The following is a 144,179-nucleotide window of genomic DNA, read 5'->3' on the forward strand; positions in this document are numbered from 1 at the left end:
GATATCCTGTTGTTATTTGTAACAATGAGTGTGTCCCTGACTCATTCCCTCCCACAAACAGGCAGGAAAGTGGCACAGGTCCAACCTGGGGTTTATTTATCTCACGTCAGCTGATCTAATGAGCCATGATCTAATTGAATGGCGGAACAGGCTCGCGAGGCGAAATGACCTCCTCCTGCTCCTGTGCTCCTTCCTATGGTCCAATGAAAAAAAAAGCTGGAGGGAGAAATAAATATTGAAGTGGTTTGCCTACCGACTCAGCGGTAATTAAAGTATTTTGGAGAGGATGTGGGCTAAACTTGACCCTTCGAAGAGAACTTTCAACTCGCCAAAGAGTGTTTTGTCCATTCACTAAGTCTTATTTTATTCTCTCCTCTCTCAAACATGCCAATCCATCCCAGGTTTTAGCTCCCTGGGCAGCAATTACCCCTCCAATACCCCACTGATTTCAGTGACGTACTGAGGGAGTGCTGCACTATCGGAGGTGCCGTCTTGCGGATGAGATGCTTAACACGTCTGCCCTCTCAGGTGGATGTAAACGATCCCATAGCACTAACTCGAAGAAGAGTAGAGGAGTTCTCCCCGGTGTCCTGGCCAACGTTTATTCCTCAATCAACATCACCAAACCATTTTAAATGGTCATTTATCACATTGCTGTATTGTGGGATCTTGCTGTGCACAGCTTGGCTGCCGTCTTTGCCTACATTACAACAGTGACTACACTTCAAAAAGCACTTCATTGGCTTTGAAGCGCTTTGGGACATCCTGAAGACATGGAAGGTGTTATATAAATGCAAGTTTGTGCTTTTTGTTTTTGTGTATGAGCCAAGACACTGAGCGCTGGCAGGCAGGTCGACCACAGGTGGCATCACAGACTAGCAACACCCTGCCCTCACCCAACGTCTACACATACACGTCTGAGCATCTGAAGCACTGGGCGTTGGCCCCGACATTTTCTCAAGGAAGCTCTCAGTTTGCTCAGACATGATTTCGATTGGAGTACAACGGTTATGCAGAGGTGTCATCAGTCATCATTTCATTGTGTGGCTCGTTAGGAGTCGTCGTTCCATTCTTTTTTCTCGCTCAAAGAGCCTTGATTGCTTCTGAATCGAAGCACGAGTACAAAAAGCACAATAAAGGCATTGTATTTGAGAAAGGCCGATTTTCAAGCTTTGGGCTAAGGAAATTCAACCGGACAAAAATGTCAGAGGGGCAAAGTGTGGAATAGAAGTGGACACACTGTAAACGGAGTCAATCCTTCATTCCTGGGGGCTAAACCCGTTGTCCGGAGATGTGTCAGAGCCTGTCCCCATCCGATCTTTCATCCCCACCTGCTCTGGTTCCACTCGGAAATCAGTGAGGGCGAGGGGAGAAAACTGACCAAATTCCTCAGGAGAGATGGGAGAAAATTGAAAAGAAATTTTAAAAATGGGGCCGCAGAGGAAGATGTGGCTTTTCAGGTGTATATTTAATAGTGAAATTAAATTAATAATCCAGTACATTGCAACAGTGACTGCACTTCCAAAGGTACTTCATTGGCTGTAAAGAGCTTTGGGACGTCCTGAGGTTGTGAAAGGCGCTATTTAAATACAAGTCTTTCTTTTTAGGGGTTGCAGATCTTGCGGTTCACATCCTTTACTTTATACTTCTGCACTCGTTCTAGTTTAAATTTTCCTTTACAATTACTGTCACCAGAGTCCAGGGCAACTTTACCAAACAATTTACCAAACAATTTACAAGTGACAGTAAACAGAAATAACATTCGTAACCCAAGCAAAGATTCATGGGAAAGGTAGCCATGGGTAATACCAGAGATATTCTGGTATATATCCTTAGGATATGTTCATTGCTGGCGAGGCCGGCATTTATTGCCCATCCCTAATTTCCCTTGAGAAGGTGGTGGTGAGCTGCCTTCTTGAACCGCTGCAGTCCGTGTGGTGAAGGTTCTCCCACAGTGCTGTTAGGAAGGGAGTTCCAGGATTTTGACCCAGTGACGATGAAGGAACGGCGATATATTTCCAAGTCGGGATGGTGTGTGACTTGGAGGGGAACGTGCAGGTGGTGTTGTTCCCATGCACCTGCTGCCCTTGTCCTTCTAGGTGGTGGAGGTCGTGGGTTTGGGAGGTGCTGTCGAAGAAGCCTTGGCGAGTTGCCGCAGTGCATCCTGTGGATGGTACACACTGCAGCCACAGTGCGCCGGTGGTGGAGGGAGTGAATGTTTAGGGTGGTGGATGGGGTGCTGATCAAGCGGGCTGCTTTGTCCTGGATGGTGTCGAGCTTTGTGCAATATTATTCTGCAAATGATTAACAGGTTTGTATCAAACTTCTTTGTCTGTTATTTTAGTGAGACAGGGTTCATGCCCCTGTTAAAATAGCAGACAAAGGAATGTCATAAGGAAACATGAATCACTTGACCACTGATATCATGCACAGTAATTCCTCGGCTCCCATTCTCCCTTCGTACCCTGTCATCGTGGGTGTTTGCTCAGAAATTGCTGCATTTGGGGCGAACGACGTGAATTGGATTTTTCCCTCACCCTTCAGATCGCATTATTTATTGCGCTATAACTTGCTGGAAGTGCCAGCCAGCTAATATCATTAAACGTGCTTCAGCAGATTGTCTGGGGGGCTTCTTAAAGTTTTACTTCTTAAAGTGAAACTTTAATTTGACCTTTGTTACGATCGCAACCAGAGAGCCGCTGGTGTGAAGCAGAAGTGGTGTGAGAAGTACCTTCGCTGGGTGATCTCGCACCTGAAACCAATCCCCAAATTCATGGCCATTGAGAGTCCAACCGCACCTCTGGCTCAGTTAGTCGAACGCTTGCCTATTGAAGTTACGAAGGTAGTGGGTTCAAGCCCCACCATAGCCCATAATGGGGTGAGAGCAGGAATATGGTATTGCAATAGAGGATCAGTCGTGATCATATCGAATGGTGGAGCAGGCTTGAAGGGCCTGCTCCTATTGTCTATGTTTCCATAACCTAGGCTGACACTTCAGTACAATACTGAGGGGGACATTAAACCAAAGCCCTGTCCACCTGTTCAGGTAGATGTAAAAGATCCCATGGTGCTATTGGAAGATGAGCAGAGGGATTTCTTCCAGTATCCTGGCCAACATTAATCCCTCCACCGAAACAGATTAGCTCGTTATTTATCTCATTGCTGTTTGTGGGATCTTGCTGTGTGCAAGATGGCTGCTGCATTTGCCTACATAACAGTGATTGGCCTCCAAATGTAATTCATTGGTTGTAAAGCGCTTTGAAGAAAGAAAGAACTTGCATTTCTATAGCGCCTGTCACAACCTCAGGACGACCCAAAGCACTTTACAGCCAATGAAGTACTTTTGAAATGTGGTCACTGTTGTAATGTAGGAAACATCCTGAGGACGTGAAGGGTGCAACATAAATCCAAGCTTTCTCTTTTTTTCCTTGCACAGTCTATCGATATTATTAACAAACTGATTTTCGGGCAACTATTTAGCATTTTAAATGAGATAACCCAGGATAAATTGCAGACGGATTTGCCCGAATGTACGAGTGCCTTTAGTTGCCATTGACGCGAGGGGAGATTTTGGCTTCTAAAACTACTTCTCAAGACCTCTTTATGCTTCCCTTATGACATCACTTGGCTTGAGTCTGCTCATCTCTATTAAGGATGTTGGACAGTGCTGAGCATTCCTCCAGTGACAGATTGATTCACAACACAGCATCCCACTAGTTGCTTCAGACTTTTTAATCTGCACAAATAGTGATTTCAGGATTTCCAGCTAAGAAATGTGAAAGTCCAGGAGTTGAGTCTTTGGCAGCGTGCAGCTCAACACAGTCACGTCCATTAACGCAGTCATTAATCCTGTAAAGGAAAATTAAACCATTAAATCCTTCAAGATGGGATCTCATCACCATGGCCTCCTTTTTAATTCCATTTTATCCCCTTCCTCTCCCCAGTGCTGGGGTTTGGTCCCCCTCAAGTTTAGAAGATTGAGGAGCAATCTGATCGAGGTGATAAAAGGATCCGATAGGGTAGATTTGGAGAAACCATTTCCTCTGGTGGGGAAATCAAGAACGAAGGGACATAATCCTATAATTAGAGCCAGACCGTATAGGAGGGAAATCAGGAAGCACTTTTTCACATAAAGGATAGTGGAAATCTGGAATTCTCTCCCCCCAAAAGGCTGTGGATGCTGAGAGACAATTGGAGCTTTCAAGACTATGGTCAATAGATTTTTGTTGGGTAAGGGTATCGAGGGATCTGGAGCAGAGGCGGGTAAATGGGGTTGAGATACAGATCAGCCAAAATCTAACTGAATAGTGGAACAACCTCAAGGGGCTGAATGGCCTGCTTCTGTTCTTGTGTTCCACAGTCATCGACTGCCCTTCAGTACCTTGCCCAAATGCCCATTTTCTCTGCGTGGCCCTGCCCAGGAGAGTGTTGACTGACCATTTTCCTGTCAGTTCCTCCTCCTTGCTCTCCTCAAGGTGTTGACTGCTCCCTGGGATGAGGTTCCATAGTCACCAGGGCCCTCCGGTCTGTGTCAGCCCATGCAGTGAGTGTTGGTGACAGGCTATTTGACTGCAGGGACCATCACATCCGAGCATAATCCTAGACTTACCCAAAGTTACACATATCTCTCTCATAGCAGTCTCTTGATAGCAATAAGGATTAGTAATCTAGAAATGGGGGCATAATCACAAGATACGGGGTCAGCCACTCAAGACTGAGATGAGGAGGAATTTCTTCACTCAGAAGGTTGTGAATCTTTGCAATTCTCTACCCCAGAGAGCTGTGGATACTGAGTCATTGAATATATTCAAGGCTGAGATGGATAGATTTTTGGACTCCAGGGATATGGGGATCAGGCAGGAAAGTAGAGTTGAGGTCAAAGATCAGCCATGATCTGATTGAATGGCGGAGCAGGATCGAGGGGCCGCATGGCCTACTCCTGCTCCTATTTATTATGTTCTTATTGGTGCTCCCATTTATACGTTTTATTGTGCAATGCTTCCCCGAGCAGCACTGGACAAATAGTTCACCAACGTTCACTGCCCAAGAGCACACAATAAGAATGGCCAATTGGGTGCGGGGCCTGACGACTGCTGGCTGCTGGGGAAGTGGGCCCCAGCCTGAGTCAGAGCCTTCAGAAGAGAATAAAATGAGGGGAAGGCGAGGGAATTAATTCTGCGTTCTGCTCCTCGTGTAGCAGCCTTCATAAAATGAACTCTCCGGTATCTTCAAAGGGCTGCCTGCTTCCTCCCTTACTTGATGTGATTGTATATGCAGCTTTAGTCAAAGTTTGTGTTTGATTCTAAAGGAGGCTTGTGCCTGAGCCCCCAGACTACATTCCAACAGTGACTACACTTCACAAGTACTTCATTGGTCTAAAGCGCTTTGGGATGTCCTGAGGTCGTGAAAGGCACTATCTAAATGCAATTTCTTTCTTTCTTTCTTTATTTCTTTTTCTCTTTCTTTCTGTCTGTCTGTCTAGTGGAAGCTTATGTCTCAGTCCACAAACAGGCAAGTGGAGACGTGTCTGAGTTCCCCAGACAGTCTATTTAGAATCATAGAAAGGTTACAGCACAGAGGGAGACCATTCAGTCCATTGAGTCCATGCTGACTCTATGCAAGAGCAATCCAGCTAGTCCCACTCCCCCGCCCTATCCTCGTAGCCCTGCAAATCTTTTCCTTTCAAGTTCTTATCCAGTTCCCTTTTGAAGGCCGTGATTGAATCTGCCTCCACCACCCCCTCGGGCAGTGCATTCCAGATCATAACCACTCGCTGCGTAAAAAAGTTTTTCCTCATGTCACCTTTGGTTCTTTTGCCAATCATCTTAAATCTATGTCCTCTGGTTCTTGGCCCTTCCGCCAATGGGAACAGTTTCTCTCTATCTACTCTGTCTAGACCGTTCATGATTTTAAACACCTCTCTCAAATCTCCTCGCACCCGTCTCTGTTCCAAGGAGAACAACCCCAGCTTCTCCAGTCTATCCACGTAACTGAAGTCCCTCGTCCCTTGTGTCTGCCCATGTGTCTGAGTTCCCCAGACAGTCTAATGGAGACTTGTGTCTGAGTTCCCCAGGAATGAACACTTTTCCCCCAACTTTCTCCACCCTCATCCCCATTTGCTAAATTCAAAAAACGCAAGAGTCAGACGTGAAGACTCCGAAATGAAGGTAAATTCCAAACGAACCCACAGACAGCAGCCGGCCGTAGAGCGAGCACTGGGGTATCTGACAAACCAAGGAAAACAGCGTCATGTCTTAATGGAGCCGAATACAACACGCTGTGAATGGCATTTCTTCAGAAGGAACAGAAAGGAACAGTGTTGCCAAGTTCAGTGATGCAGAAACTGTGTCCTGAGAGCATTAAATTCAACTATTTTGTTTGACCCTCTTGGGACTATATTTACATTCCATGTCACGTCCAGATATATAAGCAGTTATAAAGCACTCTGGATGTTTTGAGAGCACTATAATTGCATAGATTTTCAGTGGCACTGACTGCCTCACATCTGAATCGTATTTTCCTTTATTTTACCAAGTGTATTTTTAGAAAACAGAATCTCATTGTTGGGGATGGTGTGAGGCACTTGCTTAACTATGAACTGCTAAGGGGGAGTTTAATGGCGAGTGACTCTCTTGTTAGTCAACAGGAAGATTCCCCATTAAGGGATAGATGCTCACACTGATTCTTTTTTTCAAAAGGGCGCAGTCTTCATTAAAACTCAGCTGGCAAACCTTTCTCCATTGTCTTATCCTACCCCCACACCCAACCTGAATCCTAACCCTGATCTTAACCTTAATTAACCCCAAAGTCTAATTGGAATTGTAACCCGAATTCCAATCATAACTTGGAACCCTAGCTGAAAGCGTAACTCAAACTGCACCTTTAATCCTAAATCCTGACCCTAATCATAATCCATAACCCTAACCCCAGCCATAAATGCTAACCAAAACCCATAAACCCTAACTCTAAGAGCAACCCTGACCATAAATAGTAAACCATAACTCTAACCTTAAATCATAACGCCAATTCTAACCCTTAACCTGAAAGCTAACCTGAGCACTACAACCTAACCTTTACCCTAATGGTTAACACTAACCTTTACCCTAATGGTTAACACTAACCGTTACCCTAATCCTAACCCTTAGCCCTATCGTAACCTCACCACACCTTAACCCTAAAAATGACACACTGCTCTTCTAATTCTTGTCCTTTCATCCATTCCCATAACCCCGGACAATGCCCCTTTAAGACAGCTTTGCAAGTTTTTGTCCAAATATCATTTAATATTTCAATAATTTTTCCAACGGAGAGGTTTTTTTCTCTGCAAACCTTTTCTTCTCTCTGGTGGATTCAACTTATTCGTGCCAAATGGAGCGCTTCCCTTTCCCCGATCTCTCGCCCCTCCTCTCCGCACACAACCTTGAAATCTCCAGCAGAAACTCCTTCACTCAAGGAATCGGTGGGCCCATTTATTGGGTTAATTCCCCATTTCCCCAATTCCCTCCCCTGTTCTCCTGAAGACCTTGACCCGCGCTGCGGTGAAGTTCCACAGTTTACGACGGTTCCCTGGTATCTTGCCCAAGAGGCCATTCTATATACCTGTGAGCATCAACAGTGGAGTGGGGGGGGGCTGCTGTGGATGACCATGGAACGCATCACGGCTGAGCTCGACCCCCACACCCGGCAGCCATGCACCTTGAACCTTCCAGCAGGGAGTCACTGCATAGCGATCGGGGTGAGAATCCTGACTGATTCATCGCCTCCCTTTGCCTCTGGGACTCAGCCCAGTTGATGTTCCCTCAACGCTGCCTTGAGTTGAGATCAAATAACTCAGCGGGGAACCAGGGCCAGAACCTGAGGCTTTCCTGCTCAGTTCCACATCGGACATTAAATTTAACGGCTGCACTTTCAGGGGAGCTCAACCCTGGGCATTCGACTTCAGATAGAACAATTGTATTAATGAAAAGCTAAAAAGAATATTTTAAATAATAATTCATTATGATAAGACCACTGAATCACTGAAGCCCTCGGCTTTTCATAGCTCAATAGTTTTGTCACATTAAGAGTCAAAACTATTATCTTAAAATCTAATTTAAATATACCCCGGGTATGAAAAATTTAATTAACATTCTAATTTCGAGCTAGTTGTTTACACACGATATTTGTTAATGTATTTAAAGTATTGCATACGATGGGATCTATTCAATCAAAATAAGCTAATTGACAGATTCATGCCTTTTAATTAGCAACAAATGTTAATCATGCAGCAATCACCACATCCCCATAAGCTGGAGGGTCTGTGCGGTACTGACATTCGTTCAAGAGGAAAAACTTTTATTAAAAAAAGAGAAGTACTTTCCTGCCAGTGTTTTCCAGTCCCCCCTTCCCCCCCCCCCTACCCCACTCCAGATCGCAACAATTTACAAATTTTAAACTTTTACAAAACACTGGTTAGGCCTCAGCTGGATTATTGTGTCCAATTCTGGGCACCACTTTTCGGAAGGATGTCAAGGCCTTAGAGAAGGCGCAGAGGAGATTTACTAGAATGGTCCCAGGGATGAGGGACTTCAGTTATGTGGAGAGACTGGAGAATCTGGGGTTGTTCTCCTCAGAGCAGAGAAGGTTAAGGGGAGATTTAATAAATGTGTTCAAAATTATGAAGGGGTTTTGATCGAGTAAATAGGGAGAAACTGTTTCCAGTGGCAGGAGGGTCAGTAACCAGAGGACACGGATTTAAGATAATTGGTACAAGAACCAGATGCGGAGATGAGGAGAATTTGTTTAACGCAGCGAGTTGTTATGATCTGGAATGCACTGCCTGAAGGGCGGTGGAAGCAGATTCAATAGTAACTTTCAAAGGGGAATTGGATAAATACTTGAAAAGGAAAAATTTGCAGGGCTATGGGGAAAGAGCAGGGGAGTGGGACTAATTAGATGGCTCTTCCAAAGAGCCAGCACAGGCACGATGGGCCAAATGGCCTCCTCCTGTGCTGTAAGATTCTATGATTCTATGAGATGAGGAAGACCATTTGGCCCATCTTAGTTCACCCATCCAGAATTGATTCTAAAGCCTCTCCATTGTTATATCCAATGGGCTCTTACATACTTCCAGGGTTTCTGTCCCCAGTTCTTTATCTGGGAGTCCATTCCATGTGTTGGTTATTCTCTGTTTGAAGAACTTCCTGATCATCAGAAGCTCATGATCTGCCTAAAGCAGTTTCTGGCTCAATTCTCTGTTCTCCAAACCATTTCTTGATATCAGTCCTAAATTTACTTTCTACTACTTTGAACCCATGGCCTCCCTTGTCCTACTCTCACTATTTAATTTAAAGTACTTTTCTTGATTTATCTTTACCATACTATTCACTAGCATATATATCAATAAGCTTACCTCTCAGTTGCCTCCTTTCTAGGCTAAAAGGACCAGATTTCCCTTGTCTTTCCTCTGTAGAAATCAAAGGACACCATTTTGACAGTATACAGGTCGCTGGTCAGACCGTATCTGGAGTACTGGGCCCAATTTCAATCCCCCCACATGGTGGGTGATATCATGGCCCTTGGAAAAGGTCCAGAGGAGAGGCACAAGAATGATTCCTCGCTTAAAGAACCTCAGCTACTCCGATAGGCTCAAGGACCTTGGTCTATTTACTGTAGAGCAGTGTAGACTTAGAGGTGACCTGATAGAGGTCTATAAAATCATTAAAGGGCTGGACAGTGTCCCTATTGATAGATTATTCCAGTTTAACAGATTGGGGAGGACCAGGGGACACGAGTTTAGACTATGGAAGAGGAGGAATAGACTGGGAGTTGGGCGGTTCCTCTTTTCCCAGAGAGCAGTGAGCCTCTGGAATGTGTTGCCCGGCTGGTGTGGTGGGTGCCGACTCTCTGCCTTCGAGAGGGAGCTGGATCGGTTCCTGACTGGGGCAGAGATCGCATCATATAGAAGGTCAGTGTCTTTATAGATAACACTCGGTCCGCGTGATCTCCTGGACTGGTTTCGATCGCCTGAGAGGGACGGAGAGGAATTTTTTCTCTTTTTGGCCCTGGGTTTTTTCTGGTTTTTTTGCCTCTCTTTGGAGATTACATGGCTGAGGGGGGTGGGAGTGAGGGGGGGGTGGGGGTGACGGGGGAGGGTGGGGGTGGGTGGGGGAGGGATTAAGTGTTTAGTCATGATGGTCCGGCCATCGTGGTGTGTGGGACAGGCTTGATGGACCAGCTGGCCTTTACCTGCCCGTCAATTTCGAAAGTTCTAGGGGTCAGCCTTGTGGCTCTTCTCTGCACTGTCTCTGGTCTTTGAACACCTCCCTTGTGTCTCAGTGACCAGGACTGGATATATTTCCCAAGGCACAGTCTGGTCAGAGCACTGTACGGTTTGACCATGACTACCTCTGACTGTTTTGGCTGTAGCCAACAGTCTACTGGCTTCGGTGACTGCTCCTTTGCATTAATTGGACATGTTGAGATAGAAATTCGTCTTGGATATAAGCTCTAAACGGACGGTATCGCATCGGACGCCTGCTTTACGTCCCTCTCGGTGATCAGTTCGATTGGACAATGGAACTGAGAAGGTGGTGGATTTGATACTGCCCATTTTGCACTGCCCCATCATTAATTTCTAACCCGTTGAGTCTACCAAGACTCTTGGGTCTTTTTGAACTTCATCCTTAGCCACCTCAGCACCATTCATGGACCACATATGTTGCTCACTTTTCCTACCCAAGCACAGCACTTCACACTTGTCACCGAGACCGCCTACTTCCACCTCCGTAACATCGCCAGTCTCTGCCCCTGCCTCAGCTCATCTGAGGCTGAAACCCTCATCCATGCCTTTGTATCCTCTAGACTCCATTATTCCAGTGCTCTTCTGGCCGGTCTTCCACCTTCCACCCTCTGTAAACTGCAGCTCATCCAAAATTCTGCTACTCCTAACTCGCACCAAGCCCCATTCACCCACCACCCCTGTGCTCGCTGACCTATATCGGCTCCCAGTCCGTCAACACCTCAATTTTAGAATTCTCATCCTTGTTTTCAAATCCCTCCATGGCCTCGCCCCCTCCCTATCTCTGTAACCTCTTCCAGCCTTACAATTCTCCGAGATCCCTGCGCTCCTCCAATTCTGGCTTATTGCCCATCCACCATTGGCGGCCGTGCCTTCAGCTGCCTAAGCCCTAAGCTCTGGAATTCCCTCCCTAAACCTCTCCGCCTCTCTACCTTGCTCTCCTTTAAGACGCTCCTTAAAGCCTATCTATTTGACCAAGCTTTTGGTTACCTGTCCTAGTATCTCCTTATTTGGCTCGGTGTCGATTTTTGTTTCATAATCGCTCCTGCGAAGCGCTTTGGGAAGTTTTACTCTGTTAAAGGCGCTATATAAATGCGAGTTGTTGTTTGTTGTTGTTTGTTTGTTGTTGTTGTTGTTTGGGACTTCCATCTCATTTATTAATCACCATTAATTATCCTGGGTTATCTCAGGTTGGTTTAGGAAGTGTATATTGCTCATGACCTTCCTTACGATTATTTGCAGGAACCAATCATTCAGAATATTTGCTATTTTATGACCATCTTCTGTTTCAAGCCCATTTACAGTTCTCAGTTATTCCCCGACTGTCCTCTTACAGTGGAAGGACTGAAAGAACTTCTTGGGGTTATGTTCTGCGGACGTGGCTGTACGATTTCCAAGGTCTCTCCATGCTCATCTGATCACCCTGTTAACACATTATTACTTCCATTCCAGTTAACCTTAACCCCTTTTTCCCTGCAGGATCCGTAGAAGTTATATTGCCTCTTTTTTCACCTTTCGTTTGGTTATTAATCCATTTAGGATAACACATATTTATCCTGAGTTTGTTGGTTCGAGGCATGTGTTTATCCAGAATGCTCAGCATTATGCCTTTACAGGTATTCCAGTTATCCTCTGCTGAAGTATTATTGAACAACATCCCCCAGTCAATTTTTATAAGTGGCTCCCTCATTCATTGAAATTAACCCTTTGAAAAATATAGACTTGGCTTCTGATCTTTGGGAGTTATGAATCTCAGGATATGTTGAATTTAATCATTCTGGGGTAACCGTCCCCCAAGTGTGCATGACTTCCATTTTCTGTACATTTTCTACGTCGTTTACAAATACCAGGTCAAGATGGGCGCTAGCTCTCCTGAAAGTGCTGGCTCTTGCTGGGGCATTGTTCTGCAGGTGCTCACAGCCCTCTGGTATCAGGCCAAAGGGGACCTTCTTCCATCTATTAGGCTGAACCGTGAGCGTCAGCAGGATGGTTGGCTGTGGAGGGCCTCACAGATGAACTCAGTCTTTGACGTCCAGCAGCTCCCACTGGATCGCCATGAGGAGCAAGAATCCTGGGTTTGACTCTCCTCCCTAGCCCCAGAACACTGAGATCAACAGCAGTGTAGGGATTTGATGGTGGAGGAGAGCTCAATGCTGATTGTAGTTCCTGGCTGAACGTGGCTCAGTCAATGTGGACTGGGACTTGTACCTGGGATCCTCTGGTTTTATGACTCACTGTGATTACACATCAGGCCAGTGGGAGAGCAATTTCTCCCCCTCCTTTTCCTGTCCGTTGTCTCCCCTCCTCTCCCTGCTGGTTCGTAGTCCCTTGGGAACCAGACAATCTCCCACACATGGCTCAAGTAACAATTCTTCTTGCCTGAGCCTACAAAGTGAGGCCTGGATTTCTCCAACTGGCTTCAAGCTTATGCTGGAAGTGATGAAATCATAAAATTACAAAGCGATATTGATAGATTAGGTGAATGGGCAAAACTGTGGCAAATGGAATTCAATGTAGACAAATGTGATCAAAAAAGGATAGAACAGAGTACTTTCTAAATGGTAAAATGTTAAAACCAGTGGATGTCCAAAGGGACTTAGGGGTTCAGGTAGATAGATCATTGAAGTGTCATGAACAGGTGCAGAAAATAATCAAGAAGGCTAATGGAATGCTGGCCTTTATATCTAGAGGACGAGAGTACAAGGGGGCAGAAGTTATACTGCAGCTATACAAAATCCTAGTTAGACCGCACCTGGAGTACTGTGAGCAGTTCTGGGCACCGCACCTTCGGAAGGACATATTGGCCTTGGAGGGAGTGCAGCGTAGGTTTACTAGAATGATACCCGGACTTCAAGGGTTAAGTTACAAGGAGAGATTACATAAATCAGGGTTGTATTCTCTAGAGTTTTGAAGGTTAAGGAGTGATCTGATCAAAGTTTATAAGATATTAAGGGGAACAGATAGGGTGGATAGAGAGAAACTATTTCCGCTGGTTGGGGATTTTAGGAGTAGGGGGCACAGTCTAAAAATTAGAGCCAGACCTTTCAGGAGTGAGATTAGAAAACAGTTCTACACACAAAGGGTGGTAGAAGTTTGGAACTCTCTTCCTCAAACGGCAATTGATACTAGCTCAATTGCTAAATTTAAATCTGAGATAGATAGCTTTTTGGCAACCAAAGATATTAAGGGATATGGGCCAAAGGCAGGTATATGGAGTTAGATCACAGATCAGCCATGGTCTTATCAAATGGCGGAGCAGGCACAAGGGGCTGAATGGCCTACTCCTGTTCCTATGTTCCGATGTTCCTATCTGTTTAAAATTAATGGGTTAACAATGGCGTTAAAATAACATAGATCGCAAAATTCAGACTTGGGTGTCGGTGAACTATTTGCACATGGGGAAGATGCTGTTTCTGAGTCTGATCCTATCCTTGCCCAACACCCACGCAGTTCCCAGTAAGCGTCACTGGGTAGTGAACGGGAGCGGAACCCATCCGAACACTTCAAGTAACTCACTCCCGGGTATCTGTTATTCTATATATAAACCCCCCGAACCCCTCGATTAGATTCCAGCCTGTAACTCACTCCCGGGTATCTGTTATTCTATATATAAACCCCCCCGAACCCCTCGGTTAGATTCCAGCCTGTAACTCACTCCTGGGTATCTGTTATTCTATATATAAACCACCCGAACCCCTCGATTAGATTCCAGCCTGTAACTCTCTCCTGGGTATCTGTTATTCTATATATAAACCCCCCCGAACCCCTCGGTTAGATTCCAGCCTGTAACTCACTCCCGGGTATCTGTTATTCTATATATTAAACCCTCTGATGCCCTCGATTAGATTCCAGCCTGTAACTCACTCCCGGGTATCTGTTATTCTATATATTAAACCCTCTGATGCCCTCGATTAGATTCCAGCCTGTAACTCACTCCCGGGTATCTGTTATTCTATATATTAAACCCTCTGATGCCCTCGATTAGATTCCAGACTGTAACTCACTCCCGGATATCTGTTATTCTATATATTAAACCCTCTGATGCCCTCAATTAGATTCCAACCTGTAACTCACTCCCGGGTATCTGTTATTCTATATATTAAACCCTCTGATGCCCTCGATTAGATTCCAGACTGTAACTCACTCCCGGGTATCTGTTATTCTATATATAAACAACCCGAACCCCTCGATTAGATTCCAACCTGTAACTCACTCCCGGGTATCTGTTATTCTTTGTATAAACCACCCAAACCCCTCGATTAGATTCCACCCTGTAACTCACTCCTGGGTATCTGTTATTCTGTATATAAACCACCCAAACCCCTCGATTAGATTCCAACCTGTAACTCACTCCCGGGTATCTGTTATTCTATATATAAAACCCTCTGATACCCTCGATTAGATTCCAGCCTGTAACTCACTCCCAGGTATCTGTTATTCTCTATATAAACCACCCGAACCCCTCGATTAGATTCCAACCTGTAACTCACTCCTGGGTATCTGTTATTCTATATATAAACCCCCCAAACTCCTCAATTAGATTCCAGCCTGTAACTCACTCCCGGGTATCTGTTATTCTATATATAAACCACCCAAACTCCTCAATTAGATTCCAGCCTGTAACTCACTCCCGGGTATCTGTTATTCTATATATAAATCCCCCGAACCCCTCGATTAGATTCCAGCCTGTAACTCACTCCCAGGTATCTGTTATTCTCTGTATAAATCCCCCGAACCCCTCGATTAGATTCCAGCCTGTAACTCACTCCCGGGTATCTGTTATTCTATATATAAAGCACCCAAACCCCTCGATTAGATTCCAGCCTGTCACTCACCATCGGGTATCTGTTATTCTATATATAAACCACCCAAACCCTTCGATTAGATTCCAGCCTGTAACTCACTCCCGGGTATCTGTTATTCTATATATAAACCACCCAAACCCTTCGATTAGATTCCAGCCTGTAACTCACTCCCGGGTATCTGTTATTCTATATATAAACCACCCAAACCCCTCGATTAGATTCCAGCCTGTAACTCGCTCCCGGGTATCTGTTATTCTATACATAAACCCCCCCGAATCCCTCGATTAGATTCCAGACTGTAACTCGCTCCTGGGTATCTGTTATTCTATATATTAAACCCCCCAAATCCCTCGATTAGATTCCAGCCTGTAACTCACTCCCGGGTATCTGTTATTCTGTATATAAATCAACCGAACCCCTCGATTAGATTCCAGCCTGTAACTCACTCCCAGGTATCTGTTATTCTATATATTAAACCCCCCGAACCCTTCGATTAGATTCCAGCCTGTAACTCACTCCCGGGTATCTGTTATTCTGTATATAAATCAACCGAACCCCTCGATTAGATTCCAGCCTGTAACTCACTCCCAGGTATCTGTTATTCTATATATTAAACCCCCCGAACCCTTCGATTAGATTCCAGCCTGTAACTCACTCCCGGGTATCTGTTATTCTATACATAAATCCCCCGAACCCCTCGATTAGATTCCAGCCTGTAACTCACTCCCGGGTATCTGTTATTCTATATATAAACCCCCGAAACCCTCGATTAGATTCCAGCCTGTAACTCGCTCCCGGGTATCTGTTATTCTCTATATAAACCCCCGAAACCCTCGATTAGATTCCAGCCTGTAACTCGCTCCCAGGTATCTGTTATTCTATATATAAAGCACCCAAACCCCTCGATTAGATTCCAGCCTGTCACTCACCATCGGGTATCTATTATTCTATATATAAACCACCCGAACCCTTCGATTAGATTCCAACCTGTAACTCACTCCTGGGTATCTGTTATTCTATTATATATAAACCACCCAAACCCCTTGATTAGATTCCAGTCTGTAACTCACTCCCGGGTATCTGTTATTCTATATATAAACCACCCGAACCCCTCGATTAGATTCCAGCCTGTAACTCAATCCCAGGTATCTGTTCTTCTATATTATTTTTATTTGTTCATGGAATGTGGGCATCGCTGGCGAGGCCGGCATTTATTGCCCATCCCTAATTGCCCTTGAGAAGGTGGTGGTGAGCCGCCTTCTTGAACCGCTGCAGTCCGTGTGGTGAAGGTTCTCCCACAGTGCTGTTAGGAAGGGAGTTCCAGGATTTTGACCCAGCAACGATGAACGAACGGCGATATATTTCCAAGTCGGGATGGTGTGTGACTTGGAGGGGAACGTGCAGGTGGTGTTGTTCCCATGTGCCTGCTGCTCTTGTCCTTCTAGGTGGTAGAGGTCGCGGATTTGGGAGGTGCTGTCGAAGAATCCTTGGCGAGTTGCTGCAGTGCATCCTGTGGATGGTACACACTGCAGCCACAGTGCGCCGGTGGTGAAGGGAGTGAATGTTTAGGGTGTTGGATGGGGTGCCATCTACATATTGTACATATAAACTCCCCGAACCCCTCGATTAGATTCCAGCCTGTAACTCACTCCTGGGTATCTGTTATTCTATATATAAATCACCCGAACCCCTCAATTAGATTCCAGCCTGTAACTCACTCCTGTGTATCTGTTATTCTATATATAAACACCCCGAACCCCTCGATTAGATTCCAGTCTGTAACTTACTCCCGGGTATCTGTTATTCTCTATATAAACCACCCGAACCCCTCGATTAGATTCCAGTCTGTAACTTACTCCCGGGTATCTGTTATTCTGCATATAAACCACCCGAACCCCTCAATTAGATTCCAGTCTGTAACTCATTGCTGGGTATTATGATTCTCTGTATATTAATTAGTTGACGGCCTTTATAACATTCCAGTCTGTAACTCACTCCTGGGTAAAAGGCTACAACGATCCTCAAAGGGTTAATTATTTTTCCACTGGCATTTTTATTTCTTTGATCTGTTGAGCCATTCGTTTAATAAATGTGACTGGTCTCCCACTGAACGACTGAATGATTATGTGAGAGCACTGTGACCGGACTGAGAATCTCACCACTCCTCGGTCTGTTGTCCTTCCGCTGGGATTTCTGTTGCAAAAATGCTTTCAAAAGTTATTCATTATTTGCCAAATCGAAGCTGGTTTCGGTGCATCTGAAATAATCTTTCAATCATCGCCAAAGAAAGAAATGTTAGTCGAATGTAAGGCAGAGGAGTTTGATCTTAAAGGTTAATCAAACGTACATGTGAAGATGAGGAGGTGGTCAGTCGGGTTAGAGAACAGCTGCAACAGGGCTTAACGGGAATGAAGAGAGAAAAGAAAGACTTGCATTTATATAGCGCCTTTCACGACCTCAGGACGTCCCAAAGCGCTTTACAGCCAACGATGCGCTTTTGAAGTGTAGTCACTGTTGTAATGTAGGAAATGCGGCAGCCAATTTGTGCACAGCAAGATCCCACAAACAGCAATATGATAATGACCAGATAACCTGTTTTTAGTGATATTGGTTGAGGGATAAATATTGGCCAGGACACTGGGGAGAACTCCCCTGCTCTTCTTCGAAATAGTGCCATGGGATGTTTTACATCCACCTGAGAGGACTAAAGAATCTGGGATTATTCTCCTCAAGGCAGAGAAGGATAAGGGGAGATTTAACAACTATGTTCAAAATTATGAGGGGTTTTGAAAGAGTAAATAAGGGGAAACTGTTTCCGCTGACAGGAGGGTCAGTAACCAGAGGACACAGGTTTAAGGTAATTGGCAAAAGAACTAGAGGGGAGATGAAAAGAATTTTTTTTACGCAGTGAGTTGTTATGATCTGGAATGCGCTGCCTGAAAGGGCGGTGGAAGCAGATTCAATAATAACTTTCAAAAGGTAATTGGATAAATACTTGAAAAGGAAAAATTTGCAGGGCTATGGGGAAAGAGTAGGGTGTGTGGGACTAATTGGATAGCTCTTTCAAAGAGCCGACACAGGCACGATGGGCCGAATGGCCTCCTTCTGTGCTGTAAGATTCTATGATTGATGATGGCAAGGGTGAGGGAGTGGGTAAGTCTTCGTACCAGGCAGGGCAATGAACGGCCGGAAATTTCCTTGAGGGTTCTCCCGATTGGCTGCCTTAACTTCAACAGAAAGTCGTCGTAGACCCCGTCTAGATGCGTAAGAGGCGGAGGCGGGGGGGGGGGGGGTGGGGGCGGGCGGTGGAGTGGGTGTCCATCAATCTTCCACCAAAGTTACAGCAGCCGAGAGGGTGAATAACAGGGGTATGTACGAAGGAGGCCAGCTAGGAGGGCAAGTTGAGCTCGGAGATGATAGAATGTGGTTGAGGGTTTGAGGTGTCAACCAGATAGTGCACCTGGCTGTTTTGACCTCCAGGGGTGGCGACTACCTCAGAGATGGTACAAAGCTCAGAGGGTGGGGCATAGCTCAGGGGGTGGGGCATAGCTCAGGGGGTGGCGCCAAGGTAACTAAAAGAAAAGAAAAGTCCAGTCTCCATTTCTTCCCACTGTCTGCTTACGGCATTTCTCTACGAGTTGAAGTGTGAAAACCAGGAGAGGTACGACCAGAGTGTCAGCTGTGGCCCAGTGAGCAGCACTCTTTCCTCTGTGTTAGAAGGGTGTGGGTTCATAATCCCACTACATGACACTTAGAGCACATAATCCAAGCTAACACTCCCAGTGCAGTACTGAGGGAATGCTGCACTGTCAGAGGTGATGAGATATTGTTCAGTTCCATTCGCAACCCCTCAGATAATGAAGCAGTCCGAGCCTGCATGCAGCAAGACCTGGACAACATCCAGGCTTGGGCTCATAAGTGGGAAGTAACATTCGCGCCAGGCAATGACCATCTCCAACAAGAGAGAGTCTAACCACCTCCCCTTGATATTCAACGGCATTACCATCGCCGAATCCCCCACCATCAACATCCTGGGGGTCATCATTGATCAGAAACTTAACAGGACCCGCCACATAAATACTGTGGCTACGAGAGCAGGTCAGAGGCTGGGTATTCTGCAGCGAGTGACTCGCCTCCTGACTCCCCAAAGCCTTTCCACCATCTACAAGGCACAAGTCAGGAGTGTGATGGAATACTCTCCACTTGCCTGGATGAGTGCAGCTCCAACAACACTCAAGAAGCTCAACACCATCCAGGACAAAGCAGCCCGCTTGATTGGCAGCCCATCCATCACCCTAAACATTCACTCCCTTCACCACCGGCGCACTGTGGCTGCAGTGTGTACCATCCACAGGATGCACTGCAGCAACTCACCAAGGCTTCTTCGACAGCACCTCCCAAACCCACGACCTCTACCACCTAGAAGGACAAGGGCAGCAGGTACATGGGAAGAACACCACCTGCACGTTCCCCTCCGGGTCACACACTATCCCGACTTGGAAATATATCGCCGTTCCTTTATCGTCGCTGGGTCAAAATCCTGGAACTCCCTTCCTAACAGCACTGTGGGAGAACCTTCACCACACGGACTACAGCGGTTCAAGAAGGCGGCTCACCACCACCTTCTCAAGGGCAATTAGGGATAGGCGATAAATGCCGGCCTCGCCAGTGACACTCACATCCCACGAATGAATACATAAAAGAAAAATTAAACTGAGGCCCTATCTGCCCTGGACCTAAAAGATCCCACAGTCATTATTTCAAAGAAGAGCAATGGAGCCCTGGCCAATATTTATCCCTCAACCTACATCGCTAAAACAGATTATTTGGACATTATCTCAGTGCCGTTTGTGGGATCTTGCTGTGTTTCCTACATTACAACAGTGGCTGTAAAGGCTCTATAGAAATGTAGTTTCATCTTTTTTCTATTTTTCAGTTCCCCTCACCGCAGACAACGAACTGCCTCACAAAATGTGAAACAAACATACTTTCCTCCGCCAAGCCAGCATAATCGAAATTTTGCCCAAAAATCATTCACCTCAGAAAAAACACTCAAGTCGAACAGTTTCACAACAAGTTTGACCACATAATGAGTCAGTGTCTTTCGCTAGTGACTGGGCTGTTGCAGTTTTTATGGAGATTCTGATTGCATTGCACATTCAGAAGGACCTCGCAACACTTTGATGTGACTTCTGTGACAGGAAAATGATGATAAAGTATACAGTACACAACAGATAAAAGCCAGCAATTCACTGGCGGCTGGCACTGTATGGCATTGTATGTGACCCCTGCGCCTGGCTGCTGTAAATAGGAGTATCTACGCACCTTGCAGAGGAGATGACAGCCGGACAAAGGAATATTGGGGTCTAAATTCAACATCGTTGCCCGCCCCCCCCATTTTTATGGGCCTAAAACGGGTGCAACGATAACCAATTTAGCAGTTGTAAACAATTTTACAACACCAAGTTATAGTCCAACAATTTTTATTTGAAATCTACAAGCTTTCGGAGGCTTCCTCCTTCCTCAGGTAAATGTTCAGGAGCTCAGGAGCAATTTAGCAGGGCAGAGGCCTGTGCCCGATCCGCACAGGAGTTTGGGCCACCATTAAATAGGTCGGGGCCTTTTTATTAGGCGGCCCTGGTGGCTGCCTGATATGATCGCAGGCCTCAATTTAATGTAGAAATAAGGCCCCTGCGCTTGTTTCAGGTCTGGACTCCTAAATTGGTTTGCCCCAGTTGGGGTTTGCGACGTGCCAGCTCCAATATTGCGTATTTTGTGAAGTCGGTTGGAACAGCAATGCCCCCCCCCTGGCTCCACAAAAACAACTCCAGGTCGTTACCAGCCAGCCCTCACACCCCCTCACGATCGCCTCCTCCGCAACCCCCCCCCCTCCTCCTCCACACTCCCCCCGCCCCCCGCAATCCCCGGTCTCACTACTGGGCCTCGGTGCGTGCCGAAAACGGTAATGCCTCGACAGGCGAGCAGCGTCTGATTGGAGCCCTCAGCTCGCCAGATTTATTCTGTTAATGCTGGATCGTGTGCTGGAATTTCAGAGGCCGCTGCACAACACCAGAATCGTAAAGTCGGTAAAAGCAACCCTTATATCAACAACAACAGCAGCTTGCATTTCTATAGCGCCTTTAGGCCCAAGGCGCTTCACAGGAGCGATTATCAGACAAAAATTTAACCGAGCCACGTGAAGAGATATTAGGACCAGTAACCAAAAGCTTGGTCAAAGAGGTAAGTTTTAAGGAGCATCTTAAAAGGGGGAGAGAGAGGCGGAGAGGTTTAGGGAGGGAATTCCAGAGCTTAGGGCCGAGGCAGCTGAAGGCACGGCCGCCAATGGTGGAGCGATGGAAATCGGGGATGCACACCAGGCTAGAATTGGAGGAGCAAAGAGATCTCGGAGGGTTGTAGCACTGGAGGAGGTTACAGAGATAGGGAGGGGTCGAGGCCATGGAGAGATTTGAACATGAGGATCATTACAGAAGCGTCCCCAGTGGCTTAGCAAGTAATTACACTGCTTGGTGTGTGGTGCTGGCCCCTGCAGGCCTCAGCCAGTTGGGGTACTGTGACTGACCTGGATGCCCCTGGGTTTGGGATGTTTCCCGCTCCTGACCCTTGTCTTGTGACCTCTGCGAGATAATTGCCCTCTTGTGGGTTTTAGACCAGAATTAAATCCATTGTCTCCCAAAACTGGGGGCCATCAATACAAGATAGTCACTAATTTAATCCAACAAAGAATTCAGGAGAAACTTCTTTACTCAGAGAGTGGTTAGTATGTGGAACTCGCTATTGCACAAGGAGTAGTTGAGGCGAATAGCAGAGATGTCCTGGACCATGATGTCTAAGATCAATTTCAGCAGTGCTAATGGAACCCTGCCCTGAGATGAAGGTCACTGAAAATATCAAAGGATTGTGTTTCCTGTTTTGAAACACTTTCATTGAAATCACATCACTAATTACAGCTCCGTGTTGACAAGAAAAACTAATTTTCATAAAGGTTGAATAAAAATAACTTGACCGAGGTATTCCAAGATTGACTCTTTGCCCGTACGACTGAACAGGCTGGGGCTCTTTACTCTGGAAAAGAGAATTTACTCGCTAAGCCACCGGGGACGCTTCTGTAATGATCCTCGTGTTCAAATCTCTCCATGGCCCTCACCACCCCCCCCCTATCTCTGTAGCCTCCTCCAGCCTTACAACCCTCTGCGATCTCCGCGCTCCTCCAATTCCCGCCCGGTGAGCATCCCCGATTTTAATCGCTACCGCCATTGGCGGCCGTGCCTTCAGCTGCCTAGGCTCTGTTTCTGAGGGGTGACCTGATCGAGGTCTTTAAAATTATGAAGGGGTTCGATATCGTCGACGTAGAGACGACGTTTCCACTTGTGGTGGGGGGGGGAGTCCAAAACGAGGGGCCATAAATGTACAGTAGTCACTAATAAATCCAATCGGGAATTCAGGAGAAACTTCTTTATCCAGAGAGTGGTGAGAATGTGGAATTTCTACCACAAGGAGTAGTTGAGGCGAACAGTGTAGATGCCTCTAAGGGGAAGCTGGATAAACACTTGAGGGGGAAAGGAATAGAAAGATATGTTGATAAGGTTAAATGAAGTAAGGTGGGAGAAGGCTCGTGTGCAGCTTAAACACCGGCATGGACCTGTTGGGCCGAATGGCCTGTTTCTGTGCTGTAAATTCTGTGTAATTCTATGTAACAGTCACAGCAATTACTTGGTAACATTTTCATTTACAGGCGACTACGCACCAGAATCACAGTGGGTCATTCTCAGCCAATAATGAGTTATGACATGTAATTTGATATAAAGTCCGAGCCCTCACAGAAGAAAATAGGAAATATCTCCTCCGTCTCGGTGTGTTTAAATTACATGGTGGAAAATCCACCACAGTTCTCTGGATAGGGTTTATCAGGGGGTCTTGTCAAAGATGAAAGAACGACGATGACTTTCATGCTCCAGGATGTCTGATCACAGGTCTGGTGTTTACGTGAGAGAGTTGCAGTAATGGAGGTGGTGAGAAGGGGAGTGTGGGGGCTGGTGGAATGTCAAGTATGAAGTATATTTTGGCCGGAATTGTCAAAGGGCTGTGGGCCAAAGCTGCTGTTAGGGTGAAAAATAATAACTTGCTTGGATTATTGTGTTTGTCTTCTCTTTTATTTCTCTTCGACTAATAATAAATGCAGATTCAATGCAGCCTCTGTATGTGCGTGAGGCGAAATTTAAACGTTCCTCGTTCAATTGGAACTCCAAACAGATACAAAATTAATAGGTGACACGGAGGACAGCGAGAAGCTTGGAGTGTAAGAGGGATCTGCACTGTCGGAAGAGCTAAAGCCAAAGCCAATAGGGTGCTAGAGGGTATTTAGCGGACAATTCATTATAAAACAAAGCAATGATTGCACAGTGTTCAGTTCCATTCGCAACCCCTCAAATAATGAAGCAGTCCGAGCCCACATGCAGCAAGATCTGGACAACATCCAGGCTTGGGCTCATAAGTGGCAAGTAACGTTCGCGCCAGATAAGTGCCAGGCAATGACCATCTCCAACAAGAGAGAGTCTAACCACCTCCCCTTGACATTCAACGGCATTACCGTCGCCGAATCCCCCACCATCAACATCCTGGGGGTCACCATTGACCAGAAACTTAACTGGACCAGCCATATAAATACTGTGGGTATGAGAGCAGGTCAGAGGCTGGGTATTCTGCGGCGAGTGACTCACCTCCTGACTCCCCAAAGCCTTTCCACCATCTACAAGGCACAAGTCAGGAGTGTGATGGAATACTCTCCACTTGCTTGGATGAGTGCAGCTCCAACAACACTCAAGAAGCTCGACACCATGCAGGACAAAGCAGCCCGCTTGATTGGCACCCCATCCACCACCCTAAACATTCACTCCCTTCACCACAGGCGCACAGTGGCTGCAGTGTGTACCATCCACAGGATGCACTGCAGCAACTCGCCAAGGCTTCTTCGACAGCACCTCCCAAACCCGCGACCTCTACCACCTAGAAGGACAAGAGCAGCAGACACATGGGAAAAACACCACCTGCACGTTCCCCTCCAAGTCACACACCATCCCGACTTGGAAATATATCGCCGTTCCTTCATCGTTGCTGGGTCAAAATCCTGGAACTCCCTTCCTAACAGCACTGTGGGAGAACCGTCACCACACAGACTGCAGCGGTTCAAGAAGGCGGCTCACCACCACCTTCTCAAGGGCAATTAGGGATGGGCAATAAATGCCAGCCTCACCAGCGACGCCCACATCCCATGAACGAATAAAAAAAAAACATTTTGTTCATGCACATGACCTTGGTTAGGCCTCAGTTAGATTACTGTCTCCAGTTTTGGTCTCCTCACACAGTGGGGGATATTGAAGCTTTGGAAAGAGTGCAGTGTAGGGCCACAAGATTAATTCCAAGTTTAAAACACCTTAGTTACAAAGATAGGCTCAACAAGCTGGGACTCTACACTTTAGGGAAGCCGAGACTCAGGGTGATTTGATTGAGGTTTATGAAATGGTGAAGGGACTAGATTGTGTTTATGTAGACCAATTATTTCAACTGGATAGGTTAGGGAGGACCAGGGGTCACAATTGCAAGTTGTACGAGGCCAGATCAAGGTTAGATGTCAGGAGATAGTTCTTTTCCCAGAGAATAGTGGGCCTCTGGAACAGGCTGCCGGCTCGTACGGTGGACGCAGATTCACTGAATTCCTTCAAGCGAGAGCTGGACCTGTTCCTGGTTTGGGCCGAGATCACTTTGTACAAGAGGTAGGTACTGAATAACATTAATCAGGGCCGGAGTGATCTTCTGGACTAATTTCGATTGCCTAAGGGGGTCGAAGAGGAATCTTCCATTTTTTCCCCCCTAATTGGCCTGGGCTTTTACCTGGCTCCAGGTGTGTGGGGAGTGTGTGTATTGTGATACATAAGGCATCACAGCTGTCTGGAACAAGTCATATGGACCAATAGGTCTTTTCCTGTCTGTCACACTCAGAGAGGCCACGGGGTAGGGGGAAATGGGAAAGGTAATGTGATATTGGGGCTGATACTTCAGTGCCAGTACTGAGGGAGTGCTGCACTGTCGGAGATGCCGTCTTTCGGATGAGACGTTAAACGGAGTCCCCCAACTGCCCCCTCAGGTGAACATGAAATATCCCCACAGCACTATTGGAAGAAGAGCACGGGAGTTCTCCCCAATGCCCTGGCCAATATTTATCCCTCAACCAACTTCACTAAAAACTGATTATCACATTGCTGTTTGTGGGACCTTGCTGTGCGCAAATTGGCTGCCATGTTTCCTACATTACAACTGACTACACTTCAAAAAGTACTTAATTGGCTGTAAAGTGCTTTGGAATATCCTCAGGTCGTGATAGGTGCTATATAAATGCAAGTTCTTTCTTTATTTTTCCTTTATACATGTGATTGGGGCCTAGTAGATGGAGCTTTATTCTATAGCTGGCTATGCTGTTCCCGACCATGGGAATACTTGATGCTGACACCACATCCCTGAAATGGGAAGACTTTCGTTCCCCGGTACTAGGGCCAAAATATAGATGGTGGAAAGGCTTTGGGGAGTCAGGAGGTGAGTCACTCGCCGCAGAATACCCAGCCTCTGACCTGCTCTTGTAGCCACAGTACTATACTTCAAAACGTACTTCATTGGCTGTAAAGCGCTTTGGGACATCCCAAGGTCGTGAAAGGTGCTCTATAAACGTAAGTCATTTCTTACACTGGGATGAGAGGGTTGTCCTATGAGGAGAGATTGAGTAGAATGGGCCTATACTCTCTGGAGTTTAGAAGAATGAGAGGTGATCTCATGAAACATATAAGACTCTGAGAGGGCTTGACAGGGTAGATGACAGAGAGATTGTTTCCCCTGGCTGGAGAGTCTAGAAATAGGGGGCATGGTCTCAGGATAAGGGATATTCCAATAGGGAATTCAGGAGAAACTTATTTACAAAGAGAGTGGTTAGAATGTGGAACTCGCTACCACAAGGAATATTTGAGACGACCAGCGTAGACGCTTTTAAGGGGGAGGCTTGATAAACACATGAGGGAGAAAGGAATAGAAGGATATGCTGATAGGGTGAGATGAAGTAGGGAGGGGGGGAGGCTTATGTGGAGCATAAACACCGACATAGACCAGTTGGGCTGTAAATTCTATGCACTAACACCCCTTCATTTTCTCAGTTTCAATCTGGAACAGGGCATATGGCTTATTTTAAACTCTGCCAATGTTGCACAATTAAGAGCATTAAGGACTGCGGTGTGCTAAATGTCTTAAATCACCTTTGGGACTTCAATCAGGCACATAGCTACAGTAAAGGAAGCTGGTTTTACACACTCGAGGTGAGAGGTGCTGTTGTGGCATTAATTGAACTGCAAAAGCCACCCTGGAATGCGCAACAGGAAACCATGGTTTTAATAAAGTACTCAGTTTCATGCCCCGAAATTATTTTGTCTGAAGCTTTTTTTAAATGTACTGCAGACCAAAGAATGACTGTTAACCCTCGGGGCTCCTTATAAAGAAAGCACAGTCACCATTTCTGCGGCTTTAAGAACATAAGACCATACGAAATAGGAGCAGGAGTAGGCCGTACGGCCCCTCGAGCCTGCTCCGCCATTCAATAAGATCGTGGCTGATCTTCAACCTCAACTCCACTTTCCCGCTCGATCCCCATATCCCTTGATTCCCTTAGAGTCTAAAAATCTGTCAATCTCAGTCTTGAATATACTGAATGACTCAGCATCTACAGCCCTCTGGGGTAGAGAATTCCAAAGATTCACAACCCTTTGAGTGAAGAATTTCCTCCTCATCTCAGTCCTAAGAGGCCGACCCCTTATCCTGAGACTATGCCCCCTATTTCTAGACTCTCCAGCCAGGGGAAACAATCTCTCTGTCATCTACCCTGTCAAGCCCTCCCAGAATCTTGTATGTTTCATGAGATCGCCTCTCATTCTTCTAAACTCCAGAGAGTATCGGCCCATTCTACTCAATCTCTCCTCATAGGACAATCCTCTCATCCCAGTGTAAGAAAGGACTTACGTTTATATAGCACCTTTCATGACCTTAGGATGTCCCAAAGCGCTTTACAGCCAATGAAGTACGTTTTGAAATAAAGTACTGTGGCTACAAGAGCAGGTCAGAGGCTGGGTATTCTGCGGCGAGTGACTCACCTCCTGACTCCCCAAAGCCTTTCCACCATCTACAAGGCACAAGTCAGGAGTGTGATGGAATACTCTCCACTTGCCTGGATGAGTGCAGCTCCAACAACACTCAAGAAGCTCGACACCATCCAGGACAAACCAGCCCGCTTGATTGGCACCCCATCCACCACACTAAACATTCACTCCCTTCATCACCGGTGCACCGTGGCTGCAGTGTGTACCATCCACAGGATGCACTGCAGCAACTCGCCAAGGCTTCTTCAACAGCACCTCCCAAACCCATGAGCTCTACCACTTAGAAGGACAAGAGCAGCAGGTACATGGGAACAACACCACCTGCACGTTCTCCTCCAAATCACACACCATCCCGACTTGGAAATATATCGGCCGTTCCTTCATCGTCGCTGGGACAAAATCCTGGAACTCCCTTCCTAACAGCACTGTGGGAGAACCTTCACCACACGGACTGCAGCGGTTCAAGAAGGCGGCTCACCACCACCTTCTCAAGGGCAATTAGGGATGGGCAATAAATGCCGGCCTTGCCAGCGACGCCCACATCCCATGAACGAATAAAAAAGAAGTCACTGTTTTAATGTAGGAAATGCGGCAGCCAATTTGCGCACAGCAAGGTCCCACAAACAGCAACGTGACAATGACCAGATAATCTGTTTTAGTGAATAAGGTGTGTTAACCTGTATTGGTGATGAACCCTGAGGGGTGTGAATGAGTTTGACTCAGTTGCTTCTGAGTCAGAAGGTTGTGGGCTCAATTCATACCTTAAGTACACAGCATAGTCCGACACAACAGTGTGCTGCATTGTTGGAGATGCCGTCATCCGGATGTGACGTTAAACTGAGGTCCTATCTGTCTGCTCAAGTGGGTGTAAATAATCCCATGGCACTCCGTGAAGAAGAGTAGGAAGTTCCTTGGAGCTGGTCCCTCTCCACCTCTGGAACCTTGCTGGAAATGGGGTGGACATCCTGTGTACGCACGTGAACAGAATTTCTGCCACACTTCTGGAAACGTTGCAGCGGGAGCAGATCTGAGCAAATTCCCGACCATCTTGTCCATAAGCCACACCACTAATACTACAACAACAACAACAACAACAACAACAACAACAACAACAACAACTCCTCACATTTAAATAGCGCTGTTGATGTAGTAAAACGTCCCAAGCCGCTTCACAGGAGCGATTATCAAACAAAATTTGACACCGAGCCACATAAGGAGATATTAGGACAGGTGACCAAAAGCTTGGTCAAAGAGGTAGGTTTTAAGGAGCGTCTTAAAGGAGGAGAGAGAGAGGCGGAGAGGTTTAAGGAAGGAATTCCAGAGCTTAGGGCCCAGGGAGCTGAAGGCACGGCCACCAATGGTGGGGCGAAGGAAGTGGGGGATGCACAAGAGGCCAGAATTGGAGGAGCGCAGAGATCTCGGAGGGCTGTAAGGCTGGAGGAGGTTGCAGAGATCGGGTGGGGGGGGGCGAGAAGCAATTAGATTGATTGATGAGCTGCTCATTGATTTTATTTGCTGTTTATGGGATCTTGATGTGTACAAGTTGGTTGCTGCCAACTACATAGGAAGAGTGACTGCACTTCATTGGTTGCGAAGCACTTGGGGACATCCTGGAGGTAGTGAAAGGTGCTATATAGATCAAGGTCTTTCTTCTTTCTCTCAATCAGCGAATCCTTTTACCTCTGATTGGCGCCAAGTTGGTGATCCGATTCCACGTGATGGGGAGAACACCAGCTGGAGAAACCCAGGCGAAAAATCTCTGAACAAGAAAACGCCTCGACTGTTCTTTCGATGCTAGCAGATATGCCACGGAGCTGTTTTTTTTTTAACGCTTGAAAATTAATAACGCATGAAAAGAAACAGGCCGTGAACTCCTGCCCTTTGCACTTTCTATTGCAATAAATTGTTTATTTTCCAGCCTGATCCATTTGCCTTGCTGGCCTGTGCAGTGATATTTGAGCACAACCTCCCTCATTTCCCTTGCACGATAAACTAAACCTCCAGGATTCTTCATTCCTTGCCAAAGAGAGGGATAAGAATATCTTAAAGCCTTTGGCCAACTTTCTCACTCGCTATACCGTAAGTTGACAAATAAGAGATCTTACACGACAACATTGACGACACTTCGAATCCCCAGGTGTCCTGCGTCAATGTTTATCCCTCAACCAACATCACTAAAACAGATTAGCTGGTCATTATAGCGTTGCTGTTTAGTGGGATCTTGCTGTGCGCAAATTGGCTGTTGTGTTTCCTACATTACAATAGTAACTACACTTCAAAAGTACTTCATTGGCTGTGAAGCACTTTGGGACGTCCTGAGGTCGTGAAAGGCGCTATACAAATGCACGTCCGCCATTCCTTTGACGCTCATTTTCCAGGCGCAAGGCAAAAGAAAAATAAGGGACAAAGACCCAAGATGTCAGTTCTCCAATCCTTTTTGCGTTGCCTGGGTAGTTTCAGGGGTTTCTTGGGGTGGGGGGGTGGGTGGGCGCGAGCGGAATGGGGAGAGGCAGAAGAGACTCCAGCGTTGAAATTGTGCGGAAGTGAGGCGGAATTCACCTTGCTACGCCTCACGCCTTGCTTTCCTAGACTTCCGCAGGCCGGAGGCCCTAACAGAGGTTTTACCAGCAACAAGTGAGGCCTTGCCGCTCGCACCCAGTCCTACTCAGGTCTGAGGCAGCAAGTGTGTTCAAAGCAGCTTCTCCTTTTTTCAGGAAGACTGTCGAGATCCGAGGTCTCATTTGGGCGCAGCAGACAAGAGGCCCTATGGCCTAGCAGCAACCACCTCCTCAGGCCTGCAGATGGCATTTCTCCACCTCTTGAGGCATAGAGTACAAAAAGCAGGGGAGTTTTTACAAAACACTGGTTCGGCCCCAGCAGGAGTATTGTGTCCAATTCTGGGCACCGCACTTTAGGAAGGATGTCAAGACCTTGGAGAGGGGGGGCAGAGGAGATTTACTAGAATGGTACCAGGGATGAGGGACTTCAGTTAGGTGGAGAGACTGGAGAAGCTGGGGTTGTTCTCCTCAGAGCAGAGAAGGTTAAGGGGGAGATTTAATAGAGGTGGTCAAAATCATGAAGGGTTTTGATAGAGTAAATAAGGAGAAACTGTTTCCACTGGCAGAAGGGTCGGTAACCAGAGGCCACAAGTTTAAGATAATTGGCAAAAGAACCAGAGGGGGAGATGAGGAGAATTTTTTTTACGCAGCGAGTTATGATGATCTGGAATGCGCTGCCTGAAAGGGCGGTGGAAGCAGATTCAATAATATCTTCCAAAAGGAAATTGGATAAATACTGGAAAAGCAAAAATTTACAGGGCTACTGGGGAAAGAGCAGGGCAGTGGGACCATTTGGAGAGCTCTTTCAAAGAGCAGGTACGATGTGCTGTATGATTCTATTGATCCTATGATATGACTTCCAGGTGCAAGGTTCTGCCAAGGGGCTGACTTGCATGGAGTGGGGAGGGGTGAGGATAGGGGGGAATGCTTCATCTGTCGGATGATACCTCTGTTGGTGCAGTATCCTTCAGCATTGCAATGGAATGCAGACAGGGCCTCGATTTAACGTCTCTCCCGAAAGACGGCGCTTTCCGACAGTGCAGGCACTCCCTCAGTGCTGCACTGGGTGTGTTAGCCTGGATTTTTGTGCTCAAGTCACTGGAGTGGGACTTAAACCCACAACCTTTTGACTCAGACGCGAGAGAGTGCTACCCTCTGAGCAGAGGAAGAGGAGGGCAAATTATATATATCTCTCCACCGTGGAAGATCCCACCAATGAATGCCCCAAACCCACTAGCAATCTTGACCATTGCAAGAAAGTTTGAGTAACGATCTGACCTTGGACCGAAGCCTTGTTGGGAAGATGGCGATGAAACCATTCATTTAATGGGATTGTCAGTTCTTTGGGTTTTTAATAGTTGGTCTCTCCCTGTATAATTATGTACTGTGTTGCTATTTTTTTCCCTGTTTAATTGAACTGGGTGGGTTCCCCTTTTGTGGTTAAACCACAGTGAAAAACCATCGTTTTTTATTGGGTCTCTATTTACGATGCAGTATTTTCATGAATTTAAGGTCTCAGAGATAGCCAGTACTTTTCAGCTTCTGCTCTGTTATTACCCCGCTTTACTCTAACTTTTTCTAGTCATCAAAATTTTTTCCCTTCGAGTAAAAATAAACCAGGTTTTGACTCAGTTTTGGTCAATAGTGACACTTGAAGATGAAGAAACTCATAGTGCTGCAGCAGACTAGTGAGAGCTTGACTCACTTGTCGGAAGGCTATGCTTCAAGTCCCACTTCAGAAACTTGAGCGCATAATCAGGGCCGACACTTCAGTGCAGTACTGAGGGAGCGCTACATTGTCAGAGGCGCTGTCTTTTTGATGAGATATTAGATCAAGGCTCCATCCACCTGCTCAGGTGGACCTAAACCATCGCGTGGAGTTCTTCTGGTGTCCTGGCCAACATTCCTCCCTCAACCAACACTACTTCAAAAGTAATTCGCTGGTTGTAAACACTTTGGGAATTCTTGGCAACGTAAAAGATATTAGATAAATGTTCGAGCTCGACACGATGCTGAGCTTTTCTTCCGTCGCCTTCGTCTCTGCACCCGCTTCTTTGGCCAGGAGTCTTCCCCCCTGCACAGTGGACCCTTTCTCCCACCTTCAGAATTCTCGTTCCATCTGGACCCCTCCCTCTGGCCTCTTACCCTCTCTTGATCTTTTCATTGGGAACTGCCGGCGAGACATCGGCCCTTTCAATTTCTCTACTCCCCTCACTCGCTCCAACCGACCTCCCTCTGAACTTGCAGCACTCCGTTCTCCCTTCTCTCAACCCTGACTTTGTCATTAAACCTGCTGACAAGGGCGGTGCTGTTGTTGTTTGGCGGACAGACCTCTACCTTGCGGAGGCTGAACGCCAACTCTCCGACACCTCCTCCTACCTCCCCCTGGACCATGACCCCACCGCCGAACATCAAGCCATAGTTTCCCAAACCGTCTGGAGATCTTTTCCCCCACAGCCTCCAACCTCATAGTCCCCCAACCCCGCACAGCCCGCTTCTAACTCCTTCCCAAGATCCACAAACAGGACTGCCCCGGGAGACCCATGGTTTCAGCCTGTTCTTGCCCCACAGAATTTATATCTCCCTATCTCGACTCGATTTTTTCTCCCCTTGTCCAGTCTCTTCTGACCTACATCCGCGACTCTTAGAATCATAGAATCATAGAAGTTTACAACATGGAAACAGGCCCTTCGGCCCAACATGTCCATGTCGCCCAGTTTATACCACTAAGCTAGTCCCAATTGCCTGCACTTGGCCCATATCCCTCTATACCCATCTTACCCAGAGACCCGAGTCTCTGATGCCCTCCGCCACTTTAACAGTTTCCAGTTCCCCGGTCTTAAGCGTCTCCTTTGCACCATGGACGTCTGATCCCCCTACACCTCCATCCCCCACCAGGACAGCCTGCGGGCCCTCCGCTTCTTCCTTGAACGGAGGCCCAGCCAGTCCCCATCCACCACCACCCTCCTCATCTTTCGATTAGGCACTTTACAACCTTCCGGACTCAACACTGATTTCAATAACTTCAGATCAGAACCACTGCTACTATGTTATTTATTTATTTCTGTTGAACAGCACTGAGTCCCGATTCTGGTGATATTCTATAACCACATGGGCCATGAAAAGAAGTCCAGAGAAATGTGGAAGAGCAGCTCTACTGAGGCCAACAGTGAAGGGATAATAAGAATGGGGACTGATTGGGCCTCCGTTCAAGGAAGAAGCGGAGGGCCCGCAGGCTGTTGGGAGATTGAGGTGTAGGGGGACTGGACATCCATGGTGCAAAGGAGACGCTTAAGACCGGGCCGCTGCTGGTAATGGTTCTGCTGTTGCCATTTACAGCTCCTCTGGACCCAGCTTTTGTTTCTTTACTTGTCCCATTCCCACCCTCCTTGTCTTGCACCATCATCCCTTTTGTCATTTAATCACTCCTTCCCTCCACCCTATCACAGACCTTCCCTTTTGTTCTTTCCTCCTCTCCCCCCCCCCACCTTCCCTGCCCCCTTTCCCTGGCTCTGTACTTGCTTAAAAACTTTAACTCTTCAACATCTTCCAGTTCTGACGAAAGGTCTTCGACCTGAAACGTTAACTCTGTTTCTTTCTCCACGGATGCTTCCTGACCTGCTGAGCTTTTCCAGCATTTTCTGTTTATATAAATATTCGTCAGTGAGTTAATTTGTTTGTTTGTTCATCTTTTCTTATTATCCCTTCACTGTTGGCCTCAGTAGAGCTGCTCTTCCACTTTTCTCTGGGCTACTTTTCATGGCCCATGTGGTTATGGAATGTCACCAGACTTGCGACTCAGTGCTGTCCTTTGTTTCTTTTCTTGCCCAGTGAGAGAACGGGTTTACTGTTCGGAAACAGGGCTACCTGGCGTCAATATAGCAAATGGCAGGTTTGATTGAAACTGTAGAACATCCAGTTTTAACAGAACTCCTGGGCCCATCGGCTTTTTTTTCTTCCTTTCTTTGTGTCCGGTCTGCTGGGTGGAGAGGTGTACATTCAGCCCATCAGTCCGTGGTGGCACTCCTGAGGATGGCTCAATAGTGTCGCAGTGCACAACGCTGTGACCTTCAACACATTAATCTGAAGTAGGAATACAGGAACAGGAGTAGGCCATTCAGCCCCTCGAGCCTGTTTCTCAATTCAATTAGATCACAGCCCCATTTACCCATCTTCGCTCCGTATCCCTTGGCGCCCTTGGACTCTGGGTGATGTCCATCGGGGTCCCAGGGCTCTGAGTGACGTCGTGTCAGTGGTGTCAGCCTTGGCTCAGCTGGTAGCATGCTCACCCCTGGGCCAGAAGGGCCTGGGGTCAAGTCGCACTCCAGAGACCCGAGCGCATAATCCAGGCTGACACTCCAGTGCGGTACTGAGGTGCCGCCTTTCGGACGAGATGTTAAACTGAAACCCTGCACGCCCCCTCAGGTGGATGTAAAAGATCCCACAGCCACTACTTCAAAGAAGAGCAGGGGAGTTCTCGCACAGTGTCCTGGCCGATATTTATCCCTCAATCAACACCTAAAAACAAATGATCTGTTCATTATCTCATTGCCGTTTGTGGGACCGCTGCCATGTCTCCTACATTATAACAGGTACTACATTTCAGAGGTACTTCGTTGGCTGTAAAGCACTTTGGGCATCCTTGAGGTTGTGAAAGGCACAATATTAATGAAGGTTCTTCCTTTCTTCAATCTCTGTTACCTTTCTATGAAATTCCTCCTGTGGATAATTTTACCATCAGTATTGAATAGAACATTCTGCTTTACGCTCAGGCTAACCAAAGCTAGCAATAGAAGGGATTTCAATCCCTTTGCTCCTTTGTCATCTATCTTTTCAATCACTCAAACATTTTATAAAGTAATACAAAAGAAAGGGCAGGCCAGTTCTTCAGTTCCTGATCCTAACGCAGTCCTTTGTTCAAATCGTTTTTTTTTTATTGTCTGTTTTTTTTCTTTTCCCCTTACTCTTCTCTTGTATTTTCTTAAACGTTTGTGTTCTGTCATCTCAGAAAGTTTGCCTTGAACTGACACCTAGGAATCTGCAGCCTTGAACAGGCGGCGGATGCTAAAATACCAGAGAAAAGGTTTCAGTGAGAAGATCTGGCAAAGAGAACAGAACTTGCATATGTATGGCCCCTTATCACATATTCAGGATGCCCCAAAGCTCTTTACAACCAATGGATTACCTTTGAATTGCATTCACTGTTGTTTGCGTAGCAGCTAATTTGAACACAACTGTGTCCCACAATACAGAAAATGAATGAATGACTACACAAGGTGTTGTTGGTTGAGGGACAAATGTTGCCCAGGATACCGGGGAAAACTTCTCTGATCTTCTTCAAATAGTGCCGTGGGATCTTGTGCGTCTCACCTGTGAGGGCATCTTGGTTTCAGGCCTCATCTCAAACGACTACACCTCCGACAGTGCAGCACTCACTCCCTCAACAACAACTTCAACACCTTGCATTTATATAGAAGTCTAGAATCAGGGGGCATAGTCGCAGGATAAGGGGTCGGCCATTTAGGACTGAGATGAGGAAAAATTTCTTCACTCAGAGGGTTGTGAGTCTTTTGAATTCTCTATCCCAGAGGGTTGTGGATGATCATTGGTTGAACATAAGAACATAAGAAATAGGAGCAGGAGTAGGCCATACAGCCCCTCGAGCCTGCTCCGCCATTCAATCAAATCATGGCTGATCTTCGACCTCAACTCCACTTTCCTGCCCGATCCCCATATCCCTTGATTCCCCTAGAGTCCAGAAATCTGTCTATCTCAGCCTTGAATACATTCAATGACTCAGCATCCACAGCCCTCTGGGGTAGAGAATTCAAAAGAATCACGACCCTATGAGTGAAGAAATTCCTCCTCATCTCAGTCTTAAATGTCCAACCCCTTATCCTGAGACTATGTCCCCTAGTTTTAGACTCTCCAGCCATGGGAAATAACCTCTCATCATCTACCCTGTCAAGCCCCCTCAGAATCTTATATGTTTCAATGAGATCACCTCTCATTCTTCTAAACTCCAGAGAGTATAGGCCCATTCTACTCAATCTCTCCTCATAGGACAACCCTCTCAGCCCAGCAATTAATCTAGTGAACCTTCGCTGCACCGCCTCTAAGGCAAGTATATCCCTGAGTATATTCAAGACTGAGGTCGATAGATTTTTGGACTCTAAAGGAATCGAGGTATATGGGGATCGAATGAGAAAGTAGAGATGAGGTCGAAAATCAGCCATGATCTTATTGAATGGCGGGGCAGGCTCGAGGGGCCGGATGGCCTACTCCTGCTCCTATTTCTTAAGTTCTTATGTTCTTATAGCGCCTTTAACGTAGTAAAACGTCCCAAGGTGCTTCACAGTTGCGATTATCAAACAAAATTTGACACCGAGCCACATAAGGTACATAGGAACATGGGAACAGGAGTAGGCCATTCAGCCCCTCATGCCTGCTCCACCATTTGATAAGATCATGGCTGATCTGTGATCCAACTCCATATACCTGCCTTTGGCCCGTATCCCTTAATACCTTTGGTTGCCAAAAAGCTATCTATCTCAGATTTAAATTTAGCAATTGAGCTAGTGTCAGGAGATAGTAGGACAGGTGACCAAAAGCTTGGCCAAAGAGGTAGGTTTCAAGGAGCGCCTTAAAGGAGGGGAGAGAGAGGTAGAGAGGCGGAGAGGTTTAGGGAGGGGGAATTCCAGAGCTTACGGCCTAGGCAGCTGAAGGTGGAGTGATGAAAATCGCGGATGTGCAAATCAGCACCGCACTGGAGTGTCAGCCCTGGATTATGTGCTCAGGTCATGGAGTGGAACTTTAAATACAGAAGCTCCTGACTCAAAGGGGAAGAAAGCTATCAAGTGAGGCTTGTTGACGCTTGCGATAAATTTTTATCTTTGGTGTGCAAATTATATTTAAAGTGGGATTGAAACTCATGAAACGTGTTCCTAAATTTAATGTTGCCAGTAAGAATTCATGTTCAAAGGAACTACAAGCTCTGATTCTACTCCCATCGAACATGGTTTCCCTGTACAGAGCACAGCGCTGTGAATTTACCCGAGTTTTATTTTCTTGCATTCCCCTCCACAGAAGCAATCCCTTGCTCCCCACCTAGGGGCAGTTATTGTATGAGTTGGGACTCTTCTAGTTTTATTAATCAGGGTATTGTTGAGTGAGGCTCATCTCGTTCTTCTTCAAAGTACAATGGTGTTTCATGAAAAAAAAATGTAAATTCATTCACGGGATGTGGGCGTCGCTGGCGAGGCCGGCATTTATCGCCCATCCCCAGTTGCCCCTTGAGAAGGTGGTGGTGGGCCTTCTTCTTGAACCGCTGCAGTCCGTGTGGTGAAGGTTCTCCCACAGTGCTGCTTGGTCGGGAGATCCAGGATTTTGACCCAGCGACGATCAAAGGACGAATTAATGTTTTATTTGAAATAATTATTGTTTTTTCTTCTTCACACTCCAATCAACTGATTAATCAATCAATCAGATGGGGTATTTTGATCCATTATCCAAGATTGCCTTTAAACCCACTTCAATGGGACCAACCTTTGCCTGAACTCCAGGTATATTTTCCTCTTTTTTTACGTTTCTATGATGTCTTATTGCCCCCCCCCACCCCCACCCCCGTCCCTACCACTCTCTCTGTTATATTTAGAAAGAAAAAGTAAAAGAGGCAAGAGATTGAAACTTCCTTCGTTCCCAACTATCTGTTTGCTCTTTGCGGAGTTACTTGATCTCACCCGGATGGCAATGATCCTTCCCACTTGGGGTTATTGTCCCCAGGGTATGGATGGAGATATGAGCCAGGAGTCCTGCTCCCATTGACCATGCAAAGACTCCTACAAGGATACCAACACTGGGTGATGGCGGGACTGAGATCAGCTGAGCTGCCCCCTGAGGTTGAGCAGCCTGCCAATCCTTTCCACCCAGGCTTTCACATGAAAAAAATGGTCACTTGGCTGGGTGCCAGAGACTGCCGGCAATTATGGAGCCATACGCTACGTGAGACAGTAGCAGGAGGAAGCCATTCAGCCCCTCGAGCCTCTTTCTCCACTCAGTTAGACCGTGGCTGATCTGTCCCTCAACTCCATTTACCCGCATTGGCTCCATCATCCTTTGATACCCTTCAAAAATCCATCCATCTCAGTCTTGAAAGTTTCAATTGTCCCCTAACATCCCCATGAAGAGGGGAGATATTAAAGAATCTGGGGGGTGCATTTCCCCTCACCCACTCCCAGTGACTGCGCCTATGCATTAAGGCAAAACATGAGGCAAAACTTGAAGCTTCCCTTTAACTAGAACATAAAGTCCGGAGAACTCAGAAGAAAGAACTTGCATTTATATAGCGTCTTTCATGACCTCAGGACGTCCCAAAGCACTTTACAGCCAGTGAGGTACTTTTGAAATATAGTCACTGTTGTAATGTAAGGAAACGCAGAGATATTCAGCCCATCAATTCTGGTCCAGCCACAGTCCAGGTCTGACTATTCCACCATGGAGTCTCTCTCCACCATCTGCTGATCGAACATTTCATCGCTAACAGCTGAAAAGGTGGATATTTTAGTTCCCTCACTTTTCCTGGAGAATCCTTTCGTTAATTAAAAACTCTGTATGGCAGACTAGTTGCCAATATCTTGCGAGAACCCGTGTGGCGAAAGGTACTTAACACGATGTTCTGAAGCGCTCTGACTGATCCAGCGCTGGATTGAAGGGCTCCACATCTCATTACCTCACCTGCTTTTCCCATTACAGCCCGTGTTTTTGTGATTAACTCGGCTGCCACTCCACTGCAAACATATCTGCAAGACACTTGACATTTACTGTAATGAACTTGTTCAAACATATTAGCTCCATACACTTCCATTTAGTGGATTACACCACAGACATCCTATTGGGTGGAGAAAGCAAAATTTTCTTTTGCGCTCTCTTTAAAAGGTTGATAAATTATTTCTCGGTGTCGGCTGTGACTCAGTGGGGAGCACGCTTGCCTCCTTCAGTCAGAAGGTCACGGGATCAAGTCACACTCCAGAGACTTCAGGCACGTAACCTAGGTTGGGGCTTCAGTGCTGCACTGTCAGAGGCGCTGTCTTCAGGGTGGGGAGTTGATCCCAAGGGGTGGGGGAACGGATGGACCGGCGGAGGGCTTTAGTATTGTGGTGGAGCCACGAGGAGCAACGTAACCCCGGCTCCCAGAAAAATCTCCCCCCCCCCCCCCCCCCCCCGACCCCGACCCCCAAAACAAATGCTTTGGGCCTATTCTGAAGCAGCGACCAGCGACCCCTGTGTGGACTGCTGGTTTGGTCAACGCTGGGTATCGACAGGCGGAATCCGCACCCACCACATAGTCTCCCCGTTCCTGTCTGAAAATTGCCAACGGGCTCCTCCAACTGGAGCAGGGCTCCGCTTCACGCCTTTGATCGTCCTCCTGGCGGAAAACCCAGGCTTGTCGTTTGCTCGACTAGAGGCAAGTCTGAAAATTGGATCAGGCGGCCTCTTCGGGGGTCAAGGGGGGGGAGGGAAGGGGATTGGGAGGTGACCTCGGCCATTTTTCAGGCGAGAAATGGGCAGCCAGCAGTTGAAAATCGTCCCCCAGTCTCTCCGACAATATAATACCCCCTCAGTTGCAGAGTGAAGCATCAACGCAGATTGTTTACTCAGCTCCTGGAGTGAGGCTTGAACCTTCTGACTCATAGACAAAAGTGTTACTAACTAAGTTCATATTTATCACATTATCTTCCGGTTTTCTTTCCTTCTCTCCCCGATGGTTGTGACTTTGGCTGGGGTGGGGGCTTGGTTCTACCAGTGCTGGATTCCCCCCAACAACTAACCAGCTTTTATGTGGGATCTTAGACAGAGACCCCGATTTTAAGGTGGGGGAAGGAGCGGGTGAAGCCCGAAGCAGGCGGCACTCCCAGGGGAATCCGGGACGGGGAGGCCTCATTACCATAACAAGGGGGCATAGATTCAAGGTAAAAGGCGGGAGGTTTAGAGGGGATTTGAGAAAGAACTTTTTCACCCAGAGGGTGGTTGGAGGCTGGAACTCACTGCCTGAAAGGGTTGTGGAGGCAGGAACCCTCACAACATTCAAGAAGCATTTGGATGAGCACTTGAAATGCCATAGCATACAAGGCTACGGACCAAATGCTGGAATATGGGATTAGATTATAGACAGGGCTTGATGGCCGGCGCGGACACGATGGGCCGAAGGGCCTCTATCCGTGCTGTATAACTCTATGACTCTATGACTCTATAACTTTCATCGGGGTCCCGCCCGAACACGGTCAAATCCATTACCTGGACTGTGGGTGGGAGCGGAAGATCATGAGGCCCCGGGGAGAACTCCTGCCCCCTCCTGGCCCGGAAGGAAACCTAAAATAAAAGCTTTGAACTCACCTGCCTGGGCCTCTTCTGACCCAGGGTCCCCCCTCCTGTCGCCGCTCCCCCGTTCAGTCCCTCGACTAAATTTGCAGCTCAGGTTCCGATGATGTTATCAGGCCCCGATCTGCATCTTTACAGTAGGGTCCCGCTGCCTTGCTGCAGGAGTCCCGATCGCCTGCTCGAAAGAGCGGGTTAAGATCGGGACAGGCGGGAAAGCAGCTCGATTGTAAGGGGGGGGGTACGTCGCTGCCCTCATTTTAACTGCCACCCCCCCACCACCCCCGACCCCTGCTCGGTCCCCAACAAGCAGGGGGAGTTAAAATGGGGGCCTTAGTGTCGGCAGGTTATCTGACCATGTTGTGGGGGGGGACAGAGGGATATCTCAGTCGAGTCCGGTCCTGCCTTCGCACCGTCCTCTTCCCAGGGGTCAATGGATAATGACCGGAAGCAGGACCCCTGGCTGATTAATTTATTTCGTTGCCCTTCCTTGCTGGGGACACTGGGCCAGGTCGGAGCGTTCCCTGCAATGATAAGATCAGCGTAGACCATGGATTGAACTTAAACCCTCTCTGCTCTCCCTGGCTCAGAGTCCTGCGCCATGTGATGTATTTACACACCGAGCAATCAGAAAGGAGCCCATCGATTAACTATCGTTTAATTATTAGGTTGCGTTTCCTCATTCCAGCACTCCCAACGGGCAGTAATCACAGGCCTGTAGCCCACCCCATTAAACCGAAAATCACAGGCTGTCGGCCCGTGGATCACCAAACGGAGCTCCCCACTGGGGGCAGAGGATCACAGAATAGAAGAAGAAAGGACGAACTTGCATTTATATAGCGCCTTTCACAACCTCAGGACACCCCAAAACACTTTACAGCCAATGAAGTACTTTTATAGTGCAGTCACTGCTGTAACATAGGAAACATAGCAGCCAATTTGCACACAGCAAGGTCCCACAAAACAGCAATGGGATAAATGAGCATATAATCTGCTCTAGTGACATTATGTAAACAATCTTACAACACCAAGTTATAGTCCAACAATTTTATTTGAAAATCACAAGCTTTCGGAGGCTTCCTCCTCCGTCAGATGAATGTCAGGTGACATTTGTCAACCCCAGTCCATCACCGGCATCTCCACATCTAGTGATATTAGTTAATGGATAAATATTGACCAGGACACTGGGGAGAACTCACCTGCTCTTCTTCAAATAGTGGCTGTGGGATCATTTATGTATACCTGAGACGACAGATAGAACTTGGTTTAACATCTCATCCAGAAAGGCAACACAGCGCTCTCCCTCAGTACTGCACTAGGAGCATCAGCCGAGATTATGTACACAAGCTACTGGAGCAGGACTTGAACCCACAACCTTGCAACATCAGAGGTGAAAGTGCGACCCACTGAGCCCAAGGCCAGAGAGGATTTGGGCAGTAATGAATGAACACTCATGGAGCCGAGCACCAGGAGGAATGAAAACAGTTCTGACCGAGAAACAAGCCACTGAAATGGAAGCAGAGACCGCTCATCTGATCGAAAAACATTACAATCAAAAGGCTGAGATAACATCAGGGACTGTGAGAGCAAGGGAATGAGTGAAGATGGAAAGTTCACTTTGTTAATTTTCCTTTCGAAATTGCAGCGAGATTAACATTCAGTGTGTGTGCAGCCTTGGGAGAGGGACAATTAATATCAGTGACACATTTAGGGAGATAGTCTCAATTAACAGTACAAAAACCCATGATTTATAGTTCACTTCGGAACACAATCACTCTGCTTCTCCATTTCAGTTGGAGCTACAAGCCTGTGTCAGCTTGACATCCACACTGGGGAAAAATGCACCTTCAAGGAAAACACTTAACAACATACGATGAAAAGGCACAAAATCTAAACCTAAATGGGCTCCTGAAAGGCAGGCAATGCCTCATCAATGTTCTTTCTTTCCATAACGGTACCAACGACACAGGTAAAAAAAGGGACGGGGTCCTGCAAGGTGAATTTAAGGAGTTAGGAGATAAATTAAAAAGCAGGACCTCAAAGGTAGTGATCTCAGGATTTCTACCAGTGCCACGTGCTAGTGAGTATAGGAACAGGAGAATAGACCAGGTGAATGCGTGGCTGCAGGGATGGTGTAGGAGGGAGGGATTTAGATTCCTGGGACATTGGGGCCGGTTCTGGGGAAGGTGGGACCTGTACAAGCGGGACGGGTTACACCCGAGCAGGACCGGGACCAATGTCCTCGAGGGGTTGTTTGCTAGTGCTGTTGGGGAAGGTTTAAACTAGAATGGCAGGGGGATGGAAACCTGAGCAGGGAGACAGAGGAGGGGGAAACAAGGATAGAAACAAAAGACAGAAAGGGAAGAAGCAATAGTGGAAGGCAGAGAAAACAAGGGCGAAAAACAAATAGGGCCATAATGCAAAATAATACTAAGATGACCAGCAATCTTAAAAAGGCAAGTCTAAAGGCATTGTGTCTTAATGCGCGGAGAATTCGCAACAAGGTAGATGAATTAACAGCGCAGATAGATATTAACGGGTATGATATAGTTGCGATTACGGAGACATGGCTGCAGGGTGACCAAGGATGGGAACTGAACATCCAGGGGTATTCAATATTTAGGAAGGACAGGCAAAAAGGGAAAGGAGGTGGGGTAGCGTTGTTAGTAAAGGAGGAAATCAATGCAATAGTGAGGAAGGATATTGGCTCGGAAAATCACGATGTGGAATCTGTATGGGTGGAGCTAAGAAACACCAAGGGGCAGAAAACGTTGGTGGGGGTTGTCTATAGGCCCCCAAACAGTAGTGGAGATGAAGGGGAGGGCATTAAACAGGAAATTAGAGACGCATGCAAGAAGGGTACAACTATAATCATGGGTGACTTTAATTAACATATAGATTGGTCAAACCAAATTAGCAATAATACTGTGGGAGAGGAATTCTGGAGTGTGTACGTGATAGTTTTCTAGACCAATACGTTGAGGAACCAACTAGAGAACAGGCGATCCTAGACTGGGTATTGTGCAATGAGAAAGGATTAATTAACAATCTTGTTGTGCGGGGTCCCTTAGGGAAGAGCAACCATAATATGATAGAATTCCTCATTAAGATGGAGAGTGAAGTAGTTGAATCCGAAACTAGGGTCCTGAATCTAAATAAAGGAAATTACGAAAGTATGAGGTGTGAGTTGGCTATGATAGACTGGGGAACTTTACTAAAAGGGATGACGGTGGATAGGCAATGGCTAATATTTAAAGAACGTGTGCAGGAATTACAACAATTGTTCATTCCTGTCTGGCACAAAAATAAAACAGGAAAGGTGGCTCAACCGTGGCTTACAAAAGAAATTAGGGATAGTATTAGATCCAAAGAGGAGACATATAAAATTGCCAGAAAAAGCGGCAAACCTGAGGATTGGGAGCAGTTCAGAATTCAGCAAAGGAGAACAAAGAGATTGATTAAGAGGGGAAAAATAGAGTATGAGAGTAAACTAGCAGGGAACATAAAAACTGACTGTAAAAGCTTCTATAAATATGCCAAGAGAAAAATATTAGTGAAGACAAATGTAGGTCCCTTACAGTCAGAAATGGGGGAAATTATAATGGGGAACAAAGAAATGGCAGAACAATTAAACACATACTTTGGTTCTGTCTTCACAAAGGAGGACACAAATAACCTCCCGGAAATGTTAGAGAACCAAGGGTCTAGTGAGAGGGAGGAACTGAAGGAAACCAGTATTAGTAAAAAAAATAGTGCTCGGGAAATTAATGGGACTAAAGGCTGACAAATCCCCAGGGCCTGATAATCTACACCCCAGAGCACTAAAGGAAGTGGCCCTGGAAATAGTGGATGCATTGATGATCATCTTCCAAAATTCTGTAGACTCTGGAACAGTTCCTACAGATTGGAGAGTGGCAAATGTAACCCCACTATTTAAAAAAAGGAGGGAGAGAAAAAACAGGGGATTACAGACCAGTTAGCCGAACATCAGTAGTGGGGAAAATGCTGGAGTCTATTATAAAGGATGTGATAACAGAACACTTGGAGGGCATTAACGGGATTGGACAAAGTCAGCATGGGCTTATGAAAGGGAAATTATGCTTAACAAATCTACTGGAGTTTTTTGAGGATGTAACTAGTAGAATAGATAGGGGAGAACCAGTGTACTTGGATTTTCAGAAGGCTTTTGGTAAGGTCCTACACAAGAGGTTAGTGTGCAAAATTAAAGCACATGGGATTGGGGGGAATATACTGGCATGGATTGAGAATTGGTTGACAGACAGGAAACAGAGAGTAGGAATAAACGGGTCTTTTTCTGGGTGGCAGGCAGTGACTAGTGGGGTACCGCAGGGATCAGTGCTTGGGCCCCAGCTATTCACAATATATATCAATGATTTGGATGAAGGAGCTAAATGTAACATTTCCAAGTTTGCAGACGACACAAAGCTGGGGTGGAATGTGAGCTGTGAGGAGGATGCAAAGAGGCTCCAATGTGATTTAGACAAGTTGGGTGAGTGGGCAAGAAATGGCAGATGCAGTATAACGTGGATAAATGTGAGGTTATCCACTTTGGTTGTAAAAACAGAAAGACAGATTATTATCTGAATGGTGATAGATTGGGAAAAGGGGAGGTGCAACAAGACCTGGGTGTCCTTGTACACCAGTCGCTGAAAGCGAGCATTCAGGTGCAGCAAGCAGTTAGGAAGGCGAATGGTATGTTGGCGTTCATTGCAAGAGGATTTGAGTACAGGAGCAGGGATGTCTTATTGCAGTTGAACAGGGCCTTGGTGAGACCACATCTGGAGTATTGTGTGCAGTTTTGGTCTCCTTATCTGAGGAAGGATGTCCTTGCCTTGGAGGGAGTGCAACAAAGGTTTACCAGACTGATTCCTGGGATGGCAGGACTGATGTACGAGGAGAGATTGGGTCGACTCGGCCTATATTCACTAGAGTTTAGAAGAATGAGAGGTGATCTCATCGAAACATATAAAATTCAAACAGGACTAGACAGACTAGATGCAGGGAGGATGTTCCCGATGGATGGGGAGTCCAGAACCAGAGGTCACAGTCTCAAGATACGGGGTATGCCATTTAGAACCGAGATGAGGAGAAATTTCTTCACTCAGAGGGTGGTGAACCTGTAGAATTCTCTACCACAGAAGGCAGTGGAGGCCAAGTCATTAGATGTATTCAAGAAGGAGATAGATATATGTCTTAATGCTAAAGGGATCAAGGGATATGGGGAAAAAGCGGGAACAGGGTACTGAGTTAGACGATCAGCCATGATCATTTTGAATGGTGGAGCTGGCCCAAAGGGCCGAATGGCCTACCCTTGCCCCTATTTTCGATGTTTCTATGTTTCTATGTTTTTCCCTTTATCCACCCTCCTCTCCTGAAGGTACCGTTCTCTGTTATCTCACCTTCAAATCTGATGCATTTTGGAAGGAAGAATGAGGAGAGGCAATATAAACTAAATGGTACCATTCTAACCATGATGTGGAGGTGCCGGTGATGGACTGGGGTGGACAAATGTAAGGAGTCGTACAACACCAAGTTATAGTCCAACAGCTTTATTTGAAATCACAAGCTTTCGGAGCTTTGCTCCTTCATCAGGTTCCTCACTTGACGAAGGAGCAAAGCTCCGAAAGCTTATGATTTCAAATAAAGCTGTTGGACTATAACCTGGTGTTGTACGACTCCTTACATTTACCATTTTAAAGGGGGTTCAGGAACAGAGAGACCTGGGGGTGCATGTACACAAGTCTTTGAAGGTGGAAGGGCAAGTTGAGAAGGCTGTTCAAAAAGCATACGGGATCCTGGGCTTTATCAATAGAGGCATAGGGCCCGATATTAGCACCCGCTATCGGGTGCATTCCTGGCGGGGGGGGGCTCCGAAAATCGGGGAATCACGGAGCGGGTTGGGAGCCTGGCTCCAACCCGCCCACTTCCGGGTTCCCCACAGACGCGCTGACGTGCGCGCGCAGCCCCCGCATGTGGGACTCCCGCAGGCAATTAAAGCCAGCGGGGTGTCACTTAACAATATTTATTCTGCTATTTCAGGTCATTAACAGACCTGATTAAGGGAATATGTGAGGAGGGGTGGGATTTTAGAAACAACTGGGACTGTTTCCCATACTGGGGGAAACACTCCCAGTTGAAATGGACGTTTTTGCAGTTGTCAGCCTGTGGCAGCTGCAAAGGTCCATTTGACAGGTTGTGGGGGAGACCCTCACTCATTGCAGGAGGCCACTCTGTCACTTTGGACAAAGTTTGGCCTCCACCAGCCTCCTCCTAACAATCAAATTCACAAACTTGCACACTTACCCTGGTGTCCAGACACATGTACCTACCTTGCGGACCCCCTCAGATGGACATCTTCCGGATGGGGGCCGCCGTAGCTGCAGTCATGACCTCCTCGGAGGGCGAACAGCATCACCAGCCACGCCGTCCACCTCTAACACGTGGAGCTCCACAACACAATGCTGTGAAACATCCACCTGCACAGCAGGAGGGAGGGCAACTGCAGAGAGAGATGCGTCGCAGAGGGCACTACCCTCGCCACAGGGTCCACAGACCGAGGCTCAGCTTCTTGGACCTCTCTGAGCAGCAGTGCACACGGAGGCTCAGAGTCACTCGACATGTAGTCGTGGACATCTGCAGCCTCCTTCATGCCGAGCTGCTCCCGGCTGGCCTGAGCACCATCTTCTTACCTGTCGCTGTCAAAGTCACCACTGCCCTCAACAACTTCTCCTCCGCATCCTTCCAGGGTGCCACCGGGGACATCGCCGGCGTCTCTCAGTCGTCTGCACAAAAGAGCCCTGCAAATACACCTACACCCACTCTGCAGTGACACAATGGGTGGCATCAGGTGTGGATCTTCATTGTGATCCTCAGGAAAGGGCATTATTGCACAAACCAGACAAGATTCGTAAAGACGTGGCAGTAGTGGTGCCAATATAATATGTTATGTGAGTTGCTCAGAAATTAAATATAAGTAAAAACCATGACAAACCCTCAAACACCCTTGTGCATCCCCTTCATGCTCACAACACGTTTGCCTTACGCTGCCTACTGCACATATGCGATGCATGCCCTGTGGCTGCAGCACAGGTAGTGGCAGGTTGAGTGAGGCTGACCGTGAAAGAGATGCATGAGAGGGTGAGTATGAGATAGAGCCATGAGATTGTATGAGGATTGGGTTGAGTGGTAGTGGCGGGATGAGTACTGGCGAGGTGAGTAGGTGCAGGTAAGATGAGGATGAGCTTTGAGTGGGTGTGAGGGGTGATGTGATAGGGTAATGTTGGCAGTGCAGAAGGAGATGTGGGGTGGGGGCGGTGATGTGGCAGACGGAGTGTAGGGGAATGAGTAAGTGTACTCACTTTGGCTGACCTACTGAAGTCATTGGAGCGCCTCCTGCACTGTATGCAGGTGCCTGATATGTTGGTGGTGCAGGTGACCTCCTCTGCCACCTCGAGCCGGGCCTTCTTGGTGGCAGAGGCAGGCCGCTTCCTCCCGCCCGCCGGGGGGATGATCTCTGTCCTCCCCCTCCTCCTCCTCACCCCATCCAATGATACCTGGAGTGAGGCATCATTAAACCTGGGAGCAGCCTTCCCCCTGGGCTGCTCCATGCTGTAATTTTTCCTATTTCCTGCAGCATCAGTCAGTGGAGGACTGCCCCTTTAAATAGAGCTCCTCCAGTTGACAGACCTTACTGCGCATGCGCAGCCCGCCCGCCGCGCAGATCAGCAGCGGGGAACCCGGAAGGCCAAGTAAGTGGCTCCAATCAGCCTGCGATCGCGCGCGGGGCAGACTGATTTCACCGGACGCATTACCCATGCGCCCAGTCGCCCCCCCCCGCCGCGAACCCGCAGCCCTCCGAATATCGAGCCCATAGAGTACAAAAGCAAGGAAGTTATGCTAAACCTTTATAAATCACTGGTTAGGCCTCAGCTGGAGTATTGTGTCCGATTCTGGGCACCACACTTCAGGAAGGATGTTAAGGCCTTGGAGAGGGTGCAGAGGAGATTTACTTGCATGGTAAAGGGATGAGGGAATTCAGTTACGTGGACAGATTAGAGAAGCTGGGATTGTTCTACTTAGAGCAGAGACGGTTGAGGGGAGATTTGATAGAGGTGTTCAAAATCATGACGGGTTTTGATAGAGTAAATAAGGAGAAACAGTTTCCAGTGGCAGAAGGGTCGGTAACCAGAGGACACGGATTTAAGGTAATTGGTAAAAGAAGCAGAGGGGAGATGAGGAAGAAGTTTTGAACACAGCGAGTTGTTATGATCTGGAATGCGCTGCCTGAAAGGGCGGTGGAAGCAGATTCAATAGTAACTTTCAAAAGGGAATTGGGTAAATACTTGAAGGGAAGAAAATTGCAGGGCTATGAGGAAAGAGCAGGGAGAGTGGGACTAACTGGATAGCTCTTTCAAAGAGCCAGCACAGGCACAATAAGCCGGATGGCCTATTTCTGATCTGTAAGATTCTATGATTCTACGATTCTATGATTCTACACTCTCTGTGCGTGAGTCCAGACAGCGAGCATCAGGTGGCTCATCGACCCTGGGGAGCATCACAATTGAGCCCAATCTTGGCCCTCGAATGACATCCATACGTGCCCGGTCTCCCTCAGAGTCCACCAGATAATGAACAGGAGTGTGAGCCATGGCTGATTGCTTGCCTCCCCAGAATGGATGCACAAGGCTTGTCGTACTGTACTTGTTGAACAGTAATCCGATTTTCACTTTCCTGAAGGCACTGACTCTTGCTGGGGGACATAGGAACAGGAGGAGGCCATTCAGCCCCTTGAGCCTGCTCCGCCATTCAATTAGTTCATGGCTGATCTGTATTTCAATTCCCTTCTCCCACTGCTTCGATCAGCTAATTCGGCACAGATCAGTAATGGATCCTTGGAGCAATGAAGAGATGTGCTGTCTTGGGCCCCATATACATTCAAACACAAATTTCAGGAAAAATAAAAAAAACAATTACACAGAGTGAAATAAACTTGCATAATAAGAGGGAGCTTTACTCTGTATTTAACCCATGCTGTACCTGCCCTGGGAGTGTTTGATGGGACAGTGTAGAGGGAGCTTTACTCTGTATCTAACCCGTGCTGTACCTGGCCTGGGAGTGTTTGATGGGACAGTGTAGAGGGAGCTTTACTCTGTATCTAACCCATGCTGTACCTGGCCTGGGAGTTATTTGATGGGACAGTGCAGAGGGAGCTTTACTCTGTATCTAACCTATGTTGTACCTGGCCTGGGAGTGTTTGATGGGACAATGCACTTTTAACCCAGCATGTACCTGATCTGGAATTGCTTGTTGCTGACACTGGATACCAGAAATTGGTTGAGTTTCAATCCCCAGCACTGATATCCCTCAGCATAAAGAGCACAAAATTCACCAAAAAAAAACAAAAGTAATGCTTTGCAGATTGCTTTGTAGAAAAACAATATTGTCTTGGGCGCGTTTGACTGTTTGAGTTTAAGATGGTAATTGCTGAGCGGTTTAACAATTTATCGAATCCTGCCACGTTGCCCAATCTGGTATTGATGCCTGTCTGTGAAAAGCTCCATTACACTGACAAAACCTATTTTATCTTTTTACAAAAAAAAAGATTTTAGAAAGGGTAATTGTAAGTAATTTGGGCTATCTTGTCAGGCTGCAGTGAAGTCACTTGGAAACAATTTGCCAACATAAGTCTGAAGGCATCCATTTAGAAAAAATAAAATGTGATTGAATCGAAAGATGAGACGAGAGTTGGAGATCAATTCTATTTCTGTTCTAGACAGTAATCCGATTTTCACTTTCCTGAAGGCACTGACTCTTGCTGGGGGACATAGGAACAGGAGGAGGCCATTCAGCCCCTCGAGCCTGCTCCACCATTCAATTAGTTCATGGCTGATCTGTATTTTAACTCCATTTACCCGCCTTGGTTCTGTAACCCTTAATCCTCTTACCTAACAAAAATCTATCGATCTCAGTTTTGAAATTTCCAATTGACCCCCAGCCTCAACAGCTTTTTGGGGGAGAGAATTCCAGATTTCCACTCCCCTTTGTGTGAATTAGTGCTTCCTGACATCACCCCTGAACGGCCTAGCTCTAATTTTAAGGTTATGCCCCCCCTTGTTCTGGACTCTCCCACCAGAGGAAATAGTTTCTCTCTATCTACCCTATTAACTCCTTCAATCATCTTAAACACCTCAATTAGATCACCCCTTAATTTTCTATATTCAAAGGAATTTAGCCCAGTCTATGCGACCTGACCTCATAATTTAACCTTTTTAGCCCTGGTATCAAGTACAAGTGTAGTTCCGCGAGCTCCAACATCCTAGAAAAAGAGAGGAGAAAATTGGAGAGAGCTGAGTAAGACAGATGGGGAAGGGGGAAGATTTCCTCTGTGTGCTGTGTGTAACACAACCAATCTTTATAAACGGACTATGGTTCATGCTGCTTTGGACATTCGTCTCACTCTGCACTTGTGCCACTGACTCCTGACAACCCAAGATGTTGCCCAGACGGTGGCAGCAACAGCCAGAGTAAAGCCGCCGGATTCGCCAGGGGCGGGCCGCGATAGAAAAACGAGAACCTCCCCCGCCCCCCCCTCCCCCGCCCTGCCCACTGGGGAGTCAGCGACAGAGGCGTCACAGAATGAAACCAGCACAAAACGTGAAGCACTGCACACTTCTCCGCTAGTGGCACAATGTCGGCGGGAGTCTTTCACCTCGAGACTTTAGGTGAGACGGGTGCTGTGGTAAGATAATCGTCCCTGCCTGTAAACCTGACAGTGATGAAATCCAGTCTCTCTCTCTCCTTCAACCTAGGTCACTGAATAAGCTGTCAGCTCTTTGAAATGAATCCTGTCAAAGAATACAGGACAAGGCAGCAGCTAAAGACACTATTTTGTACACGTCTGTCTCGTTAGGGTGAAAGGTATCATAGAAGTACATAGAAATTACAGCACAGAAACAGGCCATTCAGCCCAACTGGTCCATGCCGGTGTTTATGCTGCAGACAGGCTTCCTTCAACCTTATTTCATCTCACCCTATCAGCATATCCTTCTATTCCTTTCTCCCCTCATGTATTTATCTCGTTTCCCCTTAAATGCATCTATGTTATTCGCCTCAACTACTCCTTATGACAGCCAGTTCCACCTTCTCACCACTCTCTGGGTGAAGAAGTTTCGATACACTCCCAGCAACAGATCACCGCACGGTTTTCAAATTGCTCCCCCAGTGCCTTCCTGTTATTTACAAACCTGCAATTTTTCAAAGCAAAGATTACTTTTTCTTAAAGTTTCTTCGACTACACTAATGACACATGGAATAGTTATAGGGGAACAGAGTAACACTGACTTACATTGATCCTGTGGATCATTTTATTAGAGAACCTGCAGAGGGAAAGGCCAGGACACCAGGGAGAACCCCTCTGCTTTTCTTTGAAATAGTTGGATAGGGTAGACATAGACAAGATGTTTCCACTTGTGGGGCAGACCAAAACGAGGGGCCATAAATATAAGATAGTCACTAATAAGTCCAATAGGGAATTCAGGAGAAACTTCTTTACCCAGAGAGTGGTGAGAATGTGGAACTCGCTACCACAAGGAGTATTGTGTGCAGTTTTGGTCTCCTTATCTGAGGAAGGATGTCCTTGCCATGGAGGGAGTGCAACGAAGGTTTACCAGACTGATTCCTGGGATGGCAGGACTGACGTATGAGGAGAGATTGGGTCGACTAGGCCTATATTCACTAGAGTTTAGAAGAATGAGAGGTGATCTCATCGAAACATATAAAATTCTAACAGGACTAGACAGACTAGATTTTGATTTATAGGGAGAGGTTGGATAGACTGAGACTTTTTTCCCTGGAGAGTAGGAGGTTAAGGGGTGATCTTATAGAAGTCTATAAAATAATGTGGGGCATAGATAAGGTAGACAGTCAAAATCTTTTCCCAAAGGTAGGGGAGTCTATAACGAGGGGGCATAGATTTAAGGTGAGAGGGGAGAGATACAAAAGGGTCCAGAGGGGCAATTTTTTCACTCAAAGGGTGGTGAGTGTCTGGAACGAGCTGCCAGAGGCAGTAGTGGAGGCAGGTACAATTTTGTCTTTTAAAAAGCATTTGGACAGTTACATGGGTAAGATGGGTATAGAGGGATATGGGCCAAGTGCAGGCAATTGGGACTAGCTTAGTGGTATAAACTGGGCGACATGGACATGTTGGGCCGAAGGGCCTGTTTCCATGTTGTAAACTTCTATGATTCTATGATTCTAGATGCAGGGAGGATGTTCCCGATGGATTGGGAATCCATAACCAGGGGTCACAGTCTCAGGATACGGGGTATGCCATTTAGAACCGAGATGATGAGAAATTTCTTCACTCAGAGGGTAGTGAACCTGTGGACTTCTCTACCACAGAAGGCAGTGGAGGCCAAGTCATTAAATATATTCAAGAAGGAGATAGATATATTTCTTAATGCTAAAAGGATCAAGGAATATGGGGAAAAAGCGGGAACAGGGTACTGAGTTAGACGATCAGCCATGATCATTTTGAATGGCGGACCAGGCCTGAAGGGCCGAATGGCCAACTCTTGCTCCTATTTTCTATGATTTCTATGATTGAGGCGAATAGCATAGATGCATTTAAGGGGAAGCTAGATAAACACATGAGGGGGAAAGGAATAGAAGGATATGCTAATAGTAGGGTGGGAGGGGGCTCATGTGGAGCATAAACACCGGCATGGGCCTGTTGGGCCAAATGGCCTGTTAGTGTGCTCTACATTCTATGTAATTCTATGTAATGTAGTGGGATCTTTGACGTCCGCTGAGAGGGCAGACGGAGCCTCAATTTAACAGCTCATCCAAAAGACGCACCTCAGACACTGCAGCACTCCCTCAGTACTGGCATTGCGAGTGTCAGCCTGGATTATGTGCTCAAGTCTCTGGCGTGGAAATTCAACCCATGACCTTCTGACACAGGCGAGGGTGCGACCCACTGAACCATGGCTGGCACGGTTGGCAGTGCTTAATGGTATATACCTCAATGCAAGGAGTATAGTGAACAAGGCGGATGAGCTGAGGGCACAGATAGACACGTGGAAGCATGATATCTTGGCTATTACAGAAACATGGCTTAAAGAGGGGCAGGAATGGCAAAGCTCAACATTCCTGGTTACAGGGTTTTGAGGCGAGATAGAGAAGGGGATAAAAAAGGAGGGGGAGTGGCAATTTTGGTTAAAGAGGAGGGATGATATGTTAGAAGGATCATCAAATGAGGCCATATGGGTTGAGCTAAGGAACAAAAAAGGGGCAGTCACACCGCTGGGAGTGTACTATAGACCCCCAAACAGTCAGAGGGAGATAGAAGAGCAAATATGTCGGCAAATATCTGAGACGTGCAAAAACAGTAGGGCAGTAATGGTAGGGGATTTCAACTACCCTAATATTAACTGGGACACAAACAGTATGAAGGGTATAGAGGGCGCAAAATTCTTAAATTGCATTCAGGAGAACTTTTTTAGCCAGTATGTAGCAAGCCCAACAAGAGATGGGGCAGTTCTGGATTTAGTTTTAGGAAATGAGGCTGGGCAGGTGGAAGGAGTATCAGTGGGAGAGCATTTTGGTGATAGTGATCATAATTCAGTTAAATTTAGCACAGTTATAGAAAAGGACAAAGATAGAACAGGAGTAAAAGTTCTCAATTGGGGAATGGCCAACTTTACTAAGCTGAGAAATGATTTAGCAAAAGTGGACTGGAAACAGCTACTTGAAGGTAAATCAGTGTCAGAGCAGTGGGAGGCATTCAAGGGGGAGATTCAAGGGGTTCAGAATAAACACATTCCCACAAAGAAAAAGTTGGGGCTGCCAAATCTAGAGCCCCCTGGATGTCAAGGAGCATACAGGGTAAGATAAGCCTGAAAAGGAAAGCTTATGTCAGACACCGAGAACTCAATATTACAGAAAGCCTAGAGGAGCATAAAAAGTGCAGGGGGGAAATTAAAAAGGAAATTAGGAAAGCAAAGAGAGGGTATGAAAATATATTAGCAACTAAAATCAAGGAAAACCCAAAGGTGTTTTATAAATACCTTAAGAGCAAGAGGAAAACTAAGGAAAGAGTAGGGCCTAATAGAGATCAAAAAGGTAACCTATGTGTGGAGGTGGAAGATGTGGGTATGGTTCTTAATGAATACTTTACATCTGTCTTCACAAAAGAGAGGGGAGATGCAGAGATTGTAGTTAAGGAGGAGGAATGTGAAATATTGGATGGGATAAACACAGTGAGAGAGGAAGTATTAAGGGGATTAGCATCTTTGAAAGTAGATAAATCACCAGGCCGGGACGAGATGTATCCCAGGCTGTTAAAAGAAGCAAGGGGAGAAATAGCGGAGGCTCTGACCATCATTTTCCAATCCTCACTGGATACAGGCGTGGTGCCGGAGGATTGGAGGACTGCTAACGTCGTACCATTGTTTAAAAAGTGAGCGAGGGATAGACGGAGTAATTACAGGCCAGTTAGTTTAACCTCGGTGGTAGGCAAATTATTGGAATCAATTCTGAGAGACAGGATAAAGCATCACTTAGAAAAGCACGGAATAATCAAGGACAGTCAACATGGATTTGTTAAAAGAAGGTCGTGTCTGACTAATTTGATTGAATTTTTTGAGGAGGTGACAAGGAGGATTGATGAGGGTAGTGCATTTGATGTGCTCTACATGGATTTCAGCAAGGCTTTTGGCAAGGTCCCCACATGGCAGACTGGTCAAAAAAGTACAAGCCTATGGGATCCAAGGGAAAGTGGCAAGTTGAATCCAAATTTGGCTCAGTGGCAGGAAGCAAAGGGTAATGGTCGATGGGTGTTTTTGTGACTGGAAAGCTGTTTCCAGTGGAGTTTTGTAGGGCTCAGTACTAGATCCCTTGCTTTTTGTGATATATATTAATGATTTGGACTTAAATGTAGGGGACATGATTAAGAAGTTTGCAGATGTTACAAAAATTGGCCGTGTGGTTGATAGTGAGGAGGAAAGCTGTAGATTGCAGGAAGGTATCAATGGACTGGTCAGGTGGGCAGAAAAGTGACAAATGGAATTCAATCCGGAGAAGTGTGAGGTAATGCATTTGGGGAGGGCAAACAAGGCAAGGGAATACACAATAAATGGGAGGATACTGAAAGGTGTGAGGGACCTTGGAGTGCATGTCCACAAATCCCTAAAAGTTAGCGGGACAGGTCGATAAGGTGGTTAAAAAGGCATATGGAATACTTTCCTTTATTAGCCGAGGCATAGAATATAAGAGCAAGGAGGTTATGCTGGAACTGTATAAAACATTGGTTAGGTCACAGCTAGAGTACTGTGTACAGTTCTGGTCATCACATTACAGGAAGGATGTAATTGCACTAGAGAGGGTGCAGAGGAGATTTATGAGGATATTGCCAGGACTGGAGAATTTTAGCTATGAGGAAAGATTGGATAGGCTGGGGTTGTTCTCTTTGGAACAGAGGAGGCTAAGGGGTGATTTAATTGAGGTGTACAAAATTATGAGGGGCCTAGATAGAGTGGATAGGAAGGACCTATTTCCCTTAGCAGAGAGGTCAATAACCAGGGGGCATAGATTTAAAGTAATTGGTAGAAGGACTAGAGGGGAGCTGAGGAAATTTTTTTTCACCCAGAGGGTGGTGAGGGTCTGGAACTCACTGCCTGAAAGGGTGGTAGAGGCAGAAACCCTTAACTCATTTAAAAAGTACCTGGATGTGCACCTGAAGTGCCGTAACCTACAGGGCTACGGTCCAAGTGCTGGAAAGTGGGATTAGGCTGGGTGGCTCATTTTCGGCCGGCGCGGACATGATGGGCCGAATGGCCTCCTTCTGTGCCGTAAATTTGCTATCGGTGGCTCATTTTCGGCCAGCGCGAACATGATGGGCCGAATGGCCTCCTTCTGTGCCGTAAATTTGCTATGATTCTATGATTCTATGACACTGTGTGTAGGCACCAGGTGAGGAGAGGGCTGAGCTCGTCAGTGAAAGTCACTTCAGTCAGATACTTTGCCAAACATTCACCCTGTCCAGCTTTACACGTGGAGAATGGTCAGTGTTAGAGGTTGGCCAGCATTTGCCGAACTGAGATGTGAAAGGGTTAAAAAAGGAGGAACGAAAATATCAGTCTCTAATTTTCCAGTGTCTCAGATACTGCATGCACGGCCCTCCAGCCCACAGCCTGTCGTAATGAGACACTTACAACAAAGGACTTTATTGCAATGACGTTTGACCGAACAACCCAATGTTCTACACCGTTTAAATGCGTTTTATTCTTGTACCTTGTCTGGGTTTTGATAAGTAATTTTTAAAATATAAATGCATCTTTTTTTTCATCATCGTGTCTAGCTAATGGTCGTGGCTGCATTGCAGGATGTGAGATTAGTTACTGAATAATGCTGGCAATTAAGACAAAGAAAGAACGAAAGGACTTGCATTTATACAGTGCCTCTCACGACCTCAGGACATCCCAAAGCGTTTCACAGCCAATAAAGTATTTTTGAAGTGTAGTCACTGTTGTAATGTAGGAAACGCAGCAGCCAATTTGCGCACAGCATGGAGATGTAACCTGGGGCCTCTCATACGACTCAGCAAATCACTGGACAAACTCATTTAGTCATCGAGATGGGGGAGGAGAGGAGCTGGGGTTGTGGGAGCATTTTATTTTTAACCTCAACAATCGAGAGCCAGACTTTTTCTGTCTGGTTTTCAATGATCAAAGTTACAGAGAGGCCAGCCCTGAAAGCAGACTGAGCTGTTCTAAACCAGACGGTCATCACCCTAGCTTAAATTGGTCCCACGATACAGCGCCGTCCACATATCCCGTGGTTTGTAACTTCTTTGGGATCTTCACACAGCTGTTTGCCCATGCAGTTGGGAATATTTGTGTTTGCCTGTCCAGCGTTGTTCACTAGAGGCTGACCTCTTTGTTATATCCATACACATCACCCAGTCCTTTAAACCAAGCTGGGCTATATTGCTGGTTTTACATTGTTCCTGTGCCAACCTAAACGCACCAAATGTTTCAAAACTGGCAGCCAGGAAGACTCATTCTTTTCTCTCTCTTGGGTTTCAAACATTTTCTCCCTTAGGGAGTGAAATTTGTTTCTGGAATTCCCTCCCTAAACCACTTTGCCTCTCTACCTCTCTCTCCTCCTTTAAGCTGCTCCTTAAAACCTACCTCTTTGACCAAACCTTTTCTCACCTGTCCTAATATCTCCTTACGTGGCTCGGTGTCAAATTTAGTCTGATAATCGTTCCTGTGAAGCGCCTTGGGATGTTTTTACTATGTTAAAGGCGCTATATAAATGCAAGTTGCTGTTGCTGTTGAGCGGTAGCACAAAACAGGCGGTAACTCATCGTGGGCCTAAAGTGACTTTCACCCCTTATTTCGTTTTACTATCTTCTTCCTCCATGTGAAAGGAATCTGCTTTATTTGTCTCAGTAACTGACCCTCCTCCCTCCCTCGCTGTCCTGGCTTTACTCTCTCGCGCTCACTATTTGCTCACCGCCGACTTTCAGAAAGAAAAAATGAAAGGAAGGAAGGGAGGAAGGAAGGGAGGGCTTGCATTTATATAGCGCCTTTCATGACCTCAGGATGTCCCAAAGCGCTTTACAGCCACTGAAGTACTTTTGAAGTGTAGCGAGACGCAAGCCCCCACTAGACTATCTGGGGGCTGAGAAAAGAAAGAAAGTAACAACAACTTGCATTTATATAGCGCCTTTAACGTAGTAAAACGTCCCAAGGCGCTTCACAGGAGCGATTATCAAACAAAATTTGACACCGAGCCACATAAGGAGATATTAGGACAGGTGACCAAAAGTTTGGTCAAAGAGGTAGGTTTTAAGGAGCGTCTTAAAGGAGAGAGAGAGGTAAAGAGGCGGAGAGGTTTAGGGAGGGAATTCCAGAGCTTAGGGCCTAGGCGGCTGAAGGCACGGCCGCCAATGGTGGAGCGATTAAAATCAGGGATGCGCAAGAGGCCAGAATTGGAGGAGCGCAGAGATCTCGGAGGGGTGTAGGACTGGAGGAGGTTACAGATATAGGGAGGGGGCGAGGGCCATGGAGGGGTTTGAAAACAAGGATGAGAATTTTAAAGTCGAGGCGTTCCCGGACCGGTGGCCAATGTCGGCCAGCGAGCACAGGGGTGATGGGAGAAGGGGACTCGGTGTAAGTTAGCATACAGGCAGCAGGGTTTTGGATGAGCTCAAGTTTATGGAGGGTGGAAGATGGGAGACGGGCGATGTTACGGAGGTGGAAGTCGGCGGTCTTGGTGATGGAGCGGACATGTGGTCGGAAGCTCATCTCAGGGTCAAATAGGGACGGCAAGGTTGCGAACGATCTGGTTCAGCCTCGGACAGTGGCCGGGGAGAGGGACGGAGTCGGTGATCAGGGAATGGAGTTTGCGGCGGGGACTGAAGACAACGGCTTCGGTCTTCCCAATATTTAGTTGGAGGAAATTTTTGTTCATCCAGTACTGGATGCCAGACAACCAATGTGATAAGTGAGAGACAGTGGAGGGGTCGAGGGAAGTGGAAAGAACTTACATTTATGTAGTGCCTTTCACAACCTCAGGACATCCCAAAGGTCTGGGTACTGATCAGGAGCAGAGAGCGGGGCTGATTTCTTTCCCCCCTCATCCCTACTTCGAGGGTTTCTGCAGTTAGCTGGGTTGGGGGGGCATCCAATATCAGCCAGCTGGGATCAGCTAACTCAGCACAGATCCGGGGAGTGTGCAGCCGTGTACGGGCTCGACTGCTCACCAGACAGTGCCTTTACCCTGTAAAGGGGCCTTGCTGCTTTACCTTCTCCTTCCGTTCTTGGATCCCCGGGTGCATTATTGTTTCAAACATGATCTTACTGTTTTCGATTGTTATAAGCTGAGCATGAATTAAAATTCTTAGACTGTGGAGATGTGCCTCCTTTGTTAAAGATTAAGTGAGCATAACACAACTTATTATCTGTGGAGGGAATCAGCGGGGAAAAAAATGAAATTTGCATGTTTTTACTAAGATGTCAGCCATGGTTCAGTGAGTAGCGATCTCGCCTCCGTGTCAGAAGGCCATACGTTCTGGTCCCACTCCAGAGACTTGAGCCCAAAACCTAGGCTGATGCTCCAGTGAGCACTGAGGGAGTGCGGCACTGTCAGAGGTGCCGTCTTTCGGATGAGACATTAAACTGAGGCCCCGTTTGCCCTCAGGTGGATGTAAAAGATCCCATGGCACTATTGGAAGAAGAGCAGGGGGAGTTCTCCCCGGTGTCCTGGGGCCAATATTTATCCCTCAACCAACATCACTAAAAAAACAGATTATCCGGTCATTATCTCATTGCTGTTTGTGGGATCTTGCTGTGCGCAAATTGGCTGCTGTGTTTCCCTATATTACAGCAGTGAATACATGTCAAAAGCATGTTGTTGGTCGTAAAACACTTTGGGACATCCTGAGGTCACGAGAAGTGCTATATAAATGCAAGCTCTTTCTTTGAGAGCCAGGTGTCTGACACACACAGTAACCCATTCTTATCTCAAGAGCCTCCCTGAGCTGGTGTGCCCCTCACATGAAGAGATTGTACTTTTAAAAAAAGTAATATGCCCTTCTCACTCAGTCAGTTGTTTTGAGGACTCTTAAAGCTTGGCATGTGTTAGGCGAGGAGAGAAAAAAAATAAAGAAATTAAAAAATGTTTTCCTGTTTTACCTCCAAGGTTATACAGCTTTAACGGGTAAAAAAAATATTCCTGTGTTTGAGCCAGAATGATAATGGTATTTGGTATTCACTCCACCCTTAACAGGACAGTGCCTGATACACACAGTTTAAGAAATTAGAAATAAAATTAAAGAGTAGTTTGCTGCGGATCTGATCTAAAGGGGACTGATTGGTTTGTTACGAGATATGAAGAGACAAATCCTTCAGAGACACTGATAAGCTATTCTTAACTCCAGTTCTTTTCTACAGACTGTAATAATACGCCTTGACCCCCTTTTAAGGTAATTATTGGCTTCAGCCACGCACACAGAAGGAACCAAAAAAAAAAGCTCCTTCTGTCGTTCAACCTTTTCCTTTTTAATAAAAATAATCAAAAATTAATTGAGAGGCTTTTGTGCCATGAAAGTTCTTTGAAAGTGCGATCTGATACCTTTGTCAGGTCTTGATTGAGAGCCTGAGATAAGATGGATTGATTGTTGCGAGTTCGTTGCTATCCATTATTTTTTTTTTCTGCTTGCTTCAAGTGTCTCCATGTCCCAATCTCCTCCTTTCTCGAAGGCACTGACTCTGGCTGGGACATTGCTCCGACAAAGTCTCCAGTAGCTTGCCCGCCTACTCACGCTCGAGTACCGACTTGGCTCAGTTGGCAGCACGCTCCGCCTTCTAGATTGGGGGGTTCAAGTCCTCACTCCAGGATTTGAAGACACAGGCCTGGATATTCCTGTCTCCCTGAATTGGCAGTGGCTCAGGCCGACTCTGATCAGCTCAGGATAAGGGTGAGGTTCCTGACACCCAAAAAGCCTCTCCACCGTCCACAAGGCGCAAGTCCGCAGTGTGAAGGAATGCTCTCCAATTGCCCGGACTACCCAGCTTCTGACCTGCTCTAGTAGCCATGGCATTCATGTGGCTGGTCCGGCTGAGTTTTAGGTCAATGGTGATCCCCCAGAATGTTAATGGTGGGGGATTGGGTGATGATGATGTCGAGTGCAGGTGGGTAGCCTCTCTCCTGTTGGACATGGTCATTTTTTTGGTTGTTAATCACCGCTGCGATTGCTAAGCTTTGTCATAGTGCTTTATGTCACATGACATCCTTGAATAGTGTCAGCTGACAGGAAGAGAAAATTTACTGACAGGCCAGGTTTAAACCCTCCTTTAACCGTATAATGTAACTAAATGAGTGAGGCTTCCGATTTATTTATTGTCAGTTTAGGGTTGTGGGTCCAACCTCACGATGAACCAGGGTCAAAACATTGAAACTTAATTCATCCAGGACCCCGAGCCGTAGGGCTTTCACGCTGTCAGCTTTGGCTCGATGCAGGCCCAGGACCACCACTATCCCATCGCGCACTAAGCCCCCACCTCCACTAAGCCCCCACCTCCACTAAACCCCCCCCCCCCCTCCCCCCCCTCCAGCCCCCAGGCTAGGGCCTTTGTACATGAAACCATTTCCACTTGGAAATTTTCCAACATGACTTCATGGTTTCCTGGATCACAGGGAATTTTAAATAAATAAAGTGTCTAATCCAAATGAATGAAAATAAAACAGAATTATCTCAACCTGAATGCAGAAGAGAGTTTGGAATTCCCAGTTTAATCCTGTGTGAGTGGGTTACAGGAATATGAGATTCTTTCCTTTCGCTTCTCTAAAATTCCAAAGATTAGTGAGTGAGGATTGGGCAGGGTGGTGGAGGGGGGGTGGTGGTTGCGTTATGGTCAGGGGTGTCCTCAGCCCCCAGCTCCTGGCCTGCACTCTTCTTGCCATGCCGAATTTAAGGGGCAGTGGAATTGTTTGTGCGATAGGCAGAGATGCCAAGTGACCTACCATTTAAAGGTCGGACTCAGATTACGCTGTCTGAGCTTGCGGACTATTTTACAACTAACAGTCTCCTCTCTGAGGAAAATAAAACGGAAGAGAAACAGAAATCATAGAATGGCACAACGCAGAAGGAGGCCATTCGGCCCATTACACCTGTGCTGGCTCTCTGAAAGAGCAATCCAATTAGACCCACTCTCCCTCATTCTTTCCCCACAGGAAATGCATTCCAGGTTGTAGCAACTCGCAAGGGATTGACGGCCTGCGTTTGCACAACGAAAATCAGCTTCTTTATCCCGATGATAGAATCATTTTTCCTGGGTCTGCAGTGCCAGTGATTGCTAGGACCTGGGCTCGTTTTACCTGGGAGTGTGGCCAAGGGAGGGAGACACAGGTATCTGCGGTTAGCTGATTTGATGTAATGTAAGGAGCACCTCACAAAACACTGGAATAAGTTCTTGCTTCAACACAGTAATAATGCAGGGACCAACAAGGAAGCCAGAAGGAGAGTAATGTAGAAATCTGCAATCTCAGCCCTGGTTATCTGGATCTCTCCTTCCCCTTTCTCATTATTTATTCTCAAGATGTGGGCAAGGCCAGTATTTATTGTTCATCCATAATTGCACTGAAAAGGTGGTGAGACCTTTTCTTGAACTACAGGTAGTGGTTTTGATACAAACTGAGCAGCTTGCTAGGCTACATTAGAATCATAGAATCATAGAATCATAGAAGTTTACAACATGGAAACAGGCCCTTCGGCCCATCATGTCCATTATACCACTAAGCTAGTCCCAATTGCCTGCACTTGGCCCATATCCCTCTAGACCCATCTTACCCATGTAACTGTCCAAATGCTTTTTAAAAGACAAAATTGTACCCGCCTCTACTACTGCCTCTGGCAGCTCGTTCCAGACACTCACCACCCTTTGAGTGAAAAAAATTGCCCCTCTGGACCCTTTTGTATCTCACCCCTCTCACCTTAAATCTATGCCCCCTCGTTATAGACTTCCCTACCTTTGGGAAAAGATTTTGACTATCGACCTTATCTATGCCCCTCATTATTTTATAGACTTCTATAAGATCACCCCTTAACCTCCTACTCTCCAGGGAAAAAAGTCTCAGCCTATCCAACCTCTCCCTATAAGTCAAACCATCAAGTCCCGGTAGCATCCTAGTAAATCTTTTCTGCACTCTTTCTAGTTTAATAATATCCTTTCTATAATAGGGTGACCAGAACTGTACACAGTATTCCAAGTGTGGCCTAACTAATGTCTTGTACAACTTCAACAAGACATCCCAACTCCTGTATTCAATGTTCTGACCAATGAAACCAAGCATGCTGAATGCCTTCTTCACCACCCTATCCACCTGTGACTCCACTTTCAAGGAGCTATGAACCTGTACTCCTAGATCTCTTTGTTCTATAACTCTCCCCAACGCCCTACCAGTAACGGAGTAGGTCCTGGCCCGATTTGATCTACCAAAATGCATCACCTCACATTTATCTAAATTAAACTCCATCTGCCATTCATTGGCCCACTGGCCCAATTTATCAAGATCCCATTGCAATCCTAGATAACCTTCTTCACTGTCCACAATGCCACCAATCTTGGTGTCATCTGCAAACTTACTAACCATGCCTCCTAAATTCTCATCCAAATCATTAATATAAATAACAAATAACAGCGGACCCAGCACCGATCCATGAGGCACACCGCTGGTCACAGGCCTCCAGTTTGAAAAACAACCCTCTACAACCACCCTCTGTCTTCTGCCGTCAATCCAATTTTGTATCCAATTGGCTACCTCACCTTGGATCCCGTGAGATCTAACCTTATGTAACAACCTACCATGCGGTACCTTGTCAAAGGCTTTGCTAAAGTCCATGTAGACCACGTCGACTGCACAGCCCTCATCTATCTTCTTGGTTACCCCTTCAAAAAACTCAATCAAATTTGTGAGACATGATTTTCCTCTCACAAAACCATGCTGACTGTTCCTAATCAGTCACTGCCTCTCCAAATGCCTGTAGATCCTGTCTCTCAGAATACCCTCTAACAACTTACCCACTACAGATGTCAGGCTCACCGGTCTGTAGTTCCCAGGCTTTTCCCTGCCGCCCTTCTTAAACAAAGGCACAACATTTGCTACCCTCCAATCTTCAGGCACCTCACCTGTAGCGGTGGATGATTCAAATATCTCTGCTAGGGGACCCGCAATTTCCTCCCTAACCTCCTGGGATACATTTCATCAGGTCCCGGAGATTTATCTACCTTGATGCGCGTTAAGACTTCCAGCATCTCCCTCTCTGTAATATGTACACTCCTCAAGACATCACTATTTATTTCCCCAAGTTCCCTAACATCCATGCCTTTCTCAACCGTAAATACCGATGTGAAATATTCATTCAGGATCTCACCCATCTCTAGTGGTTCCGCACATAGATGACCTTGTTGATCCTTAAGTGGCCCTACTCTCTCCCTAGTTACTCTTTTGCCCTTTATGTATTTGTAGAAGCTCTTTGGATTCACCTTTGCCTTATCTGCCAAAGCAATCTCATATCCCCTTTTTGCCCTCCTGATTTCTCTCTTGGCAGGGGACTGGAGTCACATAGAGGCCCAGAGCAGGTAAGGACAGCACACTTCCTCCCACTGAAGGGCATTAGTGAACCAATTGGGTTTTTACAATAATCTAACTGATACTGGCTTTTTATTACCAGGTTTTGTTTTATATACACTGAAACTCAAAATTCTCACACTGCTACAGTAGGCTTAGAACTCACTTTAATCTAGCTTACTAACCCAGCAACATAACCATTACACTATCATATCCCATTGATTGCTACATTCCTCCTCACCTTTACAGCCTCCTCACAAACTTTGATCAAGTTTCAATAGCCTCTCCAGAACCCCTCCCCCCCGATCCTACCCCCTACAAAGGTTCAGTGCCCGGTCCAAAGCATCTTGGGACATTTTCTTACGATGATGACAAGTTGTTATTAATTCTCTTGTGTTTTTTAATTCCAGTGCTCTCCTGGCCGGCCTCCCATCTTCCACCCTCCGTAAACTTCAGTTCATCCAAAACTCTGCTGCCCGTATCCTAACTCGCACCAAGTCCCGTTCACCCATCGCCCCTGTGCTCGCTGACCTACATCGGCTCCCGGTCCGGGAACGCCTCGATTTTAAAATTCTCATCCTTGTTTTCAAATCCCTCCATGGCCCTCGCCCCTCTCCCTATCTCTGTAACCACCTCCAGCCCTACAACCCTCCGAGATCTCTGCGCTCCTCCAATTCTGGCCTCTTGCGCGTCCCCGATTTTCATCGCTTCACCGTTGGCGGCCGTGCCTTCAGCTTTCTACGCTCTAAGATCTGGAACTTCCCCCTTAAACCTCTCCACCTCTCTCTCCTCCTTTAAGACACTCCTTAAAACCTACCTCTTTCACCTATCCTAATATCTCCTTAGGTATCTCGGTGTCAAGTTTGCTCCTGTGAAGCGCCTTGGGACGTTTTTCTACTTTAAAGGTGCTAAATAAATACAATTTGTTGATGTGTTGGTTTTTTCCATCTGGAAACACAGATATCTGAGGCGATAACCCCAACTGCAGTTCATAATACAGGTTAACGAAGCATAACATTGTCTTGCTAAGTGAGGTTGACTGCTACTTAGAGATGACGACTGCGGTGACCAGAGATTTCCTGATTTCTAGGGCAGATTTCCTGTTCGTAGACAAAGGCTGTCTTTCATGCAGAATTCCAGCAACATTCTTTCGTTGAGAGGGAACCAGAGAAGTTTAATCCGGCATTCCCACATCAAAAAAAAAATGAGGAAAATTAAGTTTTGCGGTCCCATGCATTGTAAACCACATACTTACTGGTCTGACAGTGTTTATGCTCGTTTTATTATGGGATGTAATTTTTCTGCTCCCACAATGCAAAAGGAATCTCTTTTCCCATGCAACTGAGGGCTGGCAAATCTGGCCTTCTTCCAAGGAATTTGCTCCCTGTCTCTGGAGTGCTCTTTCAGTCAGTCATACGCTCCCACTTACTTAATATAATGTGCAATCCTCTCTAGTCAGTCTTTGCTTTATCATAGCCCATTAGCATACTAAATATCCTGTTAGCTCTAATCGTAAAAGGTTGAGGTGGAGATTCAATAGATAAGGAAGGGCCTTGCATTTATATAGCGTCTTTCATGGCCTCAGGATGTCCCAAAGTGCTTTACAGCCAATGAAGTACTTTTGAAGTGTAGTCACTGTTGTAATGTAGGAAACGCCTAATTGCACATCAAGATCCCACAAAGAGCAATGAAATAAATGACCAGGTTTTAGTGATGATTGAGGGATAAATATTGGCCAGTACATCAGGAGAACTCCCCTGCTTTTCTTCAAAATAGTGGCCATGGGATCTTTTATATCCACCTAAGAAGACAGACAGGACCTCGGTTGAATGTCTCATCCGAAAGACAGCACTACACTGGAGTGTCAACGTAGATTATGTGCTTAAGTCTCTCGAATGGGACTTTGAATCCATGACCTTCTGACTCGGAGGCGAGAGTGCTGCACACTGAGCCACGGCTGACAAGTGTTGATATTAGTATTTGAAAATGACCTGAATGAACTTTTAGTGCTCGGTTTACGATGGCATGGTCGGTGCATGAATCCACACCCTATCATTACAACAGTCACGACATACAGTATAGGCGGTCAGACACTCCGTCTGTACATAATGGGCACCTGTGAAGTGTATCCAATCTGACCGGTCCTTTGGGCGACCATATAGGCAGGTTTGATTGCAGGGGTGTAACTAGCAAATTCAACGTTGGTGCACACAACAGTCGATCCATTCGCCACCTCTGCCTCCTCGCTCCAATTATCCTGGGTAGCTATTTAATGCATAATGTGATTTCTGTATAAATGCAAGCTGCTGCTAACTTAATGATGGCCTGTTTCACCTTTTGGAACTGTGCCCGGTTATTTTCTGCCCACTGACTCCAATTCTGGCCTCTTGTGCATCCCCGATTTTAATCGCTCCACCATTGGCGGCCGTGCCTTCAGCTAATCCCTCAGCTCTGGAATTCCCTCCCTAAACCTCTCCGGCTCTCTACCTCTCTCTCCTCCTTTAAGATGCTCCTTAAAACCTACTTCTTTGACCAAGCTTTTGGTCGCCTGTCCTAATATCTCTTTATGTGGCTCAGTGTTGAATTTTGTTTGATAACGTTCCTGTGAAGCGCCTTGGGACGTTTTACTATGTTAAATGCGCTATATAAATGCATGTTGTTGTTGTTGTTGTTGTTGTGCGCAATCTGACCACTTCCTAAAACCTGCACAACAGGACAATGTAGCTATGGAAGCTTTGTAGTAGATTAGATTGGAGTAGATGGTTTCAACATGGAGCTAGCATTAACACAGGCTCAATGGACTGAATGGCCTTCATTCCATTGTGAAATTTCTATATCAGGAACTCTACAAACCTAAATCTGTCACGCGACAGGCATTGTCATCACTATTCAATCTTCCATAAGGTTCTTATACTTTGCCAGATCGAGTGCCTCAGCGTAATCGGTCCCCCTCCCAAATATTGCCACATCGAACAGATCAGACTCACCAGAAGGCTCGAGACCATAACTGACCCCTGAGAAGCTTGGGTACGCTGGGGTCCAACAGGACAGATAGTAGAGGGGTAACCTGTATGTAGAGGAAGTGCAATGAGGATTTTATTCCAATGAAAATAGACTTGTATGCTGCTCTTAAGTTGTCACCTTATGTGGACTCCAACACCACCACACGCAGTAATAGTCCAGTAACACCAGTACTTTACCCTTTAGCCTAAAATACACTGCTCAGAGACAGCTCAATGTTGGCAGGGCAGACACTGTAATTGTACCACTGGGTATTTCTTACAGTCCAAAACCAGCATTACACTTTACTGAAATCCCAATGATAACCGTAAGGAATGAAGACATGTATTTATATAGTGCTTCTGCATGTCTCCCTGAGAGATGTCCTCAGGCACTATATAGACACGTTGAAAATACATCCACTGGTGTTATATAGGTAAGTGTGGCAGCCATATTGCACACAGCAAACGCCCACAAATAATGACAACAACTTGCATTTATATAGCGTCTTTTTTTAAATTCATCCATGGGAGGTGGGCGTCGCTGGCGAGGCCAGCATTTATTGCCCATCCCTAATTGCCCTTGAGAAGGTGGTGGTGAGCCGCCTTCTTGAACCGCTGCAGTCCGTGTGGTGAAGGTTCTCCCACAGTGCTGTTAAAGAGGGACTTCCAGGATTTTGACCCGTTTTAATGTAGTGAAACGTCCCGAGTCGCTTCACAGGAGCATTATCAGACAAAAATTTGACATGGAGCCACATAAAGAGATATTAGGACAGGCGATCAAAAGCTTGGTCATAGAGGTAGGTTTTAGGGAGCGTCTGAAAGGAGGAGAGAGAGGTGGAGAGGTTTAGGGAGGGACTTCCAGAGCTTAGGGCCTAGGCAGCTGAAGGCACGGCCGCCAATGATGGGGTGATGGAAATCAGGGATGCACAAGAGACCAGAATTGGAGGAGTGCAGAGATCGCAGAGGGTTGTAGGGCTGGAGGAGGTTTCAGAGATAGGGAGGGACAAGGCCGTAGAGGGAATTGAACACAAGGATGAGAATTTTAAATTCAAGGCTTTCCCTGACCAGGAGCCAATGTAGGTGTGCAGGCACGGGGTGAAATTGCCAGTTACATTGTTGGTCCCAACGGTGATAGAAATTGGGTTATTTCTTTTTTAAAATGATAAAATAAACAAAAACGCGGATTAGAAGAGGTGGTTTAGGAAAAATATGCCACTGAATGGCCCATGTTGACTAGTCCACCAACACTAATTGTCTAGTCTCGGGCATGAAGATTGGTCACTGGTGTGATGTACCCCTGGATTGAGAAAGAATCCTGGTATGCTTCTGGATCACAACATTCAGTTGCACGGCAGATGGTGCACCCGCCAACTGAGCCCTTGGGCAAACAGTAAGCAGAATGCAGAATGCAGAATGCAGAATGCGTATCCCCAATTTCCATCGTCCTACCATTGGCGGCCGTGCCTTCAGCTGCCTAGGCTCCAAGCTCTGGAATTCCCTCCCTAAACCTGATAGCCAGGTGGTGAAGGATAGAACACTTGAGCCTGATCTTCAGTTGCTTCCAAGCCTATTCACAGAGATCCACCTTACACCCACACCACCCTAGATCAGCTCTCATATAAAAGGATGCAAGAGAGTCCCCAATTGATACGCACCACCTGAATACAATTAACACTAATTGATATAAACCATATGAATACAATCAACAGTGAATACCACTGCCCATGTCCACTGACTTATTTCTTACACTTTATCTGTCTGTAATGGAAGAAAACTTCTTTTCTTTAAGACTGAGACTGCCAAGAACGTTTGACGCGATGAAGTAAGATTTCTTCAAAGAGCCAGCACAGGCATGATGGACCAAATGGCCTCCTTCTGTGCTGTAAGATTCTATGGTTCTAAGAGATGGTGATTAAGGGGGTGAAATCAGTCTTCGCTAGTAGCGTGAATCGGGTTCATACCAAACGGGCAGCACTGAAGTCAAAGGATAAGAAAGTCGGAGCGGGGTGTAAAATGGGCTGCCGGTTCACCATGAGCCCCTTCTGCGTTACCGGTGACGACCAATTTTCACCCCCTAAGACTTGTAAGAGTTTAGGGCTTTAAGGTTTCAGAAAAAGTAGCGACGGAGGTTAATAAGACCATAAAAAAAGCAAACCAAGCACTGGAATTCATTTCTAGAAGGACAAAATTGAAAAGCAGGGAAGTTCTGTTAAACTTGTATAGAACTTTGTTTAGGCCACACTCGGAGCGCTGTGCACAGTTCTGGTCTCCGTACTATAGAAAGGATATAGAGGCATGCAGAAGGTGCAAAAAAGATTTACAAGGATACCAGAACTGAGAGGTTGTAACTATCAGGAAAAACTGAACAGGCTAGGGCTCTTTTCTCTAGAATAGAGAAGGCTAAGGAGTGACCTGGTAGAGGCCTTTAAGATAATGATAGCGTTTGATAGGGTAGACGTAGAGAAAATGTTTCCACTTGTGAGGGAGACCAAAACTAGGGGCCATAAATATAATCTAGTCACGAATCAACCCAATATGGAATTCAGGAGAAACTTCTTTACCCAGAGAGTGGTTAGAATGTGGAACTCACTACCACAAGGAGTAGTTGAGGCGAATAGTGCAGATGCATTTAAGGAGAAGCTAGATAAGTACATGAGGGAGAAAGGAATAGAAGGATATGCTGATAGGGTGAGATGAAGCAGGGTGGGAATAGGCTCGTGTGGAGCATAAACACCAGCACAGACCTGTTGGGTCGAATGTCCTGTTTCTGTGCTGGACGTTCTGCGTAATTCTATGTAAAGAGAGGAAGACTGAGAGATGGGTGGAGTTCCACGGTTTTCAAAGTCCCCGAAAGGATTGAGTTAGAGCAGGAGATGGTGAGACGATGCAGGGAACAGGAAGAGCGTGTCGGAGAGCTGGCACAATGATTTCAACCTCCCTCTTTTGAGTGATTTCAACCAATTAGCAACAGTTCCTCACACAACTTGCAAGTTTTCAAAATGTTAATGTTAAACACTAATTAACTGGGTCGGGTGGAGAGAGAGGCAAGAAAATCTCAGGTACTTGGTGTAAATCCAGATACGTGGTTCAAACTCATTACACATGTCAACACACGACAGGAAAATATCAGCCAGCTCCCCCGGGTCTGGGATGCCTTCTTTCCTGTGCATGAAACCCAAGCCTAATTAGTGAAAGAAACGGCTGAACATATTGGATGCAGGTGGGGACGAGAGGTGGTGGTAGGCAGAGTAATAACCTCAATTTAATTTTTTTTTTACTGAGAAAACCTGAAGTAATTACAAAGTTCATACATGCATTATCTTAATCTACAGAACATGACCTTTAATTTAAGAGTGAATTCGGGGCATTTGCTTAATATTTTACCCTGAGGAATTTTTTAAGTAAAGATTAATTTTTGGTGCTCTGCCTTTCCAATTAAAAACATCACGTGTTGCTGATGGTCACAAAGACATCTCATAAGTAGCGAACTGAAGACAGTCCAAATTTTAAGGACTTAAACTGCAATGACTGTAATTTTTGGTGCAAAAATATGCACCATTTGCATTGCATTCTGACAGAATTATATAATCTTACAGCACAGAAGGAGGCCATTCGACCCATTGTGCCTGTGCCAGCTCTTCCAATTAGTCCTACTCCCCCCTGCCCTTTCCCCGTAGCCCTTCAAATTTTTCCTTTTCAACTATTGATATCCAATTCGCTTTTGAAAGTTACTATTGAATCTGCTTCCACCGTCCTTTCAGGCAGCGCATTCCAGATCATAACAACTCGCTGCGTAAAAAAAAAAATCTCATCTCCCCTCGGGTTCTTTTGCCAATTAACTTAAATCTGTGTCTTCTGGTTACCGACCCTCCTGCCAATGGAAACAGTTTCTCCTTATTTACTTTATCAAAAACCTTCATAATTTTGAACACCTCTATTAAATCTCCCCTTAACCTTCTCTGCTCTAAGGAGAACAAACCCAGCTTCTCCAGTCTCGTCCCTGGTATCATCCTACATCACTCAGGAGAACTCAGCTCCAGAACGCATCGCAGCGTTGATCCAGATATGGATGCGAGAGTTGGATGCCAGAGGAGAGGTTAGCGTATCTGAGCTCGACAGGCAATGCCAGTCTTCCGATGGGCACCTCCTATTGTGGACCTGCCAATTGTGATCCATTTTGAGGACCTGCCACTCAAATGCTCAATTTGGCCACATGAATGGTGTCACTTTCACCCCATACCTTTGGCCTCCTTTACACTACAAGATAGCCTCAGACTGGTCCCACTGTGGAACCCATCCCTCTTCTGTTAAGGGAAGGCAATTGTATCAACAGAAAGAACGAAAGAAAGAGAGAAAGAAAGATAGAAAGAACTTGCATTTATATAGCGCCTTTCATGACCTCAGGGCATTCCAACTGCTTCACAGCCAATGAAGTATTTTTGAAGTGTGTCACCGTTGCAATGTAGGAAACGCAGCAGCCAATTTGCGCACAGCAAGATCCCACAAACTGCAATCGGATAATGACCAGAGAATCTGTTTTTTAGTGATATTGGTTGAGGGATAAATATTGGCCAGGTCACTGGGGAGAACTCCCCTGCTCTTCTTCGAATAATACGATGGGATTTTTTATGTCCATCTGAGAGGACAGACGGGGCCTTGGTTTAATGTCACATCCGAAAGCAATAGAAAGAAATAACTTGCACGGGGAGAATTCACCTGTTCTTCTTGAACTGGGATCATTGACCTGCACCTGAGGGGCCTCCCTTTAATATCTCATCAGAAAGACAGTTACCTCCGACGGTGCAGACCCCAACTGCCCTTTAAGTTCAACGTAAAAGATCTCATGGCAATATTGGAAAAAGAGCAGGGGAGTTCTCCCTGTGTCCTAACGCAAAATCGAATTTCTACCCCAGTAAATAATAAAGACAAAGAGATGGATATGAATAAAAAGAAAAACACAGAGGTGGGTAGAGAGAGACAAAGATAAATAGACAGAGATAAAGAGATACATATAGATAGAGAGATACAAATAGACAAGAAGTGCCGAGTGGATGATCCATCTCGGCCTCCTCCCGATATCCCCACCATCACAGAAGCCAGTCTTCAGCCAATTCGATTCACTCCACGTGATATCAAGAAACGGCTGAGTGCACTGGATACAGCAAAGGCTATGGGCCCTGACAACATCCCAGCTGTAGTGCTGAAGACTTGTGCTCCAGAACTAGCTGCGCCTCTAGCCAAGCTGTTCCAGTACAGCTACAACACTGGCATCTACCCGACAATGTGGAAAATTGCCCAGGTATGTCCTGTCCACAAAAAGCAGGACAAATCCAATCCGGCCAATTACCGCCCCATCAGTCTACTCTCAATCATCAGCAAAGTGATGGAAGGTGTCGTCGTCAGTGCTATCAAGCAGCACTTACTCACCAATAACCTGCTCACCGATGCTCAGTTTGGGTTCCGCCAGGACCACTCGGCTCCAGACCTCATTACAGCCTTGGTCCAAACATGGACAAAACAGCTGAATCCCAGAGGTGAGGTGAGAGTGACTGCCCTTGACATTAAGGCAGCATTTGACCGAGTGTGGCACCAAGGAGCCCGAGTAAAATTGAAGTCAATGGGAATCAGGGGGAAAACTCTCCAGTGGCTGGAGTCATACCTAGCACAAAGGAAGATGGCAGTGGTTGTTGGAGGCCAATCATCTCAGCCCCAGGACATTGCCGCAGGAGTTCCTCAGGGCGGTGTCCTAGGCCCAACCATCTTCAGCTGCTTCATTAATGACCTTCCCTCCAGGTCAGAAATGGGGATGTTCGCTAATGATTGCACAGTGTTCAGTTCCATTCGCAACCCCTCAGATAATGAAGCAGTCCGTGCCCGCATGCAGCAAGACCTGGACAACATCCAGGCTTGGGCTGATAAGTGGCAAGTAACACTCGTGCCAGACTAGTGCCAGGCAATGACGATCTCCAACAAGAGAGAATCTAACCACCTCCCCTTGACATTCAACAGCATTACCATCGCCGAATCCCCCACCATCAACATCCTGGGGTCACCATTGACCAGAAACTCAATTGGACCAGCCACGTAAATACTCTGTATATAAGAGAAAGTCAGAGGCTGGGTATTCTGCGGCGAGTGACTCACCTCCTGACTCCCCAAAGCCTTTCCACCATCTACAAGGCACAAGTCAGGAGTGTGATGGAATGCTCTCCACTTGCCTGGATGAGTGCAGCTCCAACAACACTCAAGAAGCTCGACACCATCCAGGACAAAGCAGCCCGCTTGATTGGCACCCCATCCACCACCCTAAACATTCACTCCCTTCACCACCGGCGCACAGTGGCTGCAGTGTGTACCATCCACAGGATGCACTGCAGCAACTCGCCAAGGATTCTTCGACAGCACCTCCCAAACCCGCGAGCTTTACCACCTAGAAGGACAAGGGCAGCAGGTATATGGGAACAACACCACCTGCACGTTCCCCTCCAAGTCACACACCATCCCGACTTGGAAATATATCGCCGTTCCTTCATCGTCGCTGGGTCAAAATCCTGGAAGTCCCTTCCTAACAGCATTGTGGGTGAACCTTCACCACACGGACTGCAGCGGTTCAAGAAGGCGGCTCACCACCACCTTCTCAAGGGCAATTAGGGATGGGCAATAAATGCTGGCCTTACCAGCGACGCCCACATCCCATGAACGAATAAAAAAAAGAGAACGATATAGAGAAAGAAGTAGAAAGATACATAGTTGGATAGAGGCAGAGCCTGTCATTGATTTAGTTGAGGTTGCAGGTTAACAATTGTACCAGTTCGGTTTAACCTGCCCTGGAGGCAAAGGGATCTTTGCAGGGATCAAACTACAAAAGAGGCTTCAGATCAAAGTGAATAAATTAGTGCCGTTTTCACTTGAAATCTTTCAGCTCCAGCGGAATCCAACGCCGCTGAGATGCTTCAGGGTAAACAGGCCTGAGTCTGTAAAACAACACGATAAAATCCGATCGGCACAGTCTCAATGAAATTTTCAGGAGTATTTTTGCACTGGGAGTTTTCAAATTATTGATGAAAACTGTGTCAGATAACAAAGACATTTTTATTACTGATTTTTACGTATGTGAATTTTTTTGCTTACTAAGGCAAGGGATATTAGTTCAGGTAATGGAACATTTCAAGCAAACTTTATCAACATCGAACACTCCCAGGGCAGGTACAGCACGGGTTAGATACAGAGTAAAGCTCCCTCAACACTGTCCCATCAAACACTCCCAGGGCAGGTACAGCACGGGTTGGATACAGAATAAAACTCCTTCTACACTGTCCCATCAAACACTCCCAGGGCAGGTACAGCACAGGTTAGATACAGAGTAAAGCTTCCTCTACACTGTCCCATCAAACACTCCCAGGACAGGTACAGCACGGGTTAGATACAGAGTAAAGCTCCCTCTACACTGTCCCATCAAACACTCCCAGGGCAGGTACAGCACGGGTTAGATACAGAGTAAAGCTCCCTCTACACTGTCCCATCAAACACTCCCAGGGCAGGTACAGCACGGGTTAGATACAGAGTAAAGCTCCCTCTACACTGTCCCATCAAACACTCCCAGGGCAGGTACAGCACGGGTTAGATACAGAGTAAAGCTCCCTCTACACTGTCCCATCAAAAACTCCCAGGGCAGGTACAGCACAGGTTAGATACAGAGTAAAGCTCCCTCTACACTGTCCCATCAAACACTCCCAGGGCAGGTACAGCATGGGTTAGATACAGAATAAAACTCCTTCTACACTGTCCCATCAAACACTCCCAGGGCAGGTACAGCACAGGTTAGATACAGAGTAAAGCTCCCTCTACACTGTCCCATCAAACAATCCCAGGGCAGGTACAGCACAGGTTAGATACAGAGTAAAGCTCCCTATACACTGTCCCATCAAACACTCCCAGGACAGGTACAGCACAGGTTAGATACAGAATAAAACTCCTTCTACACTGTCCCATCAAACACTCCCAGGGCAGGTACAGCACAGGTTAGATACAGAGTAAAGCTCCCTCTACACTGTCCCATCAAACAATCCCAGGGCAGGTACAGCACAGGTTCGATGCAGAATAAAACTCCTTCTACACTGTCCCATCAAACACTCCCAAGGCAGGTACAGCACAGGTTAGATGCAGAATAAAACTCCTTCTACACTGTCCCATCAAACACTCCCAGGGCAGGTACAGCACAGGTTAGATACAGAGTAAAGCTCCCTCTACACTGTCCCATCAAACACTCCCAAGGCAGGTACAGCACAGGTTCGATGCAGAATAAAACTCCTTCTTCACTGTCCTATCAAACACTCCCAGGGCAGGTGCAGCACAGGTTAGATACAGAATAAATCTCCTACTACACTGTCCCATCAAACACTCCCAGGGCAGGTGCAGCACAGGTTAGATACAGAGTAAAGCTCCCTCTACACTGTCCCATCAAACACTCCCAGGGCAGGTACAGCACGGGTTAGATACAGAGTAAAGCTCCCTCTACACTGTCCCATCAAACACTCCCAGGGCAGGTACAGCACCAGTTAGATACAGAATAAATCTCCTACTACACTGTCCCATCAAACACTCCCAGGGCAGGTGCAGCACAGGTTAGATACAGAGTAAAGCTCCCTCTACACTGTCCCATCAAACACTCCCAGGGCAGGTACAGCACGGGTTAGATACAGAGTAAAGCTCCCTCTGCACTGTCCCATCAAACACTCCAGGGCAGATACAGCACGGGTTAGATACAGAGTAAAGCTCCCTCTACACTGTCCCATCAAACACTCCCAGGGCAGGTACAGCACGGGTTAGATACAGAGTAAAGCTCCCTCTGCACTGTCCCATCAAACACTCCCAGGGCAGATACAGCACGGGTTAGATACAGAGTAAAGCTCCCTCTGCACTGTCCCATCAAACACTCCCAGGGCAGGTACAGCACGGGTTAGATACAGAGTAAAGCTCCCTCTGCACTGTCCCATCAAACACTCCCAGGGCAGATACAGCACGGGTTAGATACAGAGTAAAGCTCCCTCTACACTGTCCCATCAAACGCTCCCGGGGCAGGTACAGCACAGGTTAGATACAGGACACAGAACTAAGTTAATTGCCAAAGGTACTAATGGGGAGATGATGAGAAATTATTGACGCAGTGAATTGTGATGATCTTGAATGTGCTGCCTGAAAGGGTGTTGGAAGCAGATTCAATGGTAACTTTCAATAGGAAGTTGGATCGACGCTTTGGCTGTGTACATTAAAGGTGCTATATAAATGTAAATTGTTGTTGTTGTTGTTGTTGTCGTCGTCGTCGTCGTTGTTGTATTATTATGCCAGCTCACATATTATTCCTTTACCCTGTAACATTACAATATCTTGAAGCAATTTTCCTTTTCTGCCTTTCCTAATGAAGAACATAACTGACGATAAGTTTCAGTTGAAATGGGTGCCAGAAAACCACCCTCCTCTTAACAACCAGGCTAACTCGCCAAGCTCTGTAGGCACTTGGGCATTTGAGACCGCTGCCAGACTCCCTGGAGTCACGAGAGTGCAGTCGCTGAGGAGCCTGCATCAGGCTTTTATCTCAATTGTTTTATTCTGTGTTAGCAATTTCAGAAAGGATACAAAAATAAAATTCAATTCGGATGAATTCGGTGGCCAGGGAACGGAGTTTGTGGTGGGGGGGGCCAAAGACATTGGCTTCGGTCTTCCCAATATTTAGTTGAAGGAAATTTCTGCTCATCCAATGCTGGATGTCGGACAAGCAGTGTGACAAACGAGAGACAGTGGAGGGGTCGAGAGAGGTGGTGGTGAGGTCGAGCCGGGTGTCGTCAGCGTACACGTGGAATCTGACGTTGTGTTTTCGGATGATGTCGCCGAGGGGCAGCGCGTAGATGAGAAATAGGAGGGGGGAGCCAAGGATAGAACCTCGGGGGGCTCCCGAGGTCACAGTGTGGGGGCGGGAAGAGATGCCATTGTAGGTGATTCTCTGGCTACGACTGGGTAAATAAAAATGGAACCAGGTGAGGGCAGCCCGACCCAGCTGGATGAAAGAAGGGGAGGCTTTGGAGGAGCATGTTGAGGTCAACCGCGTCAAAGGCTGCAGAGAGGTCGAGAAGGAAGAGAAGGGATAGTTTACCACGGTCACAGTCACATAGGATGCAATCTGTGACTTTGATAAGAGCCGTTTTGGTACTGCGAAGACCTGAAACTCCAATATTACAAACGTACATAGAAATCTGCAGCACAGATACACCAAGGCAGTAAATATTTGCAATCATTCTAACGCTGCAATAGACACAAATATAAATGGCACACAAATATAAAAGATAAATTAAGCTAGTATCTCTGTGCATCATACTGTTCTAGAGTATAAATCTTTCACACACATTGCGGGGACTTTTGATCCCTCCCTTGCCTCACAGAAACCGGGGGCAGGGGCGGGGGCAGGGGACGGAGGCTGGGCAGTTAAATTGGAGCAGGAGACTTAGCTGCCGGCGTCCCACCCCGATCCTGCCAGCTGCAATTTTAAATTTGCAGGCGCCAAGGACACCCGCCCGAAGGCGATGGCCCCATTGTATCGCTCTTGGGGAATTTATTTTTGGGAAAGAGGGCAGTGGGGGGAGGTTAGGTGAGTTTCTCAAAATAACAAGGAACAGACTGCACCAAAACTCCACCAGGAGATCGCGCTGGGGAACGGTTTGTACAGCAACAGAAGCCACATCTGCTGTCGGTCAAATATTTGAACATTTTCCCAGTTTCATCTATTGCAGCTTTTTTATTTTTGCTCGTTTGTGTGCAGATGATGTTATTACATACACCAGTATTTACAAGCTTGTTCAGATATCTTGCCAAGACAATCTATCCATCTGGCTTTACAAGATCACAAGATATAGTTGGATGGAGGAGTAACCTACGGCCCTTTTTGATCTCATCCCTTCAGGATGCTGACGTTGCTATCTTTCCGTTACACCATCTTGCTTTTTTCTTTAATGAGTCCAGTGTCTGGTCCCAAGAACTGGCCTTGGTTTCACATTCCAGCTGTTCACCAGAATGATACCGAGGCTAAAAGGGTTGAATTATGAGGACAGGTTGCGTAGACTAGGCTTGTATTCCCTCGAGTTTAGAAGATTAAAGGGTGATCAAATTGAGGTGTTTATGATGATTAAAGGATTTGATAGGGTGGATGGAGAGAAACTATTTCCTCTGGCGGGAAAGTCCAGAACAAGGGGGGCATAACCTTAAAATTAGAGCTAGGCTGTGCTGGGGTGATGCCAGGAAGCACTTCTTCACACAATGTGTAGTGGAAATCTGGAACTCTCTCCCCCCAAAATTTTATTAGGCAAGGGTATCAAGGGTTATGGAACCAAGGTCGGTAGATGGAGTTAAGATACAGATCAGCCATGAATGGCGGAACAGGCTCGGGGGGCTGAATGGCCTACTCTTAACCCATGTTCAAGGGTTAAGTTACGAGGAGAGATTACACAAATTGGGGTTGTATTCTCTAGAGTTTCAAAAGTTAAGGGGTGATCTGATCGAAGTTTATAAGATATTAAGGGGAACGGATAGGGTGGATAGAGAGAAACTATTTCCGCTGGTTGGGAATTCTAGGAGTAGGGGGCACAGTCTAAAAATTAGAGCCAGACCTTTCAGGAGCGAGATTAGAAAACATTTCTACACACAAAGGGTGGTAGAAGTTTGGAACTCTCTTCCGCAAACGGCAATTGATACTAGCTCAATTGCTAAATTTAAATCTGAGATAGATAGCTTTTTGGCAACCAAAGGTATTAAGGGATATGGGCCAAAGGCAGGTATATGGAGTTAGATCACAGATCAGCCATGATCTTATCAAATGGTGGAGCAGGCACGAGGGGCTGAATGGCCTACTCCTGTTCCTATGTTCCTATGATCCTCTAAGTAAGGAGAAACTGTCTGTTCTATGTTTTCCCTTCCCTTCACAATCCTAAACCTGTAAATCTTAAAGTTTTGCTCTGGGTGTACTCCCTGTTATTAAATGTCGAGAACATCACTATAAGATCCCTCTGCGTCTTCTCTTTTAAGGCTGAAGAGCTGGAGCTTATCCACTTGTTCCTCAGCCCAGCCTTTAACTGTTCCCACCCATTTGTTGGCAAAAGTGTAAAGCTCCCCTCTTTTCAGATGTACTGTTCCGTTCTATGATGTCATAGGGAAACCAAAACATGGCTGATTAAACTTATGACATCATCATTGGAACAGTCCTTTGAGAAAAAGGGGGTGGGGCTGATGTAGGAGTAATTCCTGGCACTATAGGTACTGTATCGTGATCTCCTGAAATGATTTTGATCGTCTAAGAAGATTGGAGAAGAAGTTCCCAGATTTTTTCCCCAAAATTGACCTGAGCTTTTATCTGTTTTTTCACCTCTACCTGGAGATCACATGGTTTCTGGTGGGATGGGGAGTGTATGTATTTAATGCACAAGGCATCGCAGCAGTTTGGGGCAAGCTGGATGGACCAGAGCGTCTTTTCCTGCCTGTCATTGTTCGTATGTGCGTACATCCTGCTTGTAAAATTCTCATCCTCATGTTCAAATCTCTCCATGGCCTCGCCCCTCCCTATCTCTGTAAACCTCGTCCGGTCCTACAATCCTCCGAGATCTCTGCGCTCCTCCAATTCTGGCCTCTTGCGCATACCCGATTTTCATCGCTCCACCGTTGGCGGCCGTGCCTTCAGCTGCCTAGGCCCTAAGCTCTGGAATTCCCTCCCTAAACCTCTCCACCTCTCTCTCTCCTCCTTTAAGACGCTCCTTAAAACCTACCTCTTTGACCAAGCTTTTGGTCACCTGTCCTAATATCTCCTTATGTGGTTCAGTGTCAAATTTTGTTTGATAATCGCTCCTGTGAAGCGCCTTGGGATGTTTTACTACGTTAAAGGCGCTATATAAATGCTTGTTGTTGTTGTTGTTGTTGTGCCCTTTCCTCCTGAAGGTGATTTGTACCTAGTGGAGATCTGAGGGGTGAGGCAGGGAGACAGACAAGAGCCTATATAAAGTTGAAATAATGGTGCCAGTGGTGTTTTGTAAACACTGAACCTTGGTCCCATGTTAGCCCATCTCCGTGGGGGTAATTTTACCCTCACTCACCCGACGGGGAACTAACAGGATCAGATCGGCCGAGTGAACAGAAAGTCACAAAAGCAAAATAGTGCCGAAATGAAAAGCTGGAAAACGCTCAGCAGGTCCGGCAGCACCTGTAGGGAGAGAAACAGAGTTAACGTTTCAGGTCGATGACCTTTCATCAGAACTGGAAGAAGTTGGAGATGAACAGCTTTTAAGCAAGTACAGAGCCAGGAAAAAAACGGGGCAGGAAAAGAACAAAGAGGGGAAAGAAACTTGCATTTATATAGCGCCTTTCACGACCTCAGGACGTCCCAAAACGCTTTACAGCCAATGAAGTACTTTTTGAAGTGTAGTCACCGTTGCAACGTTGGGAAACACGGCAGCCAATTTGCGCACAGCAAGATCCCACAAACAGCAATGAGATAAATGACCAGATAACCTGTTTTTGTGATGTTGGTTGATGTTGGACAAAACACCGGGGAGAACTCCCCTGCTCTTCTTCAAAATAGTGCCATGGGATCTTTAACAACCACCTGAAAGGGCAGACAGGGCCTCGGTTTAACGTCTCATCTGAAAGACAACACTGCCAAAAAACACAGCACCCACTCAGTGCTGCACTGGGAGCAACAGCCTGGATTTTATACTCAAGTCTCTGGAATAGGACTTGAACCTATAACCCTTCTGACAGCAGGCCAAGGGTGCTACCCACCGCTGACACCTGAAGTGCTGTGATAGGATGGTGGGCAGAAGTGCTTAAATGACAAAAAAAATGTATTCACTTTGAACAGAATGTAAAATGTAAATCTGATTCTGGTTAGTTTCCCACTGGACGGGTTCGGGTGATATCACCCTCTCTGAACCCAGTCTCCCGACTTCACTGAAGAAGCAGCCTCCCAAAACCTTTCTGCTTTATTTTAAATTGATTTATCATCAAATCACAGAATGATACAGCCCAGAAGGAGCCATTTGGCCCATCGTGCCTGTGAGATTAGTCCCACTCCCCCCTGCTCTTTCCCCATAGACCTGCAAATATTCCCCCTTCAAGTATTTATCCGATTCCCTTTTGAAAGTTATTATTGAATCTGCTTCCACCGCCATTTCAGGCAGCGCGTTCCAGATCGTAACAACTCGCTGCATAAAAAAAAATTCTCCTTATCTCACCTCGGTTTAGAAAAGTCTTGAGCGATACCAGCTTGTCCTGGACCATGATGTCTAAGATCAATTTCAGCGGTGCTAATGGAACCCTGCCCTGAGATGAAGGTCACTGAAAATATCAAAGGATTGTGTTTCCTGTTTTGAAACACCTTCATTTAAATCACATCACTAATCACATGGGACAGCTCGGTGCTGAAAAGAAAAATTAATTTTCATAAAGGTTGACTAAAAATAACTTGACTGAGGTGGTCCAAGATTGACTCTTTGCCCGTACGACTGAACAGACTGGGGTTCTTTTCTCTAGTAAAGAGAAAACTGAGGGGTGACCTGATCGAGGTCTTTAAAATTATGAAGGGGTGGATGTAGAGAAAATGTTTCCACTTCAGGACGGGTCCAAAACTAGGAGCCGTGAATATAAAATAGTCACTAATAAATCCAATAAGGAACTCAGGAGAAAGTTCTTTACCCAGAGAGTGGTGAGAATGTGGAACTCGCTACCACAAGGAGTAGTTGAGGTGAATAGTGTAGATCCCTTTAAGGAGAAGCTAGTTAAACACATGAGGGAGAAAGGAATAGAAGGGATATGCTGATAGAGCGAGATGAAGTAAGGTGGGAGGAGGCTCGTGTGGAGCATAGACACTGACATAGACCAGTTGGGCTGAATGGCTTGATTCTGTGCTGTAAATTCTATGTAATTCTACATAATATTTGTATCTTGATGCCTCAGGAATGGATGGGATTTTAGCTTCTCCAACTTTCTCCCCCTCGGTCCTGACAATACCAAATCTTTTCCGGAGTACAGTTCTAGGCAGTTGGTACCACAATATCTCGACCAATACGGCCATTCTCCACAAGTAGGCTACGCCATGGGCTGGATTCTCCTCCACAATAGAGGCATAGAGTACAAAAGTAAGGAAGTTATGATGAACCTTCATAAAACACTGGTTCGGCCACAACTAGAGTATTGTGTCCAGTTCTGGGCACCGCACTTTAGGAAGGATGTGAAGTGTGAAGGCCTTAGAGAGGGTGCAGAACAGATTCACTAAAATGGTTCCAGGGATGAGGGACTTCAGTTACGTGGATAGACTGGAGAAGCTGGGGTTGTTTCTCCTTAGAGCGGAGAAGGTTGCGAGGAGATTTGATTGAGGTATTCAAAATCATGAAGGGTCTAGACAGGGTAGATAGAGAGAAACTGTTCCCATTGGCGGAAGGGTCAAGAACCAGAGGACATAGATTCAAGGTGATTGGCAAAAGAACCAAAGGTGACATGAGGAAAAGCTTTTTCACGCAGCGAGCGGTTATGATTTTGAACGCGCTGCCTGAGGGGGTGGTGGAGGCAGATTCAATCATGACTTTCAAAATGGAATTGGATAAGTACTTAAAGGGAAAAAATTTACAGGGCTACGGGGAAAGGGCGGGGGAGTGGGACCAGTTGGGTTGCTCTTGCAGAGAGCCGGCACGGGCTCCTCCTGCGCTGTAACCATTCTACGATACGCTGGAAACGGAGAGGGGTAGTGGCGGTGAATGAAGCGAAATCTAGCGCTGAGCCACACCGTTGCTTCGCTCCGCCAATCTGGGTATCAGTGCCCCCACCCCCGCACCCTTCCCCACCCACCATGTGCAAATGGCAACCAAGTCGCAGGGCCTGGACCTCCAGGCCATCTGCCCTGGTTTCCATCGCTTCCCTGGACCGCCAGTGGAAGGTGGAGGTAGGCCCCAGGAAACGACAGGAATGACCCTGAGGTCCCCCAACAACAACAACAGCTTGCATTTATATAGCGCCTTTAACGTAGTTAAACTGTCCAAAGGCGCTTCACGGGACCGTTATCAGGCGATAATTTGACACCGAGCCACATAAGGAGATATTAGGACAGGTGGCCAGAAGCTTGGTGAAGGAGGTAGGTTTTAAGGAGCATCTTAAAGGAGGAGAAAGTGGTAGAGAGGCGGAGAGGTTTAGGGAGGGAATTCCAGAGCTTAGGGCCCAGGCAGCTGAAGGCACGGCCGCCAATGGTGGAGCGAAGGGAATCAGGGATGCGCAGGAGGCCAGAATTGGAGGAGCGCAGAGAATGGGGAGGGTTGTAGGGCCGGAGGAGGTTACAGAGATAGGGAGGGGCGAGGCCATGGAGGGATTTGAACACGAGGATGAGAATTTTAAATTCTAGGCGTTGCCGGACCGAGTGCCAATGTAGCTCAGCGAGCACAGGGGGAGAGGGAATTGCAGACGCCCTACACTCCGTCCAATCTGGCCCCACCTACCTTCCTGTGTAGGCCTCAGTTCCTACCGAGGCTTTCCAGGCTGCCAATTTCCTGATCTCTGCCCCTTTAAATGCCCGGCCGTCTCTTCTAGTGATGCAGGCCTGGTCCACTGGCAGCACCGTCGGGATTGGGCAGCTGGGCGTTGGGAAGGCCCTTCCTGGCGGCAAGACTGGTGTCGGGGTCGGGGCACAGGCGGAGTTGGCGGGGTGGGGGGGGTGGAATGGAAGTCCTGCCCCACTGGAACTCCGCTCCAGTTTGTGGGATCTTGCTGTGCGCAAATTGGCTGCCGCATTTCCCGACATTACAATAGTGACTACACTTCAATAATAGTACTTCATTGGACATCCTGAGGTCGTGAAAGGCGCTATATAAATGCAAGTTTTTCTTCCCCCCCTTTGTTCTTTTCCTGCCCCCCCCACCTTTTTTTTCCTGTCTCTGTATTTGCTGAAAAGCTGTTCAGCTCCAAAAGGTTCCAGTTCTGACGAAAGGTCATCGGCCTGAAACGTTAACTCTGTTTCTCTCTCCACCGATTCTCTCTCCTGACTGGCTGAGTGTTTTCCAGGGCTTTATTTCGGGTTTCCAGCGTCTGCAGTGATTTAGCTTTTTTTTTTGTTACTTTCCGTTGACTGGGCCAATCTGATCCCGTCAATGCCTCGGGACGTCCTGAGGTCACGAAAGGCTCTCGTATCAATGCAAGTTCTTTCTTTACTGTTGGCCTGAGCGCCCCAGCGCTGGGGAGCAGCCCAATCAGCACGGATAGAGAGTCCTTGTTAACCGTGCCGGAAAGTCAGACGAGGACAGGGTCGGACTCGGCTGTGATGTCCGGCACGATCAAATTGCTCCCCCCACCACAAAGCTCCAGTAGGAAGAACGGACAAGTGGGCACGATACCGGCAGGGGGGGGGGGAGGTGAGGGGGGTATAGTTAAGGAACTGTGCCCGGCAAGATTCAGGAAAAATGGGGACAAACAGAATCTCTTTATTTTTAGAAAGCTCAAAAGCCGGATTTTTTGACACTGAAGGAGGGATTGAGGGGTTGGGTAGGAAGAGAGAGATTAATTCTGTATTTATATAGAAAGCAAAGTTAATCAAACCCGCATGCCTTTTAGCTCATTCATAAGAGGTTGTTCTTGAACCGCAGGCAATACAAACACGTCCCAGTGTCTGCTTTCATTCTTCCCCTGTCACCGAACACCGTCAGAATTCCACTCTCTCTCTTCCCCATTGCCGTGTTCTCCAGTTTCTGTTAATTTATAACAAATGTTAGCAGCTCACTGACCACCAGATAATTAACATTTTTTTTTTCTTCTTAAGTTAAACCACCTGGCCCGTTGTTATCTTTGGGCAGGGGGAGAGGGAGGGAGGGAGGGAGGGGGAAGGAAGAGATAAAGCAGGGGAGGAAAAAAAAAACACATGCCATGTTTCACTGAGACTGAGGATCTTTCCTTTGCACCAAACGCTGCAGATCCCGGCTAACAACGCGGCTGAAACCAGCCCTGGTCCCTTCAACAAAAAAAAAAGCACATGTGGCTTTCAAGTTGCTTTTACAACGCTTGTGTTAAATCTTCCTGTCCAGGGTAAGGGCCCCTTCACACGACACTCTGCCCCTCTTTACTTTTTCTGCTCTCTGCCCGCTGGACTGGTCTTCATTGCGCAGTGAAAAGAAAAGAACTTGCATTTATATAGCGCCTTTCACGAGCTCAGGATGTCCAAGGTGCTTTATAGCCAATGAGGTACTTTTTGAGGTGTGGTCACTGTTGTAATGTAGGGAAACCCGGCAGCCAATTTGAGCACAGCAAGATCCCACAAACAACAACGTGATAGTCACCAGATAATCTGTTTTTTTTAAGTGATATTGGTTGTAGGATAAATATTGGCCCAGGACACCAGGGAGAACTCCGCTGCTCTTCTTCGAAACAGCGGCCATGGGGCCTGAGAGGGCAGAAGGGGCCTCGGATTAAGGTCTCTTCTGAAAGACGGCACTTCCGACAGTGCAGCACTCCCTCAGTACTGCACTGGGATGTGTCAGCCTAGATTACATGCTCAAGTCCCTGACGGCACGGAGACCCACCTGAAGAGTTGGTTTCTGCCAGTACGTCTCTGGAGGCACAGCGACTAAGAGCAACGACTACCGTTGCTATTGGCTGTTCTCTTGTTCTAGCTACAGAGGCAGCGATGAGGTGTTTCTTTTTACATTGTCGGTCTGTAAAAGTTAAAAAAAAGAAAACTCTGTCTTTTCTATCAGAAGCACCGGCGATGCCAAATCCATTTTTTTCATTCATTCTCAGATGTGGGCATCGCTGGCAAGGTCAGCATTTATTGCCCATCCATAGTCGCCCTGAGAAGGTGATGGTGGGCCTTCTTAACTGAAAGGGGAATTAAGAGTCAACCACGTTGATGTGGGAGTGGAGTCACGTAGGTAGAGGGCCAGACCGGGTAAGAACGGCAGGTTCCCTTCCCTATAGGACCTTAGTGACGACAATCCAGCAGCTTCATGGTCACTTTTACCGATACCAACTTTTAAAATTTCCATATTTTTAAAAAACTGAATACAAATGGTGGGACTTGAACTCTCGTTAACATAACCACAAGACTACCCAACCCCAGCAGTGATAGAACTGTTGTGCAATATAGCAAGATCGATGTGGACATTTTAGACTGGAGAAATCTCATTCACATGTAGCAGTTCCTCCCAGCAGGGGTGAACCATTACTGATAAGTATCTGATAGCACAGTCTCCACCAAAGCTGATTAACAGAAGCCAGGAGTGAGGGTAGGTGTTAATCTCCCTGACTGTATCATGGCACATGAGAGAGAGAGAGAGAGAGAGACCAGCTCAACACCATTGGCCTCTCTTATCTCCTGCGCCTTCATATGTGGGGGGGATAGGGAAGCGGGGGAGGGTGGGACTCTTTCATGCTGGCCTTCAGCTAGATTTACACATTCAATAATGTTTAACCCGTCAAGAGCAATCCAAAACAGAGTCAGTAACAGGGCATCAAACTGACCACCCACTGACTTGCCCTGTTGTGAATCACATTCCAGTATTAATGAGCAGCACCAGTATCTATCACCCTGTGTTACAGTTAATACTTACATTGAATTACATAGAATTTACAGCACAGAAACAGGCCATTCGGCCCAACTGATCTGTACTGGTGTTTGTGCTCCACACGAGCCTCCACCCTCCCTACTTCATCTCACCCTAACAGCATATCCTTCTATTCCTTTCTCCCTCATGTACTTATTTAGCGTCCCCTTAAATACATCTGTGCTATTCGCCTCAACTACTCCATGTGGGAGCGAGTTCCACATTCTCACCACTCTCTGGGTAAAGAAGTTTCTCCTGAATTCCCGATTGGATTTATTAGCGACTGTCTTATATTTATGACCCTTTAATCACCTGCAATGGCTTCTCTTCCCACTCCCGCACCATTACCTCTGGAGTCCCCCAAGGATCTATCCTCGGCCCCTCCTATTTCTCATCTACATGCTGCCCCTCGGCGACATCATCCGAAAACACAATGTCAGGTTCCACATGTACGCTGACGACACCCGGCTCGACCTCACCACCACCTCTCTGGACCCCTCCACTGTCACTGATTGGTCACACTGCTTGTCCGACATCCAGTACTGGATGAGCAGAAATATCCTCCAACTAAATATTGATTAGACCCAAGCCATTCTCTTCAGTCCCCGCCACAAACTCCGTTCCCTAACCACCGACTCCGTCCCTCTCCCTGGCCTCTGTCTGAGGCTGAACCAGACCGTTCGCAACCTTGGCGTCCTATTTGACTGAGATGAGTTTCCGGCCACCTATACGCTCCATCGCCAAGACCGCCTACTTCCACTTCCGTAACATCTCCCGTCTCTGCCCCTGCCTCAGCTCATCTGCTGCTGAAACCCTCATTCGTGCCTTTGTGACATCTAGATTTGACTTTTCCAATGGTCTCCTGGCCGGCCTCCCATCTTCCACCCTCCATAAACTCATCCAAAACTCTGCTGCCCCGTATCCTAACTCGCACCAAGTCCCGTTCTCCCATCACCCCCTGTGCTCGCTGACCTACATTGGCTCCAGGTCCGGCAACGCCTCGATTTTAAAATTCTCATCCTATGTTTTCAAATCCTTCCTTGGCCCTCACCCCTCCCTATCTCTGTAACCTCCTCCAGCCCTACAACCCTCCGAGATCTCTGCACCCCTCCAATGCTGGCCTCTTGCCATCCCTGATTTTAATCGCTCCACCATTGGCTGCCGTGTCTTCAGCTGCCTAGGCCCTAAGCTCTGGAATAAGCAGAGGGTACGTTAGCATAGTGGTTATGTTACTGGACTAGTAATTTAGTAGACATGAGCTCAAATTCCACCACAGCATCTGGAGGATTTAAATTCAGTCAACCAAATAAAAAGCTAGTACCAGTAATGGTTACCCAGATTGTCGTAAAAACCCATCTGGTTCACTAATGCCCTTTAGGAAAGGAAAACTACTGTCCTTACCTGGTCTGGCCTATATGTGACTCCAATCCCACAGCAATGTGGTTGATTCTTAACTACCCTGTGAAATGGCCTAGCAAGCCACTTCAAGAAGGCGGCTCACCACCACCTTCTTAAGGGCAATTAGGGATGGGCGATAAATGCTGGGCCTTGCCAGCGACGCCAACATCCCATGAACGAATAAAAAAAAAAATTCTCTCTTTTCGTTTAAGACGCTCCTCAAAATTTACCTGTTTGACCAAGCTTTTGATCACCGGGGCAAGTCAGGAACCTGGTCTGGGTTCTGCTACCTTCTTTGCTGCTGCTAAAATTTTATTAAAAACCTTAAATCTTGGCGCCTTCGCATAAAGAAACAACAACAACAACAACAACAACAACAACGTGCATTTATATAGCGCCTTTAATGTAGTAAAAGGTCCCATTGGAGCGTAATCAGACAAAATTTGACACCGAGCCACATAAGGAGATATTAGGACAGGTGACCAGAAGCTTGGTCATAGAGGTAGATTTTAAGGAGAGTTTAGAAGGAGGAGAGAGAGGCGGAGAGGTTTAGGGAGGGAATTCCAGAGCTCAGGGCCCAGACAGCTGAAGGCACGGCCGCCAATGGTGGAGCGATGAAAATCGGGGATGCGCAAGAGGCCAGAGTTGGAGGAGCGCAGAGATCTCGGAGGCTCGTAGAGGTTGGAAGAGGTTACATTTTAGTTGTAAATGGTGCAAGTAAGCAGTCTTGGTGACGGAGCGGATGTGGAGCAGTATAAATTGATGGATTCGATGGCAAATGAAGTTCATCCCATACATTCACCACCCACTGCGTACGGTTAAATCCAAAGTGTCTGTCCCCACCCCCCCCCCCCCTCCATCCTGTAAGGTCTGAGACTGTGCCTCAAGTGTGGGAATACTAGTCAGGCAATCAGCAGGATGCTTCCCAGTGCCGTACACTGGTGAAGGTTTAATCGGTGAGGTCCAGTACCTCTCTGTTTTCCCCCCCTCTCCCCGCGATGGCACAATCCCTTGTTGTTGCAGTATTAGCTTCTGCCAGTCCCACACATCAAATATGGTGCAGTAAACTGACACCGACACTCAATAACTAACGGTCATTGTGCATGTCCTAAATCTGTGAGCATGTTCGATGAAACAGCAGGAGGCCTGGATTCCCCAATTTAATAGGGGGCCATATGGTTCAGGGTTTATAACTCAACAGGAAGCAGAGGGAGCCTGACTTGAGTTTTCCTGCAGCTGTGCGTGTGTTTTTTTGGAGCCCCATTTACTCGGAGAAAAGGTTACTTTTCAGTTTTTTTTTTGTGTTCTGTTGATAGGCCCTCTCGTATCAACTTGTAACTCGAGTCGGGGCCGTGAATGGGTGTTCGAAACCCTCGTCACCTGAGCTACAGAGCCCAGGCGAGGCGTGTGATTTTTAATTATCACGATACGGCAAAGTTCAAACTTGTTTCACGGCCCCGCCGTTGAAATTGGCTTTCAAAAGAATCACGGCCCGTTGCAGCCCTCCCCCCTGTCTGCCCTCTGACCCCCCCCCTTTCATTTCCTGCTGCCAGCCAAGTATTTAATTCTGGTTTCAGCAGGGGGGGTTGAAGACACGTCACTGAAACGACGGTGTGGATGGAGAGAGCCGGGGAGCGCAGGAGGCCCCATCAATGGACCAGCGCTAAGGGGCTGGGGTCTCGCTGGCTCAGTGGAAAACTAGATGGGTGGGGACATTTTTTTATAAACCAAAAAGGTGGGGCGGGTAAATCAGACTGAATCACGCGATTTTTGTAAAAAAATGAATTTTCGGGATGTGGGTGTCGCTGGCAAGGCCAGCATTTGTTGCCCATCCCTAGTTGCCCTTGAGAAGGAGGAGGTGGGCCTGCTTCTTGAACCGCTGTTAGCGGTTTGGTATAACTGAGTGTCTTGCTAGGCCACTTCAGAGGGCAGTTAAGAATCAACCGCCTCGCTGCGGGACTGGAGTCACATATAGGCCCAGGCCAGGTGAGTACGGCAGGTTTCCTTCCCCAAAGGGCCTTAGTGACCCAGTTGGGTTTTTACGACAATCCAGCAGCTTCATGGTCACTTTTACTGATACCTGATTACCAGCTTTTTATTTCCAGATTTACTTATTATAACTGAATTCAAACTCTCAAACTCCATGGTGGGATTTGAACTCACCGTCTGCAGATTACTGTAGTCCAGTAACGTAACCGCGACATCACCGTACCCGATAGGCCTGCATAAACGCAAGAACACTAACTTTTTGTAAAAGACCAACTGGTCCATCGAACCTGTCCCGTACAGTTATGCAATTGAGCTCCCTCCCTGAGCTCTGGAATTCCCTCCCTAAACCTCTCCACCTCTCTACCTCTCTCTCCTCCTTAAACCTACCTCTTCGACCAAGCTTTTGGTCACCGGTGCTAAGATCTCCTTATGTGGCTCAGTGTCAAATTTTGTTTGTTAACGCTCCTGTGAAGCGCCCTGGGACGTTTTACTACCTTTAAAGCGTTATATAAACGCAAGTTGTTGTTGCTGCTGTTGTCTAATCTCTGGGATGAGGTTAAAAAAAAAACAGACACTAAACCCTAGGCCGGTCCAAGGAACAAAGAATTCTGGGCCATTCCCCTCCGACCCCTGAAGGTGACTGAAACCAGTTCCACGAGTCCATAGTGACCATCAGGCATGTCACCCACCTACCTTTCATTCCCACAGGTATCAGCCTCAGCCGGGGCGACGTCCAGGTCCTTTTGAACGCTAAATCCGCACTCATCGTACGAGTGGGCGACTTCGGTGACCCTCTGCGCAAAAAAGAAAAAGAAAAAAACTCTCCCAACATCTAACCGAGTTCTACGTTGATGCAACTTATACACATGTCCCCTCGTTAACCTTAACCTATCTCATTCTCAGGTGGAAGTAAATGATCCCATGGCCACTATTTCGAAGAAGAGCAGGAGAGTTCTCCACGTGTCCTGGGGCCAATATTTATCCCTCACCCCAACATCCTAAAAACAGATTATCTGGTCGTCGTCACACTGCTGTTTGTGGGATCTTGCTGTGCGCAAATTGGCTGCCGCGTTTCCTACATTGCAACAGTGACTACGCTTCAAAAGTACTGCATTGGCTGTAAAGCGCTTTGGGACGTCCTGAGGTCGTGCAAGCCGCTGTGGGAAATTCAAGTCCTTTCTTTCCTGGTTTTGTGCTGCCTCGAGACTGCACACCCCTCGGGTTCCCGATGTTGTAGCCTAACCTTTGACCTGAGCGCCGTGGGATCTTTTACGTTTCACCCAAAAGACGGCACCCGCCGACAGTGCTGCACAGGAAGTGCCAGCCTGGATTTTTTTTTGTGCCTGAGTCTCAGTCTCCGTGGGACTCAAATCCAAACAAACCTTCTGACTCTGAGGTGAGATTGCTACCCACTGAGCCATGGCTGACTCAAGAGTTAAGGGGAAGAAAGTTCGGAAGGAAAAAATAATAATGGCCTTTGAATGATGTTTGCTGCAGCGAGCAGTAACATAAAACCCAGAATTAAATTCAGTACGGGCCCAGGATGAACTCTGCAGTCACGTTAGAGCCGATCTCACTTTAATATTTTCCTCTAGAGTACTTTCTTACAGGCAACTCGCCTCAATTTACTGCAATTATTGGAGCTAAAAATGTTTCCCATCTCTCAATGCTACGTGCGAATGATTACTATTAATCATAATGCTTCCCGAACTGCTTGTCTGACTTGCAAGGAAGGAGAGAGATGTCAGAAAAAAAATCATCACGAGGCAGCTCACCGACTTCATCTCCTTCCCTAGAGGAGCTCAGCCGCGGGGAGGTGGGGAGATAGAATCATAGAATTGCACAGCGCAGAAGGAGGCCATTCGGCCCATTGTGCCTGTGCCGGCTCTTTGAAAGAGCGATCCAATTAGTCCCACTCCCCCGATGCTCTTTCCCCAAAGCCCTGCAAAATTGTTTTCCCCTTCAAGTATTTACCCAATTCCCTTTTGAAAGTTATTATTGAATCTGCTTCCACCGCCCTTTCAGGCAGCGTATTCCAGATCGTAACAACTCGCTGAGTAAAAAAATTTCTCATCTCCCCTCTGGTTCTTTTGCCAATTATCTTAAATCTATGTCCTCTGGTTAAGAACATAAGAACATAAGGAGCAGGAGTAGGCCTTCCGGCCCCTCGAGCCTGCTCCGCCATTCAATCAGATCATGGCTGATCTTCGACCTCAACTCCATTTTCCCGCCCGATCCCCAATAAGAACATAAGGAATAGGAGCAACAGGTTATTGACCCTCCTGCCAGTGGAAACAGTGTCTCCCTATCTACCCTATCAAATCCACTTATAATTTTGAACACTTCAATTAAATCTCCACTTAACCGTCTCTGCTCGAAGGAGAACAAACCCAGCATCTCTGGTCTCTCCACATACCCAAAGTCCCTCATCCCTGGTACCACCACCAAGATTGAACAGGTTTGGGCAGAATGCAACGACGATGTAGACATAGAAATACGGCAGGGGAACTGTGATATACTCGAACATATTAACATCGAGCGGGAGGAGGTATTGGCGGTTTTAGCAGGCCTAAAAATGGATAAATCCCCAGGCCCGGACGAAATGTATCCCAGGCTACTGTGTGAGGCAAAGGAGGAGATTGCGGGGGCTCTGACACATATATTCAGGACCTCTCTGGCCACAGGGGATGTGCCAGAGGACTGGAGAACCGCTAATGTAGTACCATTATTCAAGAAGGGGAGTAGGGAAAAACCGGGGAACTACAGGCCAGTGAGCCTAACATCAGTGGTAGGAAAATTATTGGAAAAAATTCTGAAGGACAAAATTAGTCTCCACTTGGAGAAGCAAGGATTAATCAGGGATAGTCAACATGGCTTTGTCAAGGGAAGATCATGTCTGACTAATTTGATTGAATTTTTTGAGGGGGTGACTAGGCGTGTGGATGAGGGTAACGCAGTGGATGTGGTATACATGGATTTCAGTAAGGCCTTCGATAAAGTCCCCCACAGGAGACTGGTCAAGAAGGTACGAGCCCATGGAATCCAGGGTGCCTTGGCACTTTGGATACAAAACTGGCTTAGTGGCAGAAGGCAGAGGGTGATGGTCGAAGATTGTTTTTGTGACTGGAAGCCTGTGGCCAGTGGGGTACCACAGGGATCGGTGCTGGGTCCCTTGCTGTTTGTGGTCTACATTAATGACTTGGATATGAATGTAAAAGGTATGATCAGTAAGTTCGCTGATGATACAAAGATTGGTAGGGTGGTAAATAGCGAGGAGGATAGCCTCAGTCTGCAGGACGATATAGATGGGTTGGTCAGATGGGCGGAACAGTGGCAAATGGAATTTAACCCGGAAAAGTGCGAGGTGATGCACTTTGGAGGGACTAACAAGGCAAGGGAATACACAATGAATGGGAGGACCCTAGGCAAGACAGAGGGTCAGAGGGATCTTGGTGTGCAAGTTCACAGATCCCTGAAGGCGGCGGAACAGGTAGATAAGGTGGTAAAGAAGGCATATGGGATACTTGCCTTTATTAGCCGAGGCATAGAATATAAGAGCAAGGAGGTTATGATGGAGCTGTATAAAACACTGGTTAGGCCACAGCTGGAGTACTGTGTGCAGTTCTGGTCACCACACTACAGGAAGGATGTGATCGCTTTGGAGAGGGTGCAGAGGAGATTCACCAGGATGTTACCAGGGCTGGAGCGCTTCAGCTATGAAGAGAGACTGGGAAGATTGGGTTTGTTTTCCTTGGAGCAGAGGAGGCTGAGGGGGACATGATTGAGGTGTACAAAATTATGAGGGGCACAGATAGGATGGATACTAAGGAGCTTTTTCCCTTCGTTGAGGGTTCTATAACAAGGAGGCATAGATTCAAGGTAAAAGGCGGGAGGTTTAGAGGGGATTTGAGAAAGAACTTTTTCACCCAGAGGGTGGTTGGAGTCTGGAACTCACTGCCTGAAAGGGTTGTGGAGGCAGGAACCCTCACAACATTCAAGAAGCATTTGGATGAGCACTTGAAATGCCATAGCATACAAGGCTACGGACCAAATGCTGGAATATGGGATTAGATTAGACAGGGCTTGATGGCCGGCGCGGACACGATGGGCCGAAGGGCCTCTATCCGTGCTGTATAACTCTATGACTCTATGACTAACTCAAGGTCCAGTGATTAGGTGACGACAATCTTGAGATTAAAAGCTTGTTAAGGGTAGATTTTGACTTTGTGTCACAGTGTAAAACGGGTCAATTGAAGTCATAACAACTCGTTGCGTAAAAAATTTCCACTGGCATGACGGTATAGAACAAAGGAACTTTACAGCACAGAAGGAGGCCATTCGGCCCATTGTTTTTGTTCCACCTCTCTACTAGAGCAATTAATAACTAATCCCACTGCCCCACTCTCTCCCCATAGACCTATATCAATCCCAAACAAATCCCAATGCCCCATCTCTCTCCGTAGCCCTGTATCAAACCAAAACTAATCACAATGCCCCATATCTCTCCGTAGCCCTGTATCAATCCCAAACTAATCCCAATGCCCCATCTCTCCCCATAGCCCTGGATCAATCCAAAACAAATCCCAATGCCCCATCTCTCCCCATAGCCCTGTATCAATCCCAAACTAATCCCAATGCCCCAATCTCTCCCCAAAGCCCTGTATCAATCCAAAACTAATCCCAATGCCCCATCTCTCCCCATAGCCCTGTATCAATCCCAAACAAATCCCAATGCCCCGCTCTCTCCCCATAGCCCTGTATCAAACCAAAACTAATCCCAATGCCCCATCTCTTGCCAAAGCCCTGTATCAATCCCAAACAAATCCCAATGCCCCGCTCTCTCCCCATAGCCCTGTATCAATCCCAAACAAATCCCAATGCCCTGCTCTCTCCCCATAGCCCTGTATCAATCCAAAACTAATCCCAATGCCCCGCTCTCTCCCCATAGCCCTGTATCAATCCCAAACAAATCCCAATGCCCCGCTCTCTCCCCATATCCCTGTATCAATCCCAAACAAATCCCAATGCCCCGCTCTCTCCCCATAGTCCTGTATCAAACCAAAACAAATCCCAATGCCCCGCTCTCTCCCCATAGCCCTGTATCAAACCAAAACAAATCCCAATGCCCCACTCTCTCCCCATAGCCCTGTATCAATCCAAAACTAATCCCAATGCCCCGCTCTCTCCCCATAGCTCTGTATCAATCCCAAACAAATCCCAATGCCCCGCTCTCTCCCCATATCCCTGTATCAATCCCAAACAAATCCCAATGCCCCGCTCTCTCCCCATAGTCCTGTATCAAACCAAAACAAATCCCAATGCCCCACTCTCTCCCCATAGCCCTGTATCAATCCCAAACAAATCCCAATGCCCCGCTCTCTCCCCATATCCCTGTATCAATCCCAAACAAATCCCAATGCCCCGCTCTCTCCCCATAGCCCTGTATCAAACCAAAACAAATCCCAATGCCCCGCTCTCTCCCCATAGCCCTGTATCAAACCAAAACTAATCCCAATGCCCCGCTCTCTCCCCATAGCCCTGTATCAAACCAAAACTAATCCCAATGCCCCATCTCTCCCCATAGCCCTGTATCAAACCAAAACTAATCCCAATGCCCCATCTCTCCCCATATCCCTGTATCAATCCCAAACAAATCCCAATGCCCCACTCTCTCCCCATAGCCCTGTATCAAACCAAAACAAATCCCAATGCCCCACTCTCTCCCCATAGCTCTGTATTTTCTTCTACTTCAAATATTTATCCAACTTTCCTATAAAAATGCAATAGTCTCTGCCCCAACTAATTCATGTATCAATGCATTCCAAGCTCCAATAACTCCGTGTGTAAAGACATTTATCATAACCTCTCTCCTCACTCTCTCAGTGATAGACTTCGATTGATGACCCCCCCCTCCCCCACCATAGAAACATACGAGATTGACGGGCAGGAAAAGACCAGCCGGTCCATCCAGCCTGCCCCACCCACCATGATGGCAGAAGCATCAGAACTAGACACTCCCACCCTGCCCGCAGCCATCTCCAGGGAGAGGCAAAAAAAATTCCAGGGCCAATAAGGGAAAAAAATACTCTGGACCCCCTCAGGAAACTGACAGCCCTCACCCCCAACCAGAAAAAAAAACAGGGCTAGGAATTGGTCCTCGTCGTGGCCGTTTTCTGGGGCAGAAAACAGGTGCTAAAAGGGAACAATTTTGCGGGGCTATGTCCCACGCTCCAAAGATTCCTTAAAACCGACCGACCCCCGTGTTGGGTCAAGCAATTTTTCAGGTGTCTCTGGCAGCCACCTAAAACAAGCATTAGGCCCCTTTGCTACGTTAATCAGGGGCCCAACGCCACTTCCAGGACCACCCTTCCGGAAATTGGGCTGCCCGGAGCAGCGCCTGCTCAACTGAGGATTCCCAGCCAGGGATGCGGCCTAACCAGCAGTCGCCAATAGAAGATGAGTGTTTCTTTAAAAAAAATAACTTGTTTAGCATTATTTATTTAGAATTCAGGAGAAGTTTCTTCACCCAGAGAGTGGTGAGAATGTGGAACTCGCTACCACAGGGAGTGATTGAGGCGAATAGTGTAGATGCATTTAAGGGGAAGCTGGATAAACACATGAGGGAGAAAGGAATAGAAGGATATGCTGATAGGGTGAGATGAAATAGGGAGGGGGGAGGCTCAAAGGGGGGAGCATAAACACCGGCACGGACCAATTGGGCTGAATGGCCTGTTTCTGTGCTGTAAATTCTATGTAATTCTATCTGATTGCTGTTTGTGGGATCTTGCTGTGCGCAAATTCCTTACATTACAACAGTGACTACACCTCAAAAGTACTTCATTGGCTGTGAAGGTCTTCGGGACGTCCTGAGGTCGTGAAAACTTCTGTATAAAGCATGTCCTTTCTTTTCTTTCTTTAACTCTTTCCAATTTTCTCCACTCTAAGGAGGAGGCGCGTGTGGAGCATAAAGACCGGCATAGACCAGTCGGGCCGAATGGCCTCTTGCTGTGCTGTAAAATTCTATGTAATTTTTTGTAAGATGAACGTGGAGCTCCTCCTGTCTCCATAGCAGTCCTGAGGGTGGCTGCTGGCTGCGATCAGTCCCTGTTGCTCTCCTGTCCTCCCCACCCCCCACCCACCCCCGGCCCGGGACTTACCTGAGGTCCACTGATGGCGAGGCAGGTAAGTCTAAGTTGGATGGGAATGGGCGAGCTGCCTTTGGAGATGCAACAGGCGCTGGCAGCTCGCCCCCCCCCCAAATAGTACCATGAGGCCCGAAGGCTAATTCTGGGTGAGTCTCGGGTCTCCCAGTTCAGGCGCGCGTCGGAAAAGCGCTGCTCGTTATACGTTGGAAAACGGGCCGTAACAAATTTCTACACCAATAGTCTTTCTCCATTCACCTTGACGACACTCTTCATTATTTCAGGAACTTCCTCTTTTCCTTCTTTGCTCCAGTTGAAATAGTCCCAATATCTCAAATCCAAAGCACTCCTTTCCGAACAAAATAAATAAAAGAAGTTTGTAATTACATTGCTCCCGCTGCCCAGAATCTGTGCAAGGACCTTGGTTGTTTGATGCTGTTGGAAAATTGTTTTTATTTTATGTATTTAAAGATATGGTTAGGAGTTCAATCTTTTATGGATTTTTCCATCTGGTAATCTGATGAAAGATTAGAAGGCCTTCAAAATAGAAACTAGGCCATAAACTCCAAATGAAAGAGAGTTCCAGCCACTTATGGCCCATCACATGCCTTCACTCATCACAAACATCAGCTGATCCAGAATACTGCAGCTAACTCCTCTCCCCAATAAAGTCTTGCCAACCCACCTACCCCCATCTGTGCCCAACTTGACTGGTTCCTCGCGGACCAGCAAATTGACTTCAAGATCCTGATTCTTAAATTCCTCGATGGCCTCGCCCGACCTTATTCGGGACATCTTCTCCAGCCCCACATCCCCACCCACACCCTCCGTTCCTCTGACTCCAGACTACCTTCTGTCCCCCACGGCCCCTCTCCACCATCGGAGGCCAAACTTTCAACTGTTAGATCCCTTGCTGCCTTCGAAAACCTCCCAAAAAAAAAAAAAACCCCACCTCTGTAATCAGGCCTTCGAACTCCCTCCCAAACTTATTTTCCATCCCGCTCAGCTCCATTATAGAGAGCTCTCAGATTTTCTTTTTACTTGAGGAGTGCAATGTCAATGTTGGGTCCACAGGTCAAAACCAAATTCAAGGTGTAGAAGTTACAAAGGTAAATTTTATGAGACCTCGAAGCCACTACCAGGGTCTCACACTCAGCCAGTGCAGACCTGCGACTTTCTAATACGTGTTGACTGTGCATATTGACTGCGTGGGAACTCATACAGTTTGCCCTACTGTCAACTTGGTTCAATGGTAGCACTCTCACCTCTGAGTCAGAAGGTCATGGCTTCAAGCCCAGAGACCTGAGCACATAATTCAGGCTGACACTCCCAGTGCAGTACTGAGGAAGTGCTGCACTGTTGGAGGTGCCGTCTTTTGGATGAGTTAAACCAAGGCCCCATCTGCCGCCTCAGATGGACGTAAAAGATCCACTGGCATAATTTGAATGAGTTCTCCCCGGTGTCCTAGGCCAATATTCATCCCTCAACCAATATCACTAAAACAGATTATCTGGTTGTTTATCTCGTCGCTGTTTGTGGCACCTTGCTGTACGCAAATTAGCTGTTGCGTTTCGCTACATTTTTTCACCCAGTGGGTGGTGGGAGTCTGGAATTCACGGCCTGAAAGGGTGGTAGAGGCTGAAACCCTCATTGCATTTAAAAGGTACTTGGATGTTCACTTGAAATGCCGTAACCTACAGGGCTACGGACCAAGTGCTGGAAAGTGGGATTAGGTTGGGTAGTTCTATTTCGACCGGCAGACAAGATGGGCCGAATGGCTTCCTTCTGTGCCGTAAACTTTCTATGTTTCTAACAGTGACTACCCTTAAATGGGTTCGGGAAATGCGGAGGTGATGAAAGGTGCTGTATAAGTGCAGGTTCTTTCTGTACTGAGTCTCCTGAGTAATCAACACCTCCATTTACCTAAACACTATCAAAACAACAGAGTGCACAGTAATGGTTGTGTACAAACATGTAATACTTGATGTGTAGTCATCAGGAATCTGATTCATACAGAGAATTAGACTTTATGTAGTACGACCTTATAGCTGTTAAATGTTGCCAATTAAACTAAACTGTTGGCTTCATGTTTATTATTGTAATAATGACAGACTGGGCCGGATCCAAACAGATGGCTTGAAGCCTACATGCCTCCTAAGGTTGTCCACCTTCAAAAAGGACCAGGAGAGGCAAATTCACACCCAAGCAGTTCTGAATGCTGGCGTTACGAAATCTAATACAATTTTTTTCTGCTCTTTCCTCTAGTTTCCTTCCCCATTTTAAAAAAATGTGAAGTGTTCTCCACGTTCTATCCTGAAGCCGTTAACTTTGCTGGTGAACGGTATCATGGAGTCTGGCCTCCCGCCAATGCCCCACCCGCCCGGCACTTCTTCATGTGTCAGCCTGGATAGCAGGTGTCCACAGACCATCCAGAGTATCAGAGTCAAGCCACGTCCTATCCTGCCGTAACACCCATCGGCTTTCCAGCAGGAATCACCTGACAAGCAAAGAAGGAGGGAAGAAAGAAAGAGAGAGAGAGAAAGAAAGAAAGGAGAGAAAGAAAGGAAAAAAGAGAGAGATAGAAAGAAAGAAAGGAGAGAAAGAAAGGAAAAAAGAGAGAAATAGAAAGAAAGAAAGGAGAGAAAGAAAGGAGAGAGAGAAAGACCATAAGACCATAAGAGATAGGAGCAGGAGTAGGCCATTCGGCCCCTCGAGCCTGCTCCGCCATTCAATTAGATCATGGCTGATCTGATTTTTACCTCAACTCCACTTTCCTGCCCTTTCCCCATATCCTTTGACTCCCTTGCTGATCAAAAATTTGTCTAACTCAGCCTTGAATGTATTCAATGACTCAGCCGGCACAGCTTTTTTGGGGTAAAGAATTCCAAAGATTCATAAAAGAAAGGAGAGAAAGAGAGACTTGCATTGATTACATAGAATGTACAGCACAGAAACAGGACGCTTGGCCTAACTAGCCCATGCCGGCGTTTATGCTCCACACGAGCCTCCTCCCACCCTACTTCATCTCACCCGATCAACATGACCTTCTATTCTTTTCTAGGTTCCCCTTAAATGCGTCCATGCTATTCTGCCTCAAGTGGTGGCAAGTTCCACATTCTCACCACTCTCTGGGTAAAGAAGCTTCTCCTGTATTCCCCATTGGATTTATAGCGTCTTTCACGACCTCAGGACGGCCCAAACTGCTTCGCAGCCAATGAACTACTTTTTTTGAAGTGTAGTCGCTGTTGTAATGTCGGTAATGCGGCAGCCAATTTGCGCACATTGATAGTGTTCAAGAATGGGGAACCCCCCCACCTTTAGAATGGATCAGCCCATTCAACACAAATAGCCTGGGGGGTTTCCAGGACTGTACTGCAACGAATGGGGGGGGGGGGTGGGGGGGGGGTGGAGGTGGAGGGGGAGGGGAGTTGGATTTACCAACGGAGACACTTGGGGGAGCACGGTTTTCCTTTAAAACTGTTGGCTAAATGTGTTCAAACATTTGAGTGGGCAAACAGAATAAACGCTCATTATGTGTCTGAGAATGTTTCACTCGAGTTAAACACCTCCAATTACACTAATGTAGGAATTGGTCCCAGTGGACCAGCATTTGCCATCCTATCATTAGCATCACTCGAGTTGTAACGGTTTAATGCAGCCACTGTTTTCATTCGCCATCCTTCCATCACCAGTAATGTAAAAAGATTCTTTGCTCTCATAAGTAGGTTCCACATGAGACCAATCTCCGACTTCAAATGTTTTCATAACTATCGAGACTTAAAGCAAAACACAGAGAGTAAATATACGAGCTGGAAAACAATTATAACCCCCAATTACTTTGGAGCCTTGTCTGAATGTAAAACTTCCCCATTACCTTGGTATTAAAGCACAGTTCCAATCTTTGCAAGAAATACATCCAATGTCTCTGACTGGCCTCTAAGGAACTCTATAAGGATGCAGCATTAAATCTGTTTCAGGGTGGCAAGAAAAATAACAGATGACGTTAACAGGCAGCAGAGGTATTTTATGATTGAATACACTGACTTGTTGTTTTTGGGCCTACTGTGAACCAAAGAAGAGGAGCTGCCTTTTTGAAAATAAAATTCAGAACGCGAGCCTTCGAGTGCTCAGTGCCTCCAGTGCCAGCGTTTATATTTGCCGCTGGATTACTGACTCACACAAAGTCCCGTTCACCCATCACCCCAGTGCTCGTTGGCTCCCGGCAACACCTCGATTTAAAAATTCGCATCCTTGTTTTCAAATCCCTCCATGGCCTCGCCCCCTGCCTATATCTGTAACCTCCTCCAGCCCTACAACCCTCCGAGATCTCTGCGCTCCTCCAATTCTAGCCTCTTGCGCATCCCCGATTTTCATCACTCCACAATTGGCGGCCGTGCCTTCAGCTGACTAGGCCCTAAGCTCTGGAATTCCCTCCCTCAACCTCTCCGCCTCCCTACCTCTCTCCCTCCTCCTTTAAGACGCTGCTTAAAATCCACCTCTTTGACCAAGCTTTTGGTCATCTGTCCTAATCTCTGTCTATGTGGCTCGGTGTCAAATTTGGGAGGTTTCACTAGGTTAATGGCGCTATATAAATGCAGGTTATTGTTGTTAATCTTGTTGGAGGTGTGGTTGCTGCGTGGTGAACGCACCACACTGGTACAATCAGTAAAGGGGCACCAGCCATTATACTTCCAATTCAAAAGCGGCAGCTTGGCTCAGTCGATGGAGCTTTTTGCTTCTGAGTTAAAGCAGGCGAGTTCTCCCCCTGGACCCAGCCGACATTTAGCCCTCAGCCGACACCACCGAAAGCAGGTCATTTCTCTCGGTGCTTTTCTCGTGTGGGATGTTGCTGTGTGCAAATTGGGCGCTGTGTTTTACCGTATAGCAACAACGACTGCTCTTCCACAGTCTTGCCGTCCTCCTACCGTGCGGCTGCTCCCATGGAACCTACACAGCCACGAGCCCTGGAAATCCATCCCACCGAGCCCAGTCCATCTGTCCTTCCACTCACCGGTTTGTTCTGTTTGAATTTTAATGGGCCTGGAGGTGTTGGAAGGGCTGTTGCAGCTGCTCGTGCCTCATTACTGCATTGACAATAAATCAGAACACCAGAGATCTGTTAGTATCAGCAATTAAGAACATAGGAACAGGAGGAGGCCATTCAGCCCCTCGAGCCTGTTCCGCCATTCAATTAGATCATGGCTGATCTGTATCTTAACTCCATTTACCCGCCTTGGTTCTATATCCCTTAATACCCTTACCCAACAAAAATCTATCAATCTCAATTTTGAAATTTTCCAATTGACCCCCAGCCTCAACAGCTTTTTTGGAGGAGAGAGTTCCAGATTTCCACTCCCCTTTGTGTGAAGAAGTGCTTCCTGACATCACCCCTGAACGGCCTAGCTCCAATTTTAAGGTTATGCCCCCCTTGTTCTGGACTCCCCCCACCAGAGGAAATAATTTCTCTCTATCTACCCTATTATCTTCTTTAATCATCTTCAATACTTCAATTAGATCACCCCTTAATCTTCTATACTCAAGGGAATACAAGCCTAGTCTATACAACCTGTCCTCATAATTTAACCCTTTCAGCCCCGGTATCATTCTGGTGAATCTGCGCTGCACCCCCTCCAAGGCCAATATATCCTTCCTGAGGTGCGGTGCCCAGAACTGAACGCAGTGCTCTAAATGGGGTCTAACCAGAGCTTTATATAACTATGACATAATTTCCACCCCTTTGTATTCCAGCCCCCTTGAGATAAAGGTCAACATTCCATTAGCCTTTTTAATTATTTGAGATATGTGGCAATTAATCGGAACAGGGGTTGTTTTTTTTGAGTTTATTCTCAGGATGTGGACAGAGTGGTAAGGCCGCATATATCGCCCATCGCTAGATTACCTGTTTATATTTATAGACAAGCACATATCTAGTACTGGAGTCATGTTTAGGCCAGACCAGATAAGGGTGGCAGTTTCCCTTCCCCGAAGGACATTAGTGAATCCGTTGGGTTCTTACAACAATCCAACAGCTTTCATGGTCATTTTCCCCTTAAAACCTACCTTTTTGACCCAGCTTTTGGTCACCTGTCCTAATATCCCTTTATGTGGCTCGGTGTTAAATTTTTGTCTGATGATCAGTCCTGTGAAGCGTCTTGGGATGTTTTACTACATTAAAGGCGCTATATAAATGGTGGTTGTTGTTGTTGTTGTTGTTGTTGTTGTTGTTGTTGTGTGACTTGGAGGTGGTGTTGTTCCCATGCGCCTGCTGCTCTTGTCCTTCTAGGTGGTGAAGGCCGCGGGTTTGGGAGGTGCTGTCGAAGAAGCCTTGGCGAGTTGCTACTCTGCATCCTGTGGATGGTACACACTGCAGCCACGGTGCTGGAGGGAGTGGATGTTTAAGGTGGTGGATGGGCTGCTGATGGACTGCTTTGGTGATGGGGGGGAAGGTAGTTGTCCTGATTTTTGAAGCTGTGGACACAGTAAGCTAGTCACAAGCCTGCAGTTTGACTTGAAGGATCGGGGATGTATTCAAAGGGCTGCAGTGTAATATTAGAGAGAGTCGTGTGTATCTTACTGAAACAAATGAATCTGTTTTCTCAAACTCTTTTGCTTCAGTGCCCATGGGTGAAGCACTAATGACCAAAAGTAAATTATTAGTAGCCCTCGACAACAACAACAACAAACAAGCCTATTGGCGAAATCAGAATGGAAGGCTCAGCTGGAATTCCGTGTCGATTAGTCATACCACTCCGGTCAATAAATTATTTGGAGATAAACACTGTCTTCCTTCTTGACTAATGAGGAGGCAAATTCCCTTTGACCTTTCGAGATGACCTCTCCCCTTACGACCGCTGATGAAATCGAAAAGAGATGTTTCTCAAGAGCAGCCCACAGCACCAACTTTTTATCTCTTTTCCTGAAAGGTCTCTAGGATTTCAAAGTCCGCTCCGCCCTTTGGCAGGGACTGGACAGCTGGTGCTGACTGCTGGCCGATGGCTGCTCCGTTTCGTAAAGAAAGAAAAACGGCCTCTACAGTGCCCGCAATGTTACGCCCGCCTGCATAAGTTCACGTCAGGGCCAGATCCTGGTGGAAGTGCAGGGTTTACAACTGCCTCGAATGTGGGTTGCCTCACTGCAATCACAGAGCAAATGAAGTTGCCACTGGGAAATCAGCAACTTTGAATTCGTGTCATTTATTTTTAGATTAACGTTCATCTTTCACCGGAACAGTTGGCCGCCTTAACATCGCAGCAACGTGCCACTCTGAAACGCGTGGCTCCTCCCCATCCAGCGAGGATGGTCCCGGTTACGCCACCGATGATGCGGGCTGCCCGCACATCCCGCCCTGGTGTCATACGTTTGTCTGATGACGCTCTTGTGAAGCGCCTTGAGACTTCCTCATGGCCATGGACGGAGAGTTCACATCGTGGCCTGTCAGACTGTTAATCAGTCAGCGAACCCTCCCGCTACTTCACACTGTTCTCCAAGGGAAGAGCGTGAAGATAGGAAAATAACAGCAGCAACAACAACTTGCATTTATATAGCGCCTTTAACGTAGTAAAACGTCCCAAGGCGCTTCACAGAAACGATTATCAAACAAAAATTTGACACCGAGTCACATAAGCAGGTATTAGGACAGGTGTGACCAAACGTTTGGTCAACGGGGTAGGTTTCAAGGAGCATCTTAAAGGAAGAGAGAGAGGAGGAGAGGCGGAGGGAATTCCAGCGCTCAGGGCCTAGGCAGCTGAATGAACGGCTGCCAATGGTGGAGCGAAGGAAATCAGGGATGCGCAAGAACCCAGAATTGGAGGAGCGCAGAGATCTTGGAGGTTTGTGGCGCTGGAGAAGGTTACTGAGAAAGGGAGGGGGCGAGGCCATGGAGGGATTTGAAAACACGGATGAGAATTTTTTTTTAAATCGAGGTGTTGCCGGACTGGGGGCCAATGTAGTTCAGCGAGCAGAGTGGGTGATGGCTGAACGGGACTTGGTGTGAGTTACATAACATAGAAACATAGAAAATAGGAGCAGGAGTTGGCCATTCGGCCCTTCGGGCCTGCTCCGCCATTTAAAATGATCATGGCTGATCGTCTAACTCAGTACCCTGTTCCCGCTTTTCCCCCATTTCCCTTGATCCCTTTAGCATTAAGAAATATATCCATCTCCTTCTTGAATACATTTAATGACTTGGCCTCCACTGCCTTGTGTGGTAGAGAATTCCACAGGTTCACCACCCTCTGAGTGAAGAAATTTCTCCTCATCTCGGTTCTAAATGGCATACCCCGTATCCTGAGACTGTGACCCCTGGTTCTGGACTCCCCAGCCATCGGGAACATCCTCCCTGCATCTAGTCTGTCTAGTCCTGTTAGAATTTTATATGTTTCGATGAGATCACCTCTCATTCTTCTAAACTCTATTGAATATAGGCCTAGTTGACCCAATCTCTACTCATACGTCAGTCCTGCCATCCCAGGAATCAGTCTGGTAAACCTTCATTGCATTCCCTCCATGGCAAGGACATCCTTCCTCAGATAAGGAGACCAAAACTGCACACAATACTCCAGATGTGGTCTCACCAAGGCCCTGTATAACTACAGTAAGACATCCCTGCTCCTGTACTCAAATCCTCTTGCAATGAAGGCCAACATACCATTCGCCTTCCTAACTGCTTGCTGCACCTGAATGCTCGCTTTCAGTGACTGGTGTACAAGGACACCCAGGTCTCGTTGCACCTCCCCTTTTCCCAATCTATCACCATTCAGATAATAATCTGCCTTTCTGTTTTTACAACCAAAGTGGATAACCTCACATTTATCCACGTTATACTGCATCTGCCATGTTCTTGCCCACTCACCCAACTTGTCTAAATCACATTGGAGCCTTTTTGCATCCTCCTCACAGCTCACATTCCACCCCAGCTTTGTGTCGTCTGCAAACTTGGAAATGTTACATTTAGTTCCCTCATCCAAATCATTGATATATATTGTGAATAGCTGGGGCCCAAGCACTGATCCCTGCGGTACCCCACTAGTCACTGCCTGCCACCCAGAAAAAGACCTGTTTATTCATACTCTCTGTTTCCTGTCTGTCAACCAATTCTCAATCCATGCCAGTATATTCCCCCCAATCCCATGTACTTTAATTTTGCACACGAACCTCTTGTGTGGGACCTTATCAAAAGCCTTCTGAAAATCCAAGTACACCACATCCACTGGTTCTCCCCTATCTATTCTACTAGTTACATCCTCAAAAAACTCCAGTAGATTTGTTAAGCATGATTTTCCTTTCATAAACCCAATCCCGTTAATGCCCTCCAAGTGTTCTGTTATCACATCTTTTATAATAGACTCTAGCATTTTCCCCACTACTGATATTAGGCTAACTGGTCTGTAATTCCCTGTTTTTTCTCTCCCTCCTTTTTTAAATAGTGGGGTTACATTTGCCACTCTCCAATCTGTAGGAACTGTTCCAGAGTCTATAGAATTTTGGAAGATGACCACCAATGCATCCACTATTTCCAGGGCCACTTCCTTTAGTACTCTGGGATGTAGATTATCAGGCCCTGGGGATTTGTTAGCCTTTAGGCCCATTAATTTCCCTAGCACTATTTTTCTTACTAATACTGATTTCCTTCAGTTCCTCCCTCTCACTAGACCCTTGGTTCCCTAACATTTCGGGAGGTTATTTGTGTCCTCGAGTTGGAATACCGCAAGTTTAAATGAAACCTTTCTAGCAATTAGTCACAGTTCAGCATGTTCTGAACCCTAATATCAGCATCGACTGCGAGATTCCAGAACAGAAATCTACCTTTGAGTCCAATGTACGAGAGCATTGACGGAGGCACTAAATCCAGCTGGCAGTCTTTTCGATATAACTTTAACCTTGAGGGTCAAGGTGGACCTGGAAGCCAAGAAGCACACGATTCCCCACAGATGGCATTTGATTACAGACAGCTGGCAGCTTCACATTACCACTCCAGTGTGATGAATGGCTGATATAGTCACCATGGTTAAAAAGAAGAGACTGGACTGAACCCAGCCGAAGTACATTGTGCCCTGGCTGCACTGGCATGTGAACACCAGGTCGGTTCCAAAATGAGCCTCTATCAGCCTTCCGCCATTCAGATCGTGGTGTGAAGCATAATCATTTCACAGCTTGACTTCATGCCAACACTACTTGGGCACATGCCAACTAGGGGCCATAAATATAAAATAGTCACCCACTCTAAGGCCTTCACATCTATACTTTAGGAAGGATGTGAAGGCCTTAGAGAGGGTGCAGAAAAGGTTTACTAGAATGGTTTCAGGGATGAGAGACTTCAGTTACGTGGATAGGATGCAGAAGCTGGGGTTCTTCTCCTTAGAGCAGAGAAGGTTGAGAGATTTGATAGAAATATTCAAAATCATGAAGGGTTTAGATAAAGTAAATAAAGAGAAACTGTTCCCATTGGCGGAAGGGTCGAGAACCAGAGGACACAGATTTAAGGTGATTGGCAAAAGAACCAAAGGCGACATGAGGAAAAACTTTTTTACGCAGCAAGTACTTATGATCTGGAATGCGCTGCCCGAGGGGGTGGTGGAAGCAGATTCAATTGTGGCTTTCAAAAAGGAATTGGGTACTTGAAGGGAAAACATTTGCAGGGCTACAGGGAAAGAGCGGAGGAATGGGACTAACTGGATTGCTCTTACAAAGAGCTGGCATGGGCTCGATGGGCCGAATGGACTCTTTCTGTGCTGTAACCATTCTATGATTCTATGATTCTATAAATCCAATAGGGAATTCAGAAGAAACTTCTTTACCCAGAGAGTGGTGAGAATGTGGAACTCGCTACCACATGGAGCAGTTGAGGTGAATAGTATTGATGCATTTAAAGGGAGAAAGGAATAGAAGGATATGCTGATAGGGTGAGATGAAGAGGGATGGGAGGAGGCTCATGCGGATCATAAATGCCGGCACAGACCAGTTGGGCCGAATAGCCTGTTTCTGAGCTGTAGACTGTATGTAATTCTGTGTAATGTCTGGCCGGGCACTGGTCAAATTCCTTGGACAATGAATCTAAATCTAACCAGTTACACAGGCTTCTATCACAGAGAGAAGGCACAATAGAAAATTAGAAGTGTTGGACTTGCCTGTTGACGATGATGGAGATGCTATTGTTACTCCTGGATCACTTCCAGCTCACGATCTTCCACGGGTTATAAAAATTGATAGAAGAACCTTATCATAATGATCCAGCAGTCAATTCCTCTCATTGATGAACCCAATTAGAGCATGATGAGGAAACCTTGACAGCATCCAATCCATATCTTGAGACGCCAGCATTCTTAGATGCGGTGAATAAGACCAATGATCAAGATACTAGATCTGGAGTTGTTTCACCCACTGTCAGGATCAGGTAGTCTAACTGGACTGTACTCAAGCTGATTCGGTTACTGATTAATCTATCGCAATGATTTACAGAGCAATATGTTGGAAGTGCCTTTTGTTAAATATGTAAAACCTTTTGTATTTGTGCAATTACTGTCCCAAAAAATGTAACTTCCTGTTGTCACAATTGCGAGGAAGACTTTTCATAGAATCACAGAATGATACAGCACAGAAGGAGGCCATGCACCCCATTCTACTGGCTCTATGTTAGAGCTGTCCAATTAGTCCCACTCCCACGCTATTTCCCCAAAGCCCTTCAATTTTTCCCCTTCAAGTATTTATCCAATTCCCTTTTGAAAGTTATTATTGAATCTGCTTCCAGGCAGCGCATTCCAGATCATAACAACTCACTACGTAAAAAAATTCTCTACATCTCGCCTCTGGTTCTTTTGCCAATTATCTTAAATCTGTGTCCTTTGGTTGCCGACCCTCCCGACAATGGAAATAGTTTCTCCTTATTTATTCTGTCAAAACCTTTCATGATTTTGAGCACCAATGTCCCCTTAACCGTCTCTTCTCTAAGGAGAACAATCCCAGTTTTTCTAGTCTCTCCACGCAACTGAAGTCCCACATCCCTATTTCTCTCAATATTTCAAGTCAACATTCACAATTGGGAATTCCCGCTTTACCTCCGTCAACAATTGGATGCCGCGAAGCAGACCTCCACCTAATAGGTGGCGTCGTTTGGATCCAGTGCCCATCGTCCCACAGCCTAGATTTTACTCCTGACACTTGTGAAGCTCTTCTGTCCTACTGCAGACTCACACTTTGAAGTTCTTGTAAGTTCTCGATTTTTGGAAACATTTTTTGAACTTTTTCTGTGACTGATTTTTTTTTTACGATGATCTGGAATGCGCTGCCTGAAAGGGCGGTGGAAGCAGATACAATAATAACTTTCAAAAGGGAATTGGATAAATAATTGAAAAGGAAAAATCTGCAGGGCTATGGGGAAAGAGCAGGGGGGAGTGGGACTAATTGGATAGCTCTTACAAAGAGTTGGCACAGGCACAATGGGCAGAATGGCCTCCTTCTAGGCTGCGTGATTCTATGATTTATATCTACATTTGTGACCTTAAACCTTTCCCCTTTCATTTTAATCTGGATATTCCAGCCTTCACCCAGCTTTGGTCTTCAAGTACTCTGAGCAATGCCATCGGAGGTTGGCTAGTGATAAATTCATTTATATATTCACTGAATTCCCTTTGTCTGAACTATCGGTAAAGTAGCAGATAGAGAAATTTCATAGGAATTTGTTCATCATTATCTCTCAATGTCGCTATTAAATAATCAAACATGCACAAGCAGTTATTAATTATTATTTATGTTCAGTTTTCTCCAATTTTTCTCCCTTCTCCTCTCCTGAAAGTGTTGACTCTTGCTGGGCTAAGGTTTCACAGCTCTCCTATATTGAAGGGGCCTCTCTTTGCCTGATGTGTGGAAATGTGATATTTCCACCAGGAGGCGCACTAATCACAACTCTGGCTGATCTCCCCCCCTCTCCAGCTCAGGAACAACTTGCATTTATATAGCGCCTTTAACGCAGTAAAACGTCCCAAGGCGCTTCGCAGGACCGATTGTCAAGCAAAATTTGACACCGAGCCACATAAAGAGATATTAGGACAGGTGACCAAAAGCTTGGTTTTAAGGAGCAACTTAAAGGAGGAGAGAGAGGTGGAGAGGCGGAGAGGTTTAGGGAGGGAATTCCAGAGCCTAGGGCCTAGGCAGCTGAAGGCACGGCCGTCAATGGTGGAGCAAAGGAAATCAGGGATGCACAAGAGCCCAGAATTGGAGGAGTACAGAGATCTTGGAGGTTTGTGGGGCTGGAGGAGGTTACAGAGATAGGGAGGGGGCGAAGCCATGGAGGGATTTGAAAACAAGGATGAGGATTTTGAAATCGAGGCATTGCTGGACCGAGAGCCAATGTCGGTCAGCGAGCACAGGGGTGATGGGTGAACGGGACTTGTGTGAGTTAGGGTACGGGCAGCAGAGCAACTAGAACTCCCTGACTGCTATCCTGGCTGAGATTGTTAGATCAACTGAGTAGATTAATCCAAATTATATAGCATCAGACGCCAAAGATAAATCAACTTGTTGGTGATACTAATATTGCCAAACAGTACGAGCGCGCAATACGTCTATATGCTTACTAGTAGGCTATCCATCGGATCTGCAAACTACTAACTAAACCAGGCAAGTTCTCAGCACAAAATATGAAAGAATTATTGAAAGTGAACCTATTTATGCAGATGGATGGACAATGTCAGATGACTTGCTCTGAACCTATCAATTCTGAGATTATTGTCATGTGATCTTTATGTGTCATATGCAAGTACACCAGTAGGTGTACCACATGCACCGCATTCTCACTGGAATGTGGGTGTTATTCATGTAGGTGATGAAACAATTTTGCATGGTTCTAAACATCACACCTTAACACACTGAAAGCAGTTGAGACATAGACATGTTGGCTCCAAACTAGCTATAATTTTTACACAAACCCTTTGATGCTTTTTAAATTGTATTAACCTTACACTTCCTCCTTACTTAGCATTCCCCTAACAAAGTAATCTAAACCATGTGTTAGCCTCTATCACATAGGATACATTCTCACAACACACAGATATTAATATTGACTACTGTCTTGTTAAGCTATAATAATATTGTACACTATCCTATGGAGATTATCTAGCTCAGCGCTGACAAAAGCCCATCTCAGGACATTCCGATCCTTTAAGGCTTGGTTCCCTACTGCACAGATAACCTGAGCCATTCAGGGAAGCGACATTATCCCTTTAACTGTTCCTTTTACTCCAATTCCATGGATTGTGTTTCCCGCACTAAGGTGCCAGCTGTGACTCTCAGTGGGTAACTCTCTCACCTCTGAGTCTCTGAGAAGGTTGTGTGATTCTCAGTCTCACTCCAGAGACTTAAGCACATAATTTAGGCTGACGCTTCTAATGCAGTACCGAGTGAGGGAGTGCTGCACTGTCAGAGGTGCCGTCTTTTGGATGAGACGTTAAACCGAGGCCCCGTCTGCCCCCTCGGGTGGACGTAAAAGATCCCAGGGCGACTATTCAAAGAAGAGCAGGGGAGTTCTCCCCGGTGTCCTGGGGCCAATATTTATCCCTCAACCAACATCACTAAAAACAGATTATCTGGTCGTTATCACATTACTGTTCGTGGGATCTTGCTGTGCGCAAATTGGCTGCTCTGTTTCCTACATTACAACAGTGACTATACTTCAAAAAGTACTTCATTGGCTGTAAAGCGCCTTGGAATGTCCTGAGGTCATGAAAGGCACTGTATAAATGCAAACTCTTTCTTTTCCACAGATGCTCGTTTACCAGAGAGCCTTTTTATCTTTCGCAAAGCTAGTTAAGTATTTGGGGAAAGGTCTACGATGTGAGAAAAAATGGGTCAGCTAGATTGATTCACACATCCAAACACAGCATTGTAAAAACAGGAGCTCCTTCAGACTGCAGAACTCTCTGCAGGGCTCTGAAATTCTGGTATTTATTCACTGGCACAGCCCCTTCCAATATTGTGTCAACTGAAGCATGGACAATGCATCCTTTCTTTGTGCTTTCACTCCGGGGCTGTGCAGCAACAGATGAACCTCCGGCATCAGAGAGGAATCTATATATTTATTTTACTGCGGGGGGGGGGGGGTTGGGGGGGCGAGGGGTGTTCAATAGAACAAACACGAGAACTCCAGCACCACTCTTACTTTATCTTTGGAGAGATTCGAAGCAAAATGAATGTTACTGCTGCTCGCTAAGGGGGAAAAGCAAGACGAAATCTTAATCGAGTAACAAAACACACCGAGGGGCCAATTTTACCCATCTTCACCTGGTGATAAAGGGGAGGGATAAACGAGCTCAAATGGGGACGGGACGCCCAATTGGCGCCTGCAGCTAGCCGGAATTATGGAGGCGAGGCCCAAGGCCCAATTTGGGGCGAGCATCAGACCTCTGTCTTCGGGCGTGCAGCACGTTCCAATTTCGCTCCGGGTTCCTCCCGGAAAACCAGTTCCTACCCCCCCACCCCCCCCATGAATCCAGAAAAATCTGACACAATCCCAAATCTAGATCAAGCTTTGCTGCTTGAAGGTGCGCTCACCTTCCGGCATTGCTCCCATGAGTTCAGTGTAATGTGCAACATGTTGGGAATGTCATCTCTGAGTCAGAAGGTTGTGGGTTCAAGTCCCAATCCAGAGACTTGAGCATATAATCCAGGCTGACACTCCCAGTGTAGCACTGAGGGAGTGCTGCACTGTCGGAGAGTTAACGTTCAGGTCAATGATCTTTCAGTTCACCGTTCTGGTCTCCATGTTATAGAAAGGATATAGAGGCATTGGGGAAGGTGCAGAAAAGATTCACAACAATGATACCAGAACTGAGAGGATATTCTTATCAGGAAAGGATGAACAGGCTGGGACTTTTTTCTCTAGAAAAGAGAAGACTGAGGGGTGACCTCTTAGAGGTCTTTAAGATAATGATAGGGTTTGATAGGGTAGACGTAGAGAAAATGTTTTCACTTGTGGGGGAGTCCAAAACTAGAGATCGAAATATAAAATAGTTGCTAATATCCCTCAACTAACATTACTAAAAAACAGATTATCTGGTCGTTATCTCATTGCTATTTGTGGGACCTTGCTGTGCGCAAATTGGCTGCCGCGTTTCCTACATCACAACAGTGACTACACTTCAAAAGTACTTCATTGGCTGTAAAGCGCTTTTGGACGTCCTGAGGCACTCTGTAAATGCAAGTTCTTTCTTCCTTCTTTAGTAAAGTATCACGTCTTTTATTATTTCTGTATCCAAGGTGAGAACATGAGTAAAAAGATTCTGTAAAAACAGAGCAAGCTGCCGATCTATAGTTGATATCTGAAACCACTGCCTGGCAGAGGTTTCTTATTCTGCTATCTAAAGTCCAGGAAATCGCAAGATTTCTAGTGCCGTATCCAATGAGCTAAACACAGTAACAAGGGCTTATTGTCGCTCCCTGGGCACAATACTGTGCTTATAGGTTTGCACTTCAGCTGATAGGGAGTGAGAGCTTGCTTACTGGAATGGCAACTGACACATACCAGCCAGCGGTGCTGCGTCTGCCATTGTCTTATACAGACCTTCCTTGGCCGTCGGAAACATCAACGGCAGAAGTTAAAGGTGGGATTTGTGACTTTCAAACAATTGCACATATGCGGGTTTTTTTTATTTGTTCCCCCGAATGTGGGCGTCGCTGGCGAGGCCGGCATTTATTGCCCATCCCCTAGTTGCCGCTTGAGAAGGTGGTTGTGGGCCTTCTTCTTGAACCGCTGCAGTCCGCGTGGTGAAGATACTCCCACAGTGGTGTTGGGTTGGGAATTCCAACATATTGACCCAGCAATGTTGATATTTGTCCAAGTCAGTATGGCGTGTGATTTGAAGGGGGAACTTGGGGGAGATGGTGTTCCTACGATATGGCTGCTCGTGTCTTTCTCCATGGTAGAGGTCACAGGGGAGGGAAGTGCTGTAGAACTGACCTTTGTAAGTAACTTCAGTGCATCCTGAGGATCATACGCACTCTATGCCAGTGATGGAGGGGTGACATTGAGACTGGTGAGAGGGGCACCAATCAAGCAAACTGTTCTTTCCTGGATGCCTTTGAGCTTCTTGAGTGTTGTTGCGGCTGCACACACCCAGGCAAGTGGTGAGTATCTCATTACACTCCTGACTTGAGTCTTTAAGGGGGTCAGGAGGTGAGCCACTCGTCACTGAATAACCAGTCTCTGCCTTGCTCTTGTAGTGACAGTCTTTATGTAGCTGGTCCAGTTCAGCTTCTGCTCAACAGTGCCCCCCCCCACTGCCGCAAGATGTTGATGGTGGGGCTGTTGATGGTCACAGAGAGATCGCTGGGCTTTGTGTGGTTCAAGATGGTCATTATCTGGCACTTACTTGGGGCAAATATACCTGCCACTTGTCAGCCCAAGCCTGGGTGCTTTCCACTTGTGCAGTTGGCTCCTCTGTTGCCTTGATGCTGTGGAATCTGCTCTACAACATAAACAGGATGGATTCCACAGCAGCAGACGTCTAAAGACTTTGAGGTCACTTCTAGCTGAAGCGGTTCCATGAAATAAATCCCGCTTGAAACGAGACGGCAACCTCCTAGATGAGGGAAGTCTTCATTGATCAAGCCAAATTGATGGCTGCTGGAAGTGGTTTGATTTTTCACAGTATCCATGGTGATGGATGTTGGCAGAGTGGGAGATGAGCACATCAGTAGGATGACCTCATTGGCAAAGCTTGATTAATTGGCAGGAATAATTGGTCGGAAAGTGGGGGTGCTGATCTCCAACTTCATGCTAAGCCTTCGGGGAACTAAGACAATGAGCCAGTTGACACTGGGTTCAACAAAGTATATGATAAAGGGTTTTACTGATATTTCAGTATATGATAAAGGGTTTACATCATTAAATAAATTTAAAACAGAAATAGACAGTTTCCTAGAAGTAAAGGGAATTATGGGGTTACGGGGAGCGGGCAGGAAATTGGACATGAATTTAGATTTGAGGTTAGGATCAGATCAGCCATGATCTTATTGAATGGCGGAGCAGGCTCGAGGGGCCGATTGGCCTACTCCTGCTCCTATTTCTTATCTTCTTATCTTCTTATGTTCTTATATGATAAAGGGTTTTACTGATATCTCAGTATATGACAAAGGGTTTTACTGATATCTCAGTATATGAAATAGGAGTGCTTACTTGATTGAAATCATCTTGTTTAATTGAATACAGAGTGGCATCTACCACGTTTTGTCAAGTCCAAACAAGATGGGGGCATGGGTGTGATAATGGCTTATGTTATGGTGTTTCTGATTAAATTTATTGAAAAACTAATAACAAATGTTTCTACATGACTGGGCAAGGAGAGAAATAGGAGAAAAAATACAGACTTCTGTTTAAAATCGCAGGCACATGCTGTCTGATCATATGCTTTTGAAATTTCAGGACATTGCACTTTGCAACCAAGCTGACTGGTCCAAAAAACGAGAGGAATAACCTACTTAGATTTGCCGCCCACCCCGGTTTGGTCCTGGTCAGTTTGTGCTTTGCTGAAATTAATTCATGTTTTGAATCAATGGAGAAAATTGCTTCACCCTTTCAACTGCAAATTACATTGGTGTAGTGCCTTTAACATGTGGAGGGGGTCACAAAGTACATTGGGAATGGACACTGTTGGAGATGGAACATTAAGGTGGCAGGTTGAAGGAGTGGACACTAAGGACACAGGACGAAAGAGTGGACACTAAGGTCACAGGACGAAGGAGTGGACACTGAGGACACAGGATGAAGAAGTGGACACTAAGGACACAGGATGAAAGAGTGGACACTAAGGTCACAGGACGAAGGAGTGGACACTAAGGACACAGGATGAAGAAGTGGACACTAAGGACACAGGATGAAAGAGTGGACACTAAGGACACAGGACGAAGGAGTGGACACTAAGATCACAGGATGAAAGAGTGGACACTAAGGACACAGGATGAAGAAGTGGACACTAAGGACACAGGATGAAAGAGTGAACACTAAGGACACAGGATGAAGGAGTGGACACTAAGGGCACAGGATGAAGGAGTGGACACTAAGGACACAGGATGAAAGAGTGGACACTAAGGACACAGGATGAAGAAGTGGACACTAAGGACACAGGATGAAGAAGTGGACACTAAGGACACAGGATGAAGGAGTGGACACTAAGGTCACAGGATGAAGGAGTGGACACTAAGGACACAGGATGAAAGAGTGGACACTAAGGTCACAGGACGAAGGAGTGGACACTAAGGACACAGGATGAAAGAGTGGACACTAAGGTCACAGGACGAAGGAGTGGACACTAAGGACACAGGATGAAGAAGTGGACACTAAGGACACAGGATGAAAGAGTGAACACTAAGGACACAGGATGAAGGAGTGGACACTAAGGACACAGGATGAAAGAGTGGACACTAAGGTCACAGGACGAAGGAGTGGACACTAAGGACACAGGATGAAAGAGTGGACACTAAGGTCACAGGATGAAGGAGTGGACACTAAGGACACAGGATGAAAGAGTGGACACTAAGGTCACAGGACGAAGGAGTGGACACTAAGGACACAGGATGAAGGAGTGGACACTAAGGACACAGGATGAAAGAGTGGACACTAAGGTCACAAGACGAAGGAGTGGACACTAAGGACACAGGATGAAGAAGTGAACACTAAGGACACAGGATGAAAGAGTGAACACTAAGGACACAGGATGAAGGAGTGGACACTAAGGACACAGGATGAAGGAGTGGACACTAAGGACACAGGATGAAGGAGTGGACACTAAGGACACAGGATGAAAGAGTGGACACTAAGGACACAGGACGAAGGAGTGGACACTAAGGACACAGGATGAAGGAGTGGACACTAAGGACACAGGATGAAGGAGTGGACACTAAGGACACAGGATGAAGGAGTGGACACTAAGGACACAGGAGGAAAGAGTGGACACTAAGGACACAGGACGAAGGAGTGGACACTAAGGACACAGGATGAAGGAGTGGACACTAAGGACACAGGATGAAGGAGTGGACACTAAGGACACAGGATGAAGGAGTGGACACTAAGGACACAGGATGAAGGAGTGGACACTAAGGTGGCCTCGGCAAGGAGCCAAGGGTACGAGTTGGGATAGAAGCCTGGAGGAAGTCACTAAAGTGGGATGTGGGGACCAGTGGCAGGTGACAGAGACCCAATATTCACAAGTGACAAAATCGTCACTCAACTATGGTCCAGCGATGGATGAATCAATGCTCTCATGTGTCCACTCCTTCTTTTCCTCCCTGTGTTTTTGAATGTAAAGATAAGGAAGCCCACATTGAAATGACTCAAAGCACTTCACACAATGAGTAGTTTTCTGAGTGACTATATAGAGGGAAACGCAGCAGACAATCTGTACCAACGATGTCCCGCAACAGACATTGGGGGTTAATTACCTGTTTTTGGTGGTATTGGTTAAAGACCTTAATTGAGGAAGGGGTTTTCGCCACAGCTTGAGGAAAACTCCCTGTCCTTATTTGATTAGTATCTCCGATACCCCACTGGACTAGTCCCCATCGCCTCAGTGGCTCGGAGAGCAATTTCCCAGATTTTTTTGTTGTTGCCCAAATTGGCCTGGGGTTTTTATCTGGGTTTTCGCCTCTCCCAGGAGATTGGGTGGGATGGGGAGTGTATATATTTTGATGCACAAGGCATTGCAAATTGTGTGGGACAGGCAGGATGGACCAGAGGGTCTTTTCCTGTCCGTCATTGTTCCCATGTTTCATCTGGTGCTTCTCAACGGAAGATCGGTAGCTTCCACAATGCAGCACCTCCTCAGGCACCCGGTCCAGATGATGGTTTAGTGGGAATTTTTCTTTAATCCGCAATTAGCCACATGGGAATATGATGTTGTGGCGATAATGGAGACCTGGCTCAAAAAAGGCCAGGATTGGGTACTAAATATTCCTGGATACAAGGTGTTCAGGAAAGATAAGGAAGGAAAGAAAGGAGGGGTGTGGGTGGCAGTATTGATTAAGGAGAATATTGCAGTGCTGGAGAGAGAGGATGTCCTGGAGGGGTCAAGGACAGAATCTATTTGGTTAGAATTAAGAAATAATAAAGGTGCCATTACACTACTGGGTGTGCTCTATAGGTCACCTACTAATGGGAAGGATATAGAGGAGCAAATTTGCAGGGAAATTACAGATGTGCAAGAGCCATGGAGTAGTGATAATGCTGGACTTCAACTATCCTAATATAGGCTGGGATAGTAAAGGGCAAAGAGGGGGAGGAATTTTTGAAGTGTGTTCAGGAGAACTTTCTTGACCGGTACATTTCCGGCCCAATGAAGAAAGAGGCATTGCTGGATCTGGTTCTGGGGAATGAGGTGGGTCAAGTGGAGCAAGTGCCAGTGGGAGAATATTTAGGGGACAGTGATCATAGTATCATAAGGTTTAGATTAGCTATGGAAAAGGACAAGGACCACTGTAGAGTAAAAGTGGATTGAGAACGGATCTGGCCCGGATAAATTGGAATCAAAGATTGGCAGGCAAAACTGTAATTGAACAACGGGTGGCCTTTAAAGAGGAGATGGTTCAGGTACAGTCTAGGTACATTCCCACGGGGGAGAAAGGTAAGGCAACTAAAGCCAGAGCTCTCCGGATGACGAAAGAGATAGAGAGTAAGATGAAGCAGAAAAAAGGGGTGTATGACAGAAATCAGGTTGATAACACAAGTGAGAACCAGGTTCAATATAGAAAGTTCAGAGGGGAGGTGAAAAAGGAATTAAAAGGGGCAAAGAGAGAGTATGAGAATAGACTGGCGGCCAACATAAAAGGGAATCCAAAAGTCTTCTATAGGCATATAAACAGTAAACGGGTAGTAAAAGGAGGGGTGGGACCGATTAGGGACCAAAAAGATCTACACATGGAGGCAGAGGGCATGGCTGAGGTACGAAATGAGTACTTTCCAACTGTCTTTGCCAAGGAAGAAGATGCTTTCAAAGTCACAGTAAAAGAGGAGGTAGTTGAGATACTGGATGGACTAAAAATTGAAAAAGAGGAGGTACTTGAAAGGCTAGTTGTACTTAAAGTAGATAAGTCACCTGGTCAGGATGGGATGCATCCTAGGTTGCTGGGGGAAGTAAGGATGGAAATTGCGGAGGTACTAGCCATAATCTTCCAATCATCCTTAGATACAGGGGGTGGTGCCAGAGGACTGGAGAATTCCAAATGTTACACCGTTGTTCAAAAAAGGGTGTAAGGATAAAGCCAGCAACTACAGGCCAGTCAGTTTAACCTCAGTAGTGAGAAAGATTGTAGAAACGATAATCTGGGACAAAATTAACAGGCACTTGGACAAGTGGGGATTAATTAAGGAAAGTCAGCACGGATTTCTAAAAGGCAAATCGTGTTTAACTGACTTGATTGAGTTTTTTGATGAGGTAACAGAGAGGGTTGATAAGGGCAATGTGGTGTATATGGACTTCCAAAAGGCGTTTGATAAAATGCCGCATAATAGGCTTGTCATCAAAGTTGAAGCCCATGGAATAAAAGGGGCAGTGGCAGCATGGATATGAAATTGGTTAAGTGATAGGAAACAGAGAGCGGTGGTGAACGGTTGTTTTTCGGACTGGAGGGAGGTATACAGTGGTGTTCCCCAGGGGTTGGTGCTGGGACCACTGCTTTTTTTGATATCTATTAATGACTTGGACTTGGGTGTTCAGGGCAAAATTTCAAAATTTGCAGATGACACAAAACTTGGAAGGGTAGTAAACAGTGAGGAGGATAGTGATAGACTTCAAGAGGATATAGACAGGCTGGTGGCATGGGCGGACACGTGGCAGATCAAATTTAACGCAGAAAAGTGCAAAGTGATACATTTTCGTAGGAAGAACGAGGAGAGGCAATATAAACTAAAGGGTACAATTCTAAAAGGGGGTGCAGGAACAGAGAGATCTGGGGGTATATGTGCACAAATCATGGAAGGTGGCAGGGCAGGTTGAGAAAGCGGTTAAAAAAGCATATGGGATCCTGGGCTTTATAAATAGATGTGGAGATGCCGGTGATGGACTGGGGTTGACAATTGTAAACAATTTTACAACACCAAGTTATAGTCCAGCAATTTTATTTTAAATTCACAAGCTTTCGGAGACTTCCTCCTTCCTCAGGTAAATGGAAGGAGGAAGGAGGAAGTCTCCGAAAGCTTGTGAATTTAAAATAAAATTGCTGGACTATAACTTGGTGTTGTAAAATTGTTTACAATTTATAAATAGAGGCACAGAGCACAAGAGCAAGGAAGTCATGATGAACCTTTATAAAACACTGGTTCGGCCACAACTGGAGTATTGTGTCCAGTTCTGGGCACTGCACTTTAGGAAAGATGTAAAGGCCTTAGAGAGGGTGCAGAAGAGATTTACTAGAATGATTCCAGGGATGAGGGACTTCAGTTACGTGGATAGACTGGAGAAGCTGGAGTTGTTCTACTTGGAACAGAGACGGTTGCGAGGAGATTTGATAGAGGTGTTCAAAATCATGAAGGGTCTAGACAGAGTAGACAGAGAGAAACTGTTCCTATTGAAGGAAGGGTCAAAGACCAGAGGGCATAGATTTAAGGTGTTTGGCAAAAGAACCAAAGGCGACATGAGGGAAAACTTTTTTACGCAACAAATGGTTAGGATCTGGAATCAACTGCCCGAGGGGGTGGTGGAGGCAGATTCAATCATGGCTTTCAAAAGGGAATTGGATAAGTACTTGAAAGGAAAAAATTTGCAGGGCTACGGGGGAGTGGGACAAGCTGGATTGCTCTTGCAGAGAGCCGGGACGGATTCGACGGGCCAAATGGCCTCCTTCCGTGCTGTAACCATTCTATAATTCTATGATTCTCTGACTCCAAAGTCTCCGATTAGTGATTATGCAATTTTTTTTTTATTATTCGTTCATGGGATGTGGGTGTCGCTGGCGAGGCCGGCATTTATTGCCCATCCCTAATTGCCCTTGAGAAGGTGGTGGTGAGCCGCCTTCTTGAACCGCTGCAGTCCGTGCGGTGAAGGTTCTCCCACAGTGCTGTTATGAAGGGAGTTCCAGGACTTTGACCCAGCGACGATGAAGGAACGGCCGATATATTTCCAAGTCGGGATGGTGTGTGACTTGGAGGGGAACGTGCAGGTGGTGTTGTTCCCATGTACCTGCTGCTCTTGTCCTTCTAGGTGGTAGAGGTCACGGGTTTGGGAGGTGCTGTCGAAGAAGCCTTGGCGAGTTGCTGCAGTGCATCCTGTGGATGGTACACACTGCAGCCACTGTGTGCCGGTGGTGAAGGGAGTGAATGTTTAGGGTGGTGGATGGGGTGCCAATCAAGTGGGCTGCTTTGTCCTGGATGGTGTCGAGCTTCTTGAGTGTTGTTGGAGCTGCACTCATCCAGGCAAGTGGAGAGTATTCCATCACACTCCTGACTTGTGCCTTGTAGATGGTGGAAAGGCTTTGGGGAGTCAGGAGGTGAGTCACTCACCGCAGAATACCCAGCCTCTGACCTGCCCTTGTAGCCACAATATTTATATGGCTGGTCCAGTTAAGTTTTTAATCTGAACTGAAAACTAGTAAATAGAGAAGGCTGAGGGGTGACCTGATAGACGTCTTTAAAATTATGAAAGGATTTGATAGGGTAGGTGCAGAGAAGATGTTTCCACTTGTGGGGGAGACCAGAACTAGGGGCCATAAATGTAAGATAGTCACTAATAAATCCAATAGGGGATTCAGGAGAAATTTCTTCACCTAGAGAGTGGTTAGAACGTGGAACTCGCTACCACAGGGAGTAGTTGAGGCGAATAACATAGATGCATTTAAGAGAAAGCTACATAAACACATGAGGGAGAAAGGAATAGAAGGGTATGCTGATTGAGTGAGATGAAGTAGGGAGGGAGGAGGCTCTTGTGGAGCATAAACACCAGCATAGACCTGTTGGGGCGAATGGCCTGTTTCTGTGCTGTACATTCTATGTAATTCTAAGAAATCTGAAGTCTACAAAAGGACAATCAGACCCAGAAACTTACTGACTTTGGCTTCAGTTCCGCTGGGACCATGGCAATGACATTGGCTTTAATACAACCGGCCAGGGTCAAATAATGTCGCATTAGATCAATATCCTGGAATTGTTGCTCCACTGGCTTCAGGGATCAGAGAGAAATTTCAAGATTTTTTTCTTTTCATAAGTTTTCTGTGCGGTTACTTAACTCCCTCGGGTGGTTAAGTGAATAAGAGGGAGTCCATGGCAGTGTGAATTGTATGTAATCTCTGTAAGCCAACTGGCCTTTGCACAGGACTTTGCACTTTCTTACGTTTTTAATTAGCTCGTCAATCGACAGCCAAAGAATTGAACTGGAAATACAGAAAGTTCACTGACATCTGTTTTATTCCAACTATTTTATTTCACATTTCCAAACCACCCAATCCAGTGAGATAGTGAGATGTTGTTTGCACATTGCTGAGCAAATATATTGTCAATCTATCTATCTATCTAATATCTGTCTATCTATCATCTATCTATCTGTCTGTCTGACTGCCTGTCTGCCTACCTGCCTGTCTATATAAAATATATATATGTATATATATATGTGTGTGTGTGTGTGTGTACAAGTTTTGTGTCCGTACAGTTCAGTCACACACCAGATGTCACACCTCAAGGTGTCACACTTTGATGCAGATGCAAAACAACCTTTTTTTTAAAGAAATGAGAAACATTTCCTACGGGGAAAGAGCATTAAGAAAATATTCCAATTTGTCTTTCTCGGTTGCAAAATGGATGAGCTCGCATTTCCCCACATTGAACTCCGTCTGCCATGATCTTTACCTCCTTCAGTCTTTCCTCCCTGCTACAATCTACAAGGCTGTTAAAACCCAAGATTGGCATCACCGATCCAGTACTTCGTTGGCTGTAAAGCGATTTGGGACATCCTGAGGTCATGAAAGGCGCTAAATAAATGCAGGTTCTTTCTTTTCAAGTGTACCCACAATTTATTGTAGCGATGATGGCTCCCCAAGGTTACCTCAACTCCTGCCACCGGTAACCTGATGGTTAGTTATTAACACCGGGGAAATATTAGAAGCTTCACTGAATAGTCAGCAAGAGTGAGAATGATTTTAAGGCCATTCACCTTTTCAAATTTTTCAAAAAGAAAGGCGAACAGCCATATTGCAGAACAACAGAAAGTCGGAGAGAAGGCGAAGCAAATTGAGAAGCAGAATTTAGGTGACACCCGTGTTGGGATTTATTTTAGCCGTGGCATTCATCAAAATAGCTCACATTTTTTAAACCAAAAGTGAAAAATGGTCACTCAAGCTGAGTGACACTTGACAGCTCTGGGATATTACAGAAGAAGCGTTCGATACTGTACAGAGATAAAAAGCAATATGTCCTCGGAATTAGAGTCTTAGGGGGGAATTTTAACCCCCTCATGACGGGTAGGACAGGGTCGGGGTGGGGGTGTAGATTAAAATTTTAATAATCTGAAACCCGACCCCAACCTGCCTCCAACTTCTGGTTTTAACAGAGGGGCGTTGCAGGGGGTGACTGACTTGTTCTCCAGAGCTGGGTCAGTAATTTTAATGTGTTAATGAGGCTGCTTGCCTCAAATTTTAACAGACTTTTAATGGCTGCGGGCTGGGATTCCCAGGGCTCAGGAAACCTGGCAGCTGAAGGGAGGAGAGAACGGCTGGACTCAGCAGGTAAGTGTCTTTCCAGCTTCCTCCAGGCCCCGCAAAGCAAACCTGCCGTCATCTTCCCCCGACCCACGATCTCCCCCTCTGACCCATGATCTCCCCCTCTGACCCACAACCTCCCCTGACCTATGATCTCCCCACGACCCACGATCTCGCCCCCCGACCTACGATCTCCCCCCAGTCCCCCCGACCCACAATATCGCCCTGACCTATAATCTCCCCCTGACCAACGATCTCTCCCCCCCCCGACCTATGATTTCCCCACTGACCCACGATCTCCCCCCGACACACAATCTCCCCCTCTGACCCATGATCTCCCCCTCTGACCCACAACCTCCCCCGACCTATGATCTCCCCACGACCCACGATCTCGCCCCCCGACCTACGATCTCCCCCCAGTCCCCCCGACCCATGATATTGCCCTGACCTATAATCTCCCCCTGACCAATGATCTCTCCCCCCCCAACCTATGATCTCCCCACTTACCCATGATCTCCCCCCGATCCACGATCTCCCCCTGACCCGCGATCTCTCCCCATTGACCTACGATCTCCCTCCGACCCACAATCTCCATTCCAACCTGTGACCCTCCACACCGGTAATCTCTTCCTCCCTCCTCTCCACTCCCCGGCTGCGGCCTGGTGCCACAGACATTCCCGCCCGACGGTGAGCCTCTCAATCTACCCGGCTGCCGGCCGGGAAACAGAGGTCCTGCTGTTAAATTTGGCAGGATTTCCACGTCACCTGCATTTCCGGGATTCCCAGCTGCTAAGTCACCACCACCCTCTGCGCTCCCCCGGCCCCCCGCTCCCTCGCCGCCTCCCTATCGGGGCCTTAGAGTAGATAGCTCATGCTGAAAAGGTTAGCACTAGCTAAGGCATGAGGGGCCGAATGGTCTCCTGTGCTGTAATTTTAACGTTCTGTAGGGTGGAGTTTAACCCCCGGGCGGGGGAGCCGAGGGAATCGATAATCTGTCCACCCAGGAGTCCCTGTAGGAGGCCTCGGCTGATTTTAATGGCCTGGGCCCCATTCATAACCAGCCGGCCGGCTGGCGGCTTGAAACAAGCGGATGGAAGCGGCTGGCCGGTTTTGGGACGGTTAATATCTCGGCGTTCACCTGCTGGCGCCGAGGTAACTCTCGGGGGGGGGGAGGGTTGGGGGTGAGGGCCATTTCACGGGTGGGAAGCGGAGCAGGCGGAGTGGGGGAGACCCCGGGGCATCAGAGGCTCAGCCATCTTTTTGTGGGGTCTAGAAGAGGGTCTCCCCTCCTTCCCTGCCAGAATTAACGAGCATCGTATGACCCCAGTTTGCCCATATGCATGTGACAGCCAGCCGCCTATAAAAAGTGTTTGGTTAAAATCACGGCCAGCAAGAATCGAGTGTGAATACATAAGAACATAAGAAATAGGAGCAGGAGTAGGCCAATCGGCCCCTCGAGCCTGCTCCGCCATTCAATAAGATCATGGCTGATCTGATCCTAACCTCAAATCTAAAGAACACAAGAAGTAGGAGCAGGACCCGGCCACTCAGCCCCTGGGCCCTCTCCGCCACCCACAGGGCATTGACCGATCCGAACTCAGCTTCATGTCCAATTTCCTGCCCGCTCCCCGTAAACCCCTAATTCCCTTTACTTCTAGGAAACTGTCTATTTCTGTTTTAAATTTATTTAATGATGTAGCTTCCACAGCTTCCTGGGGCAGCAAATTCCACAGACCTACTACCCTCTGAGTGAAGAAGTTTCTCCTCATCTCAGTTTTGAAAGAGCAGCCCCTTATTCTAAGATTATGCCCCCGAGTTCTGGTTTCACCCATCCTTGGGAACATCCTTACCGCATGGGTCAGTAGGTGGCCCTAGGCCATTTTATCTCCACACCCACCCCATTCATAGGAACAGGATTTCATTGAAACATACAAAATTCTTACAGGGCTCGACAGGGTAGATGCAGGGAGGATGTTTTCCCCTGGCTGGGGAGTCTAGAACCAGGGGTCACAGTCTCAGAATAAGGGGTCGGCCATTTAGGGCTGAGATGAGGAGAAATTTCTTCACTCAGAGGGTGGTGAATCTTTGGAATTCTCTACCCCAGGGGGCTGTGGAGGCTCAGTCATTGAGTACATTCAAAACAGAGATCGATAGATTTCTAGATATTAAAGGCATCAAGGGATATGGGGATGGTGCAGGATAATGGCGTTGAGGTAGAAGTTCAGCCATGATCTTGTTGAATGGTGGACCAGACTCGAGGGGCCGGATGGCCTACTCCTGCTCCTATTTCTTATGTTCTTATGTTCTAGTAGGCCATTCAGCCCTTCGAGCCTGTTCCGCCATTCAATTAGATCATGGCTGATCTGTATCTTAATTTGGTTCTCTAACCCTTAATACCCTTGCCTGTCAAAAATCTATCAATCTCAAGTTTTGACATTTTCAATTGAACCTGCAGCTTCCACAGCTTTTTGGGGAGAGAGTTCCAGATTTCCACTCCCCTTTGTGTGAAGAAATGCTTCCTGACATCACCCCTGAACGGCCTGGCTCTAATTTTAAGGTTATTCCCCCTTGTTCTGGACTCCCCCCACCAGAGGAAATAGTTTCTCTCTATCTACCCTATCAAATCCTTTATTCACCTTAAACACCGGGTGGGGTGTTTTAAAATTCCCCTTTATGAATTTAGTTGATTTATCGTTCTTGTTTCTCCTTATTTTTACTGACCAATCCCTTTTTCCAAATTCACTCCCTCAGTAATGAGAGTTATGATTTGTTCCTGATAACTCCAGCTACTTCCACCCAAGACATGTACTACACTAAACTTAACTTAAGTCTCTTTTTTTTTAAGCTTCAGTGGAACCAACAAAGCAATCATCCTCATCAGCAGAAACTGCTGGAAATACTCAGCAGGTCAAGCAGCATCTGTGGAGAGAGAAACAAAGTTCTGATGAAAGGACATCGACACAAAACGTTGTCTTTCTTTCACGCCAAACTATTGAGAAATTCACATGATTAGACCGGTGTTTTCCAATACAGGCGCGATCCAACTCCATTCCAGACCCATGCACTGATTTTAGTCGAAAACACCTTGCACACAATTCAGGTAAATGTGCTTCGCGTGTGTTCAGTTACTTAACAAACATCCACCACCATTCAATAACCAAAGAAGTAAAGGTCTTTCAAAGATCAAAAAAAAATACTCCCACGTTCTGCTTTTCGTTTTACCAATCTATCAACAAATGCACAAAAAAGTTGAAGTTCACTGTACACACCAGGCCAATATGACCAACGATGGTGTCCATGACTCATTTTTTATTTACTGATCAGAAACGCAATTAGCCACATAGGGCTGGTGGGTAACGTATTGGACAACTCTGGGTTAGAGTCCGCACTCTCTCCCCATAAGGACACACCCCATTTACCTAGACCCAGAGTTTAAGCTCAGGTGAGCATGTGGAGGGAGCTCTGAGTGTGTGTAGCACTATTGGTGGAGTTTAGCCAACCTTTAAACATGTAGCTAACCAGCACGGACCCTGACTGGAGGCCTCCTGCTGCTTGTCTAGCCTCAACCACCCGCTCCGCCTTAGAAAAGAGAAGGCTGAGGGGTGACCTGGTCGAGGTCTTTAAGATTATGATAGGGTTTGATAGGCTGGACATAGATAAGAAGATGTTTCCACTTGTGGGAGAGACTAAAACTAGGGGCCATAAAAATAAGAAAGTCGCTCATAAACCCAATAAGGAATTCAGGAGAAACTTCTTTACCCAGAGAGTGGTGAAAATGTGGAACTTGCTACCACAAGGAGTGGTTGAGGCGAATAATATAGATGCATTTAAGGGGAAGCTAGATAACTATATGATGGAGAAAGGAATAGAAGGATATGTTGATAGGATGAGATGAAGTTGGGTGGGAGAAGGCTTGTGCGGAGCATCCGTGGCGAACTAAGGAAGTTAAAGATTGCATCTAATTGAAAGAAAAAGCATACAGTTCCGCGAAGATTAGTGACAGGTCAGAAGATTGGACAGAATATAAAAAACAGCAAAGAATGACGAAAAGAATAATAAGGAGGGAGAAATTAGAGTATGACAGAAAGCTAGCTAGAAATATAAAAACAGACAGTAAGGGCTCGATATTAGCAGGGCAGCGGGTTCGCAGCGGGGGGGTCGACTGGGCGCGTGGGTAACGCACCCAGTGAAATCGGGGTGCTCCGCACGCGATTGCAGCATGATTGGATTCACTTACCCGTGCTTCCGGGTTTCCCGCTGGTGAGCTGCGCGGCGGGCGGGCTGCGCATTCACAGCAAGGTCTGTCAGCTGGAGGAGCCCTATTTAAAGGGGCAGTCCTCCACTGACTGATGTTGCAGAAAATAGGAAAAAATTACAGCATGGAGCAGCCCAGGGAAAAGGCTGCTCCCAGGTTTAATGATGCCTCACTCCAGGTATTATTGGATGGGGTGAGGAGGAGGGGGAGGACAGAGGTCACCCCCGGCGGGCGGAAGGAAGCGGCCTGCCTCTGCCGCCAAGAAGGCCTGGCTCGAGGTGGCAGAGGAGGTCACCAGCACCACCAACATATCGCCCACCTGCATACAGTGCTGGAGGCGCTGCAATGACCTAAGTAGGTCAGCCACAGTGAGTACACTTACTCATTCCCCTACACTCCGTCTGCCACATCACCGCCCCCACCCCACATCTCCTTCTGCACTGCCAACATTACTCTGTCACATCACCCCTCACACCCACTCAAAGCTCATCCTCATCTTACCTGCACTTACTCACCTCACCAGTACTCATCCCGCCACTACCACTCAACCCAATCCTCATACAATCTCATGGCTCTATCTCATACTCACCCTCTGATGCATCTCTTTCACAGTCAGCCTCACTCAACCTGCCACTACCTGTGCTGCAGCCACAGGGCATGCACCACATATGTGCAGTAGGAAGCATAAGGCAAACGTGTTGTGAGCATGAAGGGGATGCACAAGGGTGTTTGAGGGTTTGTCATGGTTTTTACCTATATATAATCTCTGATCAACTCACATTACATATTATATTGTCACCACTACTGCCATGTCTTTGCGAATCTTGTCTGGTTTGTGCAATAATGCCCTTTCCTGAAGATCACTATGAAGACCCACAACTGATGCCACCCATTGTGTCACTGCAGAGTGGGTGTAGGTGTATTTGCAGGGCTCTTTTGTGCAGACGACTGAGAGACATCGGCGATGTCCCCGGTGGCACCCTGGAAGGATGCGAAGGAGAAGTTGTTGAGGGCAGTGGTGACTTTGACAGCGACAGGTAAGAAGATGGTGCTCGGGCCAGCCGGGAGCAGCTCGGCATGAAGGAGGCTGCAGATGTCCACGACTACATGTCGAGTGACTCTGAGCCTCCATGTGCACTGCTGCTCAGAGAGGTCCAGGAAGCCGAGCCTCGTTCTGTGGACCCTGTGGCGAGGGTAGTGCCCTCTGCGACGCATCTCTCTCTGCCGTTGCCCTCCCTCCTGCTGTGCAGGTGGATGTGTCACAGCATTGTGTCGTGGAGCTCCACGTGTCAGAGGTGGACGGTGTGGACGGCGAGGCTGGTGATGCTGTTCGCCCTCCGAGGAGGTCATGACTGCAGCTACGGCGGCCCCCATCCGGAAGATGCACATCTGAGGGGGTCCGCAATGTAGATAAATGTGTCTGGACCCCGGGGTAAGTGTGCAAGTTTATGCATTTTATTGTTAGGAGGAGGGTGGTGGAGGCCAAACTTTGTCCAAAGTGACAGAGTGGCCTCCTGCAATGAGTGAGGGTCTCCCCCCAGCACCTGTCAAATGGACCTTTGCAGCTGCCACAGGCTGATGGCTGCAACACGTCCATTTGAACTGGGAGTGTTTCCCCCAGTACGGGAAACAGTCTCAGTTAATTTGAAAATCCCAGCCCTCCTAAAATATCAGGTCAATCAGGTCTGTAAACAACCTGAAGTACCTGTTTAAGGCTGCGCGCGCATGTCAGCCGTCACTGGGGAACCCGGCAGTGGGCAGGTTAGAGCCGAGCTCCAGACCCGCCCCAGGAATCCCCGATTTTCGCAGCCCCCCCAAAAGGAACGCACCCGATCGGGGGTGCGAAAATCGAGCCCTAAGAGTTTCTACAGGTATTTAAAAAGGAAAAGAGTAAATAAAGTGAGTTTTGGTCCTCTAGAGAGTGAGTCTGGGGAATTAATAATGGAGAATAAGGAAATGGCAGATGAATTGAACAGATATTTTGGTTCTGTCTTCTCTGTAGAGGATACAAATAACATGCCAGAAATAATTGTAAATCAAGAGGTGAAAGGGAGGGAGGAACTTAAAACATTTACAATCACCAGGGAAAGAGTTCTGAAAAAATTATTGGAACTAAAAGCTGACAAGTCCACAGGTCCTGATGGACTTCATCCTAGGGTCTTAATAGACGTGGCTGCAGAGATAGTAGATCACGGATTCATTTTCCAAAATTCCCTAGATTCTGAAAGGGTCCCATCAGATTGGAAAATAGCGAATGTAACTCCTCTAGGAAACTACAGGCCAGTTAGCTTAACATCTGTCATAGGGAAAATGTGAGAATCTATTATTAAGGAGGTTATAGCAGGGCACTTAGAAAATGCAATCAGGCAGAGTCAACACGGCTTTGTGAAAGGGAAATCGTGTTTGACTAATTTATTCGAGTTCTTTGAGGAAGCAACAAGCAACGTGGATAAAGGGGATCCTGTGGATGTGGTGTACTTGGATTTCCAGGAGGCTTTTGACAAGGTGCCACATCAAAGGCTATTACACAAAATAAGAGCTCATGGTGTAGGAGGTAACATATTAGCATGGATAAAGGATTGGTTAGCTAACAGGAAACAGAGAGTAGGCATAAATGGGTCATTTTCAGGTTGGCAAGATGTAACGAGTGCAGTACCACAGGGATCAGTGCTGGGACCTCAACTATTTACAATCTATATCAATGACTTGGATGAAGGGACTGAATGTACAGTTGCTAAATTTGCTGATGACACAAAGGCAGGTAGGAAAGTAAGTTGTGAAGAGGACATAAGGAGTCTGCAAAGGGATACAGATAGGTTAAGTGAGTGGGCAAAAATTTGGCAGATGGAGTATAATGTGGGAAAATGTGAACTTGTCCACTTTGGCAGGAGGAATAGAAAAGCAGAATATTATTTAAATAGAGAGAGATTGCAGAACTCTGAGGTACAGAGGGATCTGGGTGTCCTAGTACATGAATCACAAGAAGTTAGTATGCAGGTACAGCAAGTGATTAGGAAGGCAAATGGAATGTTGTCATTTATTGCAAGGGGAATGGAATATAAAAGTCGAGATGTTTTGCTACAGTTGTACAGGGCATTGGTGAGACCACATCTAAAATACTGTGTGCAGTTTTGGTCTCCTTATTTAAGGAAGGACATAATTGCTTTAGAGGCGGTTCAGAGAGGGTTCACTCGACTGATTCCTGGGATGAGGGGGTTATCTTATGAGGAAAGGTTGGACAAGTTGGGCCTGTGTACACTGGAGTTTAGAAGAATGAGAGGTGATCTTATTGAAACATATAAGATCCTGAGGGGACTCGAAGGGGTAGATGCTGAGGGGATGTTTCCCCTTGTGGGAGAGACTAAAACTAGTGGCCACAGTTTAAAAATAAGGGGTCTCCCATTTAAGACGGAGATGAGGAGAATTTTTTTCTCTCAGAGGGTCGTGAGTCTGTGGAACTCCCTTCCCCAGAGAGCGGTGGAGGCAGGGTCAGTGAATATTTTTAAGGCTGAGTTAGATAGATTCCTGATTAACAAGGGAGTCAAAGGTTATAGTAGGTAGACGGGAAAGTAGGGTTAAGGTCGTAATCAGATCGGCCATGGTCTTATCAAATGGCAGAGCAGGCTTGAGGGGCCAAATGGCCTACTCCTGCTCTTAATTCGTATAAACACTGGCATAGACCAGTTGGGCCGAATGGCCTGTTTTTGTGTTGTAGACTCTATGGGGGTACTTTTAACCCCAAAGAACGGGTGGGTTGCGGGCAGGTGGGAGGTAAAAATTACAGTTTTTTTGAAGTGGGACTGCAACTCCGCTCCAAAACGCTCACTTCCAGGTGTGACCCAGGCGCGTTTGGATGTGCGGGCACTGGACAGCTGGAAGCCCCGTCCCCACTAATGACACCGGGTGGATTGTTAAAGGGGCAATGTACCTCATTGCGATAGTTGAGGCACTTAATTTTTTGAGTATTATAAAGGTGAAACTAATTTAACCTTAACTGCACGTTTTTCCCATTACTTCTGAGGTGAAAGCAGGCGGGAAGGGCTGGTTCCATGAGATGAGTGCCTTTATCGGCCGACCCTCCCGACGATGGACCACAATCCCCACGGTAGACCACGACCCCCCCCGCCGACCCCCGCCACCTCCGATCTCTTCACCCGACCTCCGATCTCTTCTCCCCATCTACGACCTTCGGCTCTTCTCCTGATGATTTGGCAACAGGTTTGACTGGGAGGATTTGTATTGACCGTGGGATGGAACTATTATGTGGGCAGGTGGAGGGAGGAGTCCTGTCATTCGATAGTGGCTCTGGAGAGAGCTCGGCAAATATCTTTATCAGCGGTCAAGAGGGTTTACAGTTGTTGCTCTTTGTCTGGCTTCGAACTCCATCTCCGGCATCAGACCCCACCTCCCGTGTCCCCCACGACCCACGCTCCCTCCCTCCATCTTCTACAATCCCCGGCCAGTGTGTCAATCTGTCTGGTTGCTGCATGCGAAACCCGGAAGCAAAGATAATTGTCTGCAACTGAGTTACCATCGCTGATTTAAATGCACTCACTTGACTTCCGGGCTCCCCACGCTTAAATCCACCCACCAGCTCAGTTCCCGGCTCCAGGATCCTGTAATTCTCGATGTAATCTTCCAGTATAATTTGTAGCCCGATGTGAAGGATCCCAGCAACCTCCCCGCCACTCCCCCCACCACTCCCCCCACCACTCCCCCCGCCACTCCCCCCACCACTCCCCCCGCCACTCCCCCCACCACTCCCCCCACCACCCCCCCAGCTACCCCCCCGCCACTCCCCTAGCACCCTTGACACCACCCCCACTCCCCAACCCACCCCCCCACCACCACTCCCCCACCAGCCCCCACCACCCCACCCCAACCCCCCAACCCACCCCACCCCCCAACCCACCCCATCCCCTCAACTCACCCCTCCCCCACCACTCCCTGCCATCCCTCACCCCTCAACCTCTTGTCAGATCCACCCCTCCAGGTCCCAGCAATGAACGTGAGTGACTGGTCAATCATCAACAGCATCTTGGGGCACTTTGGCTCTATTTATATCCTGACGTGCATTCAGCGCCTTTTCAAAGTACTTAATATACGCAGCTTTAACCAGCTTTGGTGGGAGTCCATTCAACATATTCGGTAATCTGCAAGGGAAATAATTCCTCCAACGTTTGGTTTAGCTTGAGGTTTTACCAATGTTATACTGATGTCCTCTAGACTTGCAATCACATCTTAAGTCAAGTAATCTGCTCATATTCACATTATCCATCCATTCCAGCATTTTAAACACCTTGGATTACGTTCCCCCTCAATCAGCCTGCCTTCGTACTTAATACATTGAGTTCTGGAATTACCATGTCATTTTCCTCTGGCGCTCTCTAAGATATCAACATTTCATTGAGGATAAGTTAGCTTTGTTTAATTTGTGCAAATTATTTCACGCACACCATTAAGCTCTAAGGGGTTAAAATACCAAAAGCTTTGTCAAATTCCAATACCGTGATTTCAGTGCAATAAGTCTCTCATTTCTTTAGAAGAGTAAAAACCTGTTAAGCGGCAACAACTTATATAAGGTGGAATAACATCCCGAGGTACTTCACAGAGAGAGAGAAAGGAACAGATTCTGAGCCTTAGAGAGAGAGTTTGAAAAGCTAACTGAAAGCTCGGTTGGACTGACGGGTTTTGAGAAGGCTTTTAAAGGTGGAGAGGGAGGATTATGGAGGGAGTTCCAGGGACCGAGACAGCTGAAGATCCAAAATCCAGGTGTTCAACTTTCCTTTCCTACTTCCCTTTCGCTGATGTTCACTTAGCCCCTGCACAGCCCCATTAGGGAGAGAGTAAGCCTTTGTCTATAACCTTTAACGTGGCTCAGTGGCAGCACTCTGACCTTCTGAGTTAGAAGGTCATGGGTTCAAGTCCGACTCCAAAGATTTGAGCACATAATCTGGGCTGACCCTCCCAGTGCAGTACTGAGGGTAGTGCTGCACTGTCAGAGGGGCCGTCTTTTGGATGAGACGTTAAATCGAGGCCTCGTCTGCCCTCTCAGGTGGGGGTAAAAGATCCCATGGCACTATTTTGAAGAAGAGCAGGGGAGTTCTCCCTGACGTCCTGGCCAATATTCACCCCTCAACCAACATCACCAAAAACAAATTATCTGGTCATTGCCTCATTGCTGTTTGTGGGATCTTGCTGTGCGCAAATTGGCCGCTGCATCTCCCTACATCGTAACAGTGACGACACTCCAAAGTATTTTATTGGTCGTGAAGCACTCTGGGACGGCCTGAGGTCGCGAAAGGCGCTATGTAAATGTAAATCTTTCTTTGCCGACTTGCACTGGATTCACACCTGAGTCGGAGAGGCATAAGGGACACAGTGCCACCCAGTCCCTGGCACAGAGGAGGGATCTCTGCTGTTTAGACTTCATAAGCATCCAGATACCAAGTGTGAAAGGACTGTATTGCAACCAGCTGCTTTGCTCGTCTCCCAGACTGGAAGAGGAGAGAGTCTCACTCTATCAACGTGAGTTAACAGCAGAACGCAGGTCTCAGGGGTGAACGGACAGCATCCTAACTCACCACTGAATCCATCCATCTCCTTTCATTTAATTCCATTCCGTAGACTCAGCTGATTTTATCACACAGTAACCGTGCGCGTGAGCTTCGAGCGTGACAAAACTCTGAGCGCGCTGAGATAATTTGCTCATTTCTGAAATAAAACCTACAATTGTGCCGTAACAGATTACAGCTGCAGGGTGTTTGAAAGAAAAAAAATCCAGTGATGCAGGTTCTACCGATTCATGCAAGGAGAGTGGAAAATGGAACATTTCATTTTCAAATTCAGGGCCGCAGCACCTCCTAATTAAAGGATCAGAATTAATCTACATAGTTTACAAAAAAAGGCTGGCTAATTAGTTGGCAGGGCCAGACTTCACATTGCAAATCAGTTTATTAGCATACACTGACTGAATTCAGGAATGTTGGATTATTTATTAGAAGAGAGAGACTCTTCATCCATTACACACACACCCGTGCCTCCCCCTCTTGTATCCTCTCTCCCTTTCTCGTATCGCTTGATGTCGTTTCAAACTCATTTATAACAACACGTTGCTAAGATTAAACATACTCTTTTGACGAACGTGTCCTTTCAACTGTCGGACCCATGTTTAAATCTAGTCCCAGAAAAACGTGATAAGTCTTTTGTCTCTCTATCGGCTGAGTGACGTTGGTCAGTGTTTCTGGACCCAATACTTCATGAATCAACAGCACAAATTTTCTTCAAATTGGAATTAAATACCCAATCAAGAGGGCACAAAGAATGATCGATGTGGTAAACCAAAATGTCACACTTGCTTGATAAATCTTTTATGATGTTAAAGTTGAGGCATAATGGAGAGCTCTCTCTGACATCTACTTGACCTCGGAGTGTTTGATGGGACAGTGTAGAGGGAGCTTTACTCTGTATCTAACCCGTGCTGTACCTGCCCTGGGAGTGTTTGATGGGACAGTGTAGAGAGAGCTTTACTCTGTATCTAACCCGTGCTGTACCTGCCCTGGGAGTGTTTGATGGGACAGTGTAGAGGGAGCTTTACTCTGTATCTAACCCGTGCTGTACCTGCCCTGGGAGTGTTTGATGGGACAGTGTAGAGGGAGCTTTACTCTGTATCTAACCCGTGCTGTACCTGCCCTGGGAGTGTTTGATGGGACAGTGTAGAGGGAGCTTTACTCTGTATCTAACCCGTGCTGTACCTGCCCTGGGAGTGTTTGATGGGACAGTGTAGAGGGAGCTTTACTCTGTATCTAACCCGTGCTGTACCTGCCCTGGGAGTGTTTGATGGGACAGTGTAGAGGGAGCTTTACTCTGTATCTAACCCGTGCTGTACCTGCCCTGGGAGTGTTTGATGGGACAGTGTAGAGGGAGCTTTACTCTGTATCTAACCCGTGCTGTACCTGCCCTGGGAGTGTTTGATGGGACAGTGTAGAGGGAGCTTTACTCTGTATCTAACCCGTGCTGTACCTGCCCTGGGAGTGTTTGATAGGACAGTGTAGAGGGAGCTTTACTCTGGAGCTTTACCCTAATGAAGTCTCCCCGCCTGGCTATATCTTCCACCACTTGCCCCACCCAGACCGCCGCGGTGGTGGTGTGGCTCTTATCACCAAATCACACCTTGGTCTGTCCCCCTACTCCTCTGGCACCGTCTCTTCCTTTGAGCATCTCACCTTTTTCCACCACTCTCACCTCTCATTTAAAATCCTCCTTCTCTACTGCCCACCCAAGTACCACACCAAGTTTCGCAGCAAGGTATCTTCACTGCTTTCCTCCCTCAGCCTCTGCACTGAGAGACTTCTCATCCTCCGTGATTTCAACCTCCATCTCAACTCATCATGACCTCTCTCCTCTGAGTTCACTGCGCTCCCACTCTCCCTTAATCTCTCCCTCCAGCTCACGAGGCCTATCTACTCCCATTGTGTCAATCTCTATTCACTTCTGTGTAGCCCTTTCTACCCACATCTCCACTCCCCCTCCCAACTTCACTTCCTTCTGTGTTCGTCCCTGGAAAAAACTTTCCCCCAAGTCACTTACTACAACACTTTCAACTCCCCAATTGTCTAGCCTTTGGCCCTCCATTCACCACAACATTTCTGCAGCTACCGATCTGCTCAATCACACCCTCACCTCCACCTTTGATGCCCTTGTCCCCATTGAAACCATTACTCTCTCATACCCTGGTCATTCCCCTGGTAAGGCGCTCATCTCCACTCCCTTAAGTCCAAGGGACGCAGGCTTGAACGTTTATGGTGGACAACTGGTGTAGCCATTGATCGCCAGATCTGGCTGGATCACATAAAGCTCTATCGGGTCCTGCTCTCCTCTGCCAAAACTGCTCACTATTCCAGGATCATCCTGGAATGCAAAGATAACCTCCGGCTTCTCTTCTCCACTACAAACCGTCTTCTTAAACCCCTCTCCCCTGTCCCCTCCACCCTCACCTCCAACAAGTGTGAGGAGCTCATGGACTTCTTTGTCACTAAGATTGAGACTATCCATTCAGCTGCCTCTGCCGTTTCCCTCCCTACCCCTAGGCCATGAAGCCAAATCTCCCCTACAGTCCCCGCTGCCCTAGTCCTGAATTCGCATCTTTCTCTAGTTTCTCTCCTATCTCCCCTCATGCCCTATCTGAGCTCATCTTCACCATGAGACCCACCTCCTGTTCCTCGGCCCTATTCCCACCAAACTGCTGACCACCCAACTTCCCTTCCTGGCCCCCATGTTAGCTGATATTGTTAACAGTTCCCTCTTCTCAGGTACTGTCCCCCTCCCCTTCAAATCTGCCATCATCACACCCCTCCTCATAAAACCCACCCTTGACCCCTCTGTCCTTGCAAACTACTGCCCCATCTCCAACCTCCCTTTCCTCTCCAGAGTCCTTGAACGTGTTGTCACCTCCCAAATCCGTGCCCATCTTTCCCGCAACTCCATCTTTGAACTGCTCCAATCAGGTGTCCGCCCCTGCCAGAGTACTGAAACGGCCCTTATCAAAGTCACAAATGACATCCTATGTGACAGTGACCGTTGTAAACTATCTCTCCTCATCCTTCTCCACATGTCTGCAGCCTTTGACACTGTTGACCACACCATCCTCCTCCAATGCCTCTCCTCCATCGTCCAGCTGGGTTGGACTGAGCTCGCCTGGTTCCATTCTTATCTATCCAGTCGTAACCACAAAATCACCTGCAATGACTTCTTTTCCCGTTCCCTCACCTTTGCCTCTGGAGTCCCCCAAGGATCTATCCTTGGCCCCCCTCCTAATTCTCATCTACATGCTGCCCCTCGGTGACATCATCCGAAAACACGACGTCAGGTTCCACATGTACGCTGACGACACCCGGCTCTACCTCACCACCACCTCCCTCGACCTCACTGTCTCTGATTTGTCACACTGCTTTGTCTGACATAGCAAGAATTTCCTCCAACTAAACATTGGGAAGACCGATGCCATTGTCTTCGGTCCCTGCCACAAGCACCATTCCCTAACCATCGTCTCCATCCCTCTCCCCGGCCACTGTCTGAGGCTGAACCAGACCGTTCGCAACCTTGGTGTCCCTATTTGACCCTGAGATGAACTTCCGACCACATATCAGCTCCATCGTCAAGACCGCCTACATCCACCTCCGTAACATCGCCCGTCTCCGCTCTGCCTCAGTTCACCTGCTGCTGAAACCCTCATCCATGCCTTTGTTACATCTAGACTTGACTATTCTAATGCTCTTCTGGCCGGGCTCCCATCTCCCACCCGCCATAAACTTGAGTTCATCCAAAACTCTGCTGCCCATATCCTAACTCGCACCAAGTCCCGTTCACCCATCACCCCCTGTGCTCGTTGACCAACATTGGCTCCCAGACCGGGAGCGCCTCGATTTTAAAATTCTCATCTTTGTTTTCAAATCCTCCATGGCCTCGCCCCTCCCTTTCTCTGTGACCTCCTCCAGCCCTACAACTCTCTGAGATCTCTGCACTCCCTCGATTCTGGCCTCTTGCGCATCCCCAATTTTAATCGCCCCACCATTGGCGGCCGTGCCTTCAGCTGACTAGGCCCTAAGCTCTGGAATTCCCTCCCTAAACCTCTCCGCCTCTCTACCTCTCTCTCTTCCTTTAAGACGCTCCTTAAAACCTGCCTCTTGGATCAAGCTTTTGGTCATCTGTCCTAATACCTCCTTATGTGGCTCCATGTCAAATTTAATTTAATAATCGCACCTGTGAAGCCCCTTGGGACATTTTACTACATTAATGATGTACCTGCCCTGGGAGTGTTTGATGGAACCGTGTAGAGGGAGCTTTACTCTGTATCTAACCCGTGCTGTACCTGCCCTGGGAGTGTTTGATGGGACAGTGTAGAGGGAGCTTTACTCTGTGTCTAATCCATGCTGCACCTGCCCTGGGAGTGTTTGATGGGACAGTGTAGAGGGAGCTTTACTCTGTGTCTAACCCGTGCTGTACCTGCCCTGGGAGTGTTTGATGGGACAGTGTAGAGGGAGCTTTACTCTGTATCTAACCCGTGCTGTACCTGCCCTGGGAGTGTTTGATGGGACAGTGTAGAGGGAGCTTTACTCTGTATCTAACCCGTGCTGTATCTGCCCTGGGAGTGTTTGATGGGACAGTGTAGAGGGAGCTTTACTCTGTATCTAACCCGTGCTGTACCTGCCCTGGGAGTGTTTGATGGGACAGTGTAGAGGGAGCTTTACTCTGTGTCTAATCCATGCTGCACCTGCCCTGGGAGTGTTTGATGGGACAGTGTAGAGGGAGCTTTACTCTGTGTCTAACCCGTGCTGTACCTGCCCTGGGAGTGTTTGATGGGACAGTGTAGAGGGAGCTTTACTCTGTATCTAACCCGTGCTGTACCTGCCCTGGGAGTGTTTGATGGGACAGTGTAGAGGGAGCTTTACTCTGTATCTAACCCGTGCTGTATCTGCCCTGGGAGTGTTTGATGGGACAGTGTAGAGGGAGCTTTACTCTGTATCTAACCCGTGCTGTACCTGCCCTGGGAGTGTTTGATGGGACAGTGTAGAGGGAGCTTTACTCTGTGTCTAATCCATGCTGCACCTGCCCTGGGAGTGTTTGATGGGACAGTGTAGAGGGAGCTTTACTCTGTGTCTAACCCGTGCTGTACCTGCCCTGGGAGTGTTTGATGGGACAGTGTAGAGGGAGCTTTACTCTGTATCTAACCCGTGCTGTACCTGCCCTGGGAGTGTTTGATGGGACAGTGTAGAGGGAGCTTTACTCTGTATCTAACCCGTGCTGTACCTGCCCTGGGAGTGTTTGATGGGACAGTGTAGAGGGAGCTTTACTCTGTATCTAACCCGTGCTGTACCTGCCCTGGGAGTGTTTGATGGGACAGTGTAGAGGGAGCTTTACTCTGTATCTAACCCGTGCTGTACCTGCCCTGGGAGTGTTTGATGGGACAGTGTAGAGGGAGCTTTACTCTGTATCTAACCCGTGCTGTACCTGCCCTGGGAGTGTTTGATGGGACAGTGTAGAGGGAGCTTTACTCTGTATCTAACCCGTGCTGTACCTGCCCTGGGAGTGTTTGATGGGACAGTGTAGAGGGAGCTTTACTCTGTATCTAACCCGTGCTGTACCTGCCCTGGGAGTGTTTGATGGGACAGTGTAGAGGGAGCTTTACTCTGTATCTAACCCGTGCTGTACCTGCCCTGGGAGTGTTTGATGGGACAGTGTAGAGGGAGCTTTACTCTGTTTAACCTGTTCAGTACCTGCCCTGTACCAAGTGGCCAAAGTGGACAAACAATTTCATTCCCTAACACCCCTCACCTTTATGGTTGCAAATAATCGCCAGAAAATATGCACCTTGGGAAAAATCTTTCAAACATTCTTGTTTTTAAATTTCTGGCTCTGATTTCTGCTTTAGACCACATGCTGAGAAAATTATACTTCATGTTTAGTGACTTGTTTGAATCTACTAATTGCTCTGTTGCTTGACATAATGGGTTTTGAGTGAATGCTTTTCTTGTAGCGTCGCCTTTTTATATCTATTTACAGTACTTTGAAATGTTCTGCTTGGTTTGATTACTTCATTCATGCATGTCTCTTTTCATCTGATGACAGTGGGAAAACCGACTGAGATTTAGCACATTTTTTATCTCTCAATTGGATGACAACAGACTAACTTCAGAAAGTCCAGCTTAAAATAAACAACAACAACTTGCATTTATATAGCGCCTTTAACGTAGTAAAATGTCCCACGGCGCTTCACAGGAGCGATTATCAAACAAAAATTTGACACCGAGCCACAGAAGGAGATATTAGGACAGGTGACCAAAAGCTTGGTCAAAGAGGTAGGTTTTAAGGAGCGTCTTAAAGGAGGAGAGAGAGGCGGAGAGACGGAGAGGTTTAAGGAGGGAATTCCAGAGCTCAGGGCACGGCCGCCAATGGTGGAACAAAGGAAGTGGGGGATGCTCAAGAGGCCAGAATTGGAGGAGCGCAGAGATCTCGGAGGGTTGTAGGGCTGGAGGAGGTCACAGAGATGGGGAGGGACGAGGGCCATGGAGGGATTTGAAAAGACTAAGTAAATACAACATTTCTGTTGCATCTGGTACTGAATGTGAATGTTGGCTCCTGTAGATGTATAATGCACATTGCGCAGAAGAGGGCCATTGGCATCATTTGTATATGTGTTGCAAGCTTTCCCCAGAGCTAAGTTGATAGAATCGCTCCCCTGAGCCAATCACACCAGAAGGTCCCACATATCATATCTCATCTGTGCCCAGTTAGTTGGTCTCAACTAGTGTGACAGCTGGGGTTCTGTACTTGGCCTCAGTGTCCCTGGACTCGGAATGTGAAATAGATTAAGCAATATTGCCACCCCTGATTACTATCCACTGACCCCCTGCTGTGTGTGAATACGTGTGTGTGAGTAAGTGTGTGAGAGTATGTCAGTGTGAATTTGTGTGTGTGTGAGTTTGTGTGAGTGCATGTGTGTGTGAGTGAGTGTGTGTGCATGAGGGTGTGTATGTGTGTATGTGTGTGTGTGTGAGGTTGTGAGTGAGTAAATGTGTGTGCGCATGAGTGTGAGTTTGTGTCAGTGAGTGAGAGTGTGTGTGTGAGTGTGTGTGAGGGTGTGTGTGTGTGCGAGTGTGTGTGAGGCAGTGTGTGTGAGGGGGGTGTGCGAGTGTGTGTGCAAGTGTGTGTGTGAGGGTGTGTGAGGTTGTGTGAGTGAGTAAATGTGTGTGTGCATGAGTGTGAATTTGTATCAGTGAGTGAGAGTGTGTATGTGTGTGAGGGTGTGTGTGTATGCGAGTGTGTGTGAGGCTGTGTGTGTGAGGGTGCGTGAGTGTGAGAGGGTGTGTGAGTGTGAGAGGGTGTGAGAGGGTGTGTGAGGGTGTGTGAGTGTAAGAGGGTGTGTGAGGGTGTGTGAGTGTGAGAGGGTGTGTGAGGGTGTGAGGGTGTGTGAGTGTGAGAGGGTGTGTGAGTGTGAGAGGGTGTGTGAGTGTGAGAGGGTGTGTGAGTGTGAGAGGGTGTGTGAGGGTGTGTGAGTGTGAGAGGGTGTGTGAGGGTGTGTGAGTGTGAGAGGGTGTGTGAGGATGTGTGAGTGTGAGAGGGTGTGTGAGTGTGAGAGGGTGTGTGAGAGTGTGTGAGTGTGAGAGGCTGTGTGAGTGTGAGAGGGTGTGAGAGGGTGTGTGAGGGTGTGTGAGTGTGAGAGGGTGTGTGAGAGTGTGTGAGTGTGAGAGGGTGTGTGAGTGTGAGAGGGTGTGTGTGAGTGTGTGAGTGTGAGAGGGTGTGTGAGTGTGAGAGGGTGTGAGAGGGTGTGTGAGGGTGTGTGAGTGTGAGAGGGTGTGTGAGGGTGTGTGAGTGTGAGAGGGTGTGTGAGGGTGTGTGAGTGTGCGAGGGTGTGTGAGGGTGTGTGAGTGTGAGAGAATGTGTGAGTGTGAGAGGGTATGTGAGTGTGAGGGTGTGTGAGGGTGTGTGAGGGTGTGTGAGTGTGAGGATGTGTGAGTGTGAGAGGTTGTGTGAGGGTGTGTGAGGGTGTGTTAGGATGTGTGAGTGTGAGGGGTGTGTGAGTGTGAGGGTGTGTGAGTGTGAGAGGGTGTGTGAGGGTGTGTGAGTGTGAGAGGGTGTGTGAGGGTGTGTGAGTGTGTGTGAGGGTGTGTGAGTGTGTGTGAGTGTGTGAGGGTGTGTGAGTGTGAGAGGGTATGTGAGTGTGAGAGGGTGTGTGAGGATGTGTGAGTGTGAGAGGGTGTGTGAGTGTGAGGGTGTGTGAGTGTGAGAGGGTGTGTGAGGGTGTGTGAGTGTGAGAGGGTGTGTGAGTGTGAGGGTGTGTGAGGGTGAGAGGGTGTGTGAGGCTGTGTGAGTGTGAGAGGGTGTGTGTGAGTGTGAGAGGGTGTGTGAGGGTGTGTGAGAGTGTGTGAGTGTGAGAGGTTGTGTGAGTGTGAGAGGGTGTGTGAGTGTGTGAGGGTGTGTGAGAGTGAGGGTGTGTGAGTGTGTGAGAGGGTGTGTGAGTGTGAGAGGGTGTGTGAGTGTGAGAGGGTGTGTGAGTGTGTGAGGGTGTGAGGGTGTGTGAGAGTGAGGGTGTGTGAGTGTGTGAGAGGGTGTGTGAGTGTGAGAGGGTGTTTGAGTGTGTGTGAGTGTGAGAGGGTGTGAGAGGGTGTGTGAGTGTGAGAGGGTGTGAGAGCGTGTGTGAGTGTGAGAGTGTGTGTGAGGGTGTGTGAGGGTGTGAGAGGGTGTGTGAGTGTGAGAGGTTGTGTGAGTGTGAGAGGTTGTGTGAGTGTGAGAGGGTGTGTGAGTGTGAGAGGGTGTGTGAGAGTGAGGGTGTGTGAGTGTGTGAGAGGGTGTGTGAGTGTGAGAGGGTGTGTGAGAGTCAGGGTGTGTGAGTGTGTGAGAGGGTGTGTGAGTGTGAGAGGGTGTTTGAGTGTGTATGAGTGTGAGAGGGTGTGAGAGGGGGTGTGAGTGTGAGAGGGTGTGAGAGCGTGTGTGAGTGTGAGAGTGTGTGTGAGGGTGTGTGAGGGTGTGTGAGTGTGAGAGGGTGTGTGAGTGTGTGAGTGTGAGAGGGTGTGTGAGTGTGAGAGGGTGTGTGAGGATGTGTGAGTGTGAGAGGGTGTGTGAGTGTGAGAGGGTGTGTGAGTGTGTGAGTGTGAGAGGGTGTGTGAGTGTGAGAGGGTGTGTGAGTGTGTGAGGGTGTGAGAGGGTGTGTGAGTGTGAGAGGGTGTGTGATGGTCTGTG

General features: G+C 47.0%; 1 long non-coding RNA gene across 1 annotated transcript; it reads right to left on the minus strand.

Moving 5' to 3' along the window:
• Positions 1 to 3,214: 3,214 nt before the first annotated feature.
• Positions 3,215 to 70,242, minus strand: LOC137333386 (uncharacterized). The gene is made up of 3 exons (XR_010965892.1): positions 70,131 to 70,242; positions 67,372 to 67,451; positions 3,215 to 3,849 (listed from the first exon to the last, which is right to left on the minus strand). It is a non-coding gene; the product is annotated as an uncharacterized lncRNA (long non-coding RNA).
• Between the last annotated feature and the right edge of the window lie 73,937 nt (positions 70,243 to 144,179).

The sequence above is a fragment of the Heptranchias perlo genome, chromosome 16 (assembly GCF_035084215.1).
Source record: "Heptranchias perlo isolate sHepPer1 chromosome 16, sHepPer1.hap1, whole genome shotgun sequence".
Taxonomy (NCBI): domain Eukaryota; kingdom Metazoa; phylum Chordata; class Chondrichthyes; order Hexanchiformes; family Hexanchidae; genus Heptranchias; species Heptranchias perlo.